Source organism: Bubalus bubalis, chromosome X, assembly GCF_019923935.1.
Source record: "Bubalus bubalis isolate 160015118507 breed Murrah chromosome X, NDDB_SH_1, whole genome shotgun sequence".
Classification (NCBI taxonomy): domain Eukaryota; kingdom Metazoa; phylum Chordata; class Mammalia; order Artiodactyla; family Bovidae; genus Bubalus; species Bubalus bubalis.
In genome coordinates this window covers 22762152-22906330 of record NC_059181.1, presented here as the reverse complement: position 1 = coordinate 22906330, position 144179 = coordinate 22762152, and the positions used below count along the sequence as shown (strand labels likewise).

The following is a 144179-nucleotide window of genomic DNA, read 5'->3' as shown; positions in this document are numbered from 1 at the left end:
AAGCTCTGGTGTAGACGGGTAGGAGATGTTCATTGCAGCATTGTGTTTAACAGTGAAAATCAAGACAGAAAAGTAAAATGTGCTGTTTTCATTTCATAGCTAAGAATGAACTAGATCCACATATATCAAAATGTGGATTTCAAAACTGAATGAGATGGCTAAGTGGAGAAAAAAAGCAAGGGAGAGTAAAAAAAAGTGAATGATATTGCAAGAGAGCGCTATTTTTGTAAAAACAAGCACATGCATGTTTATATAAAGTTTTAGAAAGATTACTCCAAACTCATAATAAAGAGTGGAAAGGTGGGGAGGAGAGAGACCTAGATCAGGTTACTGTTGAAGAGGACTTTATCTATAATGTCCTTATTTTCACCAAGAGAATATATTCATGTTTTATTCTTCCAACTGAAAATTAATGATAAAAACACATGAAGCTTTGAAGCTTTGGAAAATCCATCAAAATTACTGAGCCATCATTGGCCTTTGAATTAGTTATCTACTGCTGCATAACAAAACATCACCAAACTTAATGGCTCAAAACAACATTCATTTTGTTACAGTTTCTGTGGGTCAGGAACCAGGGTCTCTCACAGAGCTGCAGTCAAGATGTTGACTGGGGCCGCAGCCTCATCTGAAGGTTCCATGAGGAAGGAGCTACTTCTGAGCTCACTCACATGAGTGTTGGCAGGACTGTGTTTCTCACAAGACGTTGGGCTAAGGGTCTCATTTCCAATAAGGGCCTCAGTTTCTCACTGGTTGCTGGCCAGAGGCTACCCTCAGTTCCTTACCATCTGGACCTCTCCATAGGGTAGCTCACAAGTCATGGCAGCTGGCTTCATCAGAACAGGCCAGTAAGAGGTACCAGAGAGGCTGTGCCCAAGACAGAGGTCACACTCTTTTGTAATCTAATTTGAGAAGGGCTATCCCATCCCCTTTGTCACATTCTATTGATTAGAAGCAAGTGACTAGTGCACACTCAAGAAGACACAAGCATCACTGGGATTCAGTTTGAAGCCCGAAAATCTAGAGCCCATGTTCTGCAATAAGAGAAGCCACTCCAATGAGAAGCCCCACCACCACAACTAGAGAAAGCCTGTGCAAAGCAATGAAGACCCTGTGCAGCCAAAAAAATTTTTAAAAATCATTGGGATTCAGTTCAGAAGCTGCTACACAGCTCCATGGGAATTCTGTGCTCTGTTTATGCTGTGTGAAAGTGGGCTACTAGTGGGGAAGGACGGAGTAACCCAGAAATGGAGGAAATGTTAGTATCCAAGAGTCCTGAAAGGGAATTCCTGGTGGTGTTAGAAGGAATGTTAGTAAATCCAGTAGATGGCACCCTTCGCTATGAGCTGGTACCCATTCCCTTGAAAACAGCACCTTCTAATACAGCCTATTCTGAGTATAAAGAGACTGAAGCCAACTGAATGTTGTTTATAGGGAATTATCACATATGCCATATTGATGATTAATTTTCCAAAGGAAGTAACACAGTTCTACAATTCTAAGTGGTATCTGTGATTTTCTTTTTAAAAAGAAAATTTTGTTGCAGATTTTGACACATACTGTGGCAAATTATATCATGTATGTGTGTGTGTGTGCTCAGTCGTGTCTGACTCTTGTGACCCCATGGACTGTAGTCCATTAGGCTCCTCTGTCCATGGGATTTCCCAGGCAAGAACACTGGAGTGGGTTGCCATTTCCTCCTCCAGGGGATCTTCTTGACCCAGAGATCGAACTCACATCTCTGACATTAGCAGGTGGATTCTTTACCACTGTGCCACCTGGGAAGTCAAAACTATATCATAACCACAAGTAAAGTTTTTGCATGTAAGCCATGATCTGTGTATTACTAAGAGAGTAGTCATTTTAAACTAAGGGCACCTCAAGTCAGAATCAACTGATAAATTCAATTAATATGTGGCCATTTGTGCCTAACAAAATATTATACTTCCAGGAAAATGGCCATACCATTCATGATGCATCAATTGACTTTTAAATATTTCTTCATAAAAGATTAAAATCTCTGGGTTGTTATAAAAATTAAGGGTCATCTGTCACTATTTTTCAACCTATAGTATGTGACTTATTACCAGGGGCTTCCCCGATGGCTCAGAATCCCCGGTGGTAAAGAATCTGCCTGCAATGCAGGAGGCTCGGGTTCAGTCCCTGGGTCGAGAAGATCCCCTGGAGGAGGAAATGGCAACCCACTCCAGTATTCTTCCTGGGATAATCCCATGCGCAGAGGAGCCTGGCGGGCTACAGTTCATAGAGTCCTAAAGAGTCAGACACGACTGAGTGACTGAGTACAATGAGCACAATACGACTTATTAGTGGAACAGAAGGGACATTCCCAATGGAGCTGAACAATCTTCTGGGTGGGTGATTTCAAGACTACATGTACACATTTGGAGTGTTTTTCTCCTCTATCCCGCTCTCTCTCATCACGTGTTCTCCAGGGGCTTGTGCTGAGCAGCGGACAGCAGCAATGTGTACTCTCCCCCTAAAACTGCCTCAGGAAGCCAGCAATCCCCATCAGGGAGAGACACAGCCAAACATCCCCCACTCCACTGCGGCCCCATAATCCTCCAAACAAGCTCCATAATCAGAGCCAGCATCACAGCCATACAAACAGAATTTCTCAAACAAAAACATGAGCACACAGAAATCACAGACCATCTGAGGAAATTCATTGCTGTAAAAGACAGGCACCAAGCTCAGCCAACACAAGAAATACCAGTTACCTCTGGTATTAATGGATTAATGGAGGAATAGTTGCGTGTGTGTGTGTGTTCCTTTCCACGCCACTTGAGGAGCCTAAAACATCTCAAGGCTGAAGTCATAGGAGGAGGCTTTTTAAAAGTGTAATTAAAAGTTGAAGAGACATGATCTCTTTCAGCAAAATCAGATTCAAAATATACACCAACAGAAACTTATCCTCTACAGCAACATCCGGCTGTTTTGGAACTATAGCTCCCACAGGTCACAGCAGCACAATGAACTCTTCCGCTGTCCACTTCCACCTTCAGGACTTAAAGCTTTCTCCTGCTCCCATCCAAAAAGAGGAACTGTGTGGAGTACGGGGGTGCTAAAAAGATCAAAGGACACGGGGAAGGGGCGCAGATGTGGGAAATGGTTCCAGGAGGTGGATCTCTACCAGCAGAAGGACTGGACACAGGCGCACAAAATGAGTTGAATGGAGAGGACAACCGGCCAAGTTCTTCTTACCCTCCAGATGGTTTGGATTATAAAGTAAAGAACCAATTCTGTGTGATTGTTTGGCAGAGGGTGTGGGTATGCTACATCTTTCACCTCTCTAATCACTTAAAAAACTCTGCTTTCTCCTGAGTAGAAGACAAAGAGAGGGAAAGGTCAGGTCATGCACGAAGTAGTTCCTGACCGTCCTGTCCCCTCCCCAGCATAGCAAGGGCCCAGTGCCTGGACTACATTCTAGTGTGCTATAAGTCATCTTTGAGTTCCAAAGTGTGAGATCCAGCTGGACTCCACGTCAAAACTTTTGTGTTGAACAATAAAAATCAGATCAAAGATGGTAAAGAAAAGGAGTCACCCAGACAAACCAAGGCCGTGACAGACCTGACATTTACTCCAGATGACCCAAAAGAGGGACAGGATGAGATCTGAAGTCAAAGTGGCAAATTTGGTGGAGAATACGCTGTTAGAAGTGTGTATACTGGAGAGAAAAACCAAACATATGCAGCATTATTTAAGTCTACCGAATGCAGAAAGCATGCAGTTATAAATGACAGGTCATTTAAAACATAACCTCCACGGATGACCAGTTTCTTCAGAAATGTAATTTGTTTCTGGATGGGAGTAGGGGTCTTGTGACTGATGTGTTTGCAGTTTGCATTTGCCCAGGGTCCTCCTAGGTGCCATCAGTCTGCTGGGAGTTAGCAGCCTCTATGAAGCTAGTGATGATGTATACTTTGACATCACTGAACTGGAGTATGTGCTACCAGAAACATGATCAGTTGGTGAGACGTACCTCAGGGTACCAGATCAAAACATTGATCTGTGATTAGAAATGCCAATGAAAGGGAACAAGGGCAGAAACTGCAAGAACAGAGCATCAGTAAAATAGCTCCCACGTTAGGGTTGTTCATGGACCCTAGGTCACCAGCTGCCTCACAGCCCTAGAGAGAATAGCAGAATGGACGATGGCCTCAATTCATAGGCCCAATTTATTAGTATGCATTAGTGAGAAAAGGGAAAGGGTGCTATTTACTTCTTCAGACTGGACCACCTCTTACAGCAGGTGTCTCCTGGGAGAGACATCAAGGCTAGAAGGACCAGAAGCACCAGGAGGAAGGGTTCTCAACCATGACTGTACATGGAGGCACCTAGAAGCTTTTTAAAAATCCTGATGCCTTGGCCCCTCCTTCAGAGATCCATGTTCAGTTGGCCTGGGCTGAGTCCTATGCACAGGAACTCATTTAACCATCCAGATGAGTCTCATATGCAGCTAGGTTTGAGAACCTCTGACCTGAAATAAGGGTTTGTAATCCTAATCGATGGGCTTCCTGGTGGCTCAGTGGTAAAGTACCTACCTGCCAATGCAGGAGATGAGGGTTTGATCCCTGGGTGGGGAAGATGCCCTGGAGGAGGAAATGGAAACACATTCCGGTATTCTTGCCTGGAGAAGTTCATGGACAGAGAAGCCTGGTAGGCTACAGTCCATGGGGTCCCAAAAGAGTTAGATATGACTTAGCAACTAAACAACAGCAATGATAATCCTAATTTATAGTCAATATTTAATAAGTCATCTTGTTGTCGTTCAATGGCTAAGTCATGTCCAACTCTTTGTGACCCCATGGACGACTGCAGCATGCCAGGCTTCCCTGTCCTTCACTATCTCCAGGAGCTTGCTCAAACTTGTGTCCATTAAGTCGATGATGCCATCCAACCATTTCATCCTCTGTTGTCCCCTTCTCTTCCTGCCCTCAATCCTTTCCAGCATCAGGGTCTTTTCCAATGACTCAACTCTTTGCATCAGGTGGCCAAAGTATTGGAGCTCCAGCTTCATCATCAGTCCTTCCAATGAATATTCATGACTAATTTCCTTCAGGACTGACTGGTTGGATCTCCTTGCTGTCCAAGGGACTCTCAAGAGTCTTCTCCAGCACCACAGTTCGAAAGCATCAATTCTTCAGTGCTCAGCCTTCTTTATGGTCCAACTGTCACATCCGTACATGACTACTGGAAAAACCATAGCTTTGACTATATGAAACTTTGTCAGCAAAATGAAGTCATCTTAGATTTCATTAAACTTCAGAATTCTCATTGTTGGTGAAGCTAATCTGAGGAAGAACATATATGTTTTCCAAAAGCAAGATTCAACAATAAAGCACAGACTAAAGATTCTAGTGTAGATCTAGGGGAGAGAAGTTATTCAAAAATATGAAATTGTATCCAAGATAAGCAAGATCCCAGTGGCTTGAATAAAGCAGAGTCTGAAACCCGAACAGGACCCTCTTCCCCAGAGTTCAGTTGGGAGACTACACCCACTCATTTGCTTTCATTTGAGTAAGATGATTCAGAAGAGCAGGGGCAGTGAGTTTTGGACCATCCATACCCTGGCATTTTGGAAACCGAGACAAATGGAAATGAAACTGAAAATGCTACCTCCAAACATTGGGAGGTTTATATGGCCTGGTTTGTTTCCAGTTGTTAAGGAGGATGGCCATCCAGCAGCAGCCGGCGAACGAGGTGACAGCTACTTGGTGAGTAGCTCCTCTTTTTCACGTTACGCTGTGGAGTGAGCCACTCTCTGGCTCTAAGGTTTTTGAGAAGAAATCATGATGCACTCAGGCTCAGCCTGGCATGGTTTCTAGGATGCCAAAAAAGTAATTAAACTGACAGAAAAGGATGGAGAGAGAACTGGAGGAGTAATCTCTGGCTGCCAGTATTAAACACCAGGATTCTTTTCACAGAGACTTTCAAATACTTCCTCGGGAAAACTGTCACAGGAACAACAATTTTATTTATTTATTTATTGGCCATGCAGCGCAGTTTGCAGGATCGTAGTTCCCTGGCCAGGGGTTGAACCCACACCCTCGTGAGTGAAAGCACAGAGTTCCAACCACTGGACCACCAGGGAATTCCCTTAGAATGTGAGTATTCACAATCTTACCTCATTATGTCCAGTTTCTAAGGGAGAAAAATTCTTCTGCAGGTTGCAGTTCTTGGGTTTTTATTTGTTGTGGAGAATCCACATGTGAGGCATAAGGAGATTTTTTTTTTTTTTTAAGTAGAGAACATAGAGAATCCAAGTTGGAAAGGAGGGGGTACAAAAAAAAGTTGTATGGATAAGATATTGGAGAGGATTTGAGAGGGTTGGAAGGTGACTTTCAGAGCTGTCTTACCAGCAGTATAAAGTGTATTGAGAAGCAGCAGTGGAGAAAAGGCATATTTAAGATGTCAGGTAGGTATTTAAAATGCATTTCCTCTTCAGTTTTTCTCAAGAGACCAAGCTGTAAATTACTCATCATGAATGTTGGCTGCCGCCCTAGATTTCTTTGGATGTCAGACTTGTAATAAATGGATCACATAAGGCCTCGACTTAAATTAAAATTATTAAGAGTAGATGTAGCATACAGAAAATAACTTAAAATTATTAATATCTGGAGAAAGATGAGAGAGGCTATCACATTCATAAAACAAGAGTTGGCTGTTAAAAAACAAACCAATTAAAGACTGGAAAAAACTCCAGCTGAAGAATAAGTTTTTCTGAGTGATTTTCTTAGAACACAGTGCAAACAGGGAACAAAAGAGGTTACAATATTAAAGAAAAGTTAAAAAAAAAAAGAACAAGGACAGATTCAGAAGTATCAGCTTTGATCAAATGAAAGTTCTAGAGTAGCTGAAGAGAATAGAGGGGAGACTATAATAAAATTAATGAGATGGAAAATCTCAGAGGTAAAAAAAGACACAGTTTTCATATTTAAAGAGTGAAGCAAATGCTAAGGTATGACAAATTTTTAAATATTTATCTGGACCTATTGTAGTGAAATCTCAAAACACCAAGAATGAAGAAAAAAATTATTTAAATTCACAAAGAGGAAAAACATTGCCTTCAAAGGAACTAGAATAATATCATTTTCAGAATTCTCATTACTGCCTCTATGTGCTATAAAAAAGGAAATAATATAGCTTCAAGTACCAAGAGTGAAAACAGAAGGCAGACATAGTCAAACATGCAAAGACTCAAAAGTTTACGTTCCCAAACCCTTTTCAGGAATTTAGAGCATGTGACTGTGTAATTTTTAAGCCTAGAAAGAGAAAGACATAATATTAAAGAAAGAGTACATACAACCAGGAAAATAATAAGTAGAAATAATTCGAGGATAGCAGCTGTACAAATAGACCTGGAAAGAAACCAAGCCAGCTGAAACAGAGAAAGGAGGCTTCCAGAGAAAAACTTTTGGGAATAAAATCCAAGCAACCTAATGCTAAATAAAATAAAGAGCTCAAAAATGGCCTGCAATGGTGAAATGACTGGTGATGAATATTCTATGTATGTAAATTTAGAACTTACACTAAACAAATGGGAATTGTAATTATAGAATATAAAGCAAATTTCAAACACCTTGATGAAGGAAAGTAACCAACAAAAAAATGAAAGGTAACTTTTCTATTTCTGGCAATAGTGGACTAACTTGTTGCATACCAACTCTCTCATCAAGTACAACTGGAAAAACTAGGTAAAATATTTTTAAAAATCTGTTTGAAGGTATCAGAGCCAATGCAATGAGGTCTTGAGAGCCAAGATAAAAGATGAGAAACACACAAAGAGGAGACCAACATTCATTGCTGGCTGCTTTTCCTTCAAGGCATTTACTGATTTTTTTTAAAAGCAGCTGAAAAGCTGAGAAGCTTAGCAGAAGCAATGACTCATAGTCTGAGGAGCTGAGCAGTGCTTCCAATAGTCCCAAAGGGATGGGAGAAATTAAGAGTTTAGGGTCCACCAAGGAAAAGGGACCCTGATAAATACTCCATGTTTTCAGCTAGAATCTCTGAAGGGCCTTATCTTAGGAATAAGGATGAATCAGAAATGAATAAGCACTCAGAAAGACTTACTCTCCGCTTCAAATCAGTTTAATCCCTGATTACATTAAGGAGAATTGCCTCTTTCAGTTGCCAGCCTGAAACTAAAGTAAAACAATTCTATAAGAAAACAATACATTACAGAGAATCAAATAATCTCTATAATTTTTCATATATATGTCAAACATTCCATCAAAAATTATTAGGAGAATTCTGGCTGAGATGGACTAAGAAGGTTGAATTTACCCTCCCATCTGAAACAACCAAAAGATGAAAAAATACATGAAACACTGGGTTACAAGACACTGGACATTAGGTGACAGATGACAGTGATGGAGAGAGCTGGAAAATGAACAAGGTGAACACTAGGAGCACCCCACATTACAGCCTTGGGTGCCCAGGTCATGGGGCAGGGAAGGGGAACTCAGAAATAGCCCAGTGACCTCCCCAAGCAGAAGAGACAGAGCTGAAAATCTGAGGAGATCAAAATGGCTAGAATCTTCAGGAATGAGTTTCCAAGAGGAGAGACCCGCAGAGAGAGAAGTCCAGTTTCTCTGCAGAGGGCCTCCCTTGAGTATTCAGCAGAGTACTAATCAACACAGGCATGTCAGGAAACTGCCCAAGGCCAGGGAAAGAATCAAATGAAGAGATTAGAGGGAACAGGACTCAGAGTTAACACAGGGCCAAGAATACTGCGTGTTCCCACTAACCGGACTGGACAACCTCAAAATTCACAGGGAATTTGGCAGAGTACTCAGAAGAATCTGAGGTCAGTTGAGGGGATAATTAACCCTAGACTAAACACTGCTCTGATCCTGTCTAACAAATCTTAAAAACAAGACCTGAAAGGATCAAATTGTTTCCAAGGAGCTATGTCACAGAATAAAGCTTAAGAATGTTTATAGGAATACAAAATTATCCATCACTCAACAAGGTAAAATGCACAATGTCTGGTGTCCAATTAAAAAAATTACTAGACATGCAAAGGAGGGGGGGAGATCAATCAATCAAACAAACCCCAAAATGACACAGATGCCAGAATTAGTAGACAAGACCATTAAAAAGGGTTAAAAGGTATTTCCTGTCCTCAGAAGTTATGACGTGGAAGATATGTATTAAAAAAAAAAGACTCAAATTGAGCTTTAAGAAATAAAAATTATAATGTCAGACATGAAATTACACTGGACAGGATTTATAGTGATCAGTAATAGCCAAAAGTTTTCCAAATATAATGGAAACTATAAACTCACAGATCTAAGAAGCTCAGTGAATCCCAAACACAAGAAACATGAAGAAAACTACACCAAGGTACATCACAATCATATCGCCCAAAGCTAGTGATAAAGAGAAAATCTTAAAAGCAGCCAGACAATTTTAAAAAATGTTACTTAACAGAAGAACATCATATTTCTCTTTGGAACAATGCAAACAGTAAAGATACATCTTTAGAATATTAAAAGAAAAAAAGTAAACCGAGAATTCTATACCAAGTGAAAATATCTTGCAAAAATGAAGGGAAGTAAAGACTTTTTCAGATTTACAAAAGCTGAAAGAAGTCATCACACAATGGGGAAACAACAGTCTTTTCCAATACCAAAGGAAAACTGAATATCCACATGCAAAAGAATGAAATTGGACCTGTATCTTATACCATACACAAAAATTAACTTGAAATGGATTAAAGATTTAAATGTAAGGCCTGAAATCATGAAACTCCAAGAAGAAAACATCGGGGAAAATCTCTTTGTCATTGGTCTTTGGAATGATTTTTTGGCTATAATACCAAAAGCACAGGCAAAAATAAACAAGTGAGACGATGTTATACTAAAAAGGTCCTGTACAGTAAAGAGTATCATCAACAAAATGCTGCTGCCTATGGAATAGGAGAAAATATTTGTAAACCGTATAACTGATAAGAGTTAATATCTAGTATATATAAGAAATCCATACAACTCAATAGCAAAATAGCCAATAACCCAATTTAAAAGTGGATAAAAATCTGAACAGACATTTTTTTCAAAGACGACACAAATGACTAATGGATTCATAAAAAAGTGCTCAACATCACAAATCATCAGGGAAATGCACATCAAAACCACAGTGAAATATCACTCACACATTAGAATGGCTGTTGACCAAAAGGACAAAATACAATAAGTGTTGGCAAGGAGAAAAGGAAGAAATGGGAACCTTTGTACTTTCCTGGTGGGGATACAATTTGGTGCAGACGTTATGGAAAACAGTACAGATGTTTTTCAAAAAATGAAAGCTAGAACTACCATATGACCCAGCAATCCCACTTCTGTGTATAAAACTAAAGGAAACAAAATGGATAAATGGATAATGAATATATGTGATATGTACACATAAAGGAATATTACTGACTTTAAAAAGAAGGAAATCCTGCCATTTGCAACAATATGGGTCAACTTGGAGGACATTATGCTAAGTGAAATAAGCCAGACACAAAAAACAAATACTGCAAAATCTCACTTATATGTAGAATTTAAAAAACTCAAATTCATAAAAGCAGAAAGCAGAGTGGTAATTGCCAAGAGCTAAGGGTAGGAGAAATAGAGAGATGTTAGTCATAGGGTGCAAAGTTTCAGATATGCAAGATGAATAAGCTCTGAAGATCTAATGTGTAGCATGGTGACTAAAAGTAGAGCAACCATATAATATAGCAATCCCACTCCTATCCAGAAAAGATGAAAACTATAATTCAAAAAGATACATGCACTCTATGTTCATAGCAGCACTATTTACAATAGCCAGGACATGAAAGCAACCTAAATGTTGATTAAGAGTGGAATGGATAAGAAGATGTGGTACATATATACAATGAAATATTACTCAGTCATAAAAAGAATGCTATTTGCAGCAACATGGATAAACCTAGAGATTGTCATACTTAGTGAAGGAAGTCAGAGTAAGACAAATTGTACAACATCACTCATATGTGGAATCTAAAATATGATACAAATGAATTTACAAAAAAGAAACAGGCTCACAAATTTAGAAAACAAATTTATGGTTACCAACAGGGAAAGTGGGGGAGGGAAGGGAAGAATTGGGAGTTTGGGATTAGCAGAGGCAAGCTAGTACAGATAGGATGGATAAATAACAAGGTCCAACAGAAGCGTAAGATATTAAGAGGTGGCAAGAATACACAGAAGAACTGTACAAAAAAGATCTTCACGACCCAGATAATCACGATGGTGTGATCACTCACCTAGAGCCAGACATCCTGGAATGTGAAGTCAAGTGAGCCTTAGAAAGCATCACTATGAACAAAGCTAGTGGAGGTGATGGAATTCCAGTTGAGCTATTCCAAATCCTGAAAGATGATGCTGTGAAAGTGCTGCACTCAATATGCCAGCAAATTTGGAAAACTCAGCAGTGGCCACAGGATTGGAAAAGGTCAGTTTTCATTCCAATCCCTAAGAAAGGCAATGCCAAAGAATGCTCAAACTATCGCACAACTGCACTCATCTCAAGGCAATGGCACCCCACTCCAGTACTCCTGCCTGGAAAATCCCATGGACGGAGGAGCCTGGTAGGCTGCAGTCCATGGGGTCACTACGAGTCGGATACGACTGAGCGACTTCACTTTCACTTTTCACTTTCATGCATTGGAGAAGGAAATGGCAACCCACTCCAGTGTTCCTGCCTGGAGAATTCCAGGGACGGGGGAGCCTGGTGGGCTGCCGTCTATGGGGTCGCACAGAGTTGGACACGACTGAAGTGACTTAGCAGCAGCAGCACACACTAGTAAAGTAATGCTCAAAATTCTCCAAGCCAGGCTTCAGCAGTACATGAACCGTGAACTTCCAGATGTTCAAGCTGGTTTTAGAAAAGGCAGAGGAACCAGAGATCAAATTGCCAACATCCGCTGGATCATCGAAAAAGCAAGAGAGTTCCAGAAAAACATCTATTTCTGCTTTATTGACTATGCCAAAGCCTTTGACTGTGTGGATCACAATAAACTGTGGAAAATTCTTCAAGAGATGGGAATACCAGACCACCTGACCTGCCTCTTGAGAAACCTATATGCAGGTCAGGAAGCAACAGTTAGAACCGGACATGGAACAACAGACTGGTTCCAATTAGGAAAAGGAGTACGTCAAGGCTGTATATTGTTGCCCTGCTCATTTAACTTATATGCAGAGTACATCATGAGAAACGCTGGGCTGGAAGAAGCACAAGCTGGAATCAAGATTGCCGGGAGAAATATCAATAACCTCAGATATGCAGATGACACCACCCTTATGGCAGAAAGTGAAGAGGAACTAAAAAGCCTCTTGATGAAAGTGAAAGTGGAGAGTGAAAAAGTTGGCTTAAAGCTCAACATTCAGAAAACGAAGATCATGGCATCTGGTCCCATCACTTCATGGGAAATAGATGGGGAAACAGTGGAAACAGTGAGAGACTTTATTTTTGGGGGCTCCAAAATCACTGCAGATGGTGACTGCAGCCATGAAATTAAAAGACGCTTACTCCTTGGAAGAAAAGTTATGACCAACCTAGATAGCATATTGAAAAGCAGAGACATTACCTTGCCAACAAAAGTTCGTCTAGTCAAGGCTATGGTTTTTCCTGTGGTCATGTATGGATGTGAGAGTTGGACTGTGAAGAAAGCTGAGCACCGAAGAATTGATGCTTTTGAACTGTGGTGTTGGAGAAGACTCCTGAGAGGCCCTTCAACTGCAAGGAGATCCAACCAGTCCAATCTAAAGGAGATCAGTCCTGGGTGTTCTTTGGAAGGAATGATGCTAAAGCTGAAACTCCAGTACTTTGGCCACCTCATGCGAAGAGTTGACTCATTGGAAAAGACTCTGATGCTGGGAGGGATTGGGGGCAGGAGGAGAAGGGGACGACAGAGGATGAGATGGCTGGATGGCATCACCAACTCGATGGACGTGAGTTTGAGTGAACTCCGGGAGTTGGTGATGGACAGGGAGACCTGGCATGCTGCGATGCATGGGGTCGCAAAGAGTCGGACACGACTGAGCGACTGAACTGACTGATTGTATAGCACGGGCTTCCCTGGTGACTCAGAGGGTAAAGTGTCTGCCTGTAGTGCAGGAGACCTGGGTTCGATCCCTGGGTCAGGAAGATCCCCTGGAGAAGGAAATGGCAACCCACTCCAGTATTCTTGCCTGGAGAATCCCATGGACAGAGGAGCTTGGTAGTCTATAGTCCACGGGGTCGCAGAGTCGGACACAACTGAGCGACTTCACTTGACTATTGTATAGCACAGGGAACTATATTCAATATCTTGTAATAAACTACAATGGAAAAGAATCTGAAAAAGAATATATATATATATATCTATATATATATATATCTGAATCACTCTGCTGTACACCAGAAACTAGCACAACAATGAATATCAATTATACTTTGATTTTTTTAAATTAGAAGAAAAAAGAAATTTAAAAAATTTAATGGGCAAACTGCATTAATAGACACTAAAACAAAGAAGATATATGGATGGTAAATGAGCATATGAAAAGATGGCCAAAGTTACTAGTCATTAGGGAACTGTACATTAAAATCTCAATGAGATAGCATTACAAACTTAATAGAAACTAAAACAAAAAAATTAAACTTACAATACCAAGTACTGACAAGCACACAGGACAAATGGAAGTCTCATACATTGCTGATAGTTATACAGAATAGTACAGCCACTCCAGGAAATGTTTTGACAGTTTCTTATAAAGTAAAACATACACTTACCACATTACCCAGGTATCTCACTCCTAGGAAACCACCTTACATAAATGAAAACTTATGTTCACAAAAACGTGAATGTCTATAGCAACTCAAATCATAATTGCAACCCAAATGATCTTCAATGGGTGAATGAATAAACAATTGTGGTACAGCCGTATAATGGAATGCTACTGAGCAATTAACAAACTATTACATGGATGAGTTCCAATGGCACTATACTGTGTGAAAGAAGCCACTTTCAAAAGTTATATATTGCAAGACACCTTTTCTATGGAATTTTGGAAAAGAGATTATAGAAGATTGTTGGTTGCCATGGATTAGGGATGTGATGAGGGTAGGATGTGAAGGGGCAGGTTGAGGGAGATTTTTAGGATGATGGAATTTTTATGCAATCAGTTTGTGGCAGGGGTTATAGAAACACATATATTTGTTAAAACTCATGGAACTGTACACCAAAAACAAAAAAGGAATCATTTTTACTTTATGTTAATTTCTAAAGCTCATAAACTTCTATACCAGAAAGTCAACTGCACTGTGTTATTTTAAAATAAAATGAAATTTCAAAAAAGAAAAAAAATTAATACCAATACATAAGCAATACATAACTAAAATGGGGACAATTTTTAAAAGAATGATCATAAGTCTTGGTGAGGATGTGAGGCAACCAGAACTCTTAATACTGCTAGTGGAATTTAAAATGATACAACTACATTGGAAAAAAGTTTGTGTCTAAATGTTAAACTTAGACTATACAAACCACTCACTCCATTTACCCAAAAGAAATGAAAACTTATATCCACACAAATACATAAATGTTCATGCCAGTTTAATTTGTAATAGCCTAAAACTGCAAACAATCCAATTATCCATCAATAGGTGAATGTATAAAAATATTGTGGTATATCCATACAATGGAATAACACTCAGCAATGAAAAGGAATGAACTATTAGCACATGTGCAAATATGGAGGAAATTCAAAATAATCATGCTGAGTGAAAGAAACAAAAGAAAGCAAAGAAAGAAGGAAGGAAAGAAAGAAAAGAAAAAGAATAGCAGGGTTAAGAGCAGACTATATGCAGCCATTGATCACTTAGGAAGGCTTTCTTATCTCTCCATGCTATTCTTTGGAACTCTGCAATTCCGATGGGTATATCTTTCCTTTTCCCCTTTGCCTTTAGCTTCTCTCCTTTTCTCAGCTATTTGTAAGGGCTTCCCAGACAACCATTTTGCCTTTTTGCAATTATTTTTCTTAGGGATGGTCTTGATCTCTGCCTCCTGTACAATGTCACAAACCTCCGTCCATAGTTCTTCAGGCATTCTATCAGATCTAATCCCTTGAATCTATTTGTCACTTCCACTGTAAAGGATTTGATTTAGGTCATACCTGAATGGTCTAGTGGTTTTCCCTACTTTCTTCAATTACTTTGCTGACAAAGGTCTGTCTAGTCAAAGCTATGGTTTTTCCAGTAGTGATGTATGGATGTGAGAGTTGGACCATAAAGAAAGCTGAGCACCAAAGAATTGATGCTTTTGAATTGTGGTGCTAGAGCAGACTCTTAAGAGTCCCTTGGACTGCAAGGAAATCAAACCAGTCAATCTAAAAGGAAATCAGTCCTGAATATTCATTGGAAGGACTGATGCTGAAGCTGAAGCTGAAGCTCCAATACTTTGGCCACCTGATGTGAAGAACTGACTCATTGTAAAAGACCCTGATGCTGGGAAAGATTGAAGGCAGGAGGAGAAGGGGATGACAGAGGATGAGATGGTTGGATGACATCACCGACTCGACGGACATGAGTTTGAATAATCTCTGGGAGTTGGTGATAGACAGGGAAGCCTGGTGTGCTGCAGTCCATGGGGTCACAAAGAGTCGGACATGACTGAGCGACTGAACTGAACTGAACTGATATGCAGCCAATGATAGAATTACTGAACTGGAAGGTAGGTCACAAGAAACTACCCAAAAATGAAGCATGGAGAGATTTAAAGGATGAAAAATGTATTTTTAAAAGTATGAGACACGGAATACAATATAGAGACCTAAAATAGATCTTAGTGGACTCCCAGAAAGAGAGGAGAGAGAGAATGAAGAAGCTACATTTGAAGAGAGAACAGAAGTCATTAATTTCTGGTTTCAAGAAAACCAACAAATCCTAAGCAAGAAAAATCAAAAGAAATTCACACCCAGACATATCACGGCAGCATTACAGGGGTGGGGAAAGCACACACAAGGGAAAAAACTAATCACTTGCCAAAGAGCTATAGTTAGATCAGTAGCTGACTTCTCAATGAGAACAACGGAATCCAGAAAACACTATAATGAAAATAACTGCCAACATAGTATTCTAGAGTTTACAACACACCGAGAATTAAAATATATGACAACAGTCATGGGGCAACTAAGCCCATGTGCCTTAACTACTGAGTCTGTGCCCTAGGGGCTAGGAGCCCCAACTACTGAGCCCACGTTCCCATGGGCCTAGAGCCCATGATCTAGAACAAGAGAAGCCACCTCAGTGAGAAGCCCATGCACCCCAACTAGAGAGTAGCCCCTGCTCACCACAACTAGAGAAAACCTGTGCCAGCAACAAAGACCCAGCACAGCCAAATAAATAAAATTATAATAAATAAATGATACAAATGAACCTATTTACAAGACAGAAATTGAGTCACAGATCTAGAAAACAGACTTATGTTTACTAAGGGGGATAACCTGGGAGGCTGGGATTGACATATACTGACTTCTATATATAAAAGATAACTAATAAGAACCTACTATATAGCACAGGGAACTCTATTTGGTGCCCTGTAATGACCTATATCAGGAGAAGGCAATGGCACCCCACTCCAGTACTCTTGCCTGGAAAATCCCATGGATGGAGGACCCTGGTAGGCTGCAATCCATGGGGTCGCTAAGAGTCGGATACGACTGAGCGACTTCACTTTCACTAATGACCTGTATCGGAATGGAGTCTAAAAGAGAGTAGATACATGTATATGTATGGGTGATTCACTTGGCTGTACAGCAGAAACACACACTGTAAACCAACTATAATAAAAAGCCAGTTTTAAAAAAGTAAATAAAAAGTCCTCATCACAAGAAAAAAAATTGTTCTTGTAACTATATATGGTGACAGATGTTGTTAACTAGACTTGTGGTGATCATTTCACAGTATATACAAATACTGAATCATTATGTTAAATGCCTGAAACTAATATCATGTTATATGTCAACTGCATCTCAATAAAATATTTAAAAATTTTTTTCCAGAAAAACATATATATGACAACAGTAGCATTTAAGTTAGGAAGACTAATCTATAGTCCTTACATTCTCTCAGAGAAGTATAAAAGTACCAATTAACATTTGACTTTGATAAGTTAAGAAGTCATATTATAATGTACAGGGTAACAATTATTAAAACAGCAAAATAAATTTCTTTTATTTGCAGACCAACAGAAGGGGAAAAGTGAAGCAGGAAAAAACAATAAATCCAAAATAAAGCAATTAAATAGGTAAAAGGTAAATACGCATCTAAATTTACTCAACAATCACTAAAAGTGCGAAAACCAGGTCTTCTGTGCCCAAGCATGTGATGCAATATGAAGAACCACCTATTAAGTATTCCTGCCAAAAACCTGAATATGAATCTAATCAAGGCTTCAGATCTAACTACTCATTTGCAAGAAATAAGAGCAACAGAAGAACAAGTTAAATGACATCAAGAGGAAGCAACCAGCCAAATGCAGTCTGTGAGACATTCCATATAACAAATGACCTGATTTCTCTGAAAAATTAATTCTGTAAAAATGGGTGGCTGAGTGGGTGAAGAACTCTTAAAGAATAAAAGAGTCAATTAGGGAAATTTGGATATGGATTGGGTAATATAAGATACGCAATTATTGTAAATGGTGATGGCATAGTAGTTACATTTTTTAAATGCCATCTGCTTGAGAAGCATACTTGGGTATTTATCAGTGAAGCTACATGATATCTAGAATTTCTTTAAAATACTGCAGCATAAAATGGGATGGGAGGCATAGATGAAGGAGATTGGCAAAATGTTGATAATTATTGAATATGGATAATGGGTAAATGGGGGTCCATTATCCTATCCTGACTGCTTTTGTTTATACTTGAATTTTTATAAGAAAAATATTAAAAATGTACAGGTTAATGTACAGACAAATACAAAATATTTATCACTGATAAATATCATGAATATTTTAAAATTTTCTTATGTACTACTTACAAGAGATTAATTTTAAAGCATGATGACACCATAAGGCTATAAGTAAAAATATTTTTTAAAAAAAGGAAAATGTTAAGAATGATACATTTGTAAGTACATAATAAGCTCCCCAAATTTATATTATATGGTCATTGCAAAGAACCAAGAAACTCAAGACATCCTTGAAGAAGAATAAAATGGGTAGACTTTCCCTAAGAAATATAACAATTATTCTTGATACTCCCCTGGTGGTCCAGTGGCTAAGAATCGTGCTCACAATGCAGGTGGCCCAGGTTTCATCCCTGGTCAGGGAACTAGATCCCACATGCTACAACTAAGATCCCGAATGCCATTACTAAGATGTGGTACAGTCAAATAAATAAATAAATAAATTTTTAAAAAGAAATATAAGAATTATTCTTAAACTATAGTAAGTCATGGGACTAGTATCCAGAGAACATAAAAACTCTTTCAACTCAATAATAGAAAGACAGACAACCCAATTTTAAATGAGCAAAGGATTTAATAGACATTTCTCCAAAGAAGGCATACACATGGCCAGTAAGCATATGAAAAGTGTTCAACATCCTTAGTCATTAAATGAAAGTCACTCAGTCGTGTCCAACTCTTTGCGACCCCATGGACTATACAGTCCATGGAATTCTCCAGGCCAGAATACTGGAGTGGGTAGCCTTTCCCTTCTCTAGGGGATCTTTCCAACCCAGGGATTGAATCCAGGTCTCCTGCATTGCAGGCAGATTCTTTACCAGGTGAGCCAAAAGGGAAGCTCAATAATGTATTAAGTAAGTATGCTATTTACCCCATTAAATTTTAATAAAGTAGAATTAACCCACTGAAATAATGTTCTAATAATGAAATAATGTTCTAATGTCACAGTAAGTTGGAAATTGCATTCCTTAGTCATTAGGGAAACACAAATCAAAACCACAATGAGATAAGACTTCACATCCACTAAGATAACTATAATCAAAACAACAGCCAATAACAAGTGTAGGCAACAAAGTAGAGAAATTGGCACCCTCATAACGCTACTGATGGGAATGTAAAATCATGCAACTGCTTTGGAAAATAGTCTGGCAGTTGGTCAAAATATTAAACATAGAATTATTATATGATCTAGTAATTCTACTCTTAAGTATACATACCCAAGAGAAATGAAAATACACGTACGTGCAAAAACTTGTGCACAAAAGCTTATTGCAGCATTATTCGTAATAGCCAAAATGTAGTAAGCCAGAAAGAGAAAGACAAATACCATATGATATACCAATAGAATCTAAAATACAACGTGAATGAACAAAACAGACTCACAGACATAGGGAACAGACTTCTGGCTGCCCAGGGGGAGGCAGGGTAGGGGACAGATGGATTGGGAGTTTGGGATTAACAGATGCAAACTGCTATATATAAGATGGATAAACAACAAGATACCACAGTATAGCACAGGGAACTATATTTAATATCCTGTGATAAACCATAATGGAAAAGAATATGAAAAAGAATATATATATGTATGTATAACTGAATCGCTTTGCTGTATAGCAGAAATTAACATAACATTGTAAATCAACTATACTTCAATAAAATAAAAAAAAACAAAATAGCCAAAAAGTGGAAGAAATCAATTGTCCATTAACTGATTAATGGATAAACAGATGTGGTATATCCATACAATGGAATATTATTCTATCATAAAAAGAATGAATTACGGATACATACCACAATATGGGGGGCTTCCCAGGTGGCTCAGTGGGTAAAGAATCCACCTGCAATACAGGAGACTCAGGAGATCTGGGTTCAATCCCTGGGTCAGGAAGATCCCCTGGAGGAGGGCATGGCAACCCACTCCAGTATTTCTGCCTGGAGAGTCCCATGGACAGAGGAGTCTGGTGGGCTACAGTTCATGGGGTCACAAAGAGTCAAACATGACTGAAGTGACTAATCACACTCGCATGTACTACAATATGGATGACCTTTGAAAACACTATGCTAAGTGAAAGATGCCAGTCAAAAAGAGCACATATCATATGATTCCATTTATTTGAAATTACCAGAGTAGCAAATCTATAGAGACTGAAAGTAGACCAATGGTTGCCAGAGGCTAGGAGGAGAGGGGGACCAGGGAGTAACTGCTAGTGGGTACAAGATTCCTTTTGGGGTGATGAAATATTCTAAACTTAGATCATGGTGATGGTTGCAAAACTCTTTCATTATACTAAAAGCACACAATTGTGTATTTTAAATGGATGGATTTTATAGTATGTGAATTATACCTTAATAAAGATGCTTTTTAAAAAGTATAGTAATTCAAACAGGGTGGTATAGTTGCAGAAAAAGACAAATGACAAATGGAACAACACAGAACACCTAGAAACAGACTCATATACATAGGAATATTTTCAGCTGGCTCTGAAAATCAGTGAAGACAGTACTGGCTTTTCAATAAAGAGTTGAACTTGTATCCATTTGAAATCGAAAAAATTTAAATTGGATGCCTAATTCTTAGGCATATATATTCTAGAACTGACTCTGTAGATTAAAGACTTAGTTGCGATAAGTCAAACTACAAAGCTTTTGAAGATAACATCAGAGAGTATCTTCATTAGAGTAGGGAAGGGAAGGCTTTCCTAAGACACATGAAGCACTAAACATAATGAAAATACTTCAATTTTGGTTCTTTAAAATGAAGACTTATGTTCATTAAACACAGCAATAAAAAGAGTAAAATGGCAAGCCATAGAGGAAGAGAAGATACATGCAGAGACTGCTAAATTACATATAACTGGCAAAGGACTAATATCAACAAAGAAAAGGTAAACAATCCAACCAAAATGGGCAAAAAAAAAAAATCTATACGGGCTTTCACAGAAGAAACACAAATGATCAGTAAGTGTGTGAAAAGATGCTCAATATTATTCATATTTAGGGATATGTTAAAGCCTCAATGTAATTTTTTTTTTTTTACATGTACAAAGTTGGCAAGACTTGAAAGTCTGAGAATATGCTTTGGTGAGAATGGGTAGCAGTGGGACTTCTCATACATTGCTGCACCTGTCAGAGTGTAAATGGGTTCATTTTGAAACAAAGCTTGGCATTCCATGTTAAATTTGAATAATGTGAGAAAACACATTCAGAAATAACAGCTATGTCTGCAACAATAAATGCTCTCTTTGCTAGCTTAACAAGATTTATAATATACTGAGAAAGAAGGATATGGAGAATTCTTATCTAGCACCATCTATAGGCTAAGCATTAAGACCTTTTCACATGCTTCTTAAAGTTGAAGCAAAAGGGGTACCCAGACTGCTGTTATTCTATGACAGGAAACTTCTGGCTGAAGTTCCTTCTACCACACAAAAATAACTCAGAAGCACTGTTAGTCCATGAGGACAAGCTACACATTTACAAATATCACCACTCTCTTGCTTTGCTCTTCAAGCGACATAGGTTTCAAACATTTAAATTTTTCAGTACAATACAATCACATGCTGGGATGTGAAATTAAAGAGATTCTTCAGTTGAAGACAGACTTGACCCATCACCAAGAAAGTGTTCAACAAATAACTTCCAGACATGATTAAAACAGCACACACACACATGATGTATCTTGTTGAGATTTCTGAATTCCAAAGATATTTTAAAAATCATATGAATTTTAGAAAACAAAGGAAACATATAAAAAAGAGAACCAGTGAAATAACATCTATCAACAGTGAAAGATTTATAACCTCCCAACTAAGGGACTGTGACCAAAAGTTTATACCTCCCAACTAACACATTAGTTGGGAAGGCAAAAGTAGATATATTGGGGTAGTCAAGGCCTCAGAAAGAATATAAGACACCCACATATCAGGCATGAGGGAATAAACATTTGGTATGCATCAATCAAACAACAATTTATTCAGCACAGAGATGTCAAATGGGGAGAGATAAAATGAATAAGAAACAACAGTAGAAATAAATCTTGCAATATATGCTTACATATAAATAGAGTATGATAACGTGACTGAGGATTTATAATACAAGCAATAAGAAAGGATTGTTGAAATAGAAAACACGTATCGGACAAAGCAGAATTCAAGATCACACACTAAAAAGGATAAAAACAGATGCTCTATACAATCATAAAGAACATATGTCATACATCTATGTAACAGAAATGTACAAATGCCAAATACATAATGCAAAACTTGAAATACAAGGAAATTGAATAAAACACCAATATGATGGGAGATTTTAATATTTTTTCAAAAATTTAAAAATCAGATAGTTAAAACAGTATAATATATATTTGAAATTATAATGAAGTCCAACTTTATCTATAAATTTATATCAGAAATGGAAAAATATACATTGTACTAATTTTCCTGTACTGTATGTTCCCCCTAAAAAAACTTATTATGCCTTGCCCAAAAAGAAAACTATAAAATTCCAAAAAATGTAGAGGATATTTGGGACACAGTATGAGCCCAAACCAATAAAACTAGTGATCAACACTAGAAAGGAGATATTACCAGAAATGCAAGAGAATAAAATAATTATAAGAGACTACTACATACATCTTTATGGTAATAAATAGAAAAATCTAGAAAAGTGGTCCTTAACCATGGCTACACATTGTCATCAATTGAGGAACTTGAAAATTACTGATGCCTAAGTCCCTCCGCCTACTCAAGGCTATGGTTTTTCCAGTGGTCATGTATGGATGTGAGAGTTGGACTGTGAAGAAAGCTGAGCGCCGAATTGATGCTTTTGAACCATGGTGTTGTAGAAGACTCTTGAGAGTCCCTTGGACTGCAAGGAGATCCAACCAGTCCATTCTAAAGATCAGTCCTGGGTGTTCTTTGGAAGGAAGATGCTAAAGCTGAAACTCCAGTACTTTAGCCACCTCATGCGAAGAGTTGACTCATTGGAAAAGACTCTGATGCTGGGAGGGATTGGGGGCAGGAGGAGAAGGGGACGACAGAGGATGAGATGGCTGGATGGTGTCACTGACTCGATGGACGTGAGTCTGAGTGAACTCTGGGAGTTGGTGATGGACAGGGAGGCCTGGCGTGCTGCAATTCATGGGGTTGCAAAGAGTCGGACACGACTGAGCAACTGAACTGAACTGAAGTCCCTCCCAGAGATTCCAATTTAATCGGTCTAGAGTGTTGCCTGGGCACTGGGTGGGACAAAGGCTGCCTCATGTGATTCTGATGTTTGACCAAAATTGAGAACCACTGAATTCATAGTGGGCTTGGACCATATGGTCCATGAACCAGCATCACTATCTCCACGGAGCATGCAAGAAATGCAGAATCTTGGACCCCACATCAGGCCCACAGAATTAGAATAAGCATTTTCACAACCTCCCTCAGGTGATATGAATGCACATTAATGTTTGCAGAGTACTGATTTAGAAGAAATGGATGATTTCCCATGGAAATACAGATATCAAAATTCATTTAAGAAGAAAAGTTGGTGGGCCAGTTAAAGTAGAAGAGATCATTAAAGTAAAAACCTACCATTTTACAAACAGGCAGCAGACCCAAATGCTTTCACAACTGACTTCTATCGAGATTATAGAAAAGTTTCCAAGTTTATCTTATGGACTTAGTTTTACATTAACATTTAAACCTGATGACAACAGTACAAAACAAGGAAACACCAAAATTATGAACACAGATACAAAAATTATTTTAAAAAATACTAGCCAATTTTAAGTAACAATATATTTAAAGAACAATAGAAATTTCCTAAGTAGGGTACTTTTATCCTAGAAATGCAAATTTGGTTTAACTTTAGGAAACCTATCAATGTAATTCAGTATACTTCATAACATCAACAAATAAACAGAAAATCAAGTAACTATCAATATGTGGCTAAAAGACATTTGATAACATTAGTTATTCCTAATAAAGTCTCTAAGTAAAATAATAGTGGAAGGAAACTAACTTTGATAAACATGTTTTCCAAAACCAACATTATACTAAGTGGTTAAATGCTGGACTGTTGCCATTAAAAGCAGGAGTAACACAGAAATGTCTGCTGTAATATATATAGTATTCAGCATTGTTTTAGAGGTTCTAGCTCACATAAAATAGAAAATGGAAATAATTGACATCTTTTTGCAATATGACTGCAAACATAGAAATTCAAGACTACTAAAACAAATTAGAATTGAGACTGTCATGTGGTAAAGTAGCTAGGTCTATGAAAAATATATAAAGATCAATAGATGCTTTAATAGTATCTAAGTTGACTAAACTATGGTGGGTACAATCTCTGGCAAGTTTTTCAGCTGTTAAAGAGAATGAGATAGAGCTCAGTCTATTTTCCCAAAGGGACAGATATATTATGTGACTTATAGAGATGCACAGTCTTATTTTGGTCAAAAAAAAATTTACATTCCTCCAAACGTCCTCTTGCTCTGTTTACATATTTACCTTTGTACAGTTTTGTATGAGCATGAAGGGAAGGCATATAGTCTATTAACTATGATTACCTCAAGAAAATTGGCTTGAAGGAAGTGTAGAGATGACATCATTAAGCTGCCTTTATACTTATTTTGTACTGTATGGCATGTTACAGTAACATGCGTTTTATAACTTAAAAATGTAACAAAACTAAAACTCAATACAGATTTTCTTTTCTCTGTGCTCTGTCTTCCTCGTGGCGCACAGGCTCTAGAGTGCGCTGGCTCAGCAGTTGCGCTGCACCGGCCCTAGCGCACTTCCATGGTGGCTCAGAGTAAAGAATCTGCCTGCAATGCGGGAAACCTGGGTTCGATCCCTGGGTCAGGAAGATCCCCTGGAGGAGAGCATGGCAACCCACTCCATTATTCTTGCCTGGAGAACCCCCATGGACAGAGGAACCTGGTGGGCTACAGTCCATGGGGTCGCAAAGAGTCAGATACGACTGACGACATGGCCCTAGAGCACGCAGGCTCAGTTGCCCCCAGGACATGTGGATGTTAGTTCCCTGACCAGGGACTGAACCTTCACCTGCACTGAACATAGATTCTTAAACACTGGATCACCAGGGAAATCACACAGTAAAGATTCCTTTAAAGGATGTTCTGGGTGGGACTTCCCAGGTGGCTCAGTGTAAAGAATCTGCCTGCCAATGCAGGAGACTGCAGGTTCAATCCCTGTGTGGAGAAGATCCCCTGGAGAAGGAAATGGCAACCCACTCCAGCATTCTTGCCTGGGAAATCCCAAGGACAGAGCAGCCTGGCAGGCTACAGTCCACGGGGTCGCAAGAGTTGGACACAATTGAAGCAACTAAACCACCACCACCAATGTTCTGGGTAATAGGATAAGAGGGAAAGGCATTTTACTTTCTTCTCTGTACCATTCTGAATTTTCCATAGTCTCTCCAAAAAGAATGTGCATTAAAAAAAATCTTTTAAGTCAAACAAGTTACAGAAATACTTGATGTTTGAAAAGAAAATCGCTAAACATGCAACAGAATCAATGCTGTGGTTACAAAACCCAAGATTTATGCGTTATCAACTGAGATTGGAAGAAAACAAACAGCCCTTTAATAAAGCAAGTGTATTGTGCGTCACATACAATAAAAATAACTTGCAAGATATCCATCTTTGTATAGTTTAATACATGTTCCCTTTAAAAGCTATTGTTTTTTTCTGAAGAAAAATTGAAGCATACCGGCCTGGGAGAAATAGGAACTAAATGTTTGAAAGTCTGTCACAACTACCTCAAGAGAGGAAAAACCAACAGGAATATGCGAGGCCAAAAGCAAAGATCTCTGCTAGTGGGCTAATGCCAGAGGGCAACCCAGAATTGGAATAACCCTTACTTTATGAGAATGGCTTAAGGGAACTTTTCTTTGCTTCCCCTGAGGGTGGGGAAGATGGTTGTTCCATTTCTTTGGTAGAGGACTAAGCCGTCTCTCTATAGCTCAGAGGGTAAGGTGAATCCCACACTTTCAAGTGACTGGCTGCATTATTCAAGGCCTAGACTGGATGGAGGAAAAGATTCGGCCTCTGGGTCTCTCAATCCAGCTTTACGATATGAAGCCACATACCCAGTGTGGGTGGTTTCTTATGTCTATTTTCAATGTGATTAGAACCTCCCAAACTCCATCAGATAGCTTTGGAATACCTCCCCTCATTTCAGAGCTCAGGCAAAGGGAAATGGGTTCTGCATTTAAAGTCAAACACAAGCATGAAAGAAAAACAGAAATTGGCCTCTCTTGAAAAGTAAATTATAGGTCTAGCTAACTATTCCACTTGTGTCAATGGGTTTAGCTATTTCTGAGTAATTCACATCATCAGTGAACAAAGACCATCCCGAAGTACTATGTAGGTTTTCTGTGGTGAACTTCCCTTGTGGCTCTGTGGTATCAGCACATCACTACAACGCCAAATCCTTTGTGTTCACCAGTATCAGCAACACAAGTAACCTGAGACCAAGAGAATAGGAAAAATCAAGGAAAATAATTCTTGATTTTTTTCACTTTGACCTCAAACTTGGTTGACTGAGAATTTCCGTCAGAGGCCATGAAAAAGATTCTGAAGTCTGAGCAGGTGCAGATGCTATATCTAGGTATAACAGTGATACTTTCATCGGGCCTAGAAGTGATGAACTATTGAAGGAGTCACATTACTTCCATCTGGTACTGTGTTGGGAATTTATTAACTGTGTGATTTAAGCCTCGTGTCCAGGTATGTGTGTGTGTAGACCTTGTCTACAGGCAACACTCCACTAGAGTAACTTAAAAATAGGAATTTATTTACAATAGCAAAGGTGTCAAAAATAACAGGAACAATATATAACAAATCCAAGAGTTATTTTATGAAAAAGGCAAACAGTACATACACAAAAGATAAAACAAAATCCAAAAGGGCAAACTTAATGTGACCTTAACAGCTGCATATGTGGCAAAATGGTTTTTCAGATATGAATTACTTAAGTACTGCTGGGCCAATTCAACACACACTTTTTTCAGCCTTTTTTACTTGCTGAACCTTCCTCTGAATTCTATTTACTTTTGAGGAATGTAACTTTGGGGAGACCATACAAGATTTATGAAGTACATACAGGATATTTACATGTATACTAAAAGATAGACTTACTGACAGGCTCACATTTCAAAAGGGGTATAAAGTGGTATGAAAGTGAATGTATAAACTGAGTCCCATTTCACCATCACTGCTTCCTTCTAGGGCATGTGTGTGTGTTGTCTGCTACATAAAATTAATGCACCAGTAATCTTTATAAAGTTCCTCAAGTGCTCTAAAGCAGTGCTTCCCAAACTTGAGCATGCATCAAAGTCATATGTTAAGACATGTTAAAACACAGGTCACTGACTGGGTCCCACACCCAGTTTCTGATTCAATCTAGGGTGGGGCTGAGAATTTGCATCTTTTTAACAAAGTCCAGGTAATAATGCCACCACCGCTACCAGGCCACACTTTCAAAACCACTGCCCTGTACTATCACCCTTGTAAGATTTCAACTACTCATAAAGCTTTTCCTTACATGAATCCTAGAATTTGTGAGAAATAAAGGAAATTGTTAATACTGAGGTTCCCAGAGAAGAGAGCAATACATTGTCTGTGGTTGGGATCAGACAAGTAAGATGTTATCCATCAGGGGTTCTATTGTGATTGTTTTTCAGCATGGCGTGGTTTTGTCTTTTTTATGGCTCTAGACAGTGACATTCACCTATCTTCTTAATCATTTACCTCAAATTTTGATTAGTGTTTCAACTATTAGAGAAACACTTGTTCCAACAGTTACATAACTGTAAGATCTCATCTTTAAAAATCAAAGATGACTCAAATCTGTTTTATTTTCTTCTGACTCCTGATAACTTTTACCTGACTTCTGATTTTTATTATAACAATGACCGTTCTCTAGGATGTTAATGTCTACTAAAGCCTTCCAACTGTGTACAAAGGGGTAACTCTAGGGCAGGGATTCTGCTGTGGAGGTGCGGACAACCCCACTGACTAAATGTGCTATTGGACTGATGCTGAAGTAAACTGTAAGTGCTCTCAAAAACCATTTTGTGCATGGGGAAATTTATCTTGGGGGAATTAGAGATGCTAATAAAACAAATCCTTTATGAAGATAAAAGTAAATAAGAATTTCAAGGACATGCTCATCAAAGGACTTCCCAATCACCTCTTAACTTCTCTGAAATGTTACTTGCAAATTTGCAGAACTGAAATATTAGTAGTATTTAAATCCAAGTCACAAAATTCAAAGCGATCAAGCATTGTGCATTCTGCTGCGGCATGTAAGGAATTAAGAAATGGGGAAAGGAAAATAATCCACTGCTTTTGATGTTTATTGGGTTTACAAAAACTGTACATTTTTTTTTTTCCTTAAGAAAAAGCATTAACTTAGTACTGGTATCAAATAGACTAAACATTAACAGGAAAATATTCTGATTTTTATTTTTGCACGTTATTCTCAAGTACACAATTACAATAATGTCACACATCCCTATATGATTTTCTTTTTATGTATTTTACTTTTTTTACAAAGTGTACAGAGGGAGGGACATACAATATTTAATAGGATATTTCTACAGAACAATAACTTATATTATGTCCTTGTAAAAATCTGTACCTCTTTAAAACATTTAACTGAAACATCCTTTTAGCTTTGCTAATCAAAATCGTTTTAAGAATTAAAACTAGGTTGTAACTAATGTCAGTACATAACAGTGACTACGATTTCAGTTTCTCTTTATACAGACAAATACACTTTATCATATTCACTTGACCAAACCCTTAAATACCTTTTAAAGGTTTCAATATTGTGCTTTAAAAAGAAAAGAACGGTGTATGATTCCAGACCGTGTAAGAGAAATATAAAGTGTGTAAATTGTTGTGTTCTTTATCTTTCAGTTAGTTTAAAAAAATATAAATGACCAATTATATTTTCTGTATTAATTTTTACAGGATGTTTTAAAATTAACAAATTTCTACTTTAAGTGTTTTCTTTTACATTATTTGTGGGAAAAATAGAAATTAAGGGAGATTTTAAAGGTTCTCACAAAAAAACAGACAGAGCTTTCAACTGTACTGCAGGGCAATGAATCACGAAATTGTTAGTTACTTAAAAAAAAAAAGCACGTTACGGGGGGCAAAAGGGCACAGGCATTTCTATGCCTTGGCTTTCACTGGCATTCAAAGATGGTGTTTGTACCAGCCTAAAGCACTTGATTTAGAAATGGACCAATCAGTCTAGCACTTCAGAGGCTTGCCAAAACACTATTAGATTTCTAACCCTAAAAATATAACTCTTGCAAAGACGTATCAATGGCAAAGACAAAGATGAAAGCTAAAAACCTAATAGCACAAAGGGGATAGAGCACCATAATGAAGTGGCAAGGCAGCTAACAAGTGGGGAAAGAATTCCAAAATCTCCCACAATGTGCCAGATACTCATGTGTCAACAGCCAATGTACTAAGGATTCGCTCAGTCGTGTCCGACTCCTTGCGACCCTGTGGACTGTAGCCCACCAGGCTCCTCCGTCCATGGGATTCTCCAGGCAAGAGTACTGGAGTGGGTTGCCATTTCCTTCTCCAGGGGATCTTCCCGACCCAGGGATCTAACCCAGGTCTCCTGCATTGCAGGAAGACGCTTTAACCTCTGAGCCACCAGGGAAGTGAGACCCCAAAACCTATTTTCTGTTCTCCAAAATTCACCTTAACCAAATTCTAAGTAACCAAGTACATTCTATGTATTTATGACCTGAATCATATCTATTTGTTAAAAAAAAGTTAACTGCTAAAGAAAAACACAACTGTGAAAGACTTGGTGATATTCCAAATAAGGCCTCAAAATTTTCTCATGCACTGAGAATACACCTTTACCTTCTAATCAAAGCCAACGTGAGTGTTACGTTTTTGAAAGGCTGCTAGCTGTAACGGAGAAGTAATGAGCAGTCTCAACTTGCCAAGTGGAAGTCGTAATTAGCACCCATTCTGTGGTACATGGAACCGCTGCTTCCTTAGTCCCCTCACTTGGTGACACAGAGTCCCCTCACGGGCTTCTCAGAGAGAACTGAGGGAGTATATATCTGGATACTCATTAGCTTTTCAGAAAAATATAAAGGCATGAAGCTGAAGTTATATGAAAACATTCTATGTAGAAACATCTTAAGTTCTATTTTTCAGTTACCAAAGATATTTAAAAGAAAATACCTTTACTCTTTAAAAATACTAGTGTCCTTATTTTCCTTCTAATTCTTCACCTGAGTAGTCTCTCCAAAGAGCATGATTTACAAAATGCTCTCTCATGCATCCCTGCATCTTTCATGTTATTGTAAATTTAATACTTTTCATTATTATAGATTTTAAACAACTACTAATTGGGATTGTGTGTATAAATATGTAAAATAAGCAATACACACGATACACATGATACATGTCATATATATGTGCATATACATAAGTCAGGGTACATTTACATATATAAAGTTGCAAAAGATCCTATGAGCCACGAATTACCTCTAGGAGATTCCAAATGCAGTCCTCAGTAAGTCTCATTTGTAGCACACAATCATTCCAACACAAAGCAGCACAGACAAAATACAACAGGATCAGGCAAAAATTTTCAGTAAAGTTTTCTAAAAGTTTGCTATGCTGACAAAAGGTGTAAATACTCCAAAGAAAGCACCCCCCTGAAAGGATATTTTGTCTGCTGAACAAAACGAAAGGTAAACCCGAACCCAGCCACTGCTCTTCACTCAGCAATGCCAGGGACGCAAAAGCTCGAATGAAAACTTTCATTGTCACGTGGTCTGAAAATATTAAACAAGAAGAGTAAATGACTTCCATGTTAGGATAATTAGACCTGACCGTAAAATCTCCCGTTTATGTTAGTAGATGTCTCTGACAATTTTATTGTGAGAAATTTATGGGAAAAAATAAGTCAACATGAGTACTTTCAGAGTTACCAATCTAAAATTACGTCAACTTTAAGTTAAATGGTCTTAGAAGAGTACCATCAAGGTAAGCAAGGTAAATATTTAAATAAATATAAAACTTCTAAGATAGAAAAATTCAGTATAGAATCAGGGAGTACTTTATTAAAAGCAACTTGCTTGTTGCTGCTTTTCCCCATTTATTAAACAAACTGAATAGAATTCAGAACACACTATTGAACAAAATGTAAAAAAAAAAAGTCAACTAAAAGCAATAAATCTGTTTGTACACAGCATAAATCAATATACAGTATTGTATGTGAACGAGACTGACTGGCTTTTAAAATGATTTTTCTGCTTCAAAGCCAACATCTCTACAAAAGTCTGCCGAAGTATTATTAGGGCAGGCCAACTTCTTTATGATGTCGCATTATGTGCTGGTTCTTTTCGGAAGGTCTTCGGAACCCTTTCTTGCAGTACTCACAACGGTGAGGGTAGTCTTTTGTATGAATGGAAATAACGTGCCGTTTAAAGCCTGAGGCATCTGTAGTGCTATACTCACAGTACTCACACTGATACACTTTCCTGCCACTGTGTGTCTTCATATGCTTTTTAAGCTCATTCTGTTGCCTAAATCCCTTTCTACATCTCTTACACCTAAACGGAAGATCTTTTGTGTGAACTGAGAGAATATGGCGACTTAGAACAAACGGATCTGCAATCTTAAAGTCACAATGTCTACACTGGTGCATTTTTTTACCCTTGTGGGCAGCCACATGTTTCTTGAGTTCTGAAGGCCTATGAAAGCCTTTATCACACATGTCACACTTATGGGGATAGTCCTTTGTGTGAACTGAAATTATGTGTCGTTTCAAATCGCTTGAGTTCGAACTCTTGTGGTCACAATGCAAACACTGGTGTGTTTTGCTTTCTTGGTGGATAAGAGCATGTTGCTGGACCTCTTTGGTATCTGAGAAAGTCAGAAGACAAATGTCACACTTGAATGGCATCTCTTTACTATGCTTAGTTTTTACATGCGTTTTCAAGTTAGAAGAGTCTGCAGACCTATATTCGCAGTACTGGCATTGGTACGGCTTCTCGCCAGTATGGATTCGCATGTGCTTTTTGAGCTCTGATGGATGACGAAAACCTTTACCACACTCCACGCATATATGAGGAAAGTTCTTGCTATGGACCGCCAAAAGGTGGCGATTCAGTAACCCTTGTTCAGCTGTCTCGTATTCACAGAATTTACATTTATGCATTTTGTTAGCTCCTTTTTCCTTATGCACCATTTTATGAGTAAACAAAGCCCCAGCATGAGAGAAATGCTTTCCGCACTCATCGCATTCAATGGCCTTCTCCGCCTTGCTGGTAAGCTTGTGGCTCTCCAGGTGGTTGTGTAAACTTATCTTCTTGTTGGTAGTGTAATCACAGTCAGTACAGCGGTACTTCTTCTTGGTAAGGTGTTCAGGATGGTTTTTCATGTGCCTTTTCAAAAAACCTCTCGACTTAAACTTTTTCCCACAAATCATGCAAGGATAGACAGTCAAGGGATGTCCATCAGGGCCAATAATTATTGCTAAGAAAGGAAAAGAAAGCAGCATGAGTGATCAAACCAAGTTCTGTTTTGGTTTCTTCAAGAATTTAAAGTGTGTGTTCTGAACATTATTGGGCAAGTACTCCTATGTTAGGCTACTTGCTGCTTAACATTCCTTTTACAATTTTTCAACGTAAGAGATTAGCAGCCTCATCATGAAGGGAACCTGGTCTGGAAACTTCACTCAGTATGACTGTACCAATCTCCCTCCCTTCAGCTTGGAAAAAATACATGAAATAAATATGTAACTTTTACCAACTAGCAACTGAAGCTATACCAATTAAGAAACCGGTGGAAAATTATTGACAAAAAATTTTCATCATCACAATTGCTGTTGTGGTTATTCTTAACAACATAACTTATGTCAATTTACAGTACAGCTTAAAGATGTCTAAAAAATTTTAGTATGCAAATCAGCATGTAAGAATAGACAGGAATATGCCCTATGAACTGAAGTACTTGTCCTGCTGCTCTGTAAATTATTCCTGCTTTATGCTGACATAATCAGATTCTTTAAATACGTTCATTTTTTTAAAAAAGTTAATGCTTATAACATATCTCAGGGATTTCTTTGCATAGCCACATAAAAATCACCCAAGTTTTGAATTTCTTAAATCTACATTTGATCCACTCACTGTTGCTTTTAATCCAAGGAAATCATTCATGAATATCACTGAATTCTTAAAATTATATTTTTAAATTCAATACACAAAAACTCTATGTGGTCTAGCAGCTAAAATGCCATCACAACACCTTTAAGGATACATACTAGAGTTTCATCTGAGAGCTCGCAAAGCACGCTGCGCTGTGGAACTCGTATGCCCTCACCTGTTTGGTACTGCCTGGAATCAGGTCTTCTCCTTTTCTTTGGTTTTTGTTTAGCCAGTCTGCCAAGCCCAGCAGACTCATCTATGTGCAAGAGGGCACTTGCAGTGCCATTCCGGTTTTCAATTCCATCAGAATTATTACCTAACAATGTGCATTAAAAAACAAAATTATAAAGTATTATAAATTATAAAGAATTAGGGACTCTATTAACTATAACAACGAAAATAAGCCATGATACTCATGAATGACGGAAATTCCCCATTCTAGGTAATGGGTTTTATGACCACATCTATTATAGCAAGACTGTAAGAAATGCCTAGCTTCCATATCTAAAAAATATATGTCAGCATTTTGCCCCATGGACTCCCTTGTTGTCTCCCCAAACTGTAAAGTCATGGGCCACATATAATCAAGATGAAAAGTTTCAGCTTGAAAGCTTGTGTACTTCTTGCACTACTTCCTTCTACGTGATATACACATGAAGGAAATTCCTCTTAAAAATAAGGACAAAAAGTAGACTTTATAATCTTCCTCTATACTTATTCAAATCAAATAACCCTTACAGGATGCTGGTATTTCAGATTTGTGAAACCTAAGACCACAGAAACTGTTTTCAATCAAGAATTCACGTTAAAGAACCAACTCAATCCCAAGAGCTGCAACAGGACTTACCGTAAGCTGCTGCCCATGCTATTGGCATGAAGGTTTTGATTTCGTTGTCATCCATCTGCTGCTCATGGGCGGCAGCGGCTGCTGCAGCGGCAGCAGCATCCTCCTCTCCTACAATCACTTCCATATAAACTTCATCTGCAATTTCAGCAACATCTAAGTAGAAAATTTTAGAAACTTCTGTGACCACATTTACAGAGATCACAGGAAAGATATTTTCACGTGAATTTGGTTAACAGACAAGTAGAAAGAAGGTTCACATGTTATATACCTAGAACACAGCTTTCACATAGTAAGCACTCAATATTTGTTGAATGAATCATATATTTCTTGGCTTTTAACATAATTTGCTTTCTTTAAATTTTTTCTTTCCATATTCTTTTCCATTATGGTTTATTATACGATTTTGAATACAGTTCCATAATTTGTTTTTAAAGCCATATTCTAAGCACACATAGTAAGTCACTGATGTTTCTCTTGGAATACAGCTGAATCATAGTCTCTATAATACTGCTACTTGTTTCCTCCAGTTACTGGCCATATTTAAAAAAAAAAAAAAAAGCTACAAGAACATAAAATTCTCTCCCACAAAAAGGCCACCTACTTACTTAAATCTTCATCTTCTTGCTGAGAGTCGTTGACAGTCATATAAACCATCTTTTCTCTTGGCACACGAATACTGTTATTCTGATCAAGTAGTTCAACTCCATGATCATTCTCAGGCTCACTCTCCACAATGTCTACAGTCCCACCTATCAGGGAAGATGACAGCTCAAGAATCTATGTGAAAACTTCATTTCCACTTGTTTTACTTATTACATTTGCATACTTTTCTACTGCTATATTGGAATCCTCGCTTAAAAGGTTATTTTCAGAAAAGATGACAAATATTCACTGCCTAAACCACCAAACAGTAATTAGGGTGAAGTGTTTGATCAGGATGGATACTATGCTGAAGGTCTTCTCTTACCTAAGTCATCCTCTCCAGGGTCAGCTTTAAAAATGTACACCTTGATAACTTCAGGGCAAGTGCCATCTACTTTACAAGGATCGATCTCTGACTCTGCATCCATGGTCATTCCAGAGGAACCATCGTGTTCTATTTTGCCAGCATCATCCACTAAAAAGGGCAGGAAATATATAATAACAGCAGATATTTAAATAAAATGTTACCATTTTCAAACACCCTTTTTACAAATATAATCTCTTAACTTGATTCACATAAAACTGGATGATTTTTACCTCAACAAGTAGACATGCAAAACTGATTGTAACAGGTACTGGAAATGTGGCTAACTGCTAAGATAGAGCAGGGTCACAGAAGGCTTTGTACAACCAGGCAGAGGGGTTCAGACTTGACTCTGATAGACAGGTGGTTTCACAGTCTGGTCAGGTATGACAATCTCTCAGGAAACTTAAAAACACGGGCACCGCCAAGCAGTTCTACAGAATCAGAAACTGCAGGGGTGGGGCCTGACAGATTTAGAGGTGCCCTGCCCCAGGGATTCTGATCAGCAGTTCAAGAACTTCTGCTGTAGATGGTGCATGAGTCTCACAGAGCTGGCCTTGAGAAAGGTAGCTTCAAAGGAATCAAGACACAAAGCAGAGATACCACTTTTGAGTCTACTGCAATAATGCAAGAAGGCCTCAAAAATCAGGACAGAGATAGGATGCATGGGGAAGAGGGCTATCCTTGAGTTGTATCTAGGACTAAAATTGCAGAACCTGAAGCCCAAATAAAAACTGAACAAATGGATCTCTTCCATTGATAAAGCAGGATCTATTTTCATTATTCAGTCTTTTACAAAAGTAGAATTCACCTTCAGATTTTCACCTTGAAAATGTGTCTACTAACTACGAAATTATTCTGAATATGAAATATTACAGAAGTGATTTACTAAAGTAAATGTGGTCCTATTAAGTACTAAAAATTTCACTGTGATTTTAAAGATTCCATTAAAAATGAATTTCTAAAAACAGACAAAGAAGGCTTTCATAACATTGAGTCATCACACATATGATTTCTGCATAAGTGCCTCCTTCTAATGTTGTAATGAAGAACTAAAGTTTCAGAATAAGGCCTCTCCAAAACAGAAGAGCATAATTTCTGGAAATTAAGACCACTTCTAATAATAACTATCATTTGCATAGCATTTTGCAATTTCCTTAGCATTTCTATATAGTTTTATTCCATTTGATTCTTACCTTTTCCAGAAAAAGAAAGGAAAGCTCTGAAATGATATGATTAGCCCCATCAGTTAATAAGGGGTGGGAGAGAAAGTGGGGAGGTGCCTGTCTTTAGAACTTAGACTTCTGTCCTCATCCTCAGATTTTTAAAGAAATGTATGTTCACTATATAAAATTTGGTATTAAAAAAAATTACCAATAGTCTCACTAACCAGAGATCGCATCATTAGTAAATTTTCTTCCTAGTTTTTTCTTTTTAAAATTAATTTATTTTAATTGGAGGCTAATTACTTTACAATATTGTCAAGTCTTATGTAATAATCATCATTACATCCCATTTAGTATCTTAAAAGCTAAAGAAAAATTTGACTTATCAACAATCTCATTTGCAAAAGCAAAACTACAGCAAAATACAGGCGCACTTTATCCTTAGGTTACATTTTCTCAGAACTTTGTAGATACTGTTCCACTGTCTTCTAGCACTGAGTATTTCTGTGTGGATGTCCCTATAATACTTTATCCTCAAAGTTCCCTAAACATCACTGTGATTATGACTTAGTAGTTTTATCATTTGGTCAACTTGAAAGAAAGATTTAATCTTTATTTCAAGAAAGTTCCTTGAAGATTCTAATCTTTATTTCAGAAAAATTTTTTCCATTATTAAGTATTTTTCTAGTTCAGTTAGTCCCTTCTGGAATTTCACTTATGTGCACTTGTCTCCTTTATCTGTCTCCCATATCTATCCATCTTTCCCATAATCATTTATATCTTTTTATTTTTAACCATTTCATTTTTGTGATTTTCTTAAGCCAGGTATCCCTCTGCCCCTCCCTGGTTATATACTGAGGCATATTTATTCTTGTAGTTACTTCTATGGTGGCTTTTATCTTGATCATATTCTTACTTTTCAACTTCTGTCAGTTTACTATTTACCTCTATTGTCTTATAATACATTTTTGAACCTCTGTATCTCTTCTCTGAGTTTTAAGAGATCACATTGTTTGCGGTTTCATTGAGCCTGCAGGTCAGTGCTAACCAATAGAATTTTGTCATGACAAAAATGTTCTATATATCTGCACTAGCCACATTTGACTACTAAGCACTTGAAATGTGGTTGGTGCAATTTAGAAACTATGTACTTAAGTTCATCTTGCAAAATATTAAATAAAATATTTCAGAGAGCTGAAGAACATGAATCTTCAAAAGGCTCACCATGCATGATAACACAACACATGAAAAAAGATTCACACCTAACTAAATACAACCTATGATCATATTTCAGACCAATGGGGATGAAAAGATGATCTGTAAAACTTTCAGATGAAAAAGAAATATCTACAAAGAAACGAGAATCAAAATGGCATTAGGCTCTTAAACCAAACGTTAGATGACAATGAAACTTGCCATTACAAATTCTCAGGGAAAATTCATTTCAACCTAACTTCCATACCTAACCAAGTTTATCAGTTAACTTAGAAGTTCACTTTTAGACTTCCCTCTCTTATCTTCCTCAAGAATCCTGAGGTTAAAATTTCAACTTAATTCTATTATATAGCCTATAAAATATTTCAAAGAATTGGTTATAATCTGATCTCCTTTAATTCTTGAAACTTTCCTAAAGAGGTTCAAAGGCTTACTTAGTCTCTGTAGACAGAGACTTAAAGGATCAGAGCCATTCCAATGCCTACCCTAAGTTACAGTGATCTCCAACTTGGCATCAGAGATATAATTAGTGAAAAATATAGGCCAAATTACACTGAATTGGTCTAAAACACACAGTTAATTAAACCTTGTTAACCAAGAACTGCTTTCTTCACAAATTCAGAGGGAAGAGGAATGATTGCTACAATTCCACCCTGCTGCTGCTGCTACTAAGTGGCTTCAGTCGTATCTGACTCTTTGCAACCCCAGAGACGGCAGCCCACCAGGCTGCCCCATCCCTGGGATTCTCCAGGCAAGAACACTGGAGTGGGTTGCCATTTCCTTCTCCAATGCATGAAAGTGAAAAGTGAAAGTGAAGTCGCTCAGTTATGTCCGACTCTAGGTAGCGACTGCAGCCTACCAGGCTCCTCCGTCCATGGGATTTTCCAGGCAAAAGTACTGCAGTGGGGTGCCATTGCCTTCTCCGAATTCTACCCTATGCCTGCCTTTACCCAAAAATGCCCTGATGGGACAACAGGAAGGTTTTAAATGAAGCCAGTCCAGGGTTAGTCTTGCTAGCCCAATGGATGTCACCAACAGAGAGACTCTGTGTGGATGATTACTATGGCCAGTAGTTCTTGACAGGCATGCTTTGTGCTGGAAGCCTGGTGTGCATGACCTCTAATTCTCACAACCACACTGCTGGTCAGGTAGTATTACTGCCTTTTCACAAATAAGACTTCAAAAAAGTGAAATTAGTAATTTGCTCAAATTCATACAGCTTATAGGTAGCACGCATGGCATCCAAGTTGAAGGCTGGCTGACTCTAAGCTACATGTGCTATTTCCATACACCATGCTGCTTCTCTATCATCCCTATGAAAGGACAGGTATGTTCTCTCTCCCTCTCTCCTGTCTCTCCACTAACCAACTCCTATTATCCCATCAAGTAAGCAGAGATCTGTCCCAAGAGCAAGCTATCAGACAATTTTTGTCTAGGGCTCAAGCAGATAAACAGTAAATATGAATCACAAGCCCAATCTGAAGCTCCAATTGTATCTAAGACTTTCAAGATGTACAACTTTTAACCCAATCTTTTTTGTGGTGGGGAGAAGGAACTACAACATCTTTATCTTATTTGAGCACTTTATCCCCTGGTGGCTCAGATGGTAAAGAATCCACCTGCAATGGAGAAGACCCAGATTCGATCCCTGGATCAGGGAGATCTCCTGGAGAAAGGAATGGTAACCCACTCCAGTATTCTTGCCTGGGAAATCCCATGGACAGAGGAGCTTGGCAGACTACAGTCCATGGGGTCGCAAAGAGTCAGATATGACTGAGTGACTAACACTTTTCATAGATAGTACAAATCTATCTGATATCCAGACTGGACATTAAACTGAAAGCTCTTAATTCACTGTAATTTTAGTGTTGTGATTTCTAAGTAAATTTCAGAATGCCTACAGTAAAGACAATAATTTTCTATGGATTAACACAAACCTTTCTGAATTTTATCAAAACAAGCATCTTTTCTATAATAGTTCAATAATAAGACTTTTCTCACATTTCAGAAATACTCCCATGTGGATATGTATTTTTTAAATTCTGAAATTTTGCTGTGGTTTATCAAATGGTTTAAGGAAGAAAACTGATAGAGCACATATATTTTAAAAAATGGTAAGATACATACACATTCAAGAATCAGCCCGTAGAACAAAGAAATAAATATTTTATCATGTCTCCTGTGCTAGTAACTCCTAGAATCAATAAACAAGTTCTTTGACTGTATTGATCCTCAGAGTTTATGCATCAAACATAAAGGGGTTTGGATTTGTTTATTTAACCATTCCCCAAACAACTTTTAGTTGGATGTCTTCACTATGAAGTTGTTCTTAATTAGGAGCTAACCCGAGACCAACTGGTCAAAACACCTAAACCAGAAGGCCAAGGCCACCACACTCCGCATCCTCAGGGGTGCGGTTGACACTGTGGCTGGACAGTGAACAGTGGCAGGCAGCAACCCTGTAGACAGACCCTCAGCTTGTCTACATGCTCCACCTCCAGCAATGGCTTTGCCATTTGCCCAGTTGCACAGAAAGCTCCCTGAGAGGGAGCTTCAAACCCTCCCTCTTCCTCAACCCTAAATTTAATCCAAATCCTACTTTCTACATACGTCACAAAGCTGCTTCTGCCAAACTCAGTTACTGAGAGAACCTTATTTCAAACCATCATCAGCTGTTCCTCACCTGGACTTCTACAACCTCCTCCTATAGTGTATTTTTTTTTGTTTCTGATTTTACTCTGACCTTGTCTGCTCTCAACATTACCATTAAGGTTACTTTTCTACACTGTAAATCTAGGTATGTTATTATTAATCTACTTACAACCTTCTAACAACTCCCGTCTTAGTACAAGATATTTAAGAGCCTGTATGATTTGTGCCCTTCCCTATTTTACCACTCATTTCTCACCATTTCCTTCATTTGCCCCAGCAAACGCATTATTTGTACCCCAAGCAAAAGTCTCTGAACTAATCTTTTCCAGCTCCTTCCATTTAAGCATGCTCCATTCCTCCCCTCTCGGCTGCCCACTGAACATTTCATTCCCCTTTCAAATTAAGTTCACTGTACACTGTTTTTTAAAGATGTGATAATGGTATTACTGTTTCGTTTTTTTAAAAATCCTTGTCTTTGAGAACTATATACTCAAAAACTTACGAATGAAATGATAGGTAGAATTTGCTTCAAAACAACTTAAGGAAGGAAGGAAATGCATAGGAGTAGAGATGAAATAAATTAAGATATGTCTTCAAGCAAGCTTCCACAGAACTTGGGCTTATAACACTTCTATGGCATTTAGCTCAATCAAGTGTACCCCAAATTTCCTAACATCTTTTCACTTAGTGCTTCCAAAATACTTGGTATGTCCAGTTATATACACACTCAACTGTAGTTACCTGTTTCTGTTTGTCTTCTCTCCATGACTGTGAACTTTAAAAAGTCAGAGACCTTCACTGTTTATTTCTAACAGCTAGCATGGTTCTTGGCTTATCATGGTTTATCAATAATGTTTGTGAATAAATATATACAAAAAAAGTAAACATGGGCAAGAGTAAAACAATAATAGTTCACATACAATTCACTTATCTCATGTAAACATATTTTGAAAAAATAACATTTTTGTAGTAGAAAAACAATGGAATAGGGCATCAGCGCTGTCTGGGTAGATTCTGCTATAATGGGTTAATAATTAAGAAAGCATTTGGGCCCCCTCTAAATTATTTCCTAATGTAGATATTGGCAGCAATATGGTAAGTTTTAGTAAATCACTGCAACTCTTATTTGCCTCCACTATCCACCAATAAACACTACTTATCCCAAACTCTACTGCTTTGTAGTATTAACTGTACACACACACACACACACACACACACACGAAGAAACGCAATATTAGAGTAGGGACTAGAAACTGGGGAATAAAACACACTTGATTTCAAATGTTCACCCTAATGCTAGCTGTATATGTAACTTTGGACAATTTACTTCCACTGAGTCTCAGTTACCCAATCTGTAAAACAGTGATAACACCAACATTATAAGGTTGCCGAAACTAACAAAGTATAAGCTCAGGCACAAAGATATTATTTAGTGAAGATTTACTATTACCTATTTTTGTTATTACCAACCTGTTACAAATCTCCAACTAAATAATCTCTCTTAGGACAAGAGGATAAATCTCTCTTAGAATCATCTCTCTTAGAATAAGTTTTAAAAATTGTTCATATTGACCCGATAACAATCAAACCACATTTAGATAAAAACCAGAGAGATAAATGTTGAAAACATTATGCTAGGTAAAAGAAGCCAGACACAAAAGACCACATATTATAGGATACCATTTATATGAAATGTCCAGAATGAGCAAATAAAGAAAGTAGAATGGTTGCTTAGAGTTGGAGAGGATGGAGAGGGATGATGAGTGATACTTGAAAGAACACGGGGTTTCTCCTTGGGGAAATGAAAAAAATTTCTAAAACTAATTTTGAGGATAGCTGCACAAGCTTATGAATATACTAAAAACTGTTGAATCGCACACTTTAAATAGGTGAATGGTACAGTATGTGTACAAAGCTGTTACTATAAAAAAAAAAGTTTATTTCAAAACTTAAACTGAATCTAGGATTAGAAAGGAGTATCTAACTTCTATTCATCTCCGATCTAACTGTTCTAATTAAAAGACATGAAAGATGTCAACAAGACCTAAAGTGACATCTCACTGATCAATCAGAGGCACCCAGAGAATATTTTGTTTCCTGCAGCTGTTGCAAGGTAGTGCCTAACTCATCATCACCAGATCTTCTCTAACTTTCCCTATTGTACAAACTGATGTTTCACCAAGTAGCATCTTGACCATGCAGCTGCAAAGTGAAACTATAGGAGGGTGAAGATCACTGCAAAGAAATTAAGGATGTCTGGAAGCTGTCTCAAATTAATGGAGAACTTAAGGAACAATTTGAGTAACAAGTGGATGACTCAAACACTCCACTTTCAGAGAGACAAAAAACTCCTAAGTGCCATAAAGCAAAGCTACCAAATCCAGCCTGACCAGAACCAAGAGCCACAGCTCCTGGAAGGGAAGAAATGTGTCATTAATACCTTAGATGAGGCATAATGTCCACAGATTTTCAGCTATAGCATTCATATATTCAACAAATATTTCACATCTAATATGCCAAAGGGTTATGATGGGGAAGATATGTAAGTAGCTAAGATGCAACAGATAGTTCTTGTCCTCAAGAAACACTTTAGAAGCAATCACAACATCTAGACAGCAAAGATAGAGATCATTCTGACTTCAAAGGCAGCTTATACTGTGAAAAAGAGTGTGCCAATGTACACTACCCACAACACTACCACTTGCTATGTCATCATCTTTTTAAATGAGACCTTCAGAGGGAAGATATCTGCCAAGATGGACACTAAAGACTCTAAAAGCTATTTAGCAGTCTCTTCGATTCAATTCCTTTGGAGAAGGAAATGGCAATCCACTCCAGTATTCTTGCCTGGAGAATCCCATGGACATAGGAAACTGACAGCCTACAGTTGATGGGATCGCAATAGTCAGACACGACTTAGCGCTATCTTTCTTTCTTTCGATTCAATGATTTCCTGAAATTTTTAATGAGAAGAATATTTGAACATCTGTTCATATTCTTCTTTAACCTATCAAGTAATGAATAAACATCACGGGAATTCAGAGATACCATATCTCTCATGTTATTGAAGAGCATTAAAGCTGACTGCTAATAATAGCATCTCGGCATTCTCTATCACAGATAAAATCAGGCCATTCCTGTATATGTTTGGCACAAAGCCCTCTCAATCCTAAACTTCTGAAATCAATATAGGTTTTAAGTTAAAATGCAGCATAAAAGAAGTGTCTTTACTGGGAGGCAGAAACAAGAGAAAAGCTAATTAATTACAAGGCATTCTACTGGTTTGATTCCAAAGCCAACAGTTTAACATGATTAATTACTTTGAAGGAAAAAGGGATGACAGTGTGGAGTAGAGGAAAACAGTGAAGAAGTGTCTGTGTAATAGAGAAGACAAAAGAAACTACCAAAAGCCACCATCCCTAAACCCAATTTAAAAACAATCCAACCATTTCATTAGAGTAAAATAGAGGGATAAGAACTTGTACTAATATATATGTGTTTTTATATTCTTTGAGCTTGGGTGTGATATTCTATTTTAAAAGTAAAGAAAGAAACAAAAAAAAAAAAAGTAAAACTGCATGTTATTATTAAAATACGTATTTTTATGTACATATATAAAATATACCAAAATACAGTATAATAGCAGTTTGTGTCCATTTGTATTTACTTTTTCAGGAAACATTAAATCTATATAAATTAGCAGAAACCCCAAGCCTACAAAAAAGATGATTATAAAGATTTTTTAATAAAAATTTTGCAAGTCTGAGCTCTAATATAAGAATCTAGTACACTGTGTCAACCATTACTAAAGAAACTTCTGGCTTTTTGGATAACCTTGAAGAGTTGACTTCTTAAAAGGGTAATAAAGTGAGATGCTATGCAACTAAAGGTCGAACCAATGCCATGCATTTTACTCTCAGAAACCAGGTTTAAGACAGGGCAGAAAATGGAAAGACAAGTCAAGAATGTAGAGTGCTTTCTCTCCATTGATGGAGACAAAGATCCTTGTCCCCTCGAAAAGCACAATGAACCCAACTCCCTCCTTTCTCCAGCCTTGCCCTTGGGTTGCCTAGTAGTGGGATACAAAATCTGGCAGTTATATTTAAAAATAGCATTTTCATACTAAATAATGCATCTTACAAATAAACTTAAGTCTCCCAAGCTCACCTGGCCCCTGCAGTTCAGCAATCTATATTATAGGCTCTTAGCTTCCTATCCTGGCCCATCCCCATAAGATAAAGGTCTTTGCTACTACCCTTCAGCTCCCACCCAACCTCTGCAGGTCCTTCTATATTAGCAGGTGAATTTGCTACATAGAGAAAATAGCTCCCAACATTCAAACATTCCTTTTAAACTCACTGTCTCAGGCTCTCCAAATTTCCTGAACCTTAACTACCTCTCTCTCACTCTTCCTTTCTAGGACTCACCTATCAGCTTTCCACCACTGCCCTGGACCCTACTCCATTCCTCTTCTCTGGAACCTGCTCCACCTGTTAGTTCTTCCTTTATCTTCAGTCCCTGTTCAACAGTTTGTGTTCTGCACCTATAAACCTATAAACGCTCAACACACTTCCACCATCCAGCCAACCATCAAAACCTGTACTCATGCTTTTTCTGTCCCTTCAGTGACCAAAATGGCAATTTATACAAACTGCTTCACCTACCCCACCACTTCCACCAACTTCTCAACCCATTATAGCTTATCTCCTCTACGTCCTCTCCACTGGCCCATGCTTTATTGAAACTATTCTAATTAAGATACCAATAACTTTTTATTATAATTTTTAAAGTTCCTTTCCACTTACAGTTATTACAAAACATTGGCTATATTCCTCATGTTGTACTATACATCCTTGAGCCTGTATTACACCCAATAGTTAAAATAAAAATTTTTTTACATATGGTAATATACATGAGGGATGGGATGGGGAGGGAGGTGGGGGGTCCAGGATATGGGGACACATGTATATCTGTGGCTGATTCATGTTGATGTATGGAGAAAACCATCACAACATTGTAAAGTAATTATCCTCCAATTAAAATAAATTAATTAATTTAAAAAAATTAAAAAAAAAAAGAAAAAACATTTTAATTAAAAAATAAAGTTGCCTTTCCACAAAAATAAAAACAAAGGCTCACTGAAAAAGATACCAATGACCTCCTAACTGCCTAAAGAAAAAGGCCACTCCCTCCTCAGTGACTGACACTCTTAGAAATTCTTATCTTTGACAGTGTTAAAGATTTTTCTCTTCCTCTTTTTCCTAAACCTTTCTGATTTTCATGGGCTCTTCTCTGCCTACTTCTTAAATTCCCAAAGGATCAATACTTGACATTCTTATTTGATAAGCACTTTCTGGGGCCCACCATCCATTTCCAGATAGGATAGGATACCAGCTATATAACCTCTTGTCCCAAATTTCTTCCTCTCTAGTCACAAACTCTCTCAAAAGCACCAAATTCATATTTTTAACTTCCAAAGAAACATCCACCAGATTGTTCCCAGCAAACAACCCAAATTTTAAACAGGTCCTAAATCACTTTCTTTCCACTGAATTTATTTCTCCTCCCAGGTAACAGCATAACCAGGCAGTCATCTCCCAAGGTAGAATACCTTAGGGTCCTCCTCAAATTCTTTCTTCCTTAAATCCCTACCCCTAAATCTATCACCAAATCACATTCATTTTACTTCCTAAACTCTCTTAAATTGAACTCCCCTTCTATACTCCCACTATTATGTAGGTACTCAGATCTTCTTTGTCTCATCCAGGAACCATTTCGACTACTCTCTACCACTAACTCTCCTCACCTATTCTTACTCCATATTACTACTAGGATTATCTTCCTAAAATAAATTCAAGTTTCAAACAGGGTATTAATATTTTTCCTTGTCAGAGTAGCAAAAATTAAAAGGGGAAACAATGTCCTACGCTGGTCAGAATGTAGGGAAATGGACATTCTCATAAACTTGGTGGGTGGAGTTAATATTAGGATTAGGCAAACTATCAAGGCAAATATAACCAGACTTGTAAATATGTGTACCCTTTGATCCATCAATACTAGTTCTAGAAATGCATTCTAAGTAATTAAACAGAAAGTGCACAAAGATACAAGTACATCCTAAAGTTCCCATTATTCTCAGAAGAGGCCAAGACTTTTTTTGACATACTATACCATTTTCCTGGAATGGCTCCTTCTCATCTATGACCTTCTTCATCTTGTTAAACTAGGAACTCATCGTTGAGTTCAAAGGTCAGCAACTCCATTCTGTCTCCAGATTAATTTAGTCATACCTCTACATCATAGTGTGACCTATCTTTCTCTCCCATTGTAGACTGCAAGCTCTCCAAGAACAATGGTTTTGTGTGTTTTTTATTTAGCATATATCCATATTCTTGGGTTTCCCAGGTGGTGCAGTGGTAAAGAATCCACCTGCCAATGCAGGAGACACAAGAGATGCGGGTTTGATCCCTGGGTTGGGAAGATCCCCTAGAGAAAAAACGGCAACCCACTCCAGTAATTTGGCCTGGGAAATCCCATGCACAGAGGAGCCTGGCAGGCTATAGTCTGTATTTGCACTATCTACACAAATTTCTGAAACACAGTAGGGGCACAATAAACATGTTGGAGTGAAGGCATTTTTCTTCTTTTCACACAAACAATTCTCTGATTTCCAAAATCTTAAGAACTTTTAAAAGGTATTTCCTAAAATGTTGGTGGACTCCAACATGTTCTATTAAATTAACTGTAACAGGTATTCAAGCAAAGCAAACAGTCTTGTAAATTTGTATGAGCAAATAGTCTGTGAGTCTTGTTTGAATTTAGTTCCTAAAGGCATGGGAATTTCCACACTGGGTCAGAACTGTGGTCTATTCAACTGTGGATTTTATTTCTGACAGAGGCATGAAGAAACAGATTGTAAGACGACACAGCTGTCCTCACAGATGTTAGAGGTGTGTTCCAAAACAGTTACTTTTCTTCGATAATCTAGTATGAGTCTGTCACATTTGAAATCATGTTTTGGAATCATTTGTTTAAATACTATGCCAGAGCTCTCTTCCATGCTGTTATAATAAACAGCACTTGACATACTATATAAGTACATAAGTCGGAGAAGGCAATGGCACCCCACTCCAGTACTCTTGCCTGGAAAATCCCATGGACGGAGGAGCCTGGTAGGCTGCACTCCATGGGGTCGCTAAGAGCTGGACACGACTGAGCGACTTCACTTACACTTTTCACTTTCATGCATTGGAGAAGGAAATGGCAACCCACTCCAGTGTTCTTGCCTGGAGAATCCCAGGGATGGGGGAGCCTGGTGGGCTGCCGTCTATGGGGTCGCACAGAGTCAGGCATGACTGAAGCGACTTAGCAGCAGCAGCAAGTAAATAAGTATTATGTAAGTAGTACTGTACATCCATATACAAGAATATAAGTAGTTTGATTACACATTTTTCTCCTTTTAAGTTTCAAGAGGGTTCCTAATTCTAATAAAGGCTCGTAACAACCTAATCACATCCTTCATGATTTCACCAAGTTCAGTTCTATTCCTTTCCACCTTTGTCTTTCTAGACAAAAGAAATTTCATCCTTCTATTGTGTCCTTAAAAAGAAATGACTCTATCCTGTATCATTTCAGTTTTCTTAATTTTGAGTTATCTTACAGGGTCCAGACTAAAACAACAATGAAGAAAGGTTAATGAGATTTAATTTAATTTTATAGAAGTCAAGAAAATATCCTCCCAACCTAAGTTAGGAAAGACAACCTTTGAAAACACCTTTGACAATCACTGTACCACAAGACTTACAGGAAATCATAAGGTAGTCCTCACAGTTGCCTTTGTCATCCTCCTGCTGGTCCACAGGGATCCCGTTGGCATCTATGACTGCTTCTGAGGCACAATCTGCTACCAATACTTCTTCTGACACTACATCGGCTGTCAGAGGATCAGTGACGATTTCTGCCTCTACTACGCTATCATGAACAACGTGTTCAACGTGTCCAATGTCAGACACGTGTATGGACTCACTCGTCAAGACGTGTTCTGGCATAGACATTGAGGCTGAAGTAATATCAGAAGCTAAGACGTCATCTGGGACTGTGCAATGTGCTAAAGACACTTCTTCTGTTACATCTGAGTCCAGCACTTGCTCAGGAATGATGACTGTTTCAGATACATCTGCTTCTTCCATGATATCTGGACACTGAACATCTTCTATAACAACGTCCTCGATAACATCTTGGATTACAACTGAGTCTGGGTCATCGGGAACAAAGTTATGCACAGTTATGTCTGAATCCACAACATCTGAAACAAAAACAGTTTCTTGTACTTCCACAACAATTTGATCACCATCCATGTGTGTGGCATCAGCTCCTTAAAAAAACAAAAATTAAAATCACAAATTTCAGGTAGACCTGCATGACTACCTCAATTAATACAAATGTTACTTAAGTTCTACCAGGAAAACAGTCTAGAGCTCCTCAGTTGTCTCAAACATTAAGACAGATTAAAGAAATAAAGAGGAACTGTATTTTTGAATCATATCAGAAATTAGAAATTCTTAACACAAGAATTTTTATACTCATCCCAAATCAACTGATAAGGAAATAACAGAAAAATTGACACAGTCACACACAAAAATATATTCATGAAAGTAATTTCCTAGGCTAAGATTAAACCCACATGTATAGATACTTGAGGGATGATTATAAAAATTAGTAAGTAAAGCAACTTCAGGAGGTAAATATACCATTTCCCTCATTATATGTTTCTCACTTCTTTCCCTTCTTGCTCCATGTCTCTCTCAACTCATGTTTTTTCTTCTTTTCATCTCTCCCATGTTTTCTTTTACTTCCCTTCCATTTTTTCCCCTTTCTCCTGTTTTGTTTGAGGACAATATCACACCAATATCCTCCATTTATGACTATGGAAATTCAGAAACTATCTTCTGAATCTAGAATATAAAAAGGATTGGGCCATAAATAAAACCAGGGCTAGAAGGCCACAGTTATAGAGGAAAGACAACTGGTTAAGGAGCCTCTGTGGAAAGGTAAGATGAATAGAAGTGTAGCTGCTCTACAGCAGTTGAGGGTAAGGTTAGTTGGAGCAGGGCCTGATCCAACCTCACCAAGGTAGTCTGCCTCCATCCAGCTTCCTCCCATCTTCCCATATCCCAATCCCCCAGGCAGTTCCTCAGAATATAAGAAACCCTATTCTAGTCCACTCTGCAGTTAACGAATGAAGGTAAAGGGTTGAATCATTTGAAGCCCAGTGAGATTAAATGACTTCACCAAGATCACACAGTTTGCACAGATTATGGTGCTCAGTAAATATTACTCTGAATGAATGCCACAAATGAGAATCAAAATCAGATATCCTTGCCAAAAACATAATGTAAGACAAAACAAATCCAGTATCTTGGCTCCTGATCCAGAAAAAAGCAAACATATTTTATAAAAGTCTTACCTAAAAAGCTATTCAGTCGATTAGCACTTCTGGATGTGACTCAGACCAAGCTGAGTCCAAGCAGCTGCCTAACTCAATGACTGTATCAATGGCCAGGCCCACAGACACACACAGGGCTTTTTAAAAAAACTTTTTAACAAACACAAATAATCAACAAGGGCCAAAGAACCTTTAAAAATGCGAGACATCTTAAAGCCAGTTAATATTCATTTAAATTTTAATTATTCCTAGAAATAACAAAGTGCTTTAATTCCCATAGAACTCACACAAAATGTTTTATACTGTTTTCAATATTCTCAATGTAACATCAAGTAATAGAGCACTGTAATCTCCATTTTGCAGGCATGAAGATGAAAGCATTTAGTGGCAAGAGTACCGGTTAAAAAATCTAAACCACAGGGCAGGATTTGGACACTTATTAGTTTTGTGACCTTGGGCAAGTCATTTAACCTCTGAGTTTAGGTTTCCTCATCAGTAAAATGAGGACAGTAGTATCTGCCATGCATACCTCACAGGACTGTTGTGATGATCAAATGGGAATATATGGGAAGTGTTCTGAAAAACTGTAATGAAAGGTTTCATTATTATTAGGACATATGGAAATGGAGGCCCTGGCAGATTAAGTGACTTGCTCAAAGATAAACAAACACCATAAGTGTTAACAATCAGGGCTAAAATGCAACAGCCCTTCAATCTACCCCTCAGCCCATGATCTAGGCTTGCATGCAGCAAGATTAAGCTAGTAAATAGCGTGCGTTTTTCTCCAAAGAGCTTAGTCTCTCCTTCAAGCACATTAATTATACTTCATGTTCTAAAGAAGAAAGAATCATAACTTTGCATTTATCATTATCAAGCTGAAATTACCAAAGGTGAATCAAAAGACTATCCCATATTGTTAAGAAAAATACACAAACCCCCATTAGATTTAGAGATTAAAGAAAAGTTAAAATTAAATATCATTAATATTTAATTTCCTGATAGTTAATTACTATTTCCTTAATATACTGTAATAGTCATTTCAAGTCCAATGGAAAACTCATTAACATTTTATTTATAAGGATTCCTAGTTAATGTTATATAAAACCATTTTACATTACAAAACCTAGCATAATCACTTCACTATGTTATATAATGGGAACCATGAGTAATTAAAAATTGTGAATACTTTTTTTTCTTCTATTTTTAGAACTTCATAAATTTAATTTTCCTTTAACAGTTTGGGGAGTGAGGTACGACTCCATCTTCCTGAAGCAAATGGCTCCTTTTGTTACCTTGTGAGAGAGAGGATTTTTAAAAGTAGGATGGTGTCAGAAAACAGAGTGCCTTAGGTTTATACTTTACCTGCTGCATAATGGGAAACAGAGAAATGAGAAGATCCACATGTTATTTTATGATGAGTACTTTGATTGCTGGGCTAGGCAAAAAAGACTAATGGGAAGGAAAAGAATTTAAAAGTTACTGAAGACTGATAGAGTTCGTCTATGTGGAAGAAAGTAGAATGAAGAGATGTAAACAAGGAATATCTTCAAAGGAAGAACTTTAATAGAACTTAATGCTATAATTGAACTATACACTAAGGTTTTGATCCTGTTGCTGTTGCTGCTCCTACTGCTACTGCTGCTGCTGCTAAGTCGCTTCAGTCGTGTCCGACTCTGTGCGACCCCATAGACGGCAGCCCACCAGGCTCCCCCGTCCCTGGGATTCTCCAGGCAAGAACACTGGAGTGGGGTGCCATTGCCTTCTCCAATGCACGAAAGTGAAAAGTGAAAGTGAAGTCACTCAGTCGTGTCCGACTCTTAGCGACCCCATGGACTGCAGCCTACCAGGCCCTCCGTCCATGGGATTTTCCAGGCAAGAGTACTGGAGTGGGGTGCCATTGCCTTCTCCATGCTGTTACTGACAAGAGTATGAGTGATGGTTAAGAGGGAGCCATATTTTTTGGCAGGGAAATAATAATGTACTCACTTCAACATCTGTAGGTATGACAGGATAATAAGATACCTAAATGTGAATATCAACGAGAGCATCTAGCAATTTGTCCATTTGACAACCAACTCCAAATCTGGTAGTTGGGAAGCGGAACAACCCAAATAGTTATACCTGTTGTATCAAAAAATGAGTTTGGTTCTTGTGGTTGTAATTCAAGTCCATCTTCATCCATGGCCTTTAATTTTCATCAGTCACAGCTCCTAAATTAGGGGAGAAAGTAAACCAAGCATTAGGTGTTTTATATCATGTATTAAAAATATCATATAATATTTACACTTCTGAAACACTCAAAGACAAATGAATATCTATCAAAAATGTATCTAGGTGAAATAAAAGAGAAAAGTTAAAATTAAATTGCCAAAACCATAATGATATATAGGCATCTATATGACAAGCAAAGGTAGATAAATCAAAAAATCAACTTTGCCTAGACTTTCTGAGATACTACTTACATACATCATACATACAGCAAACATCCTGATGAATTCTGACACATGCATAAATCTGGGTAATCACTATTCTATCCAGATCAAGATAGAGAACATTTCCAGCATCCCAGCACTCTTGTCTCCTCTCAGTCTGTAATACTCCTCACTCATACAAGGTCAACTGGCTTTATTAAGACTCAATCTGTAGCTTACTGGGAGGAAATTCCTGCACAATTTTCTTATTGCTTCTCTAAATTTAACGCAGTCTATCTTCCAACCAATACATCAAACAACAGTTAAAAATTCAAAGTGTGTAACTGTAGCAAACACCCTTTAGGATCTCTGCCTAACTTAAAATGACCTCTTAACTAACCCTCCAGTCTAGAGAAGTAAATTCCCACAGTGAATTTATACTCTCCTGGCCATAGCTGATTGGCACTAACTATAAAACAGTACAAATAAGTTCATCTTTGAGCACAATAAAATCAAAGTCCTATCCCTAGAATTGAACCATGAGCAAAGGTCACTCAAGTCTATCATTCTCTCTCTCCTCTCCTCATGGCTGGAACATAGGAGGTGAGGAAGACTATTTACCAACTTCAGCTTAGACTAGTGAGATGAAAGTTTACAAATAAAAAACAAAAAGAATCCAGTGAATACCTTGAGAAATAGAGAAAAGGGAGCAGGGAAGGGAAGCTTACCAATAATAGCTTTTTAGCTCCTGGTTCTAGATCTTTCTGAGGTCCAGCTACAGTCTGCCTTGAGTTTTGCAAACCACCCCAATGACCTTAATGCTCCCTTTTCTACTTAAGCCAAAAATTTACAACAAAAAAATTAACCAATCAAATAATATACTACTTAATACTAATCACTGCTTCAAAAGAGCAGACATCAGGGATTAGGGCTTACTCATGTTACAAGTATTACATAAACTTCCTCTCTCACTGGTTTCCTTATCTCTACTTTCTCACTTTCTAATCCAACCTAAATGGTAGTATTAAACACATCTTTCTTTTACTTTTATCATCTTTTGCTGATGATAAAAGTGCCACAGGAGCTTGCTAAAATTTCAAACAACAGAAACAAGAGTCATTTTTTTAAAGGCATCAGCTAGGTGATATCAGGCCTCTGTTCAAAAAATGTTTAATGGCTCCCTGTTTCCTTCAAATAAAGTTGAAACTCCTGCCATCTTCTAAGTTCCAGTTGCAAATTATCTTTTTCTCATTATCTTCCTAAGTCTCTCTCCTTCAAGCAACATCCCCGAACACCACATTCACACACTTCAACCAAACAAAAATGCTCAATATCCACATAAGATCCAAATTCTATACTTGGCTCAGAATTTCTTCTACCAGGAACACCTTTCCCCTATCATCTGTTTGGACCTTCCCCCACACCCCCTTCCCCACACCCAAAAAAGAAAAAGATGAAAATAATATCCCCCCTCCTCTGAATTTCTACAGCATTTTATCCTTTTTCCCTTTTTCTGACTGTACTTGTTTACTGTAAATTATTTATGATTATTTTCAGATGCTAAACTTGCATTTACATACACATATATAATCCTTAATGAAATATCCATGAGAAACTCAATTAACATTAATAAACAGATTTTCAGTTTGTCAATTCTGAGATGTATTCTATCCATTTTCAGGAAAGTGAATGTTTCATGCTATTTATTTGAAGTTGTTCAAATTAAACGGACCAAAACCAAAAATATTTCAGCTATAAAAAATGTAAAAAAGGAAAAAAAAAGTAAAACATAAATGCTCTGAATAAATTGTCACTGCTCTCTCCCCAACAAAATCACCTCTGGCCATAGTCCATTCTCCCGTTTTAAAAATGTAACTACAAAATTATAAATGTAAGCTAATTTTCTAAGCATAATGACATAGTCTTAAAACATGAAATTAAGCCAATATAGAAGGTAATAAATGGGGTTCCTTAAGGTATTAAGGTTCCTCTCCCCAATTTCCCTACATAAACCCAAACCCATCAGCTCTAAGAATTCTCCACCTGCACAGTAACTCCTTTTCTCAGCTTTTCTATTAAAGAATTTGACAGCTAATCCCCTTGACTCTGACATTCTCTCCTTCCTCAGTTCAAGTGACACTCTCGTCTCTCCCTATCTTCCCAGCTTCTGTCTACTCTGCTGGCCCTCTCCCCTTACTTCAGTCCTGCCCAGGATAGGACACTTAGCCCTATTCTCTTCTTTCTCTTTATTCCAGAGTTTCAATTACGATTTACACAAAGATAATTCCCCAAATCCAATACTCAGGGTAGTTCCTAACACTTCCACCAGGCTGTCTGCTGAAGATTTTCATCAGGAGAAAATCCTGCTTTCTCCCGATATGACCACTAAGGCCTTTTCCTTCTTCCCTGCTTATATTCCACCAGGTTGTCATACTGTGTCCCTTCCTTCTCCACAGGTTCCCTGGAATCTGTCCCTTTTTATTTCTAGTGTCACCATTCACTCTCGGTTTCACATTTCCTGATCCCCAAGGGACAAAAATAGCCTCTCAACTGGCCTTTCACTTTCTGCCACTCCCACAACAAATGACCAGGAACCTCCAAGTAAGGGCTGGTGCCAACTGCCAGGGCATTCCTGCGATCTGTGGGCAGACTAATTTTCAGAAGTACTGTTTTGTTCAAGGCACTCCCTGCTCAGAAAGCTCCAGCAGTTCCCCAAAACTCAGGGTGCTCTAAAATATTAACCCAAGTTACCATATTAGACTTATTTGCTATTATTCTCTACATTTCACATCATATCCATTTCCTCAGATACTCTGGTCCAAATGGAGGGTGTCTGTCCACTCACCTTATTTTGACTCAGGTAAGCAGTAACTGTTCAACAGTTTTGACTGGTTATTTTTCCTTCTATTTTGTCGTTATAAAAACTCAAATCAGGAAAAAAAACATGTTTTGAACTTCCAGGCAGAGGTTACTGTACTTTGTAACCCCTCGGGGTTAGAAACCTCTCTGATCATCAGACTGGGTTAGAAACCTCTCTGATCATCAGACTGAAACCAATGTTCTTAGAATGGGACGAGGACACCTCTATGGATTGTGACAAAGTCGGGGTGGTAGGGGGCGCACACTGATAATGTAACTGAAAGTGCCCCTACTTTTGCTGCAAGAACCATGTCCAGGGACCAGCTGAATCTGAAAACAAATCAGCAGAATGGTTCAGAGAACCAAGAACCCAACGATTTGGGTGAACACATAGTTTTAGTCTATCAAATGCCCTCAAAATAATTCCAGGACCCCACTGTCACCTTAAGCTCAGTAAAATATTCCCTTCCTGGATGCATGATCTTAAAAATGCTATGCAAGAATTCACAGCAGAAAAACATACCATTTTAAGAGAAATAATGAAAAAAAAAAAAAAAAAAAAGAGAGAAATAATGGATAGAGCTAAACTCAGGAAATTCAAATAACTTTCTTCCATCCTTTAAAATAAAGCAAAAAAAATACCATGCCAAGTTAATAAGTATAGCAGTGGCATTTTATGTCTTAAATTAGGGATAAAAAATATAATTTATTTTATATCTTGTGATACCTAGACACTTTCACAGTCTTCCTCTCAGGCAGATTAACAGGGTACTTATGTATTCCCTCTGCTTTTTGTCATAAGCATACAAGAATCACTTGTCTGCTTCTGGTCTTTCAAAAACTCAGTGTCTTTTAATTTCATGATATAACTCTAGTTCCTCTCCCTAAGACATGCTCAGAGACTCAAACTGTATTATACATGTTAGATGCAACTGCTCAAGTCATAGGAAACACAAACAAAAGCAGACCCGTCTGTAATAGAATTTTTCTTAAAAAGAAAATGAAACTGCTTAAAATTTACATTTAAAGCCTAATATGTTCTCTCTTAAGCTACATTTCTTTACCAATTTTTTCCCACATTCTTCAATGTGGGATATGTAGCTATCATTTCTTCAGATACCTAACTTTCAAATCTGGAATGCTATTTCACTTCTCTCACCAATTCAGCCCTTAAATTTGTCTCACAGCCAGCCAGTCTTAAATTCATCATGTCCCCTTTATTTTCATCACTACCACTCTAACAAGCTCTGGTGGGCTTCCTCCAGAACCCAGTGGCAATCTTCCAATCAAAAGTTTGAGCCCTTTTTGAATTGAAGAAATTTTCTTCTGTTTCTACACTTCTTCCATTTTCTCTGTTCATTCTTATTAGAATTTCTATTACAGAATGCTAGAACTCCTAAATCTAGCCTCCACATTGCTTTAACCTTTTCTCCTGTATTTTCTATCCTTTTCTATTACATTCTCAGAATCCTTAAACCCTTTCTTCTCAACTAGCTATTTGATCTTCACCCCATCCACTGATTTTTACTTAAAATATGTTTTGGGACTTCTCTGGCGGTCCAGAGGCTAGGACTCTGTGCTTTCAATGCAGGGGGCATGAGTTCGATCCCTGGTCAAGGAACTAATATTCAGCACACCAAGTAGCATGGCCAAAAAGCTTTTTTAAAAAGTTTTAATTTCAAAATAAACTTAAGTTTTCTTTTTCACAGTAACCTTTTTTCAGTGGATACTGCATCTTCTCAAATATCTCTGAGGATTTATTCTGTACTCTATATTAAAACTGTTCCCTCTGCTGTTTCATTATTCAGTACGTTGAATTTGGTGCCTTTCAGACAGATGGTATTACTCAAAAGCATTGTTCTTACAGGTTCTCCACGTATATTTGTGGATGAGGGTCTAGACTACATTCTGATAGCTGGGCTATATTCTGTATTTTCTCAGCCCAAGTGAGAATCCCTGGTTGCCTAGCAATGAACCCAAGTTCTGACCAAAGGATTCCTGTCCAGAATAAGGCCAAGAGAGAGAAAGGAACCATGTAATTGGCCAGGCTTTCCTTTATGGTGGATGAGTATCCCATAGCGCAGGTACTGGAGGTCCAATATCCTCAGGATAGCTATAAGCTACCTAAAGCACTGCCCTTTTAGCTTTCTCCCCACAATACTCACATTGGAATTTCCTATGGATGAATTTGCAATTCAGAAAGCCAAATTTCTGGCATTAGCTCAGGAGGACAACCACTAGAGACATCTATACTGATAAGTAAATGGCTTGGCTTTCCATAACTTTAATTATCTGGTTGTGCCCATGGCTTGCTCTTTTCCTAGGATGTCCCCACTTCTGACACTGGGGATAACACAAAATGACAATCTGGGGATGGTCCTTCCAGTTTTTCAAATAGGGATACATTTCATTAAGCTAAGCTCTCTAGGGCCTTGTCATTGATTCCCAATTGCTTTATGCAACCAGAAATTCATCATATTCTGGACTACAAGTGGCATATCCCTCAGGTTTTCTTTTTTCTTTGAATTTGTATACTTCTTCCTCAGTGTGATTTCAAAAGAAAGTAAAAATAAATGTGTGTTCTCTAGTCTATCTTCAAGTCATTATTAATTTGTATGTGTTAAATAAAACAGCATGGAAACATGTAAAAGGAAAAAGAAAGAAAACTATGAGATAGAAATGGAACCAAAAAAATAAATAGTAGTAAAAAGTTACAACTCTTACCAACACCTGACAGATCAAACACTCAAAAAATAAGTAAAGATATATATAAGTAATATTAAGCTAAAAGGTTTAATTCAAATTCCACTAACAGAATATTCTAAACAACCTTGCCACCCTCTGTGTTAAGAGGAAAAAAAAATGCTTCCTGTTGTAAATGTCAGAACCTGTCCTTCCTTGTCCTGTCCTACTCGGAATTCTGTACATTTTGCTCAAAAATTTAATGCCAAGTTGTTACAGATAAGTTTTTTCCATAAAACCATTTGTGCCAATCAGTCATTTCAAGGTTTTTTGGTTAAAGTCTAAGAGTTCAAACTTTCAAAATCTATTAAAATTTTGTCCTAAAACTAACACAACACTGCCTATTAACTATACTTCAATAAAAAAAATTTTCTTTAAAAAAAGCTTTTAAACAGGAAAAAAAAATTAGACGTAAAAATGACAAGTCTTCCTAAAATCATATTTTTCAAAAGCCCCTATTCATGTTCAGATTAAGAGTTGCCAAAATATTAATACCTAAACGTCCACTGACAGATGAATGGATAAAGAAAATGCAATATATAAATACAGTGGGATAGTATTCAGTCTCAAAATCCCATCAGTCAGACTCAGAGAAGCAAAGAGTAGAATGGTGGTTCCCCGGGGTTAAATGGAGATGTTGGAGAGATAATGGTAAAGGACAGAGAGTTCTGCAAATCCTCTATATGGCATAGTATCTATAGCTAACAATACTGTAGTGTACACTTAAAATTTCCTAAAAAGGTAGATCATATGTTAAGTGTTCTTACTATGAAGAAGGAGGTGGTGAAGAGAAAAAGGAAGAACAGGAAGACAACAACAGGATTCCACTAACATGAAATGGGAAAAAAAGGCAAATCCATACAGACAGAAAGTAGACTGGCAGGGGCAGGGGGTGGAAACTGATTGCTAACTGGGTACAGGCTTTCTGAGGTGATAAAAATGTTCTAAAATTACTGGTGATAGGAGGACAACTCAATCTACAAAAAATTCACTGAAGTGTACAGTTTTGAAGGGTGTATTTTGTAACAGCTTTCTCTCAATAAAGTTGTTTAAAAACACAAGTACACCAAATCAAAAACTAGTTCATGTTACAATATGTATTTTTAGATAGGAGACTGATATCAGCATCACTTTATAACAAAAAGAAATGTATTAAAACTTAGGTGAAACACTAGAAGTATTTCTTCTCAAGTCAAACTTAAGACAAGGATGCCCACTATATTACTTAAGATTGTATGGGAACTGATAGCCAAAGCAGTAAGATAATGAAATGCAAGATATAATTATTATTTGAAAGAAATTATATTTATTTACATATGACTTACCGAGGAAATTCAAGAGAATCAACTAAAATCTTAATTTCAGAATGAATTCATGAAGTGTGCTGATACAAAATTAATATACTTGAAGGCAAAGGTTTTTCTTTATTAAGACAAAAGTTTTTTTATGCCATAGTTAAAAATGTAAAATACCACTGATAAGAATAACTGAAAACTCTACTAAAGGATTTTTTAAAAAAATACAAAGAAAAATCAATCTTGCTCTTCAATATATTGGATAAGTAATATTAATTCTCTTTGATTACTACATTCAGTTAAAATTCCAACACACTTTTGTTGTAAATCAATTGACCTTATATATGTAGGTCTACTTTCAGACTATTCTGTTCCACTGACCAATTCGGCCTTGCACCCACTATATTAATCATTATAACTTTATAATAAGCTTTGATATATGGTAGTGTAAGTTTTCCAATTTTTTTTTTCAAGACTGGCTTTGCTATTCCAGGCCCTTTTCATTTCCATATAAATCTGATATGGTCTATAAAAAAAAAAAAAAAAAAACCTGTTGGGGTTTTGATTGGGACTTCATTGAATCTGTATGTCAAAATTGACATATTTATAATATGGACACTTATGATCCATGAACATTGTGTCTCTCTACATTTATTAGCTTGTCTTTCATTTCCTCTCAGTAATGCTTTTTAACTAAAGGTCTTAGTAAGTTGTGCTGGGTTTATTTCAAGGTATTGAATGCTTTGTGATCTTATTATAAATTGTACTACTGCCTTTTAAAACAAAAATATGAAACAATCAATCAACTGTACTGGCTTTTAAATCTGATTTTCAAATTGTTTGTTGTTAGTATAGAGAAATACAATTAATTTTTGTGTATTAATCAACGTCCCCCAACTATAAAGTAGTAAAAGCAGAAATAAATGTCACAGAGATAGTAACACCCCCCAAAAAAATTCCCATAAATTTGAAAGTCTCAGTAATTCAATGGGCAATAGGAAAATTATAAGAATCACAAAACATTTAGAAATAACAAAAAATCAATTCATATCAAATTCGCAGTATCCAGTTACAGTTCAGAATAAATTTTATAGTTTTAAAGGCATTTAACAGTAGAGATTAAAAACTAATGAGCTAAACTTCAAATTAAACTTTTAAAATGTCAGAATAGATGCAAATAAGATAGAAATATTAACCATATGAGCAGAAACAAAAAGGGTCAACAAAAAGAACTATTTTAAAAGCCTTAATATAGGCAAGTTATTGGCAGTACTTAATATAGGCAAGCTATTGGCAATACAAAAAAGGAACAAATTAATGAAATTAGACATTTTAAAGTCATTAGAGAAGACTATATATTTTATACCAATATATTTGAAATGTTATATCTTTCTAGAATACTTTAGAAGACTATATATTTTATACCAATATATTTGAAATGTTATATCTTTCTAGAATACTTTATTTTGTATAAAGAAAACTCAAGAAAAGCCAAAAGACTTATCATCATGAAAAAAACTATTAATCAAAAAACAATTCAGAAAAAAAAGACACCAGGCAAAGACAATTTCACAGATGAATTCTAACTTTCTAGAAACAGATCATCTCTATTAAACACAACTTGTTTCAAAAAGAAATACCCCTCCAAAAAAAAAAAAAACCCACCAAAATATCATTTTTAATAATAAAATATTAGCAGCACTCCATTAAACATTAAAGTACCTAGACAATAATGCCTGTTATCAATGTTTTCATACAAGTCTGTGCTAGAGGCATTAATCAATGAAATAGAAGAAAAAGAAAACAAAAAACAAAGAGGCAAAAAGTAATCAAAAGAAGAAATGAAACATCTTGATTCACATACACTTATGTATTTAGAAAATACAAACGAATTATAAACTCCCACATTTCACTGAATCCAAAAATACCACCTGTTTTAAGATGCATCCTTGTTCTACCTACAACTAAGGAAAATACACTGTCAATTAAACTGATACTATACTTTAACATCTAGAAATTTCATTTTAGACTTATCAAGACAATTCTTTTAGACTGATTTAGATGTATTTCCATCATAGCCTGTGCATATACAGAAGAAAAAAATAGAAGCAAAAGAAATTGATAGAGGAGTACTCCTAAAATTTCACATTCAGGGTCCTACTCTGGAATGCTCTTCTACTTAAAGCTCTTCAATTTTTCCTAATACTGTCCTCTACCAACAAGAGTATTGGTGATACAGCATTTCACAAAATGTTCCATTATTATCTATGGGATTTTCTTTCCAGTAAAGACACGCACTTCACAATTCCTTCTGCCTTCAGTTGTATTGCTGAGCAAGAAATTACAAAACAACAATCCACATACTCATTTAAGTGATGCATATAAAGACGATAACATCAAGACATGGACAACCATGATTACAGAACACTATCAACTGAAGATCTATGTGACTCTCTGAGGGGGAGAGATGTAAGATGTAATGGAGGGGGGGAATGTACTTCAGAATCTGTGAAATGTAGTAATATGCAAGTTCAACAAGGTTACACTATCAATACATTAAGTCCATAGTACTCCCTATATATCAGCAATAAATAGAAACAATATCTAAAAAATATTCACAATAACAAAAATTATACAAATTTTTTCTAGCAAAAAATCTAATAAAAGCTGTGCAAGACCTTCATGAAAAGCAGTAGAATACAACCAAGACTCAAATCCCAGCTCCACTATTTAGCATATATCTGTATTTATCTATGTATTATTCTGTAAATTTGATGAAAATACAATAAAAATCCAATAGTTTTTCATACAAACCAACAAACTGACCCGAAAATAAAGGAAGGAAAACAGCTTTAAAACTCTGAAAAAGAACACTTATTAAGATTTAATTAGGGAGGAGGGAGCGGGGTTCGGGATGGGGAACATGTGTATACCTGTGGCAGATTTATGTTGATGTATGGCAAAACCAATACAATATTGTAATTAACCTCCAATTAAAATAAATTTATATTAAAAAAAATTTAATTATAAAGCTATCATTGTTAAATCAGTGGTAGAGGTATTATAGTCAAACAGACCAATGAAATCAGAAAAAAGTAGAAACAGATATATATATATATTTGAGTACACGATCAACTTCAAGAGTAGTGTTGCAAATTAGTGAGGAGGAAGGCCAAACTACTCAGCAAATTCATATTAAAAAGATAAAATTAGATCCCTACATCACACAATAGGGAAAAAATTCCAGATGAATTAATGACCTAAATATGAAAAAAGTACAATATCATTTATGACCTTGGGGCAAGGGAAGAATTTCTTGCTGATATGAGAAAACATAAGACATGTATTTAAAAAAAAAAACAAAACTGAGAAAACTGACTACTTTCACATTAAGAAGTCCCACACAAAAAACATTCCACAAACAAAACTAAAAGATTAGCCACAGGCTAGAAAATGGTATTTTCAGTGTGTAAAACTACACATCATTAATATTCAGAATATAAAAAGAATAACCATAAACCAATGAGGAAAAGGCAACAATCTAATAAAATATGGACCAGGGTTAGGCACAAGTAAGTCACAGAAAATTCATACAGCCAATAAATACATGGGAAAAAAAAGTTCAACAACATGAGTAATCTAAGAAATGGAAAATGAAAACAGCAATGAGATACCATTTTTACCCAAAGACTGGAGAAAACTGCAAAGTCTAATCTTTTGGCAGTGGTCTGGAGAAACAGAGGCTCATATACAGTTGGTGGGGATGTCAAATGGAGCACAATTCGACAATTCCCAATAAAATTGACAAATGCACTGACTCTTGAATGTAGCCACTTAACTTCTACAATCTCAAGAGAGAATAACCCCCTATTACGATGCTCAGGGCCACGTTGTTTGAAATTGCAGAAAACTGCTAACAATCTAAGGGCCCCTCCCTAAGAACAGATAAATAAACCACAGTATATTTACACATTAAAATATAAGTAAAATGAATGAAGTAGATCAGTGGTTTTCAAATTTCTTGGACTCGGGACCTCTTTACACTCTTAAAAATTGAAGACCTCAAAGAGTTTTTGTTTATGTGGGTTCTATCTAGACATGTTTATGTTAGAAATTAAATCCGAGACATCTTAAAAAGATTTATTAGTTCATAGAAAATCAACCCACTGTATGTAAACATGAACAGTGATTTTTAAATAACTATTTTTCAAAACAAAAAAATTGTGAAAAGAGTAGCACTGTTTTACATTTCTGCAAATCTCTTCAAAGACAGGCTTAATAGAGGACAGCTGGATTCCCATAACTGCGTCTGTGTTCCATCTATCATGACATCATGTTTCGTGGCGCCTTTGTACAGTACTTGTGCAGTGCACAAAAGAATGAGGCTGGAAGAATCTCAAGGATCCCTGGGAATTCCTGGAGCACTCTGAGAATCGCTAAACTGGATTCACATACAAGCATGAAAAAAATCTCAAAAAACACTTTACTAAGTGAAAAAACATATATAAAATGATACACACAGTACAATACCATATATGTAAAGTTAAAACACACAAAGCAGTACTTGATATTGTTTCTGGTACATACGGATTAAGACAGTGGTTATTTCTGGCAAAGAAAAGACAGGAACGTGATAGGGAGGCACTCTTTATAATCTGTGACATTTTCTTTAAACACAGAGCAAGTTATGAAACAAATATGTGTAAGATATTTAAGATCTGTTAAATCTGAGCGACACTTGTTTTTTAGCAATTCAGAGATATTTCATAATTTTAAAATTTTAAATATTTTTTCAATCCTAATGGTTCTATTTTCAAGATCATGTAGCTTCCTCAAAATGTACGTCCCTTTGAGTAAATTATAGTTACAAGATTCCTGGATTTTATAAAAAAAAAAAAAAGTTCTTTGGAAAATAATTTGACAGAAATAAGAGGAGACTGGCTATATTAACCCCAAGTTTAAGCAGTGGGGGTTACTCAGCTTATGTGGTATGTCTTACTACATACACCACTTGGTCAAAGAACACGGTGACTAGACAGATACTTTAATAGTTGAAAACTATCCAACTACATACAATTCTCTGCACCCAATAATTGAGATAATTGTTTTTAGGTAACTGTCTTTACTATGTGCCAGGTAATGCTCTGGGACAAGGATAAATGAGAACCTGTCTCTACAGGTTTAGAAAAGATAACAAAAATATAAATACACAGCTAAAACAGAATAGGTTAAATGCTAAATTAAAACATACCAACACTGCTATATGAGACAGAAGAATAAGCCTGGAAAAATGATGGTGCCATAAAAGAAAGAAAACAAGCTAGAAACAGGAGTTATTTTAGGGGCTCTGGGTTTAAAGAACAATTTCCCCCCAAATAAACAGTACTGGGCATCTACTATGTTCCAGATAAATTTGGTTTCGGCCATGTTAGACACCTGAATAGAGGTGGTTAATAGGCAACTGGAAATGCTAGATGAGAAACTAGAAAAGAGGGTGGGCATCGTAAAGGGCACCAAAACCACGGGAGAAGATTCAAGAAAACAGCATAGATGACTGACCTGGAGGAAAATCCCATGCCAAAAGACAGAGAAGCACAGAGTTTCTGAAACACAGAACACTTTTACGAGATACACCTGCTGACATGCTGTGGAAAAGTTTCCCAATTTGGGAAGTATCGGATCTAGAAGAGTGGGATGAACAGAAATAAAAGTGCTGGTGAAAGGAAAAACAGCTGAAGTTTTTTTAAGATGAGCAAACCTAGGAATGTTTTTAAGGACAGGGAAAGGCACCAGCAGTTAGAGGGCAATGATGCAAGTGGCAGAACCACACTGACAGAGAGCTCCATCCTTTGGGACCGGTGGATCCCACAGGCAGAGCGTCTGGGCCTGAAGGAGGCCAATTCTTCCTGCAAGCGAAGAACAGGACAGCCTAGGGAGAGACAAAGGAAAAGCTTGAAGTGGCAGGAAGGAAATTCAATTGCTTATATCTGATAGTTGTCTATCTTTCTGGCCTAAGTAAACGATTAGGTAATCTCTTCTGAGGCTGAGTGGTTTAAAGGACAGGTTGAGGAGTTAAAGAGTAAAAAAGAAAAGTCTGGAATTGCCAGTGTACACAAACACAAATGATATAAACAAGGACATCAGTGGCAATAAAAGTCTAGATGGGTTTAGAAAAGAAGTATTTACAAACAGCAATGCGAAAGAAAAGTTTTTCTTCAATACATTATGCGCATGCTTTTTAAAAAAGGCAAACTTGCATCTATCTGAAAGATACACAAATTGAAAATCAACACCTCGTTTATCCAAGATGGCCAGTGTTCCACCAGTTTTAAACCATAGATGTCTGTCCTCTTAACTATACAACTTGAGTCTAACTCTGAATCTTATTCATCCACTCTTGCTATACTGGAACATCCACTGCTGCTGTACTGCATGTGCAGCAATAACAATTCTTTTAGAGTTCTATGTATTTCCCAGTTGTCAAGATACAAAGCAACTGGTTCTTTCAAGTTTACATTTACCTTTACCATCTCAACAACCACAGCCCACCTTAGTATCTTGCTTAAGAGTCAGCCTCCTACAAACGCACTGCACTGTCTCACACGTTTCTAACCCATGGCCCTTTACAATCAACATGAGACTCTTTTAAAAAAAAAAAATGGAAAAAGTGAAACAACTTTCTAATAAATATTTATGCTACCTATAAATTTACGTTATCATAAAATTCTAGGAAACACATTCCCAAAATGTACATCTAGACCAGTTCAAATATTAATCAAAACATGAGAAGGCTTAGTTTAGCGAACAGCCTTAGTTACCCTCTTAATCAAAAAGGTGGTTCCTCTTACCAAGCAGAAAAATAGGGATTCCAAAAAAGCCATCTGAAGGCTGCTGCCTTTTTAATCATCATTAAAACTGACTTCTTTAAAAATTACCATGGGGATACTTACAGGTTCATTCCTCCTTTTGGTAAAGTAACCCACAGCACTGATCCTGTAATGTTCAACCACGGTAAATGAAAAGCTAGAAGTCCCTCCCCATTGGTTTATTACAGAAATTATAGCAACTCTTGAACAAAAGGTTACTTGAAGTGAGAAATTAGGACAAGAAAAAGGAGCAGTTATCTTTTACAGATTATTTTTTAAAAGTAGCAAAATTGGCTTTACTTTCGAACATTCTTGATAATCATTCCTGTAGTGAAACACTGCTTTTCAAGGTTAACTTGCTACTCTCATATCTCAACTTTGAAACTCTTCTGAGGCCACCGGAAGGTCCAAGAGACTATAACGCCAGGTTCAGGTACGTCATCACTCTTGATACTTGTGCTCCCTGGGCCTTTCCCATCAAGTATAAAGCCTCTCTACCTGCAAAGCAAGCTCCATCTACCTTAGCCACCACTCCCCTACCTACACCAGCCAAATTATACACACTCGGTTTTCTGTAAGAAGCGTTCACCCTTGAAACGCCCTTTCCCCACCCCCATCAAACAAAGTCCTACCCATCCTTCAGTAACCTCAAAATGTGACCCAACTTTGCTTTCCTCTGAAACCCCAATAACTGGTTGTACCTTCCCCGCACCACCTCAGTCCATCTCACCTCATCTGCCTCTGAACAACGAACTTCTTGGAGTCGCCGTCTGCACTACAAGAATCTTTTTACTCTTTCGGAGCACCACCTGGCACTGGGCTCCGAGTTCACGGGAGAGTAGAGTATGCAATCAAAACTACTTACAAGGTGGAACTGCACCGTAGAGTTTTTCACATCAAATAGAGAAACTGAATACCATACCAGGCACAGGAACAGCACTGCATCACTTTATGCTGTCCTTTAGTAAGAATATAAAACTTCTGCCCTTTTCTTACTACTGGCGGAAAAAAAAAATGCTACCAACAGATCGCTAAGAGCTTAAATGTATCTTTTCTAGAAAGCTGTTGCCGAATTAATGAAATTCAAACGACTCCGTAAGATTTTTCATTCCTCCGTTTCCGTGCTGTGCAATTTGCATTTTTCCCTTATAGCATAAAAGTGGTTAAGAACTTCTTACCTATCAACTTTTTTTTTTTTACTCCTTAATTTTTTTACTCGAGAAGACAGTGATTGTTGGAAAACAACTGCATCTAGGGCACCCTAACAGTCACGTGTGACTTCGATGTGATAAAAATTAAAAAATGTCTTGGGGTCTCTTTTGCGTGATGAGTCCACATGCCTGGGCGGCCATCCGTCCGGACGACCCTCAAATGACTACCAGTGCGGGGGAAGGGACCTGAGGGACGAGATGGCACCGGCACCCGGGCGCCAGCTATGGCCGCCTGCGGCAGCTCAGTTAAAATACAGCGGAAGCAGGAGCCAGTCACGGGGCTGCGGGAGGCAGGGCAGGAAGGTGGCGCTGCCGCCGAGCGCCTGGAGCCCGAGCGCCCATCATGGCGGCGAGGGCAATGGCCGCTGTGGGGAGCGAGCACGCCCCCTCCGCACGCACACGCTGCCGTGCCGGGCCTCCGGGACCCGTCACCGGAGCCGCCGCCGCCGCCGCCCGCTCTCCGACCCCCCCTCACGGGCTGTAGCGGAATTTACTCTTCAGACGCCGCCTTCAAGATGGCGGCTCCCCCTCCCAGCAACCCCCTCAACCGTCCCCTGTAGCAGGCGCCGAGGTGCCGCCATCTTGTCCCCCGTCCCCCCCCCGCCCCCCGTCGATATTTACATAGCGAAAATCGGCCCGGCCGGCCTGCGGCCTTCACCTCACGCCTGCAGCCTTCGCCTCCATGCCAGGCCTCACCCCCGCGCGATGCCCCAGGCCGGCCGCGACACCGACCCGGGGCCCCTCGGCCATCTCCAGGGCCACCGGGCAACCCTCCCCCAACGCCCGCCCGTTTGCGGAGCGCGCCTCCGCCGCCGCTCAAGGCAGCCGGGCTCCTCCCCGGGCCTAACTGCGGCCTCCTTGGGGCCTGCTCGGCGCCGCGCGCCACACCGCCCGGCCTAGCGCGGAAGGGCGCCACGCGGGCCGCCGACCAGGCCGGGACCAGGCCCCTGCGCGCAGGCTAGGCCCTACGGCCGCGGCGGCGCCCGGAACTCACCGGACGGGCGTGCGGGCGGGCGGCGACGGTGGCGGGTGCTGCAGGCCGGCCTTTCTCTGGAGCACTGGGCCGGGCTCCGGCTGGTGGGGCGGGCGGAGGGAGGGAGGAGGGGCCGAGTTCGGAGCTGACAAAAAGCGGCCCAGCTCCCCGGCACGGGCCCGCCGTCAGCACGTCACGTCACCGCCCGGGAGAGAGACCCAGGAAAATGCGGAAGGATAGATAGGCCCCCTCCTTTGCCCGGTGTGTCCCCCTGGCGCCCCGGTCGGCGCGCTCACGCTCCGCGACCGGGGAGCCCAGTGGCCTCGCTGCGGCGGGGTCTCCGGCGGCCGCAGTCTCCGTGACAGCGCCCCCCTTCTTTCCACCTCCTCCGCGCTCCCGCCCGCCGCCGCCGCTACACACGCGCCGCTGCCGCCGTCTCGGCCGTAAAAGCCCGCGCGGGGCCGTGGTCTGCCGACCCCGTGGCGAGGCAAGCGGCCCGCAACCGGCCCGGCCGCCCCCCACCATCTCCCGAGGGCCGCGGCCGGCCCCCGGGCCCTCCCCGGAGACCTACCGCCTCTCCACGCCGGTCCTGGCCCAGGCGCCTGCTTGAGTTGTTTGCAGGCCCTCAGACCCCCGCCCGCAGTAAATGTGTTTTCTTCATCCCTGTGGCTGGAGAAAAAGATAAATTTAGCAACCCCCACTATCCCCTGCCTTCGCTTAAAAAAAAAAAAAAAAGGCAACTTTGAAATAAAATGAAAATAGACTTGCCAGTCTAAATGGGTGTGTGGGCAAAAGGAGGGGGAGAAGGGTTATCCTAGAGCACGTAACAACCGTTTAATTTTTTCTTTTTAATAAACGTTCAGAGAACCTAATTGATTAGTTTACGGCAGAAAAAATAAAAAGTGTTACGTGTTACATTTTGAAACTTGTTTCGCACATTGCAACGAACAGGAATTTGTAACGTATATTTTCTCTATATCTGTGTTTTACGGTTGGGGAGTCTGAAATATATGTCTTGTGTGATTGTTTCATAAATAAAGAATTTTTCACATTCTTTAATAAATACAGAGGGAGCAGCAGAATGGCGATATGGGTGTTTTTTACAAAGCACTTAAGCCTTTCAAAGTTTAAAGAGACTTAGAAAAATATGTATTTGAGTAAATAAAACATTTATCAACTCCAAAAATGTGTATTTTGCAATTTCGCTACTGAAATTGGTATGCTTTTTTCATAGTGAACCCAAACTATGTTTAAAACTTACTAGTTAAACGATAAATAATGTAGCCTTTACATTAATTCGAATCTGATATGCTTTATTTCTTTGTTCAGCTCACTAAATGTTAAAGATACTTCTAAACAGTAAAGAACACAAAAGTTATAAAGCAAACAGCATATTAGTGTGAAATCTCTTCAAATATAGAGGCCTTCTATTTCAGTATCCCGTGATGACTTTTTAAAACTCCCAGAATGCAATTTGTCCTTTCCTTCAGACTTCTTAAAACTATTAAGTTGCTTTCAAAAAGGAAAAGCAAAGGTACAGTAAGAAGTACTCTCTGAAAATGTACTTGATGGTAAATTTCCTCTCAAGGCTTTAAGCTTGATTTTTTTCAAGCAATTAAATGATAAATGACATGTCATCGTTTATAGAAAATTCCACTGGGCTGAGATACTGACTATTCACAGAAAGGTAAATAAAACTAATATTTTTTCAAGTTTAAAAAAAAGTGAAAAATAGCTTGTATACCCACATTAATATGATTTCAAAATATTGGTAACCAGCATTTAATAGGTACTTTCCAAGGGCCTCCTTTTAATGCTATGACATGTCAAGAATGGGTCTCATCAATCATGTAACTAAGCAACATAGGACAAAACCTAATGTCAATATTCTTGTTCTAGTTCTTCCATAATTACCCTCCAATACTTCTAAGTCCACTAGCACTTGAGGAAAAAGTGTCAAGGAACATAAAAAAGATGTTTGCGCAATTTAAAAAGCCAAAAGCAGTTTAGGTACAGACACTTTTAAAGAGCCTTTTGCCATTACCTTTCATCCATATAAAGACTGTTAGAGGACTTCCCTGGTGGTCCCAGTGGCTAAGACTCCCTGCTCCAGATGTGGAGAAATGGGTTCAATCCCTGGTCAGGGAACTAGATCCCACATGCCTGCAACTAAGACCTAGCACAACCAAAAATAAATATATTTTTTAAAAGACTGTTAACTTTGATGGGAAACAATTGGAAAGGATGGCCGAGTCCTATTAATTATATTTAACAAACCATTATTGAAATCCAACAAAGATTAGTCTGTGGATGATTGTACAGATGAGGTCAGCTATAATCTTTTTTTTTTTTTTGCGTTTTTTAAAAAGGTATTTCAAATCCATTTATGGAAAGCTGTAAGAAACAGTTTATGATAAAAATTTCACTGAAACTACATGTAATACAAAATTCTCATGTTATAAAAGTGAAGTCGCAAAGGAAGTATGAACAGCAGAGATCAGAAATTGTTCGATGGTTCGATATTGGGACTTCGCTGGTGGCCCAGTGGCTAAGACTCCATGCTCCCAATGCAGGGGGCCCAGGATCGGGGAACTAGATCCCACATGCCACAACTAAGACCCAGCACAGCCGAAAAAAAGAAATAAATATATTTTTTAAAAAGGAGATTGTTCCATATTGTATAAAACACAAAATACAGGTTGTGAAAATATTCACAGTAGGACCCTGAAGACACCTAAAATCACTGAAAGCATTTGATAATCAAGCACTAAGTGATTAAGCACCTGAAACCTTGCATTTAAGGGACCTACTATAGCCTCTCTTGCACTGATACTTTTTTTTGTTGTTTTAGTATTAGGGACCTAGAGAATTCTGGACACAGGGAGTAAAAAGATGGTGCTTGCCCTTGGGGAACTAAGAATGAGGAGGCTGTGTATGGCTGAATACAAACATTCTTAAGTGCTTTCATTTTCTCACTTAAATAAACACACAATAAAGTGAAATTTTATTTAGGGAGATTGAGAGCAGAACATTTCAAAGGCATATGCTGTGAATACAAACTAGATGGTTTCAAAGCAGTCAAAGGGATTTTGGTTATGTGCTAAAATTTATTTGTTCCTTCAGAGCTGTTAATGTATATCAGATAGTTAAAAGCAACTACTCAAGGTTTTGACAGTGTTTTAATAACTTAACTAAAAATCCCTGACATGTTTATGGGTCCTTGAGCCAGGAATAATACAAGGCCTTTCAATCATCTCTTCAGAAAAAGATTATTCAGAAAAGAAGCTGTTAAAAAAAGAAAATAAGAAGCTGTTGCTTTTCATTTCTCATCACTGACTGACAGAAATCCAAATAAGAAACAATAAATTACTAGCTTATGAGAAATATAGACCTTCTTGAATAAAGCTGTGGTAATTCATTATATTATATCCCAAAGGTTAAAAAAGCATTTACTTTCCCGTAGCAAGAACCTAGTTTTATTGAACTAAGCATGCCCTATAAAAATTTATCATTTATCTGGTACTTGATACTTGTTATACTTAATATGAACACGTTGCGTCATGTTGGAATTCAGCTGACTATAATTAATGCCAAGTAAGAATTTTTACTCTGAATCTTTAAACCAACCTACACAAGGGAAATAATTTTAAAATAAACACTGACTGACAATTAGGTGGTTTTCGAACAGTATTTTTCACACAAATCATTAGTTGAATAAGACAGTTTAATTCCTGAAAATTACTAATAGCTAAATTCTACCTCATGGATTATAAATCACAGGACAAAGCAAACAGATTAGCTCCACTGAAGAGGTAAAAATCAATATATGAGGTCTAGAAACAATAACCAGTAATAATGAGCACCCCAGGCACCCAGACTGGGATCTCTATATATAATTTCCCACTACAGGACCAGGGTTTCTGGGAGAAATGACTGATTCCTGGGCTGGAGCAGAACAGTACAAGATGAACCAGCGATATCTTCTCATGAAAGAAAGCAAAAAAAGAAAGTGTCAGAAGGTCTCAGGAGCCAGTTTTAAAGAGGCTCCAGCTGGCTAAAGATGAAAAACAATTGAATGTTAAAAGAATAATTGCTTTGGATCAAAATACATCAAATATGTCCCTGAGTTTATACTGAGGCTTTTAAAAATGATCACCTAATGGTGATGGTTGCACAACTTTGTGAATATACTAGACACTAGTGAATTTTATAGCATGTGAACTATATCTTGACATCTAAAATATGATCACCTTTGGAGAATACTAGAGAACCAACCAGACTTCCCAAGTGGCACTAGTGGTAAAGAACACACCTGCCAATGCAGAAGAAGCAAGAGACGTGGGTTTGATCCCTAAGTTGGGAAGATCCCCTGGAGGAGAGCTTGGCAGCTCACTCCAGTATTCTTGCCTGGAGAATCCCATGGATAGAGGAGCCTGGTGGGCTACAGTCCATAGGGTCGCAAAGAGTCGGACACGACTAAAACAACTTAGCACACAGCCATGCAGAGAACCAACCATTATTTTAAAAACTAGTAAAGGGAAAGATCAAGTATTTATCCTGTATGAACTATACTGAAATAGCCAGAATACTGGAGTGGGTAGCCTTTCCCTTCTCCAGGAGATTTTCCCCACCCAGGGATTGAACCCAGGTCTCCCGAATTGCAAGTGGACTCTTAACCAGCTGAGCCACAAGGGAAGCCCAAGAATACTGGAGTGGGTAGCCTATCCCTTCTCCAACAGATCTTCACAACCCAGGAATCAAACTGGGGTCTCCTGAATTGCAGGCAGATTCTTTACCAAATAAGCTATTAGGGAAGCCCTGTATGAACTATACTTCAAGTTAAAAAAAATAGTTGATGAAGGGAATATTCTTTTAATAGAAGTATCCCTTCTCCAGTGGACCATGTTAATGCAGAGTTCCAAAGAATAGCAAGGAGAGATAAGAAAGCCTTCCTCATTGATCAATGATCAATGTAAAGAAATAGAGGAAAACAATAGAATGGGAAAGACTGGAGATCTCTTCAAGAAAACTAGAGATAACAAGGGAACATTTCATGCAAAGATGAGCACAATAAAGGACAGAAATGGTATGGAACTAACAGAAGATATTAAGAAGAGGCAGCAAGAATACACAGAAGAACTATATAAAAAAGATCTTCTCAACCCAGATAATCACAATGGTGTGATCACTCACCTAGAGCCACACATCCTGGAATGCGAAGTCACGTGGGCCTTAGGAAGCATCACTACGAACAAAGCTAGTGGAGGTGATGGAATTCCAGTTGAGCTATTTCAAATCCTAAAAGATGATGCTGTGAAAGTGCTGCACGCAATATGCCAGCAAATTTGGAAAACTCAGCAGTGGCCACAGGACTGGAAAAGGTCAATTTTCATTTCAATCCCCAAGAAAGGCGGTGCCAAAGAATGTTCAAACTACTGCACAATTGCACTCATCTCACATGCTAGCAAAGCAATGCTCAAAATTCTCCAAGCCAGGCTTCAACAGTACATGAACTGTGAACTTCCAGATGTTCAAGGTGGATTTAGAAAAGGAAGAGGAACCAGAGATCAAATTGCCAACATCTGTTGGATCATCGAAAAAGCAAGAGAGTTCCAGAAAAACATCTACTTCTGCTTTATTGACTATGCCAAAGCCTTTGACTGTGTGGATCACAACAAACTGGGGAAAATTCTGAAAGAGATGGGAATACCAGACCACCTGACCTACCTCTTGAGAAATCTGTATGCAGGTCAGGAAGCAATAATTAGAACTGGACATGGAACAACCGACTGGTTCCAAATTGGGAAAGGAATACGTCAAGGCTGTATATTGTCACCCTGCTTATTTAACTTATATTCAGAGTACATCATGAGAAATGCTGGGCTGGATGAAGCACAAGCTGGAATCAAGATTGCTGGGAGAAATATCAATAACCTCAGATATGCAGATGACACCACCCTTATGGCAGAAAGTGAAGAAGAACTAAAGAGCCTCTTGATGAAAGTGAAAGAGGAGAGTGAAAAAGTTGGCTTAAAGCTCAACATTCAGAAAACTAAGATCATGGCATCTGGTCCTATCACTTCATGGGAAATAGATGGGGAAACAATGGAATCAGTGAGAGACTATTTTTTGGGCTCCAAAATCACCGCAGATGGTGACTGCAGCCATGAAATTAAAAGACGCTTACTCCTTGGAAGAAAAGTTATGACCAACCTGGACAGCATATTAAAAAGCAGAGACATTACTTTGCCAACAAAGGTCTGTCTAGTCAAAGCTATGGTTTTTCCAGTAGTCATGTATGGATGTGAGAGTTGGACTACAAAGAAAGCTGAGCGCTGAAGAATTGATGCTTTTGAACTGTGGTGTTGGAGAAGACTCTTGAGAGTCCCTAGGACTGCAAGGAGATCCAACCAGTCCATCCTAAAGGAAACCAGTCCTGAATATTCATTGGAAGGACTGATGCTGAAGCTGAAACTCCAATACTTTGGCCACCTGATGCGAACAACTGACTCATTTGAAAGACCCTGATGCTGGGAAAAATTGAAGGCGGGAGCAGAAGGGGACGACAGAGGATAAGATGGTTGGATGGCATCACCCACTCAATGGACATGAGCTTGAGTAAACTCCAGGAGTTGGTGATGGACAGGGAGGCCTGGCGTGCTGTAGTCCATGGGGTCACAAAGAGTTGGACATGACTGAGGGACTGAACTGAACTGAACTGAAGAAGTATCCCTACAATATATGAAGAAGACTTGATAGAATATCACCATTTTTCAACCACTAATAAATCAATGGATCTGAACAATGATCATCAATAGCTGCTAACCAGAGTAATATGTATGTTACGCACATGGGTGCTTGATGCATTATTCTCTTTGTGTATATATTTGAAAATTTCCGTAGCAAGTTTAAAAAACAAACATATATAAACATAGAAGGAAAAAAATTACCTTCAAATTTCAAACCAGACATATGCCTCATGATGGAAATACATAGTGCATTGGTGGAAAAAAATGAAACCTGAACCTAATCAACCCACTAGCTCTCTCTGCCAATTTACAGGAAATAAAAGAACAGAGAAACATATCAATGAAACAACAAGGATGTAATCGATAAAATCTAGATGGTGGGAAACACTATGGGATCTTCTTTCTTCAATAAATAAATTATAAGGCGAAAAACATTGGAGGGGAAACCAACAGATGAGAAAAGAAACAAAAGATATCTCAGTCAATTGAACTGTATGAACTTCATCCGAATCTTAAGTCAAAAGTATTAAAAAAATCAGACAATTAGAGAAATGTGAACACTGACTGGATTGCTATCGACACTAACCAGATAAATGCTGACAGAAACTATTGTTAATCTGGTTTAGGTGTAAAGATGGTGTGATCATATCTTTGAGTCCTTATCTTTTAGAGATACATTGTCAAAATATTTACAGATAAAATGATATGCTGTCAGAGATGGCCTTCAAAGAGGGTGAGTGGAAAAGAGGTTGAGGTTGAGTGGTAGACAGAATTGAAAGAAGATTGCAGTTGAGCAGACAATCGTTGAAGCTGTATGATACACACATGGGTGCTTGATGCATTATTCTCTTTGTGTATATATTTGAAATTTTCTGTAGCAAGTTTAAAAAACAAACATATATAAACATAGAAGGAAAAATATTACCTTCAAATTTCAAAGAATCTTTGGAGAAGGGCAAGCATTACAGATACTAGTTGCTTCTTTTCTCACTTTTCTGTGGACCATATAATACCACTTCTTTTCAAAACAATAAGAACAAGCACTAAAAGAAATAAAATTAGACTACATATTAGGAAAACAGCAATGCCTTTCAAATTTGGAAGGGAACACATTGTTAAAGATGTGAATTCCTGGGCCTCAATTCCTAGAAATTCTTATTTTTAGTAGGTACAGTATACAGCTGAGGAATTTGCAGTTTAACCAGGAGCCCAGGTGATACATAAACAAGTGGCCCACACACCAATAGTACTTTAAGAAATTCTAGCACATTCTTTATTAGCTCTTTGCCCACATTTATAAAAACTTTCTCTTTGAGTATCAAAGAAGTAAAATTGCTGGATGTGGCACATTTTCAGTATTACTTTCCAAAATGACTGTACTAATATACATTCCCTCCAGCAGAAGAGAATTCCCAGTTCCCCATTCCTTGGCCAACTCTTGATGTGCTTGTGCTTTTAAATTTTTGCCAAGAACATAACTATCTTACAGAATGACCTTTCAGCTAGCAACATTTGTTAAAGCAGCTCTTGAAAAATTTTCCACATTTTGAACAAAGACTTCTTTTTAATGACATAACGGCTTTTCACCCCAAAACACATCCAATAAATATGCTAAAAAGAAATGATAATTCAACCTTAACCTTAGAGCAACTACAGGACATTAGAATTATTAGTCAGAGAATCTCATATGGAACAAATTTGAATTGTGCTCTGTGTTAACATAAACCACAAATGTTTTTTGATTGTTTTTGCATACAAACATCAAGCAAATAGAAACAAACAGCCCAAACTGAGAACAAAACAGGAAGAAGCATCTGGCAGAAATGTGGCAAGTTTCGTAATTCTCCAAAAGGTGAGGCGAGCCAAGGACACAGCAGAAATCTGACCTAGTAAAATTAAAGTTTCAATAAAGTGTGAATTGTGCATATAAGATTCCTAGTCCTTGGTAATAGAGCCCCCACTTTATGGTAGTGACATTAAGGGAAATTTCACATGAAGATGAAGTAAGCAGTAAAAAGAACATGACATGATGTGGTCTGGTAAGGAGTCTGGGAAGGATTTTGCTATGAACAATGACTTGTGAGTAGATCTCCCCACTCCAAAAAAAGGACTATGAATAAAAGGGTTACAGTGGCCTGTGCTCTGGAGCCAAGCTTCTCAAATGGGTACACAAATCGCCTGGGAATGTTGTCAGAAAGGCTCCCTGTGATGCAGTGAGTCCAGTTTGGGGCCTGAGATTCTGCATTTCTTACTAGCGCCCAGGCTAGGCCTGCACATCAGGGGTTTGTGGAACCTGCATAGTTGCCCTCGTCCCCATAACTTTGCCTGAAGTCTATCACTGAGAAGTAGTGTATGGCAGGTACCTGCTGGTACTGCTGCTAGAAAGACAGCAGCCCTGGCCCGGGAAACAGGTGAAGCCTTCTCCACAACCACCCAGCATAAAGGAGCTGGCCTTATGTAAGCAAGGAGTTCTGCCGCCTGGACCTTCTGTGGCCTGGGGAGTTGGGGGTAGAACAAGGAAGAAGTCAACCGCTATTGAGATTAACACTGCCGACCACGTCCACGCCTCCAGGAACTCATCAGGCAGAGGAGGACAAAGATAAAGATAGGAAGAACAGAGCGTCAGCCCCAGCACCCAGGGACTCGCTGTTCCCACCAAGGCGTAGGATGAAAGCTTTGAGAAGAAGGTCTTCCTAAGCTGGAGGAAGATCTGTATCTGTGGACTGAAAGAACTCACCAGGGTTTACAGGAAATTAAGTACCTGCCCACAGAGACATTTGGCAACAATGTTTAATAAGGGGCAGGCGGGGGTGGGGAGTGGGGTGGGGGAAGCCCTGCCATCATTCCCGGAGGAGAAAACAAGTCATCATTAATGGAGGGCTTGAGTTCCACACACCACATGGTACTTTCCATGAATTCTCTCATTTAGCCTTCCAATAAAATGGTGGTGCTGGCTGTTAAGTGGACTGGATTCAGCGACTCGGACCATCTTGTCAGGATCCCTCTGCCCTCCAGCTGCCTCAGCTCTCTCATTGCGCTTGGGAGCAGGCAGGCTTCCCCCAGATGCACAGGCAGCTCTGGGCTCACAGTGTCCCAGCTCAGCTGCCCCAAAAGAAGACAGAGTCCCTCTTCTGGTTTCCCCACAGAAGGACACCGGTTGTTTATGTTCTGTGCTCGCCCTTGGATCCATGACGGTGGGCAAGAGGATGGAGTGAGGTATTCAAGCAGGGGCTGAGGGTACTATGACTAGAAGTCCCACCAGAACTAAAAGGTTAGAGCGAGAAGAAACAGACGAAGAAAAGAGAGGAAGGCTGGTCTGGCTAACAGATCCAAAGGGTCCACGACAGGGAGGTCTAGGAGCTGCCCCACTTTGCTGAGGACAACAGTAAGGATCAGAGAGGATCAGAGAGGTCAAGTCACTTTGCCCAAGGTCACACATCACGGGGCAAGTCAAAGAGCTCTGGTCCGACCGCCACAAAGTGAGGCGGTCGGACCAGAGCTCTTAACCACTGTGCTTGAAGGCAACAAAGCCAGTTTGGTTTCAGACTTCTCTACAATATTGGTTTTCAGAAGAAAATGAAGCAACAGCCCAACTTTGGGGGGAAAAAGACTGTAACTGAAAAGATCTGTGTACTCTGCCAAACTGTCTCCCTCTCTCTCTCTCTCTCACACACACACACACACACTCACACTGTGTGACAGGCACTGTTCTAAGTTCTAAGGGGACCTCTGTATTCCTCTGCTTGAGCTGAGGGAAGAGGCTGGTGGCCCACTTCTCCCAGAGTGACACGTCTGCTCTGGAGGAGGGTAAGTGGGCAGGGATTGTAGCCCCTCGTCTTATCATCTCGCTCTTCCTGATATGGAACCTTTGCCCTGTGAGCAAACAGGAGCAGGAATGATGGAACCCAGTACTACACAGCCTACCACACGTGTGCAGACCTTCCATCCTACCGTGAAACCTGGGCAGGGGAGAGATCGCCAATCCTCTGCCCTGCCCCTGCCTGGATATATACCTTCTGCAACACAGAGCTGGCTGTGATGAGAGGTGGTGTTGGCCTGCCTCCCTGGAGTGAAACCAAAGCTCTAGACCAGGAGATGTAAGGGAATGGGGCCTCATCTTTCTGGTTCTATTTTCTAAGAGTTCTAAGAGCAGAGCCTCCATCATACTGAGCCGGGGGATGGGAAGCAGTCCTTGGCTTAAATTCTATGGACTCCCATTGTTCTTCAGTTCAGTTCAGTTCAGTTGCTCAGTCGTGTCTGACTCTTTGCAACCCCATGAACTACAGTACACCAGGCTTCCTGGTCCATCACTAAGGTCTGTAGATTTTCTTGAATAAATGCTTCTCTATTTGCTGTATGTCCTTAAAACAAATTCCAGATACTTAAAATGATTGACTTTTTAAAATAATTTTTACCAGTTAAATGGTTATTTCACTGAGGAGAGTATCTCCTGACCTCTTTATCCCACTATTTTAAAAGTCAACTACCATAATCAGGTTTTTTTTTAAGGCAAAAATAAGTTTTCTTGGTAGTCTTATACTCGTGATTCAAACATATTCAGTGTGTCTCAATTCACTGCAATTATTTTTTTTTTTTTTTAAGCTATGCTGCACCTAGGCTGCCGGAGAAGGCAATGGCACCCCACTCCAGTACTCTTGCCTGGAAAATCCCATGGACGGAGGAGCCTGGTAGGCTGCAGTCCATGGGGTCGCGAAGAGTCCGACAGGACTGAGCGACTTCACTTTCACTTTTCACTTTCATGCATTGGAGAAGGAAATGGCAACCCACTTCAGTATTCTTGCCTGGAGAATCCCAGGGACAGGGGAGCCTAGTGGGCTGCCGTCTATGGGGTTGCACAGAGTCGGACACGACTGAAGCGACTTAGCAGCAGCAGCACCTAGGCTGCAGGATCTTAGTTCCCTGACCAGGGATTGAACCTAGGCACACAACAGTGAGAGTTCAGAGTCCTAACCACTAGACTGTGAGGGAATTCCCTGATGCAATTATTTTTACTGATGTTCAAATTATCCCAAATTATCCTTGGCTACAAAGAACTGCTTTAAAAAGTTGCCTTCAGATTTCTTCTGAAGTGACACTAACAGTCACGGAGAACTTTCTTGCTATTACAATACAGGGTACATGACATTCCATAGACCCACAGAATGCTTCTGAAAAACTTAAAAGTCATAGTTACCAGGGAATTCCCTGGCGGTCCAGTGGTTAGGACTCCACGGTCTCACTGTTGAGGACCCAGGGTTCAATCTGTGGTCAGAGAACTAAGATCTCACAAGCCACATGGTGCCACCGAAAAAAAAAAGTCAAGCTTACCAGTATCAAAAGGAACACATAGGCCTTCCAAAGAAACAAAGAAGATAAAAGCAAACACTCAAAAGAGAAAAATAAATGTAAAAATCACAAAGCAAATAAAAAATGATCACGCACATGCTCAATCGCTAAGTCATGTCCAGCTCTTTGTGACCTCGTGGACTGTAGCCTGCCAATCTCCCCTGTCCATGGGGTTTTCCAGGCAAGAACACTAGGGTAGGTTGCCATTTCCTTCTCTAGGGGATCTTTCCGACCCAGGGATTGAACTCACATCTCCTATGTCTCCTGCATTGACAGGTGGATTCTTTACCACTGTGCCACCAAAAAATGATGAGAAAACAAAGTAGCATAGAAAAATGAAATGAATAATAAAACAAATGTATTAGTGATCATGATAAATATAAATGGAATCTACTCCCTTATTAAAAATTAGTATTCACAAATTGAACTAAAGTTCAATTTTATATAATTTAAATGAAGCACAAGATGAAACAAAAAGATTAATGTAAAGGAAGAGGAAATATATAAACAAATACAAATTAAGAGAAATCTAATATGAAAAATATTAGTAGAATTTGACATTTAAAAAATGACACTGAAATTTAAAAAGAAATTTATACATAGAAGGATAGAGAAACACTAAACAATATGATTACTATCCTGCAAACAAAAGTCCAAGACAGACAGCTTCACTGAGGAATTCTACCAAACATACAGAGAACAACTTATACCTACCTTTATCAAATGATTGCAAAATAACTGAAGAGTGGGAAACAGTGCCAAATTCATATTATGAAGACAACATCACTCTGATACCAAAATCAGACAAACACACTACAAAAAAAAACAAAATTACAGGCCAGTATCTTTTACAAATACAGATGTAAAAATCCTCAAAAATATTAGCAAAATGAATTCAACAACGTGATATAGCACATTAACAAAAGGAAAGACAAAAACCACATAATCATCTCAACAGATGCAGAAAAAGCATTTGACAAAATTGAACATCCATTCCTGATAAAAATTCTCACCAAAATGGGTATAGAAGGAACATAAGGAAAGCCATTTACAACAAACCCACAGCCAACATAATACTCAGCAGTGAAAAGCTGAAAGCCTTCCTTCTAAGTTCAGGAACAACACAAGGATGCCCACTCTTGCCACTTCTATTCAGCATAGTATTGGAAGGTCCAGCTACAATAATCAGAAAAGAAACTAAAGGTATCCAAATTGGAAGGTTAGAGGTAAAACTTGTCACTATTTGCAGATGCCATGATATATGTAGAGAGAACCCTAAAGTCTCCACACAAAATCTATTAGAGCTAACAAATGAATTTAGCAAGAGAGCAGGATAAAAAATTAATACTCAGAAATCTGCTGCATTTCTTTATACAAATAATGAAGTGTTAAAAAGAAAGTAAAAAAAAAATCAAATTTAAAATCACATTAAAAAAAAATCAAATACCTACCAATAAACTTAACCAAGGAGGTGAAAGACTTCTACACTTAAAAAGATAAAACACTGATAAAGGAAACGGAAGATGATTCAAAGAAATGGAAAGCAACCCCATGCTCTTGGATTGGAAGAATTAATACTGTTAAAATGGTCACACTACCTTCAAGCAATCTACAGATTTAATGCAATCCATGTCAAAATACTCATGACATTTTCCAAAGAAATAGAAAAACTAATCCTTAAAGTTATATGGAACCACAAAATGCCCAGAATTGCCAAAGCAAGTCGGAGGAAAAAGAATAAAGTTGAGGACTTCCCTGGCAGTCCAGTGGTTAAGACTCCACCCTTCCACTGCAGGGGGCATGGGTTCGATCCCTGGTCAGGGAACTAAGATCCTGCATGCCACACTGTGCAGTGCCTGTTCCCCACCAAAACAGAACAAAGCTGGAGGCATAACCCTCCCAGACTTTAGACTATATTACAAAACTACAGTAACCAAATAGTGTGGTCTTAGAAAAAAGCAGACATATAGATCAATGGAACAGAATAGAGAGCCTAGAAATAAACCCACATCCCTACAATTAATTAATCTATGACAAAGAAGTCAAGACTATACAATGGAGAAAAGAGAACCTCTAAAACAAGTGGTGCTGAGAAAGCTGGACAGCTACATGAAAATAAAGAAATTAGAATACTCCCTTATACCATATACAAATATAAACTCAAAATGGTTTAAAAACCTACGTATAAGACATAACTACATCAACTCCTAGAAAAGAACATAGGCAAAACATTCTCTGACATAAATCATAGCAGTATTTTCTTAGATCTGTCTCTCAAGGCAAAAGAAACAAAAGCAAAAATAAATGGGATCTGCTACTGCTAAGTTGCTTCAGTCATGTCCGACTCTGTGCGACCCCATGGACTGCAGCCTACCAGGCTCCTCCGTCCATGGGATTTTGCAGGCAAGAGTACTGGAGTGGGTTGCCATTGTCTTCTCCGAAATGGGATCTAACCAAACTTAAAAGCTTTAGCACAGCAAAGGAAACGATCAACGAAATGAAAAGACAACTTGTGGAATGGGAGAAAGTATTTGCAAACAATGCTTTTGACAAGGAGTTACTATACAAAATAAACGAATAGTTCATACAGTTCAATGTCAAAAAATCAAACAACCCAGTCAAAAAATAAGCAGAAGATTTAAATAGACATTTCTCAAAAGACACAGAGATGGCCAACAGGCACATGAAAAGGTGTTCAACATTGCTAATCATTAGAGAGATGCAAATCAAAACTACAATGAGGTATCACCTCATACCAGTCAGAATAGCCACCATTAAAAAGTCTACAAATAAATAAATGCTGAAGAGGGTGTGGAGAAAAAGGAAACTTCCTACACTGTTAGTGGGAATATAAACTGGTGCAGTCAGTAAAAGAAAACAGAATGGAGGTTTCTTAATAAACTAAAAATTGAGCTAGCATATCATCTTGCAATCCTACTCTTGAATATATATCTGAAAAAAATGAAAACTCTAATTCAAGAAGATACATGTACCCCAATGTTCATAGCAGCACAATTTATAATATCCAGGACATGGAAACAACTCAAGTGCCAATCAACAAATGATTGGCTTAACATGTGGTATATACAGACAATGGAGTGTAACTCAGCCATAAAAAAGAATAAAATATTGCCATTTGCACCAATATTTTGAGGAGGAAATGGCAACCCACTCCAGTATTCCTACCTGGAAAATTCCGAGGACAGAGGAGCCTTGTAGGCTACAGTCCATGGGGCGGCAAAAGAGTTGGACATGACTTAGTAACTAAACAACAGGGAATCATATTCAAAACCTTGTAATAACTTGTAATGGAATACAACCTGAAAAAAAACTGCATCACTTCGTGTCCTGTAATCATAGGACCCTAAAATGAGAAAAACTTAAAAATGTACAGTTTATTACAGGGAAAGCACACACTATGTATAGCAAGGGTATGAAAGTCAAAATATACATCACAGGGACTTCTCTGGTGGTCCAGTGGCTAAGATTCCACACTCCCAATGCACGGGGTCCAGGTTCAATCCCTGGTCAGGGAACTAGATCCCACATGCTACAACTAAGAGTTTTGAATGCTGCAACTAAAGATCCCAAATGCTGCAACTAAGACCTGGCACAGCCAGATAAATAAATAAAAATAAATATTAAAAAATACATCACAGTGTATGATTCATAGCAGGGGTCTAGAAAGAACAAGTGTAGGGTTCCATTGTTTTTCCCCCTCTGGTCCCACCGGATGTTTTGTACTCATTTTGTATCTTCCTGCCCCAGTGCCTAGAATCAGCCATTTCTTCAAGGAGCCCTGATTCCATTTATGGGAGAATGGTGTTTAGAAACAAAGATCTGGATGAGAGGTGTGCTTCCTACTTTTGGGGTGTAACTGTTTCTAAGCCATTTCAGCAGCCAGAGCCAGAACATATATCTAAGAATATTATCTGATATTTATAGACCTATCTATATTTCTGTATCTATTTACCAACTGGAGTACAATATTCATGTATAGCTCTTTTTGTTGACAGTCTTACATTAGTTAAAACATGGGCTTTTAAAAACAATATATTGACAAACATTATTATACTAGTTTCAGGTATGTAACATAATGACTCAATATAAGTATATATTGCAAAATGATTCCCACAATAAGTCTAGTTAACATCCATCACTATACATAATTACAGAATCTTTTTTCTTGTAATGAGAACTTTTAAGATCGACTCTCTTAGCAACTTTCAAATATGAAATATAGTACTGAACTATTGTTAAATGAAGCACAAAATGATTCGTGTAAATGAAGTGGAAATATATAAAACAAATGCAAATTAAGAGAAATCAAAGATGAAAATACATTAATAGATTGGGCTTCCTTGGCGGCTCAGTGGTAAAAAATCTGCCTGCCAGTGCAGGGGACATGGGTTTGATCCCTGGTCTGGGGAGGTTCCACATGCCACAAGGCAAGTAAGTCTGTGCGCCACAACTACTCTAGAGCCTGTGAGACACAGCTACTGAGACCAGGTCCCACAGCTACTGAAGCCTGAGCCCTAGAGCCCACGCTCCACAACAAGAGAAGCTACCTCAATAAGAAACCCGTGCAATGCAACAAAGAGTAGCCCCGCTTGCCACAACTAGAGAAAGCCTGTGTGCAGCAACGAAGACCCAGCGCAGCAATAAATAAATAAATAAAACAGTGATATGGAAAGACATCCGTGTCCTAATCCCCACAGGGATTTTGCAGATGTGACTAAATTAAAAATCTCGTGATTGAGAGACTACCCTGGATTATCCAGGTGGGTCCTAAATGTAATCACAAGGGTCCTCAAAGAAGGCAGCAAGAAAGTCAAAGGAGATAGTAGGAGACCTGAGAATGGAAGCAAAGGGTTGGAGTGATGTGAGGAAGGAGTCACAAGCTGAGGAAAACAGGCTGCCTCCGGAAGCCAGAAAAGTCATGGAAAATGAATTCTTCTCTAGAGGTTCAAGAAGAAACCAGCCCTACAACACCTTGACTTTATTTAGCCTAGTGAAACTGATTTCAAATTTCTGGCCTCCAGAATCGTAAGAGAATAAATTTGTGTTAAATTTTTGTAGCAGCAATAGGAAACTAATACACATATCTTTAGTTTTGCCTTTTTCAAAATGTCATATGAGGACTTCCCTGGTGGTACAGTGGATGGGCATCCGCCTGCCAATGCAGGGGACATGGGTTGGAGACCTGTCCGGGAAGATCCTACATGCCATGGGGCAACTAAGCCCGTGAACCATAACTGCTGAGCCCAAGTGCTGCAACTACGGAAGCCTGTATGCCCTGGAGCCCATGCTTTGCAACAGAAGAGGCCACTGCCATGAGAAGCCCATGCATCACAACTGGGGAGTAGCCTCCACTCTCCACAGTTATAGAAAAAAAACCCTTGTACAGCAACAAAGACCCAGCTCAACCAAAAAAAAAGCCATATTAATAGAATCATACAGTACTTTTGAGTCTTTGGAGTCTGGCTTCTTTTGCTTGGCAAAATGAATTTAAGATTCACCAATGCTTATATTATGCATACTTTACCACAAAAAGAAAGATTCATTCATTTTGTTGAGTGAATCAATAGATCTTTCCTTCTTATTACTGACTAGTATTCCATTGTATGCATGCACCAGTTTGTTTATGGGTTTCCCAGGTGGCAAAAGTGGTAAAGAATCTGTCAGCCAAGCAGGAGACATGGGTTCGATCCCTGGGTCAGAAAGATCCCCTGCAGAAGGAAATGGCAACCCACTCCAGTATTCTTGCCTGGGAAATCCCATGAACAGAAGAACCTGATGGGCTACAGTCCATGCGGTCACAAAGAGGCAGACATGACTTAGCAACTAAACAGCAGCAGCAATCAGTTTGTTTATCCATTCACCTGCTGAAGGACATCTGGTTGTTTCCAGTTTTTGATAATGATGCTATAAATATTTGCATACACGTTTGTGTGTGTACATAAATATTCATTTCACTTGACTATTAAAACCAACTCATAGGTATTCATAGCTTTTAGGACATGGAGATGTAGATTTAAATAGCATTACCAGAGAAACATATTACTAAATAATACAAACAAACAAAAAAACCAGGCTTTTAAGGCCAAGGTTACTTTCACAGAATAAGCCATAAGTTCTCAGTTCCAGATGTCTTACAAGACCCCTTTATTAGACATAACATTTTAAGGACATCTTAAGAAACCAGAATATTGTCTTCTTATTCTGTTGCTGGGATTTCTTACAACAGCAGTTAGGAGGGCCTGTGATTTTTTCAGACTAAATGCTGAAATTTCATTATTTAGAACTATGAGAAATAAGGACAATTCTAAGAAGATTAAACTTACTATGGAAAGGAAAGGGGCAAAACAGAATTACAAACAATTGGAATAGGAACATATAATGTTATCTATCTACGGTGTAAATAGAAAAAACCTAACAACAAATATTTGAATTTCTGATTTACAATATTGGCAATCCATTCACTCCTCGTCCTTAGTATTGTTTGCTATGAAACTTTGTCAAATGGTTTCATGAAGTCATTAAAATGTACCTGTTCTTTTTCCAACAGATATGCAGTGACACTTCTGCCAAGGGAGTTTTGCCTGAATAGAGAAAAAAATAAGACATTCAAACATAGAAGTGGCAACATTTTCCCCTAAGGCACCAAAGCCACAGAGGAAGAACTCTGAATTGCAACACTCAATGCAAAATCAGGTTCATGTCACATAATCTGCAAAAGGTTTATAAAACCAACTGCAAAGCATTTAACAAATATTTGTCAGGGTATGGGATTTTCTCCTATTTACAAGCTAACAAGTTAGCCTGTTAACATTTCCTGGATGCCAGCAGCACAGTAAGCAGTAGCAGCACCATCAGCATATTTGTGTGGGTTCCCACAGCTCTAAGCCCAAAAAGAGGCCATGCAGAGGGGCCAGGTGGACATACTATGTACACAACGCATGTCTGCATCACAGCCAAAGGACACCGGCCTTGGGGAATTGACATCTTATATAGCAAGCTTGCTCTTTACCCCAGAAGGAAATATCACCTCCCCCCTCAAGGTGGAGCACATACAGCCCAGAGAAATGAGTCAGGTAAAGTGGTCAGGGCCTTGCATTCTTGGCACATAAAGCAAGAATAAGCAGGGACACTCTGGGCTGTGTCAGATTGTATCTCCCAATTATACTATACCCAGAGAGAAAAGAGGCCATCTCTCCTCCCACTTGAAGTGAACAGTAAGATGTACTGCCCGCAGTTTTGCCCCTAGAAATACCTTCTGCCTTTGGCTGGGCAGCAAACTGCAAAAACCAGGCCTGTGCTTTTTCTCTGTTAACCAGTCATAGAGAACTCTCGGGAAGCCATAAATGTGGATTAAGTGAGAAATGAATTGATAGGATCAAGTACCATAGGAGTTTAAGACACCTCTCCAGGCAGTTTACTGGTGCCTTCTGACTAGCCTGGACTCAATCGTATATATAACATTATCATTTTCAAACAGAATACTGGTGTCATATCCAACTTTATGCTTCCATGGATTAGATAACATCTTGTTTCTAGTGGTCCTTTCAAGTGCCAAATCTCACTCTCCTTTTGCCTTCCAAATCTCCTGTCCATGCTCTCGAATGAGTGAACCTATGCAGAAGCCAGAGAGCAAGGAAATCTATTGATCCAATCCCTTCCCAGGGCACAGCAGAGGCAGAGAGGGCAGAGTGAATCTGGAAGGGCAATGGAAGATATCCAGCACAGCCCATAAATGGCATTGATGTCATTGGTGTGATTTTCTAAAACATTAAACCATTCTTGGTAAGGTTCCAAACAAAACAACACATACTCCTTTCAATTTACACAGTAGTTCCGTTCCTGGAAAATTCCAGGATATTAAAACTGCTCAAAAAATACTTTGAGTTATGCTCGCTTCAGCAGCAGTATACTAAGATTAGAATTATACAGAGAGGATAAGCATGGCCCCTGCACAGAATGACATGCACATTTGTGAAAGCATCCCATATTTTTAAAAGTAAATTTTAGAAAAAAAGTACTTTAACTTTACATGTAAATGAGGTTAGGCTTAGGCTTGGACAACCACAGATAGGTTTTTCATACACATGGATGGCTAGAGGGACATTTGGAAATTATGTAAAACGGAGGAACATTCATCCCTGTACAAATGTCACAGACACTGAAGGACACATGACATTCTTGGCTCCTGCCCTCTAACTGCCAGGAGATCCCTGCCAGGGGATTCCTGTCAATCACTGTAACGACCAAAATAGCCCCATGTGTTTTCAAAGTATACCCTTGATGGCACTGCCCCCAGGGAGACCCACTCTCCTAAGGCGAAACATTCATCCTTACAGAATTTGAGTTTGATACTTCACCCCTTAGTGGCTGGGGGAGACAACAAATGAAAGAAATGACTTCTCAATTCATGGCTCCTTGTTCAGTCCGATATACAGAAGTCTCTGACCCAGCTACCAAACACTTGCTGCAATTTCTAGCAACATGGAATTGTGAACTTGAATTTTATGATTTGGTATAAATAAAAAGTAAGAAAATAAATGGATGCAAAGCTCAAACTTCACATGCAGCCAGGTAAAGTTTATAAATAACCACATTCGTGTCACTTGAAATTAAACTATAACATTTTTCTACTTTTAACTTACATATTTTTTTTTAGTTTTGTTTCTTTTTTCAGCTGCACTGTGGTGCATGGGGGGTCTTAGTTTCTCCACCAGGGATCTAACTTGCATCCTCTGCTTGGGAGCATGGAGTCTTAACCCCTGGACCGCCAGGTAAGTCCTTTAAGTTACACATTTTAAGTAACACACACATGTTATATAAAATTACAAAATCTAGACACAAAAATAAAAAGTAAAAACATCATACTCTGTGGCAGACAGAATAATGGCCCTCCTCAAAGATGTCCATGACCTTATCCCTGGAACCATTTACATGGCAAAAGGGATTCTGCAGATGTGACTAAGTGAAGGATTTTTTTTTTTAATCAGAGGATAATTGCTTTGCAATTTTGGTTGATTTCTGCTATACAACAACATGAATCAGCTATATGTGTACATAAATTCCCTCCCCCTTGAGCCTCCCTCCCACTCTACCCCCACCCATAAGTGAAAGATCTTGAAATGGAGAGATTACCCTGAATGATCCATGTGCGCTCAATGTAATCACAAGGATTCTTAGAAAAGGGAAGGAGGGGAATCAGAAGGCCTCATAAACCTATAAGAGAATAAGTTTGTATTGTTTTAAGCTACTAATTTGTTTCAGAAATAAGAAGAAATTCATAAACACCCCCTGCCACCCGTCACAGAGATCCACCACTGTTAACACCTCAGTACCTGTACTTCAAGAGATTTTCCTGCGCTATTATGTGTATGTGTGTGTGTGTACTTTTTGCAAGGATGTATCACAGTGTGCACGCTATTTTATAATCTCCTTTTTTAAGTCAACAAACTCCATCTTTCCATTTCATCAAATACCTAAACCATATTAAAAAATTTCCAAATAACATAAAAATGCCCTTATCAGTTGTTTCATCCAAATCATGATCTGTTCAAGGACCACCCACAGCATTTAATTTTTAGGTATCTTTTGTTATGATGTTGACTATTGAAGAGATGGTCCTACAGTTGTTCAGAGCAACCTGCCACCTTCTGGGTTTGTTTAGTTTCTCTATTTTGAACATCATTATCAAATCATGGGTTTTCACAGAACTCATTTGTTTCCATTAATTGCCACCATTAGTCTTCATAATGTTCTAAATGTTATGACTGTGGCCAGTGGGACATAACCCCACTGATTTTTGAGAACATTATGGATTGTGAGCATAAAAGATGTCCTTAGATCTCCTTGTACTTTCCCTGTCCCAGCCGTGCAATAAGCTCTTTCTCCAAAAGGACCCAGCTTCCCTTTAAGGGGAATGGTCTTCGAGGCTACAACCTGAGCACGAGGGAGTGTTCATTAGTACTGAGGTGACATTGCTTTTAGGTCATTTTAATGGACAGAGCTAAAAAAAAAAAATACATAATTGTGGCAGACAGACTTTATGGTGGCCACTATGATCCCTGTCTTCTGGTGTTCATACCTTTATGTAGCTACCTTCTCCGAAAAGTGGGAAGAACTATGACTTGCTTCTGGTCAGTAGTAGGTGCCAAAGGTGAAAGGATGCACATGATCATATATATATATATACATATATGACTATAGTATGTATGACTAACAGCAGTCTTGCAAGGACACTATCTCCCTTGCTGGTTTTAAAGAAGCCAGCTGCCATGTTGTGAGCTGCTTATGGAGAAGGCCACTTGGGTAAGGAACTAAGAACAGCCTTTGGCTGAGAGCCGGCAAGAAACTGAGGCCCTCAGTCCAGCAGCCTACAAAGAATGAAAGGCTGCCAACAAACATGTGAGGTTGGAAGCAGATGTGATCGCAGCCCTGGCTGACACCTCGATTGCAGCTTTTTAGTCCCTGAAGCAGGGCATCTAACTAAGCTATGCCCAGACTCCTGACCCACAGAAAGTGTAATATAATAAATGTATCTTGCATTAAGCCTCTAAGTTGGTGGAAATATTGTTATGTATAATAGATAACTAGCATACTATTTAATCATGGATATACATGAATATTTTCAATTCCATTTTAATATCTCAATGTTTTCCTCAATTTCTTGGATTTTATCCTAATATTTTTACCAATAATGGAACCACTAGTCCTATCCTCTGGAGGACTGCACACTAAATTGTGAATGAAAAACTGAAAATGAGGGATCTCCTTTCCATTCTTCCTCTCTTCCAATGGAAAAATTTATTCACTCATATTTTTTTTCTTATGGCCTTACTCATTAAGTAAACTAATACTTTTAGCCCTGGGATTCCTTTAAATTATTACTACAAATTATAATATTTCCTGTAAATATAGTACTTTATGGTTTAAAACAAATTTGCTCATGTATAAGTTTCTATAATAAATTTTGGAATAGCATTCAATTAACAGCCATTTGATTTAGGTAAAATTATCATACAAATTATCTACTTCTCCCTAACGATGTTTATTTCCCCAAACAAGGTATATCTTCTCTTCAAAAAAAAAGAGTTTTAACAATTAATACACTGTTTGATTCTTCATATTTTTAACTCACATATTAAATAAAAATTCAAAGTCCAAACTCTCAACAAATACTTATGATAAATAAAGAGGTCCCTAATCTAAACCAATCACTTCTTTCTTGGAATATTTAGTAACAAATATTTAATTCATAAAATTATACAAGCACATTTGTATTTCTATTATTTTTGCTCAAAAGTTAAATGCTGTCAAATGTCTTCTTGAAATCATGTTATTTGTTGTTATTGTTCAGTCGCTCAATCGTGTCTGACTCTTTGCAACCCCATGGACTGCAGCACGCCAGCCTTCCCTGTCCTTCCCTATCTCCCAGAATTTGTTCAAACTCATGTCCATTGAGTGGGTGATGCCATCCAACCATCTCATCCTCTGTCATCCCCTTCTCCTCCTGCCTTCAATCTTTCCCAGCATCAGGGTCTTTTCTAATGAGTTGGCTCTTCGCATCAGGTGGCCAAAATATTGGAGTTTCAGCTTCAGCATCAGTCCTTCCAATGAATATTCAGGGATGATTTCCTTTATGATTGACTGGTTGGATCTCCTTGCTGTCCAAGGGACTCTCAAGAGTCTTCTCCAGCACTACAGTTCAAAGGCGTCAATTCTTTGGTGCTCAGCCTTTTTTATTGTTCAGCGCTCACATCTGTGCATGACTATTGGAAAAACCATAGCTTTGACTCTATGACCTTGTAGGCAAAGTAATGTCTCTGCTTTTTTTTTTTAAATCTAGGTTTGTCATTTCTTTTCTTCCAAGGAGCAAATGTCTTTTGGATTCATTTTGAATACTTGTTGATTACTTTCAGGTTCAACACAATATATTATAGAATAATTCATCCTGACAAAATAACATTTCCCAAAAGTACTATTTCCAGTAACAATTTCTCTGCTGAATAAAATTGACAGCAAATATTGTAAAATATCTCACAACCACTTGGCACACGGATCAATATTACTATAACATATTTTAAATAAAGTAGCAGTACTGGCTTTATAAAAGCTTGAGGAACAAGTTTCTTCCGACTAAAAATACCATACCCACCAAGAAAAAAATTGTTATTTAAATCAAAGACTTTTCTGGCACAGCTTCACATGTTCCTTAAAACACTCTTTTACATCAGGAAATTTCTATCTGGATTAATAATGCACTGAAGAGGCTAAAGCTGAAACTCCAATACTTTGGCTACCTGATGTGAAGAACTGACTCCTTAGAAAAGACCCTGATGCTGGGAATGATTGAAGGCAGGAGGAGAAGGAGATGACAGAAGATGAGATGGTTGGATGGTATCACCGACTCAATGGACACGAGTTTGAGCAAGTTCCAGGAGTTGGTGATGGACAGGGAAGCCTGACATGCAGTAGTCCCTGGGGTTGCAAAGAGTCAGACGCGACTGAGCAACTGAACTGAACTAACTGAAGAGGCTAACCTTGAGAAAAGGGTATGGGTTTTATTTATCTCTGTTCCCTAGTCTAGTATAGAAACTGGCATATTAACTTAATTAACATTACATAAATGAATGGATAGTTGGGGGAAGGAAGGAAGGCAGGCAAATGATCCAATGAGATGGCCTTAAGTGACTTTAAGTTACTCTGAAATATATTTAAACACCTTAAAAGGAATAAAGAAATACAAAACAATTAAGGACTGAAGGAAGCTAGCCAAAACCTTAGTGAAAGCTGCAGATTTCCATGAGTCAGTTAAATAGGGATTAATAGGCTGTAAACCCAGAAATGAGGATTATGTGGTCTATAGATACAACTCTTACTCTGAAATTTTGGAATCCATGTTATTTTATCTATAAAAGGGGAATTAGTCTAGCCTTTGAGACCACGATCCACAGCCCAGATCTCACAACCTAGCCAGTGTCTGGCCAACAACAACCTCTGTCAAGTGACAATGATCGCAACAGAGCAGAGGTTTAACAGGGGCAATACTGCCCTCTAGGGAGAATTTTGGAAGTTTGTGGGTATTTTTTCTTGACACATTGAAGTGAAGCTGCAAAACATTAATGATAAAGGGGATCTTGAAAGTCACAAGAGAAAAAAAACCACTAAGAAACTAAGAAATGAAAATCAGAATACCAGAAGACTTTGTATCAGCCAACAACTGATACCAGAAGACAGTAGAATGATATTTTCAAACTGAAAAAGGGAAATTATTAGTAATGTAGGATTTTATACCTAGGTAAATTACCATTGTAAAGGCGAAATAGAGACATTTACAGACATACAAAGAAGTAATTTACCACTCACAGGCTTTCACTAAAAGAAACACTGTGGATGTACCAATTTCTGGTACCAGACAAGAAAAGAGTAAGCCCACAAAAATCTCTCTCTTCCACTTCAAACAATTAAAATTTCTGGGGGTAAAAACAGAACACAACAAACAACTACTTGAGAATCCTGAAAAGTAAGCAAAGGAGGTGAGTTGAGAAAAGAACTAAAAACTTTAGGAAGTGACTCATACAGGGGTGAGTTACCAAATTTTTACCTACATTCTGTCCCAACACTGATCAGAAGGAAAGTCTCTAGCAGAGCTACCATAGACAGTACAAGGAGAAAAAAAATTCAAGGAACCCCATAGTTTGGGCCAGAGGTCTGAGAAAATGTGCCCCTCGAAGCTGGAGACTGTAGAAGGAATCACTGTAAAAAATTTTCACCCATCAGAGGACTTTAACAGGACCCAGATTGTTACTTTAGGTTCAAAATATTCAGTATACAATCCAAAATTACTTGACATACTAAGAATTAAGAAAATGTGACTAATTGCCAAGGGAAAAGACATTCAATGGTTGACAAATCCAAGATGATTCAGATGTTGAAATTGACAAAAACTTTAAAGCTGTTATAATTATACTCTGTGAGGTAAACACACCCTTCAAATAAATAAAAAGATAGTTCACAGCACAGTAAAAAGAAACTATAAAAACTAACCATTGGAAATTTTAGATGACAAAAATACAATATATGAAATTAAAAATTCACAGGATAAGTTTAATAGAAGTAAATGTGTAATACATATATATAAAATATATATATGTATAAAGTCATTTTATATATATAATCACATATTTACTTCTATTGAGCTCATCTCGTGCATTACGTTCATATAAAATGAGAATTATATGGGATATATTCTTACTTTAAAGTTTTGGAATCCATATTGTTTTGTCTATAAAAAGGGGATTAGTCTAGTCTTTGAGCACATGAGAAATTGGAGATCTACAGCCCAGATCTCACAACCCAGCCAGTCTCTGGCCAAACAGCAACCACAATCAAATGAGATAGCAATTACCTCAAAAGTGCTATGGGCTCAATGGGGGCAATACTGCCCTCTAGGGGTCATTTTGGAAGTTAGTGGGTACTTTTTCTTTTTTTGATGCGTTGGCATTAAACTGCAAAACATTAGTGATAAATAAATATATATATATATATATATAGTGAGAGAATGATTGATTTTAAAGAACTGGCTAATGCATTAGTGTGTGTGTGTGCTCAGTCATTTTCTGCTCTTTTCAACCCCATGGACTAAAACCTGCCAGGCTTCTGTCTGTGGAATTTTCCAAGCAAGAACACTGAAGTGGGTTGCCATTTCCTCCTCTATGGGGTCTTCCCGACTCAAGGATTGAACCCATGTCTCCTGCACTGGCAGGTGGATTCTTTACCATCTGCACTGCCTGGGAAGCCCAATGTAATAGTGGAGGCTGCGAAAACCAAAATCTTCAGGGCACAAGAGGAGGCTGGAGACCCAAGGAAAAATTGATGTCACAGTCTTGAGTCCAAAAGCAGTCTAGAAGCAGAATTCTTTCTCCTTAAGAGAGGGAAATCTTTCCTCTTGAGGCCTTCAACTAATTAAATAAAGCCCACCCACATAATAAAGGATAACCTACTTTATTCAGAGTCTGCTTATTTAAATGTTAACATATTTAAAAATATCTTCACAGCAACATCTAAACCAGTTTTTGACCAAACACTGGGTACCATAACCTAGCCAAGTTGACACATAAAAGTAACCATTACAGATGGCAAAGGAAACAATTAGTGAGATTGACGATAGATTAACAGAAAGTATCCAATCCAAAAAATGGAAAGAAAGAAAACTGAAGAAATTTAACAGAACTTCAGAACTGTGAAAAAATACCAAAGAGTGTGTGTATACCACTTGTACCACTGGAGTCCCAGAAAAACAGAAAGAGATTAGTACAGAAAAAATATTTGAAGAAATAATGGTTGAAAATTCTCCAGATTTGGAGAAAGACATAAATATATAAAGATAAGTAAAAACCCACAACAAGATAAACTGACCAACAAAAAATTCTGTTCATTATTCTCTATGACATATAGAACATTTATAAAGAATGATCAGATATAAATGACAAATGAAGTCTCAACAAATTTCAAAGCATCAGTATTAGCCTTAACTCTGATGGAAAACAACTATAAAAAGAAATTTAAAAAAATTTAGCCAATTATAACTCAATTAAGCTGAAAAAATGTTTAGAATGCTACAATGCTGCTAAATGACTCATAGGTTTAACAGTAAATCATGATTTGGCAAAGGATTCTTAGGTATGACAGCAGAACCATGAGCAACAAAAGAGAACATAGATAAACTGGACTTTATGAAAATGAAAACCTTTTATGCTTCAAAAGATACCATCAAGAAAATGCAAAAACTCAAAGAATGGGAGAATGTATTTGCAAATCATAAATCTGATAAGAGCTCTGTAACCAGACTATATAAAGAACTATTACAACACAATAATATGAAGACAATCCATTTTTTAAAATGAGCAAATGATATGATGAGCAAATGATATGAATAGACATTTCTCTAAGGAAGATATACAAATGGCCAATAAATATACGAAAAGATGCTCAACATCATTCATTATTAGAGAAATGCAAATCAAAACTACAATGAGATATCACCTCACACCAGTCAGAATGGCCATCATCAAAAATCTACAACAAACAAATACTGGAGAGGATGTGGAGAAAAGGGAACCCTCCTGCAAGGTTGGTGGAAATGAAAACTGATACAGCCATTATGGAGACCATTATGGAGGTTCTTTAAAAAACTAGGAATAAATCTACCATATGACCCAGCAATCCCACTTACTGGGCATATACCCTGAAAAAAACCACAATTCTAAAAGACACATGCACCTCAGTGTTCACTGCAGCACTATTTACAATAGCCAGGACATGGAAGCAAGCTAGATGTCTATCAACAGATGAATGGTTAAAGAAGATGTGGTACACAAAGGAATATTACTCAGCCATAAAAAGGAATGAATTTGAGTAAATTATAGTGAGGTAGATGAACTAGAGCCTCTGACACAGAGTGAAGTAAGTCAGAAAGAGAAAAACAAGTATTGTATATTAATGCATATATGGAATCTAGAAAAATGGTACTGATGAACCTAGTAGAGAAAGGACTTGTGGATACAGTGGGGGAAAGTTAGGATGGGATGAATTGAGAAGGTAGCATTGACATATATACACTATCATGTGTAAAATAGTGGGAAATTGCTGTATAACACAGGGAGCCCCGCCTGGGTTCTCTGTGATAACCTAGATGGGTAGGATAGGGGGAGGGGAGGGAGGCTCAACAAGGAGGGGATATATATATATGACTGAGTCGCATTGTTATATGGCAGAAACCAACATAATATTGTAAAGCAAGCTTCCTCCAATGAAAAAATAAATAAAACAAACAAAAATGGGTAGAGGAGCTGAACAGACATTTTTCCAAAGAGGATGTATAGATGGCTAATAGGCCCATGAAATGATGTTCACCATCATCAATTATTACAGAAATGCAGATCAAAATCACAATGAGATATCATCTCACACCTATCAGAATGGCAAGAAACAATAAGTACTAGCAAAGGTGTTAGGAAAAAGGAGCCCATGTACACTGTTAGTAAGAATGTAGACTGGCACTGCCACTATGGAAAAAAAGATGGAGATTGCTCAAAAAATTAAGAATAGGACTATCACATGATCTGGCTATCCAACTTCTGTTTATCCAAAGAATACAAGAACACTAATTTGAAAAGATATATGAACCCCTATGTACATCACAGCATTATTTACAATAGTCAAGATATGAAAACAACCTAAACACCCATCAATGGACAAATGGATAAATAAGACATGATACACACACATATATGACAGTGGAATACTACTCAGCCATAAAAATATGAAATCTTGCTATATGCGAGAACATGGATGGACCTTGAGGGTATCATGCAAAGTGAAATAAGTCAGATGGAGAAAGACAAATACCACATGATTTCAGACATGTGGAATACAAAAAAAAAAAAAAACTAAATAAATGAACAAACCAAACAAAAACAAACACATAGATACGGAGAACAGAGTATTGTTGACCGAAGGGGAAGAGTGTAAGGACAAGATGGGTGAAGGGGGTCAACTATATGGTGATGAAAGAAAACTAAATTTTTGGTAGTGAGTACATTATAGTGTATACAGAAGTTGAAATATAATGTATACATGAAACTCATATAATGTTATAAACCAATGTTACCTCAGTAAAGAATAGCATGAAAAAAAAGTTCAACATCATTAGCCATGAGGGAATGCAAATCAAAACTAAACTGGGATACCACTTCTCACCCACCAGGATCACTAGAATCAAAAAGCCTTAACAAGTTACAGGAACTCTCTCATTCATTGCAGGTGAGAATGTAAAACATACAGTCACTCTGGAAGACACTTTGGCAGTTTCATACAAAACTAAACATACTCTTACCATACGATCCAGCAATTTCTCTCCTCAGTATTTACCCAAATTAATCAAAAACTTATGCTCTCACACAAAAAATCTGCACATGAGTATCCACAGCAGTTTTATTCATAATTGCCAAAATGTGGAAACAATCAAGACATCCTTCAATAAATGAATGAATAAACAAAGTGTTACATTCACACAATGGAATATTATTCAGTGATAAAAAGAAATAACTTTAAATACATATTGCTGAAGTGAAGGATGCTAACCTGAAAAGGTTATATGCTGTACTATTCCAACTATGACATTCTAGAAAAGGCAAAACTATAGAGAGTGTAAAAAGATCAGTGGTTGCCAGGAGAAGGAGGGGACAGAGGAAAAGAAGAATGAGTAGTGGAGCAAGGGGATTTTTAGGGTAGTAAACTATTCTGTATGATAGCATAATGGCAGATATATGTAATTATACAATTGTCAAAACCCATATAATGTATAACAAAAAGAGTGAGTCATAAAGCATGCTGCTGCTGCTGCTGCTAAGTTGCTTTAGTCGTGTCCGACTCTGTGCGACCCCACAGACAGCAGCCCACCAGGCTCTGCCATCCTTGGGATTCTCCAGGCAAAAACACTGGAGTGGGTTGCCATTTCCTTCTCCAATGCATGAAAGTGAAAAGTGAAAGTGAAGTCGCTCAGTCGTGTCCGACTCCTAGCGACCCCATGGACTGCAGCCCACCAGGCTCCTCCGTCCATGGGATTTTCCAGGCAAGAGTGCTGGAGTGGGGTGCCATTGCCTTCTCCAATCATAAAGCATAGACTTCAGTTAAAACCAACCTGTTGTAAACAATGTAAAATTATGACCCAGTAATTCCATACCTAGGTATATACTGAAGACAAACAAAAACATATGTCTGCACAAAAACTTGCATACAAGTTTATAGCAACATTGTTCAAGTGAGCCAGAAGGTGGAAACCCAAATGTCCATCAACAGATGAATGAATAAACAAAATGTGGCATGTTCATACAACAGGAAGTTATTCAACAATAAAGAGGAGTGAAGTACTTACTGATAGGTACTACAACATGGATGACCTTGAAAACATGCTAAATGAAAGAAGTCAGTCACAAAAGTCCACATATTATGACTCTAGTCATATGAAAGTTTAGAATATGGAAATCTATAGAACAGCAAGTCCATTAGTGGTTACTTAGTACTGTGGCCGGAGACGGGGGGAGGGACCTATCAGGAGGAGAGGATGATATAGCTCGAGGGTACAGGGGTTCTTTATGAAGTGATGAAAAGGTTCTAATATTTGCTGTGGTAATGACTGCATATATGTATGAATATATTAAAAACCAACAAATTGTATACTGTAAATGGGTAAACTGTATGGTACATGAATTATATCTCAATAAAGCAGTTTTTTAAAGAGAAGTATTGATACATGCTACAACATGGATGAATCTCAAACATATGCTAAGTGAAAGAAGCCAGACACAAAAGACTACTTATAATTCCATTCATATGAATGTCTAGAATGGAAAAATCTATAGCTCCAGAAAGGAGATTAGCAGTTATTATTGCTGGAAAGTTGAAGAACAAGGGAATGGGAGTGGGTGGGTGATAGCTAAAGAGTATGGGGTTTCTTTTTGAGGCGATTCAAATGTTCTAAAATTTACTGTGGTTGATGGTTGCACATTTCTATGAATATACTAAAAACCACTGAATTGTACATTTTAAATGGGTGAATTGTATTATATGTGAACTATATCTCAATAAAGCTGTTTTTTTCCTTTAGCCAGACTTTATTGTTTGAATATTTGAAATCATTATTCTATACACAAATTTTAATTTCCTACAAAGCTCTATATTCCATATCACTAGGTCACTTCACTCTCCATTTTATGCCACATTTCCATCAAGAACTATTTCCCCAAATCACGATCTGCCTGGTTGTGTGGTGGTGGTGTTCAGTTGCTAAGCTGTATCCAACTCTTTGCAATGCCGTGGACTGTAGCCCGCCAGGCTCCTCTCTCCATGAGATTTCCCAGGCAAGAATACTGGAGTGGGTTGCCATTTCCTTCTCCATGTTTTTTAAAAAAGACTTAATTTTTAAAATTATAAAGTATTTATAGCTGAATTAGAATTTAATTACTACACACCAAAATGTACAGGGTTTAGCAAAATTAGTATTTTGAGATAACTTTTTGCTTCTTAGATGGGTTAATTTTAAATAAGAAAGGAAAATTCCAAAATGGCTGATTCCAAATCTGGGAAAGAAATCTATGAGGTAAGCCTGGGACAACTTGCAAGGATGCTACCAGGAGAGCACAGGAGTCACTGTGAAGGGGCCCCACTGGCCAATAAGAATGAGAGAATTAGAAAATCAACATTTTGCCACCTCTAATGAAATTATGTATTTACATTCCAATTATCAGTGGAGGTTAAAACCTCTAGATGAGAGGTGAAAGGGCAATTTTATAATGGAGAGGTAGCACTGAGAACACCTAGGTAACAAATACTTGGTGTACAAAGATTAAATGCTTTCCTCCTACAAGTCAAGGAACATCAAAAATTGTCAGCTGACTACAAGAAGCGTGGCAAGCAGCCTGGAACAGATTCTCCTTCACAGCCTTTTGGAGGAACCATTCCTGCTGAACCCTCATCTCAGACCTCTAGCCTCTGGAATCATGACACAATAAATTTGTTAAGTCATCCATTTTGTGGTAATTTGTTATGTCAGCCCTAGGACGCTAATACTAGTACTGATCCACGCTATAGCATGAACAAATCTTGAAAACATTACACTAAATTAAAGTCAAGTATAAAAGGCCATATATGATATGATTCCATATATGCTAAAAGTCTAGAACAGGCAAATTCATAGAAACAGAAAGTAGATTAGTGGTTGCCAAGGGTTGAGGCAGGAAATGACTGCCTAATGGATATGGGGTATGGGGCTTCAGGTTTGGGAATGAGAAGGGGTGCTGGTTACACAACTTCTTGAATATACTAGGACCCACTGAATCACACACTTTAAATGAATGAGTTTAACAATATGTGAACTATATTTCAGTAAAAATAAACACCCTGAGCCTTAAGGACAAGACAGTTCTAGTAGATGCTCCTGGGCAAGGGGCTTGATTTAAGAAAAAATAAGTTGAAGAAAACAGGAAAGCCTGAGAATAAATGGAATTCCATATTCAGTTCAGGACCCTGGGGTGAAGAAAGTAAACCCCCCAAAAGTAGAAAAGTAAGTATAAAATATAAGTTCCCTGCTTTCTGGTTAGGACTCTGCACTTTCACTGCTGAGGGCACAGGTTCAGTCCCTGGTCAGGGAACCAGGGGGAAAAAAAATACATGTTAAGAACAGAAATTAATGATAGAAAACAAAATGGTAAACAATAAAACTAAAATGTTGTTCTGTAACAAAATACTACATAAAAAAATCTCCAGGAAGTCTGCTCATCAGAGAGAGAGAGATGAGAAAATAAACAGTATTAGAAAAGAAAGTATAACAAACAGTAATAGCAGATATTTTTAATAACATATGGCAATACTATGAACAACTTCCCTGATGGCTCAGATGGTAAAGAATCTGCCTGCAATGCAGGAGACCTGGGTTTGATCCCTGGGTAGGGAGATCCCCTGGAGAAGGGAATGGCTACCCATTCCAGTGTTCTTGCCTGGAGAATTCCATTGACACAAGAGCCTGGCAGGCTACAGTCCATGGGGTCGCACAGAGTCAGACACAACTGAGCGACTAACACATACACACATGAACAGCTTTATTCCAGTACATCTGAAACTAAGAGGACATGGTGAGATTTCAAGAAAAATGTAAATTACCAAAACTTGAACTGACAATCAAACATTTCCCATGATAAGAAATACCAAGCCCATACAGTTTTACCGAAACTTCAAAGGAAAAATAATACAAACAACATATTTCATAAAACAGAAGAAATGGAAAAGTTACTCAGCCCATTTTATGAGGTGACATAAGCTTGATATCAAACCCACAAAACAGTAAAATAAAGTAACATTTTAGATCACTAATTAATATACACATAAATCTTCTGAATAAAATAGTAACAAATCAAATTTAAGCAATGCATTAAAAAAAAAGTAATGTGCGGAAATTCCCCAGTGGTCCAGTGGTTAGGACTCCACACTGCCACTGCAGGCGGCATGGGTTTGAACTCAGGTTACAAAACTAAAATCTGATAAGACACATGACGTAGCCAAAAAGAAAAAAAAGGTAATGTGCTGTGACCAAGTAGAACTTTTTGAGGAATGCAGCAAGAAGAGTTCAGTATGAGAAAATCTAGTAATATGATATTTTGTAGACTAAAGGCAAAAATATAATCATTTCATCAGATATAGAAGAGATAATGAACATTTATTCATTATTTAAAATTTTTTAAAAAAGGAAATTCCCTGGCAGTTCATGCAGCATGGCAAAAAAATAATAATATAATAAAACAAAATAAAAACCTTTAAGAGAGTTACAATTAAAAGGAAACTTCTTCAACCTGGAAAAAGCTATTTTTTTTTCAAAGACTATAGTAGAGAAGGGAAGGTGGAAGACAAATCCTTTCCCAGAAAAGCAACTATAAAGGTGGAAAAAAATTGACAACCATTTTGGTGCTCTAGAAATCGACCAAAGAGGGGAAAGGAAGGGAGGACACAAAAACTTCCAGTATCAGGAATGAAACAGGGACTATCACTACAGACCCTGGAGACATAGAAATTCGGATGATAAGGGAATATTACAAATATTTCTATACACGAGAACTTGACAACTAAGAGCAACTGCACCAATTCCTTAAAAAACACAAATTACCCCAATGCACCCTATATGAAATATATAATTTTAATAGTCCTATAACTCTTTAAAAAATTGAATTTTTAATCTTAAAAATCCCCCAAAAGAAATCTCAAGGTCCAGATGGCTTCCATTAGAGAATTATACCAAACTTATAAAGAAGACTTAAGATCAACTACACACAATCTTTTCCAGAAAACAAAACAGGGAACATTTCCCATTTCATGTTATGAAACTAGTATTTCCCTGACCAAAACCAGAGAGACAATACAAAAAAATGAAAACTACTGCCAATATCTCTCGTGAATACAGATGTAAAGTCACTAACAATACTTTGCAATGTATAAAAAGAATTATGTAACTTCTATAATTAAATTATATTTAAAAACCTTCTATAACTCAACAACAAAAGACCCACTTAAAAAATGAACAAAAGACTGTAACAGACATTTTTCCAAAGAAGGTATAAACATAGCTAACAAGCATATGACAAAATGCTCAACATCATTAACAATAAAGAAATGCAAATCAAAATCACAATGAGACACCATTAGGGTCTCACCAAAATCACTTCACACCTATTAGGGTGGCCATAAGAACAAGGGCAAAACATCAAATAACAAGTATTGATGAGGATGTGAAGAAACTTGAACCCTCCCTCATATATTCCTGCTGGGAATGCAAAATGGTGTAGCCACTTTGGAAAAGAGTTTGGCAGCTCCTCAAAAAGTTAAAATATTGAATTGCCATATGACCCAGTAATTCCACTTCTAGGTATATACCCAAAAGAATTGAAAACAGGTGTTCAAACAAAAATTTGTACATGAAAGTTCACAGCACCACTCTTCACAATAGCCAAAAGATGGAAACAACTCAAATATCCATCAACAGATGAATGGATAAACAAAATATGGCATATTATTCAGTCATTGAAAGGAATGAAGTACTGACACATGCTATGACATGGATGAACCTTGAAAACATTATGCTAAGTGAAAGAAACCAGACACAAAAGGCCACATATTGTATAATTCCATTTATATGAAATATGCAGAGTTGGCAAATCCATAGAAACAAAAAGCAGATTAGTGGTTGCCAGGGACTGGAGGAAATGGGAATGGGAGTGATTGCTTAATGAGAATGAGGTTTCCTTTTGAGGTGATGAAATGTTCTGGAATTAGACAGTGGTGATGGCTGCACAACACTGGGAATGTTCTTAGCAACAATTAGTCATACACTTTTAGATGGCTACAATGGTAAATTGTATGCTATGTGTATTTTGCCATAATAACTTTTAACAACAAAAGATTCATACACCATGACTAAGTGAGGTTTATTCTCTAGATGCAAATCTAGTTTAATATTCAAACATCACATCAACAAACTAAACATGAGAAGTCACATAACCATATCGATGCAGAAAAAGTATTTGACAAAAGTCAACACCCATTTCTCATTAGCAAATTTCAGAAACCTAGGTATAGAAGGTAATGTCTTCAACTTGATAAAGAAAATCTACAAAAAACACTTATAGCTACCACTATACTAATTGGTCGGAGAAGGCAATGGCACCCCACTCCAGTACTCTTGCCTGGAAAATCCCATGGACGGAGGGGCCTGGTGGGCTGCAGTTCATGGGGTCGCTACCAGTCGGACACGACTGAGCGACTTCACTTTCACTTTTCACTTTCATACATTGGAGAAGGAAATGGCAACCTACTCCAGTGTTCTTGCCTGGAGAATCCCAGGGACGGGGGAGCCTGGTGGGCTGCCGTCTATGGGGTCGCACAGAGTCGGACACGACTGAAGCAACTTAGCAGTAGCAGCAGCATACTTATTGGTGAAAGACGGCTTTCTCACTAAGAACAGGAACAAGGCAAAGACATCTGCTCTAATCACCTTACTCAACACAGTACTAGAAGCCCTAGTCAGAGCAACAAGACAAAAAGAAAAAAAAGGCAACTTGTTTGTACAGGAAGAAATAAAACTGTCCCTATTTGCAGATGACATAAATGTCTATGTAAAAACAATCTATAGAAGAACTCCTTGAACTTATGAGTCCAGCAAAGATGTAGGAGACAAAATAAACGTATAAAATCAACTGCATTTCTATATGTTAGCAATGAATACATGGACACCAAAACTTAAAAGACAATACGACTTATAATCTGTCCAAAAAAATTGAAATGCTTAGGTGTAAGTCTAACAAAACGTATATAGGACTTGTATACTGAAAATGACACAGCACTGATGAAAGAAAGAAAAGACAAATAAACGGAGAGACATTCTGTGTTCATGGATTGGAAGATTTAACAGAGAAAAGATGTCAGTTCTCCCCCAGTTCAGGTACAAGTTTAATGGAATTCCCATCAAAATCCCAGCAATATTTTTTATAGATATAACCAAGTTTATTCTAGAATTTATATGGAAAATAAAAGATACACATTAAAAAAAAACAAACCTCTGAGTCAGGACACATTTTAAGACAGATGGTATTTTAGATTTGATGAAATATGGTTTGATAAAACATATATGTCTAAATATGTCTAAAGGTATTCTTTCAATACATTTAATAAAATAAAATCTAAGATTAGAACAAAAAAAGAAAAAGGAACTGTAACAGCTAAATTAATTTGGGAAAAGAGGAATACAATGGAATGAATCAGTCTACCTGGCTTCTTGACTTAATGAATAGCTACAGCAATCCAGATTGTGTGATATTTGCAGATAGACATAGATCAAGGAAATCCCTGGTGGCTCAAACGGTAAAGAATATGCTTGCAATACGGGAGACCTGGGTTTGATCCCTGGGTCGGGAAGATCTCCTAGAGGAGGAAATGGCAACCCATTCCAGTATTCTTGCCTGGGAAATCTCATGCACAGAGGATCCTGGTGGGCTACAGCCCATGGTGTCGCAGAGTCGGACACGACTGAGCAACTAACACAACAGACATAGATCAATAAACAAAATAGAGAACCCAGAAACACACCCACACAAACATGCCCAAATGATTTTTGACAAAGGTGCAAAAAGTAATTCAGTGGAGGTAGGAGAGCCTTTTAATCAAATGCTGCTTGATCAACTGAACACTGAGGCAAAAATATGAACCTCAACCTAAACCTCATTATCTTATATTAATACAAAAATTAACTCAAAATGGACTGTGGACTTAAATATAAAACATAAAACTTTCAGGAAAAAAACACAGGAGAAAATCTTTAGGACTTAGGGTCACATAGTGTTCATAGACTTAACACTAAAATCACCATACAAGGAAAAACGGGTAAGTTGAATTTTGTCAATATGTAAAATTTTTCTCTGTGAAAAACTTTAACTAGAAGATGAAAAGTCAAGCTACAGACTGGGAGAAAATATTTGCAAAGCACACATCTGACAAAGGATTAGTATTTCTAACTCAACTGTTCAGTTTGTTCAGTTGCTCAGTCGTGTCCGACTCTGCAACCCCATGAATCGCAGCACACCAGGCCTCCCTGTCCATCACCAACTCCCGGAGTTCACCCAAATTCATGTGCATTGAATCAGTGATGCCATCTAGCCATCTCATCCTCTGTCATCCCCTTCTCCTCCTGCCCCCAATCCCTCCCAGCATCAGAGTCTTTTCCAATGAGTCAAGTCTTCACATGAGGTGGCCCAAGTATTGGAGTTTCAGCCTCAGCATCAGTCCTTCCAATGAACACCCAGGACTGGTCTCCTTTAGGATGGACTGGTTGGATCTCCTTGCAGTCCAAGGCTCTCTCAAGTCTTCTCCAACACCACAGTTCAAAAGCATCAATTCTTCGGCACTCAGCTTTCTTCACAGTCCAACTCTCACATCCATACATGGAACTCAACTGTAGGAAAGTAAATAATCCAATTACAAAATGAGGAAAAAACATGAGCAGACATTTCACCAAAGAGGATATACAGATGGCAAATAAGCCCATGAACAGATGTTCGATATCATTACCATAAGAGATACAAATTAAAACAAGATATCACTATACACTTACCAAAATGGCTAAAATAAAAAAGTGACAGCATCAAATGCTGGTGAGGATATGCAAAAACTGGCTACCTGACTGATGGGAAAGTAAAAAAGTATAACCATTCTGGAAAAGAGTTTGGCAGGTTTTTGAAAAACTAAACATGCCACTAGCACATGATTCAGCAATTGCACTCTTAGGCATTTATTCCAGAGGACTAAAAACTTAAGTTCACACAAAGATTGTACATGAATGTTTACAAGCAGCTTTAACTGGAATAGGCAATAACCAGAAACAACCAATGTCCTTCAATGGGTGAACAGTTAAACTATGGTACATCCATACCACAAAATACTATTCAATAATAAAAAGGAGTGAACTATTGATACACACAACTTGGATCAATCTCCAGAGAACTAAGAAGAGTTAAAAAAAAAAAAGCCAGTACTCTAAGATATGATTCCATTTATATAACATACTTGAAATGACAAAATTATGAAAATGGAGAACACACTAGTGGTCACCAGGGCTTAAGAACTGAGGGAGAACAAGAATAAAGCAGGTATGACTGGATGAGGGCAATATGAGAGATCTTCGGTGATGGAGAAATCCAGTATCTTGACTGTATCGATGTCCGTATCTTGGTTGTGACATAGTACTATAGTTTTGTAAAATTTTACCATCGGGGATGGGCTTCCCAGGTGGCACTGGTGGTAAAGAACCCGCCTGCCAATGCAGGTAGACGTAGTGGGGTTTGATCTATGGGTTGGGAAGATCCCCTGGAGGAGGGCACAGTAACCCACTCCAGAATTCTTGCCTGGGAAATCCCATGGACAGAAGAGCCTGGCGGGCTGCAGTCCTACAGTCCATATGGTCGCCAAGAGTCGGACACGACTGAAGCGATTTAGCATGCACGCATGCACCATCAGAGGACACTGGATAAAGGGTATCTGGTTATTTCTCTGCATGATTTCTTAGAACAGAATGTGAATTCACAATTATCTCATAGTAGAAAGTTTACTATTAAAAATAGGATGGGATACAGAGAAAACAGTGCTGAGAGGGAAATTTATAGCTCTAAATGTCTATGTGAGAAAAGAATATTTCAAATCAATATTCTATTGAATATTTAAAGAAGTATTAACAATCCTTCTCAAACTCTTTCAGAAAATAGAGGAGCTGAGAACATTGACCAATTAATTCTAAGAGACTAGCGTTATCATTGCTTCAGTTCAGTTCAGTCGCTCAGTCGTGTCCGACTCTTTGCGAACCCATGAATCGCAGCATACCAGGCCTCCCTGTCCATTGCTTGCTGCTGCTAAGTCGCTTCAGTCGTGTCCGACTCTGTGCGACCCCATAGACGGCAGCCCACCAGGCTCCCCCGTCCCTGGGGTTCTCCAGGCAAGAACACTGGAGTGGGTTGCCATTTCCTTCTCCAATGCATGAAAGTGAAAAGTGAAAGTGAAGTCACTCAGTCGTGTCCGACTCTTAGCAACCCCATGGACTGCAGCCCACCAGGCTCCTCAGTCCATGGGATTTTCCAGGCAAGAGTACTGGAGTGGGGTGCCATTGCCTTCTCCATCCATTTCTTGGTACGTACCAAACAAAGCCATCACAAGAAAACTAAAAATCAGTATTTCTCATTAACATAAATGCAAGAATCCTTAACAAAATATAAACCAACTGAATTAAGCAACATATAAAAAGGATCATACACTATAACCACATGAGATTTAACCTGGGAATACAAGGCTGATGTAACATCCAAAAATTAATGCAATACACTGTGTTTAAAAAGAATAAATGACAAAAAGACACACATTCATCTCAATACATGCAGAAAAAACATTTCACAAAATTCATCATGCATCCATGATAAACAGTCAATGAACAAGGAATCAAGAGGAAATTCCTCAACCTGAAAAAAACCCAGAGCTAACATTCGCTGGATCATCAAAAAAGCAAAAGAATTCCAGAAAAACATCTATTTCTGCTGTATTGACTGTGCCAAAGCCTTTGACTGTGTGGATCACAATAAACTGTGGAAAATTTTGGAAGAGATGGGAATACCAGACCACCTGACCTGCCTCTTGAGAAATCTGTATGCAGGTCAGGAAGCAACAGTTAGAACTGGACATGGAACAACAGACTGGTTCCAAATAGGAAAAGGAGTACGTCAAGGCTGTATATTGTCACCCTGCTTATTTAACTTATATTCAGAGTACATCATGAGAAATGCTGGGCTGGATGAAGCACAAGCTGGAATCAAGATTGCTGGGAGAAATATCAATAACCTTAGATATGCAGATGACACCATCCTTATGGTAGAAAGTGAAGAAGAACTAAAGAGCCTCTTGATGAAAGTGAAAGAGGAGAGTGAAAAAGTTGGCTTAAAACAACATTCAGAAAACTAAAATCATGGCATTTGGTCCCATCACTTCATGGCAAATAGATGGGGAAACAGTGGAAACAGTGGCTGACTTTATTTTTTGGGGCTCCAAAATCACTGCAGATGGTGACTGAAGCCATGAAATTAAAAGACGCTTGCTCCTTGGAAGAAAAGCTATGACCAACCTAGACAGCATATTAAAAAGCAGAGACATTACTCTGCCAACAAAGGTCTGTCTAGTCAAAGCTATGTTTTTTCCAGTGGTCATGTATGGATGTGAGAGTTGGACTATAAAGAAAGCTGAGCACTAAAGAATTGATGCTTTTGAACTGCAGTGTTGGAGAAGACTCTTGAGAGTCCCTTGGACTGCAAGGAGATCCAACCAGTCCATCCTAAAGGATATCAGTCCTGAATATTCATTGGAAGGACTGATGCTAAAGCTGAAACTCCAATACTTTGGCCACCTGATATGAAGAACTGACTCATTTGAAAAGACCCTGATGCTGGAAAAGATTGAAGGCAGGAGGAGAAGGGGACGACAGAGGATGAAATGGTTGGGTGGCATCACTGACTCAATGGACATGAGTTTGAGTAAACTCCGGGAGTTGGTGATGGACAGGGAGGCCTGGCATGCTGCAGTCCATGGGGTTGCAAACAGTCGGACACGACTGAGCGACTGAACTGAACTGAAATGAACATCATACTTAATGTTGATGGACTGAATGCTTTCTCTCTTAAGACCAGGAACAAAACAAAGATGTCTGTTATTGTCACTTCTATTCAACTCTGATGTAGATATTCTATCCAGCATGAAAAAGAAGAAAAAAATTAAAGGTAACCAAAACGGAAAAGAAGATGTAATACTGTCTTCATTTGCAAATGATATGATCCTATTTGTAGAAAATCCAAAGGAATTCACACAAAAAAGATTAGAATAAATGATGACCACAGAATACAAGAGCAACATGTGAAAATTAGAAAATCAAATAACCCGATTTAAAAAATGGGCAGGAGTTGAAAAGACATTTTTCCAAAGAAGACATACAGATTGCCAACAGGCACATGAAAAGATGCTCAACATTACTAATCATCAGGGAAATGCAAATCAAAACCACAGTGAAATACCACCTCACACCTGTCAGAATGGCTATCATCAAAAACACAAGTAACAAGTGTTGGCAAGGATGTGGAGAAAAAGGAAACTTCCTGCACTGTTGATGAGAATGCAAATTTGTGCAGCCACTATGGAAAACAGATGGAGATTTCTCAAGAAATTGAAACTAGAGCTATCATACAATCTAGCAATTTCTATCCTGCATATTTATCTGAAGAAAACAAAAACACTAAGTAGAAAAGATACATGCATCCCCATGTTCACTGCAGCATTATTTACAATAGCCAAGATATGGAAGTGATCTAAGTGCCCATCAATAGATAATGGATAAATAAGATGTGGTTGCTTGGACATAGAGACTGTTATTCAGAGTGAAGTCAGACAAAGACAAATATCGTATGATATTGCTTATATGTGGAATCTAAAAAATGGTACAAATGAACTTATTCATAAAACAGAAATAGAGTCACATATGTAGAAAACAAACTTATGGTTACCAAAGAGGAAAGCGTGCTGGGGGTGGGGGGTGGTGAGGGATAAAATGGGAGCTTGGGAATTGACAATATATACACCATTATAAATAAAGTACATAACTAATACAAACCTACTGAATAGCACAGGGAACTCTACTCAATATTCTGTAATGACCTATTTGGGAAAAGAACCTTAAAAAGAGTGGATTATTGAATATATATAACCGATTTACTTTGTTGAACACCTGAAACTAACACACTGTAAATCAACTACCCTCCAGGAAAACTTAGTTTTAATAAAAAATAAAAGAATGCGTTTTCTAAAACAGAAAGATGTGATACATACACACATACACAAAGAAAAATTACTCAGCCATAAAAAAATGAAATCTTGCTATTATAGACAACATGGTTGAATCTAGAGGACATTATGCTAAATAAAATAAATCAGGCAGAGAAATACAAATACTGTATGACTTATATGTGCAATCCAAAAAACAAAACAAAGGAACATATAATAAAACAAAAACAGTTACAGATACAAAGAACAAACAAGTGGCTGCCAGAGGGAAGAGGGGCAGATGGAGAAATAGGTGAGAGAGATTAAGAGGTACAAAGTTATTTGCAAAATAAATAACTGGTATGGAATGTAAAATGAGGGGAATACAGTCAATAACTATGTAATATCTCAGTATGGTAACGTATCGTGACTAGACTTTTCATGGTGATCATTTTGAAATGTATAGAAATATCACCATACGAAAAATAGACAGCTAGTGGGAAGGAAGTTGCTGCTTAACAAAGGGAACTCAACCCGGTGCTCGGTGACAACCTAGAGGGTTGTGATGGGGGGGGTGGGAGGGAGGTTCGAGAAGGAGGGGACATATGTATACAAAGGCTAATTGACATTGCTATACGGCAAAAACCAACACAACATTGAAAACTATCCTCCAATTAAAGATAAATTTTGAAAAAATTACTATGTTGTGTCACAGGAACTAACATACCACTGTAGGTCAATTATATGTCAGAAACAAACTTTAAAAAAAAAGCAAGATCAGATTTCTGGCCACAAGAGGTAGGGGTTGAGGGGAGGGGGATTAGATGAAAGCAGTCAAAAGGTATAAACTTTGAGTTCTAAGTAAGTACTAAGGAGGTAATATACAAAAGTAATAATTAACACTTCTGTGTATTATATATGAAGATTAGGAGAACAAACCCTTAGACTTGTTATCAAAAGGAAAAATACATTTTTCTATGTCTTTAATTTTGTATCTATATGAGATGATGGGTAGTCACTGAACTTATTGTTCAAGATATCACTTATATATGTTAAGTCAAATCATTATGCTGTATATCTTAAACTTACACAGTGGTGTTATAGCAGTTATATCTCAATAATTTTTACATACCATCTGAGCCACCCTTCACATATGAGCAACAACCCCAAAATGAAATTTAAAAAATTATATTCATAAGTATCAAAAACAACTAAGTAGGAATAAACATTTAACAAAAGAAGCACCAGTACAGTGAAAACTAAAAAACATGACAGAGAGAAAGTAAAGATAATTTAAATGAATGGAGAGAATTCCATATTTATGAATTGGAAGAACCAATATTGTCAGGATAGTAATTCCCTCTAGGCGAGATCTATAAATTTAATGTGATCCCTACCAAAGTTACAGCAAGCTTTTCTGGAGGAACTGACAAGCTGAACCTAAAATTTATATGGAAATTTGAAGGACTTAGAATAGTCAAAGCCAATTTGAAAAAAAGAACAAAGTTGGAGGATTGCTTTTTATTTTTAAATTTTTATTGGAGTATAGTTGCTTTACAATGTTGTAAAATATGGAGGACTTCTACTACCTGATTTAAAAACTTACTGTAAAGACACAGTAATCAAGAGAGTGTATCATACAGATCAATAGAAAAGAATTCAAGAAATCAACCTTTACACGTATGTCAACTGCTTTTCAATATAGGTACCAAGACAATTCACTAGAAAAAGGATAGTCTTTTCAACAAATGGCTTAGGACAACTGGATACCCATATAGGAAAAAAAGTAAACTTAGATCTTTACTTCATACCATAAAAAGATTAACTCAAAACAGATCAGACTTAAAAATAAGAGCTTAAACTGTAAGACTTCAAGAAGAAAACATAGGAGAAAAAAGTCTTTGTGAGCTTGGGGTAGTCAAGAATTTTTAGATATGACCCCAATAGCATAATCCATAAAATAAAAAAATAAATTAGACTTCACCAAAATAAAAAACTGCACTTCAAAGATATCACTGGTAAAAGACAAGCCACAGAAATGGAGAAAATATCTGCATATCATTTATTTGATAAGAGACTTGTATCGAGACTATACAAAGAATTCTTACAGCTCAGTAATAAAACAATCCAATCAAAAAGTGGGCAAAATATCTGAATACACATTTCACCAAAGAAATATGAAGGCTAGTAATCACATGAAAAGATGCTCAACATCATTAGTCATTAGGAAAATGCAAATTAAAACCACATTGAGATACTACTACATATCCACTAAAATTGCTGTAATAAAAAACGGATAATACCACATTTTGGAAAAGATGTGGAGAAACCAGAACCCCCCCATACATCGTTGATGGGAATATAAAATTGAGAGCCACTTTGGAAAACAGTTTAGTAGTTTCTTAAAAAGTGGAACACAGACTTACCATAGAAGCTAATATTCCATTCCTCGGAAATTTATTCAAGAGAAATAAAAACATACATCTACACAGACTTGAATACTGATGTTCATAGCAGATTTATTCTTAACAGCCAAAAAGTGGAAATAATCCAAATGTACATCAACTGGTGAATGCATAAACAAAACATGGTATTAACTTTACAGTGTAATACTATCTAGCAATAAAAGAAACTACTGAAAACATCCTAATTAGAATTCAGATGCTGATGTAGAAGCATGAGAATTTTCTGTGATGGAAATGTTCTATATTTTGCTTGGGCTGATGGATACATGGGTGTATAAAATAATCAAAACTCAGCAAACTGAGCACTTGAGATTTGTGCATTTTACTGATAGATTATACCTAAATAAATTAAAATTTGCTTGATTCTGCTATAAAAGTCCCAAGCGAGAAATGCTTGGCTTCTAATGTTAGTATTTGAAAGAAAAAAAGCTAAAAGAAAATTAACGAGTTAAGTACTTAGTAAAAATTAGCACAATAAATCCAAAGAAAGTAGAAGAAAGGAAATAATGAAGGTGAAAAATCAATGAAATAAAAAGCACAAAAGAGACTCAACAAAGCCAAAAACTGGTCCTTTGAAAAGGCCAATAAAAGTTTTGAAAAAATAGGCCATGAGTCATAATAGCAGTTGATGAGAAACTTCTGAGACAAAAGATTATTGGAATACTGTTCTTGAGAACACAAACCAAAGACTAATGGTTTTTGTTGTATTTTTTACAACCCTTTGGAGAAGGCTGAAAATGATTTACAAATCACAGTTACTAAGACAAGATAATTTGAAAGGAATAAAGGTTTTCTTTAAATTTGATCTATAATCTCTACCTTGACATCATTAAATGCATTCCTGGTTAATTGCAGCTCCTTCTGAGATCAGATCAGATCAGTCGCTCAGTCATGTCCGACTCTTTTCGACCCCATGAATCACAGCACTCCAGGCCTCCCTGTCCATCACCAACTCCCGGAGTTCACTGAGACTCATGTCCATCGAGTCAGTGATGCCATCCAGCCATCTCATCCTCCGTCGTCCCCTTCTCCTCCTGCCCCCAATCCCTCCCAGCATCAGAGTCTTTTCCAATGAGTCAACTCTTCGCATGAGGTGGCCAAAGTACTGGAGTTTCGGCTTTAGCATCATTCCTTCCAAAGAATCCCAGGGCTGATCTCCTTCAGAATGGACTGGTTGGATCTCCTTGCAGTCCAAGGGACTCTCAAGAGTCTTCTCCAACACCACAGTTCAAAAGCATCAATTCTTCGGCGCTCAGCCTTTTTCACAGTCCAACTCTCACATCCATACATGACCACAGGAAAAACCATAGCCTTGACTAGACGAACCTTCTGCAACAGTCTTGACATCAACACACAGTATTTTTAAAGGGTTGATTTTTAACTCTTCTGTAGTATACTACTTAAAATTATGATTTCTGCTAAGTCTTTTTATATATTTGTTGTAGGAAACATATTACTCACTGTATCCTTATAATAGGAAATTATATTTTATAGGAAGTATTTATTGTAGGAATATAGATTGCAATGGATATACCAGCCTGATAGTGATAAACTTTAATGTATAATTTCACTATTATGTAAGTTGCATGAATTCACTTGCTGGTCTTGGCTTTCCCCCATAAATTTGTTTGAGAAAATAAACTTGTGATTCTAATAGAGTCAAAGCTAACAGAGAAGCAGCCTGTTCCTTTAACAATCCTTTCCATTCCTTTTGCTAAGGTAACAATGAATACTGCATTGTGAATTCTCAAAGTACTTTAAGTCAAAGAAATTATTACCTCTCAGGGATTCCCATAAAATACCTTTGGGACCAATATTTTCATCTTTAATTTTAACCATGGCTGAATCAAAGGTGGCTTACAGTTTTACTTTATAACAGAATAAATGTACCAGAAAACCTACTTAATGAATCCCTTCTGACTAACATTTAGGTGTTCTATAATTGTTGCTATACTAAGCAATGCTGGAATAAACTTCCTTCTACATAGATCTTTGTGAACATGAGCAAATACTTCATTATGATATATTCCCAGATATGGAATTCTGGGCCAAAGGGTGAGATGTTTTAAATCTCGATAGATACAATCAAACTGTCCTTTTTAAAGAATGTTGCAGTGGAAATTCCCTGGTGCTCCAGGGGCTAAGACTGTGAGCTCCCAATGCAAGGGATCCAGGTTTGATCCCTGCTCAGAGAACTAGTTCCCACATGCCACAAATTAAGAGTTCAAATGCTGCAAGTAAGTGTTCACATGCTGCAACTAAAGATCCTTCAGGCCACAATGAAAAGAACTCACACGCTGCAACAAAAATTGAAGATCCACGTGCAACAACTAAGACCTGGTGCAGTCAAATAAACAAACAGTAAATATTTTTAAAGTGTTCCTGAAAATAAAAACATCAATAATGACAAATTTTAAAAACTGTACTAGTTTACACTTCTCACCAACAATATACCCTCACCAACACTGGCTGCTATACATCTTTTTAATTTTTGCCAATTTTAATGAGTGAAAATGAGTTGTATTATTGTTTTATTAGTTTCATACATTTCTTATTACAGGATAGGCCGACCATTTCACAAATGTTTATTGAGAACTTGGTATTTCTTTTATAAACGGCCTGTACATATTTCCAAGATGGATTTTCACAGTTGCCAAAAAGTTGAAGTCAGACATATTGTCCCAGAACAGTTCTTTATCCTCCAGAAGAGCGTGATTACCCTGCTGCCCAATGTCTGTAAACATTCCCTCAAATGCAAGCATTAAGAGGAGTATTTAAGTTCTTCCTGAATAGTGATATGATCCCCGACTATGAAAGTCAATGGCCCAGCACAGAAGAAAAGTTTTTTCTGAACCCGCAAGACCCTACCTTCTAAGAGTCACTGGCAGCAGCACAGCCCTTCCTTGTTGTGGAGTCTGAGGCAAAAAGAACATTCCATGGAGATGAGATGCCACTTCTGCTCCTGCCTGTGGGGCTTCATTGCCACTAACTTCCATCTTTGCCCAAATCACATCAGTGGCACTCAGTGTGCTCATGAGTCCTCTTCTTGTTTGTCTTTAGCCCACCGAAAGTGATGCAATATGTATTTTGTCCAATTTCTACTCTATCTTATTGATTTGTACTAGGAATAGAAGTACATTCACATCACAGTAATCCAAGTCTATGCCCCAACCACTGATGCCGAAGAAGCTGAAGTTGACTGGTTTTATGAAGACCTACAAGACCTCCTAGAACTAACACCAGAAAAAGATGTCCTTTTCATCATAGGGGACTGGAATGCAAAAGTAGAAAAGTCAAGAGATACCTGGAGTAACAGGCAAGTTTGGCCTTGGAGTACAAAATGAAGCAGGGCAAAGGCTAACAGAGTTTTTCCACTTTTTCCACTGGTCATACCAAACACCTTCTTCCAACAACACAAGAGATGACTCAACACGTGGATATCACCAGAGGGTCAATACCGAAATCAGATTGGTTATATTCTTTGCAGCCAAAGATGAAGAAGCCCTATACAGTCAGCAAAAACAAGACCTGGAACCATCTGTGGCTCAGATCATCAGCTCGTTAGCACAAAATTCAGGCTTAAATTGAACAAAATAGGGAAAACCATGAGGCCATGGAGGTATGACCTAAATCAAATCCCTTTTGATTATATAGTGGAGGTGATAAACTGACTCAAGGGATTAGATCTGGGAGACAGAGCGCCTGAAGAACTGTGGATGGAGGTTCATAACATTGTACAGGGGGCAGTGGCCAAATCCATCCCAAAGAAAAAGAAACGCAAGAAGGCCAAGTGGTTGTCTGATGAGGCTTTACAAACATCTGAGGAAAGGAGAGAAGCGAAAAGCAACGAAGAAAGGGAAAGATATACCCAACTGAATGCAGAGTTCCAGAGAAGAGCAAGGAGAGGTAAGAAGGTCTTCTTAAATGAATGATGCAAAGAAGTAGAGGAAAACAATAGAATGGGAAAGACTAGAGGTCTCTTCAAGAAAATTGGAGATATCAAGGGAACATTTCATGCAAGGATGGGCATGATAAAGCACAGAAAGAGTAAGGACCTAACAGAGGCAGAAGGTATTAAGAGGTGGCAAGAATACACAAAACTATACAAAAAAGCCAAAAAACCCTTCACCTGTAGGGTGAAGTCAAGTGGGCCTTTGGAAGCATTACTAAAATCAAAGCCAGTGGAGGTGATGGAATTCCAGCTGCGCTCTTTCAAATCCGAAAAGATGATGCTGTTAAAATGTTGCACTCAATATGCCAGCAAATTTGGAAAACTCAGCAGTGGCCACAGAACTGGCAAAGGTCAGTTTTTCATTCCAATCCCAAAGTAGGGTAGTGCCAAAGAATGTTCAAATCACTGTACAACTGCCCTCATTTCACATGCTGGTAAGGCTATGCTCAAAAACCTTCAAGCTAGGTTTCAACATACACGAACCGAGAATTTCCAGATGTACAAGCTGGGTTTAGAAAAGGCAGAGGAATCAGAGATCAAATTGCCAATATTTGTTGGATCATAGAGAAAGCAAGAGAATTCCAGAAAAATATCTACTTGTTTCACTGACTACCCAAAAGCCTTTGACTGTGTGAATCACAACAAACTGTGGAAAATTCTTGAAGAAATAGGAATATCAGAACACCTTACCTGTCTCCTGAGAAACCTGTATGGGGGTCAAGAAGCAACAGAAGAACCTTACATGGAACTGACTGGTCCATAATTAGGAAAAAAGTACAACAAGGCTGTATATTTTCACCTTGTTTATTTAACTTATATGGAGAGTTTAATTATGCGAAATGCCAGGCTGGAGGAATCACAAGCTGGAATCAAGACGGCTGGGAGAAATATTAACAATCTTAGATAGGCAGGTGACACCACCCTAATGGCAGGAAGTGAAGAGGAACTAAAGAGCCTCTTGAGGAGGATGAGAGTGAAAAAGTTGGCTTAAACCTCAACATTCAAAAAATGAAGATCATGGCATCCAGTCCCATCATTTCATGGCAAATAGGAGAAAAAGTAGAAGCAGTGACTTTTTTTTTTTCTTGGCCTCCAAAATCACTGCAGATGGTGACTGCAGCCATGAAATTAAAAGATGTTTGCTCTTTGGAAGGAAAACTATGACAAACTTAGACAGCATATTAAAAAGCAACAAACTTAGACAGCATATTAAAAAGCAGACATCACTTTGCCAACAAAGGTCCGTATGGTCAAAACTAGTTTTCCCCGTAGTCATGTACAGATGTGAGAATTGGACCATAAAGAAAGCTGAGTGCCAAAGAACTGATGGTTTCAAATTGTGGTGTTGGAGAAGACTCTTGAGAGTCCCTTGGACTGCAAGGAGATCAAATCAGTCAATCCTAAAGGAAATCAACCCTGAATATTCACTGGAAGGACTGATGCTGAAGCTGAAGCTCCAATACTTTGGCCATCTGATGTAAAGAGCTGACACACTGGAAAAGACCCTGATGCTGTGAACGACTGATAGTAAAAGAAGCAGGCAGCAGAGGATGAGATGGTTAGATAGCGTCTACGACTCAATGGACATGAATTTGAGCAAACTCCGGAAGATAGCAAAGGACAGGGAAGCCTGGCATGCTGCAGTCCAGTGTTGCAGTCAGACAGGACTTAGTGACTGAACAACATCAAAGGAATATTATTCTTTCACATTTCACGTAAGTTTTAATTACTTTTTCTCATTCTATCATCTTTTAAATTGTAATCTTTTTGGTGCTAAGTTTTGAACTTTTTATGTATCAGATCTACCAACTTTTCCTATATGACTTTTGGATTTGTTTTGCATTCCTTATCTGAACTATTAAAATAATCTCCTAAGATATCTTTGTTTGTCATTATAATTTTGCCTCAATAAATAAAATCTTAAATAACACTTTAAGTATCTTTCACCATTATATGGGTAATAATTTGAACTAAAAAAGTCTATCCTTTTCCTCACTGACATAAATGCTGCCTATAGCATGTATTGTTAAAACTTTTTATCTAGTTGTAAATTTTGTTCCAATGATCTATTCACTTAATACCACATACAAATCTATTCAATACCATACTTCATATATTATAGCTTTATTATATGTTCTAAAACACACCAACTTTCCCATCATAATTCTTTTTCAGTTTATTATTCCACCACCCTGAAGGACCCTTACAATTTTTACTTATGTGACTGTGCTGTACAATTTGTGGGATCTTAGTTTCCAGACCAGAGACTGAACCCAGGCCCCCAACAGTGAGAGCCCAGAGTCCTAATCACTAGACTGCCAGGAAATTCCATTTACTATTCTTGTGAATCTTACTTTTCCAAATCTTTAATATCAACTGGACAAGTTCTTTTTAAAAACCTATTATTATTCATATTGCACTGAATTTATAGGGGGGAAAAAGGCAGTCATCTGTACAATATTGAGTATTCTCATCTAATAATATTATCTATGTTCTCATTACTCCTATCTCCTCTCTTGTCCTTCAAGAAATGTTAGTTTTATTCATATGTATCTTGCATAGTCTTGTTAAATTTATACCTTGCAAGTTTATACCCACTACATTTTTTGATTTGTGTGTCTATGTGTACAGGTGTGGTGCAAATGAACTAGTAAATTATTGAGTAAATTAACATTTTTTTCATGTTTATTTTGAACTGTCACCTCACCTCACTGAACTCTTGTAGCAGTGCAAGTTTTTCAGCTTCTGGTTTATATTTTCTAGGTAGATAATCTTATGCCTTGTAAGTAACATTCTGTTGCTTCCATTCTCAATATTTCTATCTCATTTGCTAAGCCCCAGAGAACAATACTGAAGAACTAAAGTGGCAGCTGATATTTTTGACTTGTTCCAGACTCTGAGAATATAGAAAAAAATCAAACAATAATATGAATTCCAGTACAATGCAATTGATGACTTCCCAACCCTCTGAATTTGCCCGTTATTTGGTCAAGCTCACAGCCCCACATTTTACCCAAAGGGAACCTTACCCCACCCAGCATTATGGGAGGATGTTACTGTGCTCCAATGTTTCATCATTAACACTGATTTTGATAGTTCTCTAAGTACCTTATAGCAAGTTAGCAGTTTCCTTCTCTATATTACCTACATTTAAAACATTTTGAATTGTATCAAATGTATCTTCAAGGTATGCTTTTTTCTTTCCACCAATAAAAGATCCATGCAAATACAAGAATGCATTACTCTTTCAATATAATGATGGACTTAATTTACTGTTTTGGAATGGATTTTGTAACTTTGTGAGAATGGCCTTGGGTGGTTTGCTTTTGCTTTGTCTCAGGCCAGAGAATGGCCCCTCTCCAGGTTTGGGCAGCAAGGATGTAAAAATTTTGAACAATGAATCAGAATGTCTGTTTTGCCTCCTTTTTGTGTCCTATATTCTGAAACAATTTAAATAACAGGAATTACCTATTCCTTGAAATCTGGCAGAATCTATGAGTATGTGGAAACTTCTGCAGAAGTAATTTTTTAATAACCTTGCTTCTTGATTATCAGTATTTTAAGGGTATCTGCTTTGTGTCAGGTAATTTGAAAAACTTTTATATATTTCCAGAAAAGCATCCATTTTCCTCGGCCATGTTAAATTTTCCTAGAAACACAATTTCAGGAGTTTTATGAGTGCAGCTATTTGCACTCCAAATCAGAAACACACAAACACACACATTATCTTTGGAGGTTACAAAGAAAGAGTGAAATAGCAGAGCGAGCTTTCTAGGTCAGCCTGGAAATTGTTTGGATGACGTCAAAGCTAGTGTCCTCGTGTCCCCCATTTTCATGAGATGAACTTTACAGTTTATTAGTTTTACTGGGTTGGCCAAACACTTCGTTTGGGTTTTCTGTACCATGTTATGAAAAAACCCAAACGAATATTTTGGCCAACCCAATACATAGCATTCTCTTACAAAAAGGGTACTCTGGCTGTGTTACCCCACAGATTGCAGTGGGACAAGTGTGGAAGGCAGGAGTTGTTACAGGGCTATTCTAGGTGAGAGCCACTGGTGGCTGGGAGTAGGACAATAGCAGTGAAGATGGTGAGAACTGGTCAGATTGCGAAAATATCTTAACAGGAGAGACAAGAAGATTCACATATACAGTATACTTTCATCAGTAACATCTCACTGTAGACAGATTCTCAACCAGGTACAACTTTTGCTGAGAATCACTGTATGGACTTCAGGTTCTATGAAAATACGGCCTGTTGTTTTCATATTTGTGTATTCCCATTTACAGTTAAGTACAGTGCTTTTCAAATTTATTGAAAGTCATGTGCATGTTTGAAATAGTTCTGACATGAGATTAATGACAATAAATTAGTCAACTCCAGAATTTCAGGTAGAAGGTACTTATGTTAGACATAAAATCAATGTTTGAATTAAAATTTTGCTTCATTAAACTGTGTTTCTCATGCTATAATGCAACTTTTCAAAGTCAAGCAACTACGTAACATTAATATGCTTCCTCAAAACTTACAAACTTACGTTAACAACCAGAGTCAGAGCTTTTAAACTTCTACATATCAGTAGGTCCAACGCCCAAGAGCACAAGGCTACAACTGCGGCATCAAGTGCTACGTTAAATGCAAATTTAAGAAAAGTAAACTGAAGAGTATTATCAGACTACCCAAACATAGTAAGAGTCTGTGTTATTTGATAAACCTCAACTCTCTAAATTTGTTTTTCAACACAGGGGAGCTTTAAAAAAATAACGCCTGGGCTCCATACAAAGCCAATTAATACCAGAATCTCAGTGGAGCATTTTCCAAAAAAAACAAAAAGCTTCTCCAACAATTCTAGTATCAGCCCGTTAAGAACCACTGCTTCAACAAAATTTTATGAAAGATAAAATAAGCAAAAATTAAAATGCACAGCACAGGAAAAGTATCGAAAAAGGGAGAGTAAGTTAAAACCCAAAGGGCTCACCCTTTGCTACCTCCTCAAACTACCAAAGATTACTAATATTAGGATATACATCATAATCTTATCAATTAGGCTATTAAGATAAAATAAAGCCTGGAAAGATCTTTGCTACTTAACTAAAATCATCTGGTGTTTACAATACTTTCCAATGGAGGAAGGCTGTAGGGTTTCAGGCGTAAAGCAATGCAGAGACAATCGCAGGGCACCAGGTGGAGTAGCTGAAAACTTCAGGCTCTAGTTTCCTGTACTCTAGTCCAGACAGGGAAAGGAGAGAAAGGCCATGTCCATGGAAACAAGCCCTCATGCCTGAAAGGATAATTTTATTTGCATCTATTTTCATTCAAAATTTTAAAAAATAAAGCAACATAAAATATGGGGAAAGGGAAGTTGGTCTTTGAGAGTTTGCACGTTTTTACTGCTACAACAATCCTTCAAACCTGGAGCTACTCAAAGATGAATCATGAAAAATAAGGACAAAGACTTTATTTCAAACAGATTCAGTGGTATGTCTACTACAGCAAAGTCAGGTTGTAGCAAACAGTTTCCTTTCAAATCTGCACTGATGTATAAATTAGACATTATTTGGGAATGACTAACTTCTGGTAAAATGTAGATTCAATCCAACATGATGCTAATTTCTATATTTATTGTAGGCTCTATTTCAGTACTAGAGGTTAAATTTTCATCACCAAAAAATGAGAATAATCTTACAGCTACTACTAAGGTAATGAGCTGTGAAATTACTTTCCCACTACTGTTCTGAAAATATACCCCTAGACTGTTAAGAGAAATTCCAATTTCATTCAGATCTGTTATTTAATTCTTCAGTCATCATCTACTGTTGGCTTGATTGTCACTCCTCTTCTTATTTGACCCCAACCAATTAAACTGCAAAATGAAAATAAAAGAAATCATGAATTTTATATCAGCTTCATTATCATTACCACATAATCACATGACACAACTAGTTTTACTTGCCTATCTGCTCAAATGGAATGTTTCCAAAACCTGCCCCTCCAGAAAGAAAGCTCACACTATCTTCATAGACCCAGAGATGGGCTCTGGCCAGAAGGACTGACAGGAAAAGCAAACAGAAAGTTGCTACTATAAACATGCTCAACTTCGCAAATACACCTGCCCCTTCAGAACCACTAATGAAGAACATTCCAGTCCACCCAAGGAACCACGCTGACATACAAACCACTTCAGTCTGATTTTTTTAAATTCTTTTTTCCTCTTTGAAAAAAAAATTTTTTTAAATCATTCGCAGCACTTCAACAGGTCACAATGGCTTTATCACGACTTTAGCTGGTAAAGGAAATTAAGAGATGACCTAGAGGAGTAGATAATCTATAAACAGATTACTCTCAACAGCAGAGGGATTTCTGCTCCATCTCTGTTTCAATGTCTGCTCTAGTCAATGGCCAGGACAGATTGCTACCTAAATTGTAGGTTCCAGAACAGAACTTACCTAAGCATGGGTTAAAAACAACAAATCTAAAGAATATAAGGATCATTCAGACGTTCTCATTTCTTTTAATAATTTTAACATACTTGCTTATTTTTAAGCAACGTCTAAAATTTCATTTGGACAGAATCCTCTTATAATATTAGTAGACACACAACAAGATCATTCCTTTAAAAATACACTGGGGAAAAAAAAAGGAAAAAAAATGATAAATAAATAAAATACACTGGAAATCAGTGTGTCTATAACAGCAAAGAGTATAATCACATGAGAGTCAAATCAAGCAGGCATAAATCATCACAAAGCAGGATGGTTTACTAAAAGTTTAACTCTGTCTCAATTAGAAAGTAATAATTCAGATCTTCTGAACAGTACATGATTAGATCATCCTGAGGCATTGTGCCAGGGAAGCCTTAATAAGGGAGGTAGATAGGAAGAAACAAAAGCAAACCAAAGGTGATTTAAGTAATTATGTGGACAATCAGGACACATAACACTCTAATGTAGAAGGTTTATATGAGACTAAGCAGGAGGAATTTAAAATGCGTTCAAGTAGACTTCCAGGAAGGTCCTGAATCAGAAAGTAGTGGGAAGTTACTAGAAATTACTGAGTACTGCATGAAAAAATGTTATAGGAAGACTAATTTTGACTGAATGCTTAAATAACAGTAGAAGAGGCATATTAGCAATCTTTTGCACTGACTTTTAAGTGTGAAATGATGATGGTATGGGCTACAAAGAGGTCACACAGAATAGAAAGGAAAGGGTAGATTTAGTAACTAACCAAGAAAAGAGGAGAGAGAGGAGTCAACAATATGTGTATGCTTCCAAGTTCTATCCACTCAAAGGGCCCTAAAGAAACAGCACCTTTGGAGAAGTGAGCACCCCTAGCACCCAAATCTTCATTTCTAACACCATTTCCCACTAAGAGGAATCAGGGCTCCCTGGAGAAATGGCCAATTCTAAACTGGAGCAGGAGAGAGACACAAGGTGACTTCAGAACAACCTGTGCCAGAAAGTAAGGAACTATTAAAAAACAAACCCAACAGAGACATACTGAAGCTTGTGCAGCTTCCAAATTGTCCATGGGGTTGTGATTTGCTTCAGAAAGCAAAGTAGATGGTTTACCTTCTGGGAAGACAAAAGTCATTTTCTCTGAAAAGCCCTCTTATATAGTTGGCTTTTGCATCCTCCAGAAATAGGAGGGCAAGGATTGATGCCTCCTGAGTCTGGGTTTCAGTTGAAGTAGAGAGAATACAGTGGCTATTCCCCAAAAGTCCACAGTGGGGTATAGTTATCTCCAGAATACATCACTGTTAATTTAGCATGGGTTTCGTGACAGTCATAGAGATGGATCCCTTAATAAAATAATAGGTTAAAAAAAATGGGGAAATATCAACAGGACATAGGAACCAGTGTGTCTCCTGGACAAATTCTAGACATCAATATAAGTAAGGATAGTAATGAATCAGTAAGGGCCTGCTGAATAAAATGGACTCCATGAATGCATATTATAACTAGGTAAGTAAATAATGGGGAAGAAAGAATGTCAAAATGACAAATGATGAGTGGCAGAGTTAGAGTTTGGGGGGATGGGTAATCACCATTTTGTGATCACTATAATCAAGCTCAATTCAGACAAAAATCATCAGTGGATGCTAAGCTAAATCCCTCCCCCGAAGGGGAGGGGAGGGTGTGATAAGGAACAGACTATTTGCATAGGTTCTCCCCTCAAAAATACTAATTCACAAGCGTAGAGTAACTATAGGGTGGAGAAACTGGCTAATGCCTTGCCTGTATGATCAAAATTAACCTCAACAAGGAGCAATCAGGTATCATGTGTCTCTAGTTATGACTCCCTGAGGAGACATCACCACCTACCTGAAAATATTCTAACCAAGAATACATAACCTGAACCTAATCTTAGGAAACATCAAATAAACCCAAATGGAGGAACAATCTAGAAAGTAACTAGCTTGTATTCTTCAAAATTGCCACTGACAAGTAAGATAAGGAAAGGCTGAGGAAATTCCAAATTAAGAGATCAAAGAGCCATGAACACTAAATGCAGTGCATGACCCTAGACAGGAAGGAGACAGAGGACATTATCAGAACAAGTGATAAAACTGACTGTAGACTTTAGTATTTTAACAATGTTAAGCGTCCTGAAAGTGAAAGTAAAGTCGCTCAGTCGTATCCAACTCTTTGCAATCCCATGGACTGTAGCCTACCAAGCTCCTCTGTCCATGGGATTTTCCAGGCAAGAGTACTGTAGTGGATTGTCATTTCCTCCTCCAGAGGATCTTCCCGACCCAGGGATTGAACCCGGGTCTCCTGCACTGCAGGCAGACGCTTTACCGTCTAAGCCACCAGGGAAGTCCTTAAGCTTCTTGAAGTGGTTATATAAGATAATATTGTTTTTAAGAAATATACACCAAAGTATTAAGAGATAAAGGGGCAACCTATTTCTCAAAAAAAGGTTCAGAAAAAGGTATTAAATTCATTGGTTTTTGCATAGGTTGTGTCTATCACAAATCAGGCCTAGAAATACAGATTTCAAAATCATCCGAATAAACAGTTGAGAATTAAAGCCGTGGTACAATAACCGTTGCCTTCAAGGTAAAGTGTGTTTGTGAGTGTGTTAAGTAAACTGTGTCTTTTTTATTAGACACTGACAAAGGCTAATAAACTTACCGCCAGTGTTTCTCAACTCTTCGGCTAAGTGCAATTTTTTCTCCTACTTCTGTGCACACAGGATTAGTCAAGACGATTTTACCCAAATCAGCCTTGACTGCACTAACTCTTCCTCCTGTCGACAGGGATCCTATATTCACCATAAGCACTTCATTCTTAGACAGCTTTTGTACCTAAGGAAATCAAGTGGTGAAAAATAAACCCCCAAATCAAGAAGATGCTTTCCAAATAACTGCTTATTTTTCTACCACCTTACCAACAAAAGACATCAGCTATTTTTCATCTCTGCCAACCTGATTTCAGTTAAGACTTTTAAGAAAAACATACAGATAATAGGAATTATGTCATTGTTATACAGGACATACTGTTTCCCGTTGTTTTACTTTAGACTGCCATATGCAAGTTCTCGGTTTTCGGGAAGTTAAATTTATTTATCTTCTCTCTTTTCTTAATCCTATCTTAACTAAAAAGTATGAACCTCAAAACTGGTCTTAACGTCACTGGCACTCGAAGCACTTACTTTCGCTGCTTTCTTGTCTCCTTCAGTGCGAACACCTAGAAGCCTTCTAAGCAGGAAATAGGAAATTTCCAATTCTGTGAAGATCTCAGGTAAAGCTCCAACCGCACCAAGTACTTGCCCCACCATTCTGTCAGCCCGGCACAAAGTGGGGTCAATTTTTGTTCCAACTCCTGATCCAAAATAAGATATATATGGTCCAACATTTTATTTCCTATAAAGCTGTTTACCCAAAAAACTTATTCAAACTAGTACAGCACATACCTACCTACACATTTTAATACACAACTTATATTTTCATACCAATTTATTGGCTACATAGATGTGACAATAGTTATCTGAAGGAAGAGAATTGTAAACTCACAGGTTAGTTGGGTATTTGAGGACGAGTCTCTTGATTTAAATTGTAAGCAAAGGACAAACAGAGATAACAGCCTAAATAAAAAATGAATCTGAATATCCATAATGAAGGCTGAAACAATACAAAATTCATGAGTAGTTTACAGGATGTTTACCCGCCATTTTCCCCCGAAAGAATGATCAAAAAGACAGCTTAAAGATTTTACGTGATTCCTGGGATTGATTTCAAAATATCTTAGCTGCATGTCTTGCATGGAGGAGAGAAGATATAAAGATGAGGCAAGAATGGTAAAGTATTGGGAATTCCCTGGCGGTTCAGTGGTTAGGAACTGGCACCCTCACTGTTGTAGACCTAGGTTCGATCCCTGGTTGGAGAACCAAGATCCTGCAAGCCATGTAGCACATCCCCGCTAAAAAACAACTGTAAAGTATTGATAATCTTTGAAATTGCATGGTGGCTACATGACCACATGTTACACTATTCTCTGTACTTTTATGTTTGAAAAGTTCCATAAGTTAAATTTTAAAAGTCCCAAGAGTTTCCTTATTTACAAAACAAACAAAAAGGATAAAATTATACACAACTAATTACAAAATAGAAAAATGAATTAAACACCTAAACATCAGAGAACAAAAAGACGAACTCCTTCACACCAAACATTTTCTTTAATCCAAAAGTTACTAACACCTCTGACGAATTCTCACTGTATCTTGCCTTTTTCTGGTATCAGGTAATACGCTACTGTACTAGACCAGGAAACCCATATATTATTTCAGTAACAGCAAGATAATAGAAGTTATCATCTTTAATTCCCACCTCAGTGTTTAACTATGATCTACCATGATTTAATTGACATTTGTAGGTAACTCTCTATTTGAAAATCATACAAAAACAACAAAAAAACCACACTACCCCAAAACCATGTTTAAAAAAAACCTACGGTTAGGTATTTTTAGATTTTAGGCCATAAAATTTACTTTGGTACTGCTAAAAAGGAGCTACTTTAAAAATTAAACCAAAATTCTTGTTTAAAAATAATTTTCACAAACACATGAAATCATCATATGACCTAAAATCAACAGCTTAACCACATATACATTCCCCTACCCTGCTCGATCATTAAACATCAAACGCTGATTCTTGTTATGTTTGACAGAAAACAGCAAAATTCTGTAAAGTAATTATCCTTCAAAAAGTAAAGAAATAAAGTGGCAAACAAAAAACCCCGTAGGGATGAGAGGAAAAGCCTTACCAATAAGACCTCCTGGGGCAGCATACTGAAGATCATTATGCTCTGCGAAAAGCGATACAATTTTGGAAAAGATAGGTTTACACATGAGTTTTCCTTCACTGTCTTTGGAAACAATACCAGGTCGAACTTCTATCTCCTGGCCCACCTGTAAAAATATAAATTAATAATTAGAATTTGTGGGACAACACCATTTTCATTACATACGAAAAGTTCTAACAGGAAGACCACAAAACTGAAAAGTCATCCTTATTTCAAAGATCACTATTAAAAAAAAAAGATGTGGAAGAGATCTTCAAATTCAGAACCATCCAAATGTTTTGAACAACCTATCATATAAGCCTATCGCCAATTTAAATGTGCTTCATATTCACAGAAGCCTATGAAGTTTGAGGTCAAACACACTCAAAAGATATACTACTAAACAAAGAAATCTACATCAAGTACTAGACACCATGAAGAAAAAAATTATTTTTCAATTTGGAGTGTCTATACTATTCTCCTACTTAGGACAAGAGAAAAAATAAAGCAAAAGCACAACAATCAAAATCCAGTTTACCTTTAATACTCCTTTTAGAATACTACCACCAGCTACACCCCCCTTAAGGTCATCAACTTCACAGCCAGGTTTGTTGACATCAAAGGATCTAATAACTAAAAGAAAACAAAACAAATTAAAGCCAATTCTATTCACTTTAACTTCAGAAAAATTTATTTTTTTGTAAGTTAACTTTTCTTAAATAGTAGACACACAAAATTTATACAAGGAGACTCTGTCATAAAGTCTAATATTATTATTGCAGCTAAGTATACTGCAATTTTAATTATGCTGGAAAAAGTAGAAATAACTTAAAAGTACATTGATAGGAGGCATACTATGGTACACCCATAGTATGGAGTATCATGCAGCTGTTAAAAAAAAGACTGTTAGAGGGGAGAATAGTTTGAGAGAGAATGGATACACGCGTATGTATGGCTGAGTCCCTCTGCTGTCCACCTGAAACTATTACAACATTGTTAAATACCTATACCCCAATATAAAATTAAAAGTTGAAAAAAAAAAAAAAAAGAATGTTAGAGTATATGTAATAATGTAGAAGGATAACCTTCATCTGTTGTTCAGGAAAAAAGAAAAGACTAGTTATGCATAGTATGATCCCACTTTCACATACAAAAACTGAAACAAGAAACGCATTATGTTTATAAAGGTGCACAAACAGTACACACCAATTGTTAACTGTAACTTCAGGGCTAAGGGGTGAGGCAGGCATTGTGGACCTTTCTGGTCATATACTTTATATGACTTCTGCAACCAAGATTTAGTTTCAAAACTTCAAAACAACCCTAGGACTACGTGACCTGCACTTTAGTCCTGAGAGCAGGAACCATTAACAAGGGGTACTCATCACAATAATCCAAGAGAACCCTGCCCACAACACACAGAAAGGGCTGGGGGGCACCTAGGTGAAGCTTCAGAGGGTTCAAATGTCTGCTGTGAAAAGGTTCCACCATCTGTGTAGAAACCACGAGTTTAAATTATGAAGTTATACTAATATTGATATCACAAACTTAAACAAATGAGAGAGATGAATATCTTCATTAATGGTACAATGAAATCATTTGTCTGGAAGTCCTAATATCCTGTTTCTAACTAAAACATAATTCCATAAGGCATACTTTATTGCTCCATCTTGATCATGTAACATAACATATACCAAGCACAAAAAGGCTAAAAGTTATGTCTGTATTCAGGACTCTCATCCAGTAATGCAATCTAACTCTGCTAATACAATCTCAAAATTAACTGACTTCAAAAAAAAGTTTTTTATGGAGACTGTAATTTATTATCACCTCTGCAAAAATCATTGGTGATTCCCTTAAAGAGGAATCAGCAATGTGGGAAAGATCAAATAAAAATCCTATTACTTACCAATAAGTCTGGGTTCTGAAGTAAAGTCTCTTGGGGGTACTGGAATTTTCTTTACTATGTACTCACAGACAACTTCAATATTGTATTTTAGCTGAGCAGAAATTGGGATAATAGGAGCGCCTTCTGCTACTGTACCTATAAGACAAAATTTTCAAAAGATCAAAATTCTTCAGTTTTATAGAACTTGTTCTTTATATAAAATGATGCCTAAATAGGCATAAATATACTCACATATACCCACAGCAACAGGCAGAAAATGGTAATTCTTTTCAGAAAAGTGTCAGTATTCTATGTTTGTTTTTACTCCTGAAAATGAACACTATTGCATTCAAGGGGGAAACACTCAAATTTTACTAATAGATATTTAATATACCAAAATAATAAAACTGTTTAAAGGATTAAAATACTTAACACTCCTGGGAAAGACCATTTTACTAGTTGAAAGGTTTCTTTAGTTCAGTTCAGTTGCTCAGTCGTGTCCGACTCTTTGCAACCCCATGAACCGCAGCACACCAGGCCTCCCTGTCCATCATCAACTCCCAGAGTCCACCCGAACACATGTCCATTGAGTCGGTGATGCCATCCAACCATCTCATCCATCGTCCCCTTCTCCTCCTGCCCTCAATCTTTCCCAGCATCAGGGTCTTTTCGAATGAGTCAGCTCTTGGCATCAGGTGGCCAAAGTACTGGAGTTTCAGCTTCAACATCAGTCCTTCCAATGAACACCCAGGACTGGTCTCCTTTAGGATAGACTGGTTGGATCTCCTTTCTAATAACATGCAACTGACCTCCCAATAAATGTCAAAACAAAATTATAGTCTCTTGCTAATCAAAGACTAAATGGCATACATAATATCTGCTCCTTATTAATTAAATGTCTAACAGGTTCATGAAAGAAATGTACCAAACACAATGAGGCTTTAATCAAAATGAGACCTTTTTTGTTATGAGAGAACTGGACGCAGAAGAAGTCAACCTTTCTCACAAGAAAAACAAGGCTAAGAGAGAATCTAATGTCAACAATAAGATGTCTTCCCTGAAATGAAAAACACCATGCCATTAAAGGAAAGGAACACTAAAGATAAATCACTATCAGTTCCAATTCTAAAAGTAGCTACTCAGTAAGGATAGTGTAAGACTGAAGTTTTTTTATGGATTTTAAAAAATATTTTTTTGCCCATGCCACAGAGCTTGTGAGATCTGTTTCCCAATTGAGGGATTGAATCAGTGCCCTCAGAGTGAAAGCAGAGTCCTAACCAGTGGACTGCCAGGGAATTCCCAAGACCAAAGTTGTTTTTTTTTTTTTAAAGCTTTTGTTTATTTTACCATCACTGAGGAAGATTTTTATTAGGTATTATGGCTTCTTACCTTGAACAAATGCAAGGATCTGTTCATACTGTTCTTTAGCCTGGCTTTCTTTTACCAAATCAATTTTATTTTGTAGGATCAAAATATGCTTCAGTTTCATGATTTCTATAGCAGCCAAGTGTTCAGATGTCTGAGGCTGAGGACAAGACTCGTTACCAGCTAGATGATAAAGAATAAAAAAGATACATGAGAATTAGCTAGAACTATCTATCAGAATAGGAAAATCCATAAGAGGCAGATTAGTAGTTGCCAGGGAGTGAAGGAAAGGGGGATTAGAGTGACTTCTTAATGGGCACGGGTTTCCTTCTAGGGAGACAAAAATGTTCTGGAACTCAATAGCGCTGATTCTTATAAAACACTGTAAATGTACTTCGTATCACCAAATTGTATACTTTAAATAGCTATACTGCTAACTTTTATGCTATGTATATTATACTATTAAAAAAAACAAAACAAAACACCTAGCTGATATCTAAAAAAGGAAATGCTTGAATGCCCTAACCCTATTCAAAGCAGAAGTCCTGGATTGTTGCCAAGCATTCAACTTTTGCCCCTGCTCCACCCCTTGTGCCTGCATTCACTGGAATCTCCTGATTATCAGATTCTCTTTCCTGGTCTTAAGCCAGTAAGCTAAGAATCCACAAGTTTGGCATTTCAGGGTCTGCCCTTGGCTTTTGCTCAAGCACAAGGTATAGCCTGCTGGCTGTATCCAGTTTTAGAGATGCTCTGACCTGGTCAAGCTCCTGAGAGATGGGGAGTAATTAAGGGAAGACACTTAACACAGTCCATGAATTTCAACTACTATCAGAGGCTACTCCCTAACAAATAGAGGAAAGAACACTAAAAATAACCATTGGTGTTATCAAGAAGTAGGTATGTTTTGCTGGATACTCCAATGACCATCCTCCCTAAGTGGTGATGTTTAGGTGTCTTATACTCTATCCACTCAGCCTACTTTAAAAAATTATATCCCATAGCAACAAAATAAGTTCACATAAGGTGGCACAACCCCAGACTTGAAAATCGCAGTTCATCTACTAGACTTCAGCACTTATTATAAATGAAATTTGGATCTAATAAAACCATTATTCACCAATGTTGTAGTAAACAGTTCAAAGATGCTCACACAAAAAAATATAAAACTAAAATAATAAATCATTTCATGGACCCAGATTTTTGATAGCTGGAAGACAAGGATGTCATACTGGTTGACATGTTAGTTCTCATTCCTGTCACCTTTAGATACTGGATATAGTCATTAAAGGCCTTAGTTTCCCTTTAAGTATTCCATCTTGGATTTGCTCCACAGTGATTTGTTGGAACCAATTCTGATGTATTTACCTATCAACAGAAGAGCGGCATCCATCACTGCGGCACCGTTCAGCATAGTAGCCATCAGAATATCATGGCCAGGACAGTCAACAAAGGAAACATGCCTAACAAATTAAAAAATAACCATCAGTCCTAAGATCAATCAATACATCAACATTCGAGTTAGATTCCCTAAAATTAAACCCCTTGAAGTATAGAATGTCAATACTGCATAAGAATATGCAAATAATTATTTCTGTAAAGTCAAGCAGTTTCAGGACTTGGTGTTTCTAGACTTTAGAAATACGATCACCTACTGGCTCAATTATACTTCAGAAAGAAATAAAAATTTCACTGAAACAGATGAGATTTGTAATTAACAGATCTATGGTTACCAACAGTGGGGTTGGGGGAAGAAGGAATCAGATGAAAGCAGTCACAAACTTTTTTAAGATAAAGTACCAGGGGTATAACATACAATAAAATAAATATAGTTACCACCACTATATGTCATACATGAAAGTTGTTAACAATAAATCCTGAGTCTTCATCACAAGGAAAGATTTTTTTTTTATTTAAGTTTATATCTATATGAGATGATGGATGGTCACTAAACTTACTGTGAAAATCATTTCAAAATGTATGTCAAATTATTATGCTGTATACCTTAAAGCTTATTACAGTGCTGTATGCCGATTATATCTCAATAAAACTGGAGGGAAAAATATAAAATATGAAAAGAACAAAAATTACCTATTGGCTAAGAGTAAAATCACTGCAGATCATTACAAAGCAAATGAAATTAGTTATGTATAGAAATAACTGAAGAAACACAAACTCCCAAATCTAATCAAAGAAAATATGGTATAAAGTAAATACCTGGGAATGTCATTGATTTGAAAGCTAAAACTGTTAACAGAATGGGTAGTGCTATCTGAAAAAATTTGCCAAAAACTTCTCCAGCATCTTGAAAAGCTGGAAATGCCAATCAGAAGTAGAGATGGCAGCACTATCTTAACAAAACTATGCTACTCATTCGGAACCATTATTTTTAATAGCTGTATACTCACACTCATAATCTAAAATAGGGGCACCAAACTGCCCCACTGTCATAACCACTCATGCACATCATGACTGCTTTCCTAACACAAGAGCAGAAATAAGTAATTCAAAAGAGAATCTGTGACCTGCAAAGCTGAAAATACTTATTATTGGGCCCTCTCCAGGACAAGTTTGCTGATAAGGGCCACAAGTAGGGTGAGGCAAGTGAGGCACTAAACACGCATGCAAAATTTAAGGGTATACCCAAAAAGCCAGTAATCAAAACAAAGAATATTTAAGTACTTAAAAAAATAAAAATTTATACAAGAAAATCCAAGATGAATAAAATACAAAAAACTTACTGAAAACAGGATCAGCAACGATGCCATGCCAAAAGCAAAACAAACAAAAAATCCAGTGATAATGAAAAGAAAAAAACAGTAATTTGAGCCTCTCTTTATTTTACTTTAGGAATTCCCTAAATTCCTAAATTCCAGTGGTTAGGACTCCAAGCTTTCACTGCAGGGGGCCCAGGCTCGATCCCTGATCACAAGGCATGTGGCACGCCCCCCCAAATTTTTAATTTAAAAGTAAATAAATAACACTGTTTACTTGGATTGTTGTTGTTTATTTGCTAACTCATGTTCCCTCTTGTGACGTCATGGACCATAGCCCGATAGGCTGCTCTGTTCATGGAATTTCCCAAGCAAGATTACTGGACAGGGTTGCCATTTTCTTCTCCAAGATTCTTCCCACCCAGGGACAGAACCTGCATCTCCTGCATTGCAAGTGGATTCTTTACTGCTGAGCCACCTGGGAAGCCCTTATCTTCATCTTGATTACCAGGCCTGATTTTTTTCTTAAAGCATTCTCCCTCGCCTCAAACTCTGAGTTTCATTCACCTCTTCCTAGTCCCAGCTCTGCCTCGCTCTACAGCTTCCTTGTGGACATCCCCAATCACCATAAACATCACCAGGTGGATATCAGTATCCTCTGATAAAGAATATATAATCATATTCAGAAAATAAATGGGTTACAAGTCCTTGTATTTAAGAGAGGGGATTAAGAATGGCTTTGTTCCTTTATCTAAGACACAAAACCAACACTGTTTAAGAGAAATTTAGGAAGCCTGGCAAAAAGAATCCCTTAAATCCAATGAGCTGTGTTTCTGTCTCATTTTGCTTATGTGATACTTTTCCTTAGGAGCACTTACACATATGTGTCTTAAGGTAGTTTTAAATACTTGACTTTTCAAATTACTGTCATTATGGACCAGAAAAACAAAATAATGGAAAAATAAAGCCATTCAACAATTAGGTTCATTGTTTAACATCTCAATTAAATATCTCAAAAAGTACAAACCACACGACAACAAAATACGAAATGTTAAGTCAAAAAAGGTCACCTGACTAATTTGAAGTTCCCTTTGGTCCCTGGAATGTCTGTAGGAAACTCATCAGGTGTGCTACTTCCACAGGATCTATAACATTCTGGCCGAGGACAACTTGGGTCATCAAGTTTATAAATCTAAAAGTTTCAATGAGACAAGACTTGGATTTGTTATCTGCACACTCAACAATTAAAGTTGAGTTTTTCATTTCACTGTACACAGCTCACCTTAGCATTAGCATAGCCAAGTTTGATTGTAATATTTCTTTCCAGTTCATTTTTGAAACGGACAGTGTGGACTCCAGAAATAGCTTTTACAACTGTAGATTTCCCATGAGCTACGTGACCAATTGTACCTACAAAGTACAAAAAAATTAATTCAAGTGCATTCAGTTACACCACATATTTTTTCAATTTTAGAGTAGAAAACCCAAAGCCATAACTCACTGTCAATATCACTGTAAAACCAACAGTGACTGATTTTTCCTCTTACATATCCCTGATTACAAAAACTCATGATGATACAGGACTGAAGAGAACCTTCCATGTGACAACCTTGTTTTAAACCATACTGAGCATAATAAAAGCTATCCATCTTTAATCACAGAAAACAGTGCCTTCATTTAAAATAAACACTTGTAAAAAAGTGCATGAAACTTTGTATATCAAGGAACTTTTCAGCATTTTCAGAGCGAAGTAAGTATGAAGAGCCCTGACACACAAAAAAGGAATCCATGGAAACAAGAAAAAAACTCAGGTATGATTATAGTAATGCTATTAAGGCTAGTACGTATCTTACAACTTTTTTAAGAATCTCAAGGTACAGCCTTACTTTTAAGGAGGTTTTACTGTTTTTGTACAGACTCTCAAATACCCCAAATTTACACTAAGTCAACATAACTTCTCCTCCAAAGTTCCAGGTGCCAATTAAGGGGGAAAAAAAACCACCCTAATTATAGCTTATGCACATATCAAACAAACTTTCACAAACTCTGCTCTTGCAACATCCTTGTGTGGCAAGTACAATCACATTTCCCCTCTTCTTTACTAGATGACTACATATCACCTTATGCTATTAAAAGTTTTCTTTAAGTCTCTACCTTTTCTTCTCACCTAGTCTATAAGCTAGACATAGGCAACAGGGGCCTCCCACCAAAAATCTAGCAGATGCATTGCTACCAAGAGCTCAACGTCTATTTCTCAAATATCTGCATCTTCATGTAATTCAGGTACTTACACAAAGGCAAAGATTAAAATTATTTGCTGGAAATCAATCAAATCTCCAAGTTATTCTTATCTCACCTATATTAATTGTGGCTTGTCTGCTGATAACTTCATGTGAAAGTGGCGTCAACTTGGAAACATCCTGCAATCAAATATTTCTATGTTAAATCACTGTACATAAGATGAATCAGAATTTTGACTTTACATTGTTACCTACAGCTCGCTACCATTTGAATAGCCCTCTTCTACTTTTAAAGCGCTTTTCCTGTACAATCTTGCATTCTAGAAAGCACTAAAAGTCCTTCATCCTTACACACTGATTATGGGAGATGTAGAGGCTCTGGGTCCCCCAACCTTGAGAGCATTAGCACTAAGGAATGTGTAGATACTTCTTTCTCAAAACTTCCAAAGTGAAGAGCCTTAATGACACTTAACACTAAGTTTCTAGCCAAATCATTCGGGAGGCTCGGGGCCCCACGACCGCACAGCCCCATGCCCAGCTCCCTGACAGAAGCGCGTGGGGCAGCGCGAGCGCGGCTTTGGGCGCCGGGCTCCAGGTCTCCCTCCTAACTCATGTTCCTGACCGCCCGGCACCGCCTCGTTCCACAGCCTTGCGGGAGGCCCGGTCATCCCCACTCCTGAGCGCATAGCGCATACTTCCAGAGCCGTGCCTTACCAAAGTGGCGAGATCTTGCCGAGAAAGGTGCGGCTGCCCTAAAGTCACACCAGCCTCACCCCCCGCCATCTTGCATGGAGAGGAAGGAAGTCGGCCGCGTCCCTGCCTGACCGCGCGCAGGACCCCTAGTGCAGGGCTGAGCAGCGGAGGCGGAAGGGCTGGCTAGGGCCCAGGCCTGGGAGAGGAGGATGGCCGCAGCAGCGGAGGCCTCACTGTTTGGACTTGTCTCTTAATTAATTTGTATAGTGCCTGCCGGCAGGCTGACTAAAAAACACAAGGCCAAGTTTCGGGATCTACTCGCGGCAGATCTGTTGGATATTTGTGCAGGCAACGGTGCGGGCAGCCCCAATAAAGGCCCCTAACGAGGCGGGCGATGCCACCGAGGCGCGCGCTGACTAGGGTGAACCCACTTCCGGTTCCCCTAGGGATGGCCGAAAGTTTCCCGGAACCTGGGATTCTTATCTGGGGTGTGAGGATAGACTGTTGGAGTGTCCTTCTTTACCGATTTCCATAATTTATTAAGACGAGATCAGCCCCGGGTCCGTCTCGCTTGTGACGGAGTTCTTGGCCGCGAGGTGGCCGCGTACCGAGCTGGCGGGCGGTGAGGAGGGCGCCCTCAAGCGGATGTTTTGCGACCCAGAAATGGCAAAAGCAAAGTCTCTAACTTGTTCTCACCGAGAGGTTTCTAGAGCCTGGGAGGTGGTCCATGGTGTAGGACTCCATGCTAATGGAGTTAGCACAGGATAGAAGCTAGGTGTCGTGAGAGCGCCCAAAGGTGTTTTGGTTTTTTAGCCGATCCGAATCTCTATTTTCTTTACTCTTTCTCCTTTCTAAATATTCATTGTTCTTTTTCTGCAGCTAATGAAAACTGAAGGTCTTCAAATGTCATGTTTGCGAATACAGACCGTATTCAGCGGAAATTGGGAATCATTTTTTTTTTAATCCCAAGAACATAACAGTCTGTACACACATATTTTTTGGAAAGCTTAAATATAAGAAAATATAATTAAAAGTCACTCTAAAATCAAAAGTAAAATTATTCTTTGGGGATTTGTTTAAAAAAAAAGTGAAAAGCAAAGTGTAGTGAATGTACTAAAAGCTACTTAAAATCTCTTAATGTACTTGAAATTTTTTGTTAAAAGCTATTGCTTTTTTGTGTGACTTCCTGATTTTCAGTAAAATGTGCATATAATAACAATAAACTGTATTCTGTGTGAAAAAAAGATCTGAGAAAGCCCATTTTTTCACTGGACCTATTACCAATAAATCGGTATTTTAAAATTTAAAGATTTTTGAGACTTTCTTAATCCCTTTTTCAATAAGGTTCATTTCTGTTTAAGCATTTCTACACTTTGTAAATTTTCTCTCATGTACAGGTCTTCATTTCTAGCCAGAAAAATAGTGTAAGGAGAAATGAGTATGTATTTAGGTTATCTGTGGTCATTGACTATGTAAGCAAGATTACAATGAATATGTTTTCTATCAGAGAAAGACAAATACCACATATGGAATCTATGGATTCCATATATATGGAATCTAAAATATGACTCAAATGAACTTAGCTATGAAACAGAATCACAGACATAAAGAACAGACTTCTGGTTGTCAAAAGGGAACAGGGTGTGGGGGAGGGATGGTTTGGGAGTTTGGGATTAAATGTGCACTATTATATAGAGAGTGGATCAACAACAAGGTCCTTCTGTGTAGCACAGGAAACTATGTTCAATATCCTATGGTAAACCATGATGAAAAATAATACGAAAGAAGTGGCTCAGTTGTAGAGTCCGCTTGCAATGCAGGAGACCCGGGTTCGATCCCTGGGTGGGGAAGATCCCTTGGAGAAGGAAATGTCAACCCACTCCAGTATTCTTGCCTGGAGAATCCATGAACAGAGGAACCTGGCAGGCTACAGTCCATGGGATCACAAGAGTCGGACACAACTGAGCGATTAAACCTACCTACCTATATGCTGCTGCTGCTGCTAAGTCGCTTCAGTCGTGTCTGACTCTGTGCGACCCCATAGACGGCAGCCCACCAGGCTCCCCCATCCCTGGGAATCTCCAGGCAAGAACACTGGAGTGGGTTTCCATTTCCTTCTCCAATGCATGAAAGTGAAAAGTGAAAGTGAAGTCGCTCAGTCGTGTCCGACTCCTAGCGACCCCATGGACTGCAGCCTACCAGGCTCCTCCGTCCAAGGGATTTTCCAGACAGGAGTACTGGAGTGGGGTGCCATTGCCTTCTCCGACCTACCTATATACATATATATAAAACTGAATCACTGCTGTACAGCAGAAATTAATACATTGTAAATCAACTATACTTCAATAAAATCCATATATTTTTCTTTTTAAATTTATTTTTAATTGAAGGATAATTGCTTTACAATATTGTTGGCTTCTGTCATACATCAACGTGAATCAAAGGTATACATGTTCCCTTCCTTTTTGAACCTCCCTCGCACCTCCCACCCCATCCCACCCCTCTAGGTTGTCATTTTTTTTTTCTATCACACAAGTTTTGGATACAAGAGTTTACCTAAAATAGGAAGTTACATTTCAATAAATGTATTCATTGGTTGATGGTAGATACCGTACCATATATTGTATTTGGGCGGAGGCATTTGTTTCCTAAATTTATACTAGGAACCAAATGTCTTCAACAAAATATAACTTCTAAATTTATAGGTTCCTAAATTTAGAATTTTTATATTATATTCTAAATAGTTACACTGTACCAGCCAATTCAGAAAACCCACTGAGGTAATAAAGATGTGGAATTAGTGGTGATGGTTACACAATTACAAATATACTAAACAGTGAATTGTACTGCTTAAAAAGATGAAACTTATGGCATGTGAATTATTTTTCAATAAAAATATAAAACTTGTTGGTAATAATATATAATATGCTTCACTATCAGAAACTTTTATTGGAAGTAGAAATGTCACTGAAAATAATGCTATAAATAATAATAGTATTAATATTGGCTCCAACCTTGGGAATTCTCTGGCAGTACAGTGGTTAGGATTTGGTGCTTTCAGTGCCAGAGCTCAAGTTCAGTCCCTGGTCAGGGAACTAAGATCCCACAAGCTGTGAGGAGTGACCAAAAAAAAAAAAAAGGTATACAATTCAGTGACATTTTAGTAAATTTACAGTTGTACAGACAATTCCATGGACAGAGGAGCCTAGTGGGTGACATGTAGTCCACCGAATTGCAAAGAGTCAGACACCACAGAGCGACTAACACACCAAGAATTGTGCAACCATCACGCCAATCCAGATTTCCATCACCCCAAAGAGATCCTTCATGTCAATCCCCTTTGCAGTCAATCCCCATATGCATTTCTGGCCCCAGGCAATCACAAGTAGTCTATCTCTCTATACTGATATGCCTTTTCTGGACATTTTGTACATATCATACAATATATGGTCTTTTTTCACTCAGCATAAGGATTCTGAGGTTCATCTATGCTGCAGCATCTATGAATAGTAGTTCATTCCTTTCTATTGCTCAATATAATTCCATTTCATGGACAGATCTTGATTTTTTCCACTTTTTGGGTGCTGTGAATAATATTTCCACAAACATTTTTATTTATCTTGGTAAATATCTACTTGTGCTATTGCTGAGTCCTATGGTAAACCTATGTTAAACATTCTGAGCAACAGCCAAATTTTTCCAAAATGGCTGAACCATTTTACATTCCCACCACCAATATATGAGGCTCCAGTTTCTCCTTACCAATGCCTGATATTGTCTCTTCTTTTTATTATAGACATTCTTGTAGATGTGGTTTTAATTTGCATTTCTCTAATGAATATATTGAGCATCCTTTCATGTACTTCATAGCCACTCAAATGTCTTCTTTGGTAAAGTCTTTATTTAAACCCATTTTAAAATTGGGTTGTTTATCTTACTGAGTTGCAAGAGTTCTTCATATATTCTGGATACAAATCTTCATCAAATGCGTGATTTGCAAATGTTTTCTCCCAGTTTGTAGCTTGTGTTTTCGTTTTCTTAATGGTATCTTTGAAGAACAAAAATTTCTACCTTTGATGAAATCCAATTTCTTTTATGAATCTTGCTTTGGTTGTCAAATTTAATAACACTTTGCCTAACCCAAGGTAATGAATACTTAGTCCTATGTTTTCTTCTTAAAGGTTTATGGTTTCAGTTATTACCTTCCAGATATGTGATCTATTTTGAGTTAATTTTTGTGTACAGTGTGAGGTAAGAGTTTAACTCCATATTTTTGCATGTAGATATCCAATTGTACCAGCACTATATACTGAAAAGATAATCCTTTCCCTATGGAATTGTCTTGGCATGTTTGTCAAAAATAAATCTGACCATAAAAATGCTTATTTTTGGACTCTCACTTCTGTTCCATTGAGGTACAAGTGTATTCTTATGCCAGTACTACAATGTCTTGACTTCTGTAGTCATATAATACATTTTTAACTATGTTCTTTTTCACAACTGGTTTGGCTCTCCTCGAGCCTTTGAATTCCCATGTAAATTTCAGGATCAGCTCGTCAGTTCCTGCAATAAAGTTTGCTGGGTTTTTGATAGGGATTGTTTTATTTTGGGGGTGGATTATATCCTTTTATTCCTTTGGAAACTCTCAGCGTACATTTCCTAGTAATAATTACTGTGTACTGGGCATGGTGCTGAGTGGTTTGCAGTCATTTCTGCATTTCTTCCTTACAATTACCCTTGGAAATTTTCTATATCCTTACAAAGGTGAAAAAAATTTTTTGATGTGTACAATGACATTTATTTTTCCACAAACATTTTCTGGCCTCTATGGCAGCATGGACAATAGTAGGCAAGCAGGTTCTGGAATCAGAACAGTTCAAATCTTAACTTCTTCATTTTCCATCTATGTAAATTTAAATCATGTACTAGCTACTCTGGGCTTCCCACATGGCGTAGGTGGTAAAGAATCCACCTGCCAATGTAAGACAGGTCAGTTTGATCCCTAGGTCGGGAAGATCCCCTGGAGAAGGAAATGGCAAACCATTCCAGTATTCTTGCCTGGGATATCCTACAGACGGAGGAGCCTGGTGGGCTACAGCCCATGGGGTTGCAAAAGTCAAACACAACTGAGCACGCATGCACCAGGCACTAGCTATTCTGTGTCTCAGCAACTTAATCTGTAACAAAGGGCTAGAAATAGTATTGACCTCAAAAAGGAGTAAATGAGATAATATACATCCAACATTTGACAAAAGTAAGCAAGTTAATACCTGGTAGGTGTTAAGAAGTCATGTATACCAGATTTTGTTCATGACCTTCTTTGTCAGGAACCCTGGAGTAACTGACTGGAGTAAAGGTTAAAGGAAATGAAATCTCAGTACGAACTGAGCGTAGTCTTACTAATTATAAATATCTTTCTTCTAAATATTTGCTTGTTTATCTTCACTTCCATCTTTGTGCTGTCATATAGAAAGGTACAATTATTGGCATGTACTGCTATATTTAAAATAGATAATCAACAAGGATCTACTGTATAGCATAGGGAACTCTGCCCAGCATTCTGTAATAACCTAAATGGGAAAAGAATTTGAAATATATACACGTCTATGTATAACCAATCACTTTTCTGTACATCTGAAACTAACGCAAGATTGTTAATCAACTATACTCCAACATAAAATAAAAATTTTTTTAATTAATTGCCCTAAGGCATAAAGCAAAGCAGTGGGTGATCTAGGATTTGAATCCATGCAGTCAGACCCAGAATCCATGTGTTGAAGCATCATGCTGCAAGTATCCTGCATGGCTCTCTGGTGAAGCTGACCCAAATGCCACAAGCACATGTTGTTTGCTTGTATAAGGAGAATACTTCTGATAGGGATTGCTTTGTGTGGGTATGTGCTCAGTTGTGTCTGACTCTGCGACCCCACAGACTGTGTAGCCTGTCAGGCTCCTTCATCCATGGAATTCTCCAGGCAAGAATACTGGAGTGGGTTGCCATTTCTTACTTCAGGGGACTGTTTTAAATCTGTAGGTAAGTTTGAAGAGAATCACCACCTTCTTGACCTTGAGACTTCCATTCCCAGAGGGCCATCTAGCCCCACCTATACGGCCCTCCCCAGTCATGCTTCCAGGACAGTGGGACTCTCAGCCAGGCCTAGGTCCTGGCTGTTCAAGCGTGCACCCTCTCACCAGCTTGCACTCTAGCTAACCCCGCCCCAAGCAGAAGAGGCCAAACTAACTTACCCAAGTCCCTACATGCCCTGTATGGACAAAGATATTTTGTCCTGAGACAGCTATGCAATCGCTGTGTTTTTTTTTTTTTTTTTCCCCAAAGAACTTAGAACCAATAAATAACCTCAGAGCCTAGATTCAATCTCGTCTCTATCCTTAACCACAGTCTCCAAACCCTAAAGCTGTGCTCCTGGCAACAGTCATTACTGGCGGCTTTTCTTCACTTCTTTCATCAAGCAAACACCATATAGCAGCTTTTCATTGCTCCCACTCACTCAACTCGGCCACTCACACTTGGGACGTCAGTGTGTGTGTGTGTGTGTGTGTGTGTGTGTGTATGCACATCTACTGAAATGCAGAACTGGTGAATATGCGGCTTGTATCGTGAGGCTTCTGAAGTATAGTGCTGCTTT

At 38.0% G+C, this 144179-nt stretch overlaps 3 protein-coding genes and 1 non-coding gene across 5 annotated transcripts; 2 read left to right on the top strand and 2 right to left on the bottom strand.

The window, feature by feature from the left end:
* Positions 1–26768: 26768 nt before the first annotated feature.
* ZFX (zinc finger protein X-linked) lies at positions 26769–68439 on the bottom strand. Its single transcript, XM_025276806.3, is given in 10 exon segments — positions 26769–32524; positions 33371–33511; positions 34043–34105; positions 34108–34135; positions 34137–34195; positions 34648–34791; positions 35010–35159; positions 47886–48455; positions 51648–51736; positions 67905–68439. Coding segments are annotated over 9 exon segments (2400 nt in total). The 5' UTR covers positions 51709–51736; positions 67905–68439; the 3' UTR covers positions 26769–31340.
* Positions 67135–67872, top strand: LOC123331977 (basic proline-rich protein-like). The gene is made up of 2 exons (XM_044937263.1): positions 67135–67466; positions 67536–67872. The coding sequence occupies exons 1-2, from the start codon at positions 67135–67137 to the stop codon at positions 67870–67872; spliced, it is 669 nt and encodes a 222-aa protein (XP_044793198.1).
* A 19447-nt stretch (positions 68440–87886) lies between the features above and the next one.
* On the top strand, positions 87887–87991 carry LOC112582385. The gene has a single exon (XR_003106924.1). It is a non-coding gene; the product is annotated as a U6 spliceosomal RNA (small nuclear RNA).
* Positions 87992–122793: 34802 nt separating this feature from the next.
* EIF2S3 (eukaryotic translation initiation factor 2 subunit gamma) lies at positions 122794–137705 on the bottom strand. Of its 2 annotated transcripts, none has more exons than XM_006072178.3 (12): positions 137554–137704; positions 136956–137019; positions 135882–136009; positions 135670–135791; positions 133254–133348; positions 131913–132071; positions 130545–130679; positions 129174–129268; positions 128618–128762; positions 127008–127177; positions 126488–126660; positions 122794–123213 (listed from the first exon to the last, which is right to left on the bottom strand). In XM_006072178.3, the coding sequence occupies exons 1-12, from the start codon at positions 137620–137622 to the stop codon at positions 123150–123152; spliced, it is 1419 nt and encodes a 472-aa protein (XP_006072240.1). In that variant the 5' UTR covers positions 137623–137704; the 3' UTR covers positions 122794–123149. The 2 variants fall into 2 exon arrangements, with proteins under 2 accessions (XP_006072240.1, XP_006072241.1); XM_006072179.3 differs by having other exon boundaries at positions 123141–123974; positions 137554–137705.
* Positions 137706–144179: the final 6474 nt, after the last annotated feature.

Coding starts and splice junctions, on each gene's coding strand:
- LOC123331977 (XM_044937263.1), top strand. CDS start 67,135: ATGGCCGCCTGCGGCAGCTCAGTTAAAATACAGCGGAAGCAGGAGCCA. Junction 67,467..67,535: donor AACCCCCTCAACCGTCCCCT/GTAGCAGGCGCC, acceptor ATATTTACATAG/CGAAAATCGGCCCGGCCGGC.
- EIF2S3 (XM_006072178.3), bottom strand. CDS start 137,622: ATGGCGGGGGGTGAGGCTGGTGTGACTTTAGGGCAGCCGCACCTTTCT. Junction 128,763..129,173: donor TTCTAAAAGGAGTATTAAAG/GTAAACTGGATT, acceptor ATATTTTTACAG/GTGGGCCAGGAGATAGAAGT. Junction 127,178..128,617: donor TGCCCCAGGAGGTCTTATTG/GTAAGGCTTTTC, acceptor ATTTTGGATCAG/GAGTTGGAACAAAAATTGAC.